Here is a 132,420-nt window from a genome sequence, read left to right as displayed (position 1 = left end):
ATACTCTACAAATGCAACTATTGGAAACTCTCGAGCCTCTTGTAGAACCGAGTTCCATTTTTCCGCAACATTGCTTGTCATAATGTTGTATCGATTGCCAGAGAAATGAGCACGAGCCCAGTGTTCGAAACCTACATCAATTAGGTATTTTGCACAAGAAGCATTAATGTTTTTAATTTCGTTGAACGTTGTGTAAAATTCACTGAGTTGAAACGCTCGTGCTGCCTTCCCCACCAAGTAACCTAGGTTCTTGTTTTTGAAATATGTCTTGATGTTCCGTTTCAGATGCAGAACACATGCGCAATGTTATGCTGCTGGATAGATCTACACATTAACGAAAGTTATTTATTGTTATCTCGTATGGAACCTAATATATAACAAGATATACATTTTATATTTGCATACCTTTGCTATCCCATTGTAGATGGACGAGTGTCTGTCTGAAACAAAAACAACGTCATTGTTGTTCGGGATGAACTTTAACAATATTTTAAAAAACCACTCCCATGCTTTATCGTTTTCCCCATCAACTATTCCAATGGCAAGTGGAAATACTTGGTAGTTGCCATCTTGGGCCGATGCGGTCAATAAGCATCCAGCATATTTGCCTCGTAAATGTGCTCCATCGATGATGATCACATTACGCATATGCTTCAAACCACTAATACATGCACCAAGTGCGAGGAACATGTATTTGAAACGATGCCCAATGTCAGCTTCGTAGACGGTTTGCATTTCAGCCAATGTTCCAGGATTTGCCACGACTAGTCGTTGTAGGTAATCTGGAAGCAGTTTATATGATGTTCCATTTGCTCCTTTTCCGTATTCTAGCGCCACTTCTCTTGAGCGCCAAGCTTTCCAGTACGAAATTCTAATATTGTGATCACCTTGCATGACTTGAATGATCTCATTTGGGCGGGGGCCACATCCCGAACCAGTAAACCTTGTTTTCAGCATTTCTCCAATTACTGTGTGTTGCTTGTTGTTCGTAGCCTGCTTATTGAACGGGTTTAACGTAAGAAATCATTTCCTTTTACGTAATGCATGATCATGTTTATGAAATTGATACTCCCTCTGTTCCTGAAAGTAGAATTTTTTGGGGGTTTTTTCTTGTTCCACAAAGTAAGATTTTGTATAATAATATTAATGCTTTTTCATTTAAAATTAACTCAGTCAATGCTTATTCACGAGAATTTCTTAAATGCTTTATGGGTAAAAGATAATTTTTTGGGTAACGTTAAGTTTCTTACCAACTTCATTTTACTATCTTTATATACTTTCTTTCTTAAGTTCAAAGAAAAGAAATTAAGAAAATACCAAAAATAATGAAACAAAAAAGAGGAAAACGTGAAAGCAAAAATGAAATCAGAAGCAAGAATCTTCAAAGGTGAATCAACAGATGTCTACAGGATCAAATCATACACCTCCCAAGAACTGGATTTGAACAAGGCGTACTATGATGAAGAGGAGCTTCATCCCAAGAAGAAGATGGAACCTAATGTGATGGATCTGCTTAAAATTTACTTGCCTAAGTATTTTTAATATTTTGTTTTCCTGATTTTAAGTTTGCTTTCTTTCTCTCTATAACTAAATAATTTTCCTTGTTTTGATTTAAGTCTCTAAGACCTTTGATGTTGTTTGTTTTCATGACACTATAAGAAAGACTATGTAACATGGAAGAAAGATGATAAATAAAAGAGCTTAAGTTGCTAAATAATTGATTACATCACGAACTAAAAGACGATCACAACTCATCTGCGAAGGTAGATTACCTTCCTTTTCCATGATAGCTTTTTTCAAATGTGGAATCTTGTATGTGTTTTCACCTTGGACTTTCATAATCTCCTGCATGCATGACTGCAAAGTCAAAAATATCCTATTCACATGCTTTGTGGAGTACTCATCAAATGAGTTTTCTATTGCAGAAACAAGTTCTTGGATGGTCCTTGGACACACTTGGTGTTGTAGTCTTTGAATGGCGTTGAAAAATCCGAGGTCTAAAATATTCAAATCCGGTGAATTCGGTGGCTGACAGATTAAACGAATATCAAAACCATGCTGGGAAGCAGCTGCTAGGAAATCTTCATCTCTCGGATCAACGTGTGTCCGTGCGTTATCCTGTTGGATATAAATCGTTTTCCTGAAATCTTCTTGTGGCCATCTTTCACGAATTTGTGGCAAAATGTTGCCAATTAAAAACTCTTTTATATCTTCTCTTTTGATAGAGGTCATCGGTTTCAATTCCATAGTTCCGGCTGCTCGATTTTTACTTCCTCTTTTAGCTGGCTGCATCTTAGCAAATGGAAAAATGCCTATTTTCCCAGAAAAAATCTCATTACCTTCTCCGTCAAAACATGGACGTGCCATGGCTGCTAAGAACATCCCCTTCCCTATATAATTTTTACTTTGACAACTGCGGTACGGCATGAAGATAATAAGTCTCTGTCTTTTTCGTCATGTAAAACCACTTCTCGTCGATGTGTACAACGTCGTGCATAGCAGCAAACTTCGGGTGGTCGGGCATAGTGCTACTGTCGAGCATGGAGATACAAAACTCTAATCGAGCTATCATATTGTCTTCGTTCAAAGACGGCTTTATAGCATTGGTATGACGTTTGATGTGCCCTTCTTTTAGACATCGAAAAAGTGATGTCTTGCACACGTCCAAAGAAGCAGCTAACGATCGTAACGTTTTACGACGACGAAATGGAACATCAACAATTCGAGAAAGATCAATATGAATTTTCTTTCGACCGCAATTACCTTTTCTCCTATGTGATACATCAACAGCTTCACCGCTAGGAGTATTTTTGGCCCTCTTCCAATTTTTTTGTACTGTTTGTAAAGGTACAGAGAATGAATGAGAGACCTCTGTTGTGTGATGCTTTCTTAATTCTCCATTGATGCTTTTTTTTCTAATAGAGCATGGTAAATCTCCAATCTTTCTCCATCTGTCATTTGTTTCCGACGAGTTGTTTCTTCTTGAGAACTTTGTAATATTCCAGTGCCTAATCCTACAAAAAGTGCATGGCAAAAAAATTCATTATAGTAAAGGATAAACACGTTGCAAGTAAAGTGCATGACAAAAAGACACATAAGTAAGCACATCGTAAGTACACGTTTCAAAATATAGTCCACTAATACATGCATGAATTAACAAAAACCTGGATTCATCTGAGAATAATCTTCATCTTCATGAATTGGAAAGGTTGAAATATTATTGGACGAAGTAAACTCTCTTGTTGGACTTTGATTTAAATCAAACAAAAATTCTCTTTCATTGCTTTCAAATGGTATATTTAGGTCAAAATTATGAAAAACCATGAAAGAAGTTTTACTTAAACGTTGGAAAATGATCTCTTAATATAGAGTGTTTTTAGAACATGATTATGATAATTTGGCTCCATTCTAAAATTCTACTTTTGACTCCTTTCTAAATTTTACAAAGGATAGTTGGCTACATTCTAAAATTTTGACTTTAATTGTACGAATAGTTTGGCTTCATGTTCGAAGTATAACCAAAATTGAAATGATTTCTTACTACCTAAAATTTAATTTTCAAGAATATGAAGAGGTGAGAAGGTGTGCGTAAATTGATTAAACTACAACAGATTTCATAGCAAAAATATCTATATATACATTAAAGACAAAAGTTACACAAAAAGTGCATTAATTATTTCTTAATCTACGTAAAAAATTCAAAAAATCCTATATTCAGGAACAAAGGGAGTATATTAAAAGAAACTTTAATTTGCTAAACATATACTTACAAACAATCGCCATTACACAATATTTAACAAACCTAAACATGTATCTTCCTCGTTTTTAAATTTATATACTTTTCTCCCTCTGACTGAATTAAACTCGAACTTCCATGGAAATATAACGACTTTTAATTGTTAACCATAGATATAACTGTTTATTAGTATTGCATAACGTCAACGTATTTTGAGGAAAATCCGCAGTGCTATTTGAAAACAATATACAATCAATACCTGCTCTGTCATCAACCGAACATGAATGTTGTAAAAATACTTTTCGAATTTCGTACTTGTCCACATTCTTCATTTTGATTGCGTAAATCCTACATTTGCATGACGAACTTATGCATTTAAGAACCATTTCGCTGGGAGTCGATCTAGCGTTTTTAAATCGAAATTTGTTTCTCAATGCAAATAAAGCCATTTGTTGTTTGAAATCAGCTCTATTTCGAAACATCTTTCCTTCGTATAATTCTTGAGAATTGTTTGTTTCGTTTCCTACAATTTATGTTGTTGATAGGTGCATTAGTGGGAACGTAATTACTTAAAAACAGCAACATATTTCACATTAATATTTTTGGCCTTAAAGTATTTTACATTAGAAGGCCCCCCAACTATATTAAGTTATGCATCATCCCTTATAAAGACATACCAAAAAGATAATCCCCGTGCCATATATTTCACATCAAAAAGTTGGCTGCTTATATAAGTTGGGTTATATATTTTAAAATAGGGGACCAAACCCACCGCTACCATCATCGGCTTCGGAAGAGGAGTCTTGATTTTCGATGCTAGGTTCCGGTTCAGCCCTGTTGTTCCCAAGTCCGATCCTAAGGGTGAGATCAAGTGAAATTTCAGGAAATGCTGCATTTGTACTTGGAGTCCGACCGCTATGCAGTTCTACATTGTTGACATTGTTAGGTACAACAACCTCTGCCGAGCATTCACCTACTTGAAGAAAAACAATCAATATAAAAGCAAATACAGAGCAGAATCCATTAATAATATTTGTGATTATAGGAACTAACAACAACTGTTATCCCATTTTCCGCATTGTTGGGAGGGAGTATAGAATCCGGAACTTGAGCAACTGGGGGAGGTACCGCAGTTCGGTTTTCCATATTGTTGAAACTATCATAGGAGCCAGTGTAGGAGCTTTCGCTATCATCGTCGATAAAAATGATAGTCGGACATTGTGGAGCACACACCCTCCGATTTTGAGAGAGGGGAAGTCCTATGACTTCCTCGGTAGGGTCTGGAGATGCTGCAACGTAAACCTCATATGATCTACCGTCCTCTATCATGTCATCCCAGTAAGCTTCCTCGTCTTCGGCGTCCTCCCACAAGTTCATAGGTTCAACTCCCAATGTTGCGGCTTGATGAACCATAACCGCTGATTCGAAATTTGGGAGGGTGTTCTGAAGCTCCTCAACAGTGACCGGTTCACCGTACAGCACTACGAAAGATGGAATTAGTTAGTACGCGGGAAATCACAAATTTCAAAGATATATAACAATATCGTACGTACGATATTAGAAAGTTTTCTTCATAAATGTTCTACGGAATTACTATGTCATGGTCTATAACAGTTACATTTGTATTCCCCTTCTACCGGTCTTTATATATCTAAATTATATTATTTCCTTGTTAAATTCATAACTAAACTTCTCAAAATATATGTTTAATTCTAATAGCATTTATATATATTTAAACCAACGCTTACCATGAGAATTGTCATTAAAGTTGTTTAGTTGATCTGGAGACAAGGAAACAGCACCCTCCAATGACATAATGTCATCACCGGTTAAATGGTTATCTTGACGCCCTTCATCAGTGTCATCGTTCTCGTTCTCTAGACCATATACCATCTCTATCTCCAGAGCAACACGGAAGACCAGTAGCAATGGGGGTTCGTTAAACATGATCTCCAACATATGTTTGCTACATGCGATGGGGTGTCCACCAACCAAGTCTTGCACATATATTAAATATACATAATAAGTTAACTCACATTATTTATAAAATCATTGAAACAAAAATATACGATTGTTGACAGACTAACCAATTATAGCTTGACAATGTTCTTCTTCTGTTATTCCCTCTTGAAGGTAAGTTTTGTCATCAATAGAGAAGGGGGTTCTACAGAAGAACTGGTATTTTGCGACAAGTTCAGGACCACTTGTCACATAAATCAATGGATCTGCCATGTAATCGATCACACTGGACATCAGTTCGACGTCTTTGTCGGTAATTAAAGTGATTGGAGCTGTTGTTGGTCCTTCTGGAAGGAGCATCCATTCCGGGAGTTGGTAGGTTAGAGCAACGGGAGTTAGTATGCCAAGGTTGAGGGTTATACGGATCATCTCCACTAGACAGTCGATTGTTTCGATTTTGTGGATTATCACCGCTTCGCCTTGAGAATTAGGGGTCTCATCGAAGGTCCACACGCCGGCCACTGATTTAGTCCACAACCCTATTACGAGGCGAACTAATCTTCCCATCTACAATCACAATCAAAGGCTTCTAGATGAAACATTTGTATATAGAATCTTCAATATGAGTTGGTAGAAATATAACGATTAAATAGTGGGACCGTAATAAATGTGGAACCCTGAAAACTTTAGAAAGTTACCGCTTGCTAAACTTTAGTTCTATCGCCAGAAGCAAGTGAACTGAACTGGATATTTTTTCAGCTTTGTTTGTGCAGTTATCGGTTGCTGGTACTTCCCTTTTATAGCGAATATAAGGTAGTGGCTTTACATTTTCTTCTATAAAATCCAGCTTATATGCAAGCTTTAAATGCACCAGCTACCTACGTTTAGACATAATCATGAAACTATAGGTTCCAAAGAATATCTCTGACACATAGTTCGATATTAGTAAAAATTAGTATTTTTTCATCATTATCCGAATTGGTTTGGTTAAAATCGGCTGCAATCAACATTATTTTCGTTCCAATGAACCGTATTGTTATACCATACCGAGTAAACCAAGCTATATTGCAAAGGCCAACTGATAATCATTTCTTCCTAGAAACGCATATTTTAACCTTATTTTGTTACTTCTTTGTGACTCATATTCATACACGTCTCCACTTTCCCTTACACATAAGGCGTCTGAGTTTTTTTCTTTGCGGTGTTTACTCATCCTCTTCGTTTACATCATTTCAATTTTCTTTTCATCATCGGTCCAAAATTTCCTCCTAAGTTTTCAACGGGTCCATAATGCATTACAATGTTTATGTTTCCGGTTATCCTATTTGCCTCGTTTAAATGCAATATACTTGGACCTTACGTTTGTCGTCATACATGTACCCTCGGTAAGTTTGTATATGCGCACTATGTATCACTTTTTCAATGATCTTCATCTATATTTTGAATCACTACCGTCTGTTATTAATGATGTAATTTCTACCGTAATAGAAAAACCTTTGCTACTTATAATGACTTATACTATTTAGTGCGTAATGCACCAACTTATATTCTTACGATGGTTGTACTATAATTTGTGTGGTTATAAATTAATTTAGTATGTTCTATATCGTCGAGACACTTAACAAAATATTTTGTTCACCTAATTTAGTAAATTATGGATTCCTTAAACTACCAACATAAAACATGCGAATGGTAGGGTATAAAAACCACCCGACCAGTTTTGGAGCAATTTTCAATTTAAACGAAAATCGGGAATTTGCCTTTTAATAGAGACAAAATGTCTCTTTCTCCAGACAGCAGCTGACATAAGTATCTTTCCTAGATTTACCTAGTCTACTCCAACTGTAGTCTACGTATCAACTTGTAAAACGCTTGGGGTCAAGTATGTAAAATCAATCGCAATGCTCCTACCGACTACCTAAATAAATTTTTCGTTGCATACTTACCTAATAAAATTATGAATTATGGTTTTCCAACGAAATTGGCCAATAAAATAATAAACTCAATTATATTTTTTTAAATTACATTTGATTTTTAATAACTAACTAGAAACTCATAAAATATCAAAAAGTATCTTTATTGAAATAATTTTTTTTGAAGCATCTATTTGTACAAAACAGATGGAGTAAGAAAACCAGTGTTATAGTTTAGTTTTCCACCTTTAGATTTCAGTATGTGCCCGCCAACAAATCATTATGTGGCATGTAAACTGTCTTTAGTATTATAAATTCAAAACTAAGGCCATCCGCATTGAGGGTTTTAAACCCAGGTTCACACGCTTCCCGAAACAAAAAAAGTGAACTCAGGGTCTTGCAGGTTCATGCGTAAGAGACAGGTTCACAACTATTTCGTGGGCTCCACGACGCGTGGCGGTTCAAGATTGGTTGGGCTTTTTTTTTAATAAATCAAACGAAAAAAAGAAAATAATAATAAAAAATTAAATTGGTGAACTCCTCCTAAGTTTCACTAATGCAGATGCCCTAATGGAAGATTCTGGTTTCTTATATCTTAGAAAAGCTAGTTTTGTTAGAAAAATCTAAAAATTAGATTTTGTTTCCAGTTAATTATATACAAACCTAAAACTAAAATTCTTCATAAATTCAAAGTCTTCTAACCTTCGGAATAATTGTTTCTCCCTAATATGTAAAGCAAGATATTTGTAGATATTTTTTCTTCAAAAACAAGAAAGATGCTAAATTAGAAAAAATTCTGTAAAAGCTAGTTTGTCTCAATTCTGTAAAAGAACAGCTAAACATATTTCCAACTTAATAATTATCTGAAAATTAAAAAAAAGGATTAAGAAAGTCTCCATTTTTGCCAAAAAATATCTCGATAATTCAAAATATAGGAGAATATTTGAAAATAATCCAATTTGCAGAAACAAATTAGATAAAAACAACAACTAAGGTAAGCATGAAGCATGACATGGCAAAGACGTGGTCTCCACTCTCGCCGGGGGAAAAAAAAAAAGAAAACCCAGACGTCCGTTCTTCTTCCTTCTCCTCTGACCTTTATTTCTTCTCTCCATCATCATTGCAATGTCTCTTCTCTTGACACCACGATGAAACCTTCCTTCCCCTTGAGATCGTCGTCACACTCGGCAATGGTGGAACAGAAACAGAGGATCCTAACCTCCCTCTCCAGAATCGGCGACCGCGACACTTACCAGATCGCAGTGGACGACCTCGAGAAGCTCGTCCTCTCCGTCTCCGACTCCCCCGAAACCCTCCCGGTCCTCCTCCACTGCCTCTTCGACTCCTCCGCCGACCCTAAACCCCCCGTGAAGCGAGAATCCACGCGCCTCCTCTCCTTCCTCTGCCTCACCTACTCCGATCTCACCTCCTCGCAGCTCGCCAAGATCATCTCCCACATCGTCAAGCGCCTCAAGGACGCCGACAACGGGGTCCGGGACGCGTGTCGCGACGCCATTGGCGCCCTCTCGGAGAGGTTTCTGACGGAGGGTGGGGCTTCGATGGTGGGGCTCTTTGCCAAGCCTCTGTTCGAGGCAATGGCGGAGCAGAACAAAAGCTTGCAGTCTGGGGCTGCCATTTGTATGGGGAAGATGGTGGATTCAGCGACGGAGCCTCCCGTTGCGGCTTTTCAGAAGCTCTGCCCTAGAATCTCTAAGCTTTTGAATAGCCCTAACTATCTTACCAAGGCTTCTCTCTTGCCTCTTGTTGGAAGCTTGTCTCAGGTTTGTAGATTGGTGTGTCTGAATTTTCATTGGTCATTTGTGATCTGACTGATGGTCAAATCTTACATTCTTGCAGGTTGGAGCTATTGCACCCCAGAGCTTGGAATCATTGCTACACAGCATCCATGAGTGTCTTAGATGTACTGATTGGGTTACTCGTAAGGCAGCCTCTGATGTCTTGATAGCCTTGGCCGTCCATTCTACCAGTTTGGTTGCAGACAAAACGGATTCCACTCTTACAGCTCTCGAGGCCTGTCGTTTTGATAAGGTGACAACTCCGTTTGTCATTTCATTCTGTAAAAATAAGCTACAGTCGTGTGAAAATCTTTAAAGAAACGGCTATGTACCTTTTCACGATTTACCATCTTAGCTTATAACTGCTAGAAATAAGGATGGTTTTTGTTCTGTAGTCTTTCTGGAAGAGGAAGTATGTTGCATATATCTAAGGCTAGAAAGAAGACATACAGTATATGCAGAGCTCGTCCCATTCTCTTTCCTAGTGTCTAGAACCTTATGGTGTACACTGCTATGTATTCTAGTTCTCCAAAAAAAAACTAAAAACAGCCAAAAAACTTGTTGGATGGCGAAAGCTATCTGTAGCTATAGCAGATATATGTTCTACATTGTAGTTCCTATGTGCGAATTAATTTGCATGGATATGTTGTTTACTCTGCTACTCTGTATATCCATATCATCATTTATTAAGAAGGGAAACTACTAGACTGGAATATCACGTTGTTACTTTTTCCTACATTTTGTTTTTGCATAATTCAAATAAGTGGCTATGTTTGCTTTGTCTTGCAGATAAAGCCTGTTAGAGAGAGCTTGTCCGAAGCACTAAACGTCTGGAAGAACATTGCTGGGAAAGGTGAATCTGGAACATCAGTCGACCAGAAAGATGTGGCATCTGAGCAATGTATGTTGGAAACAAATGGAGAAACCGATCCGGTGATGCAAGGCTCTTCAGATGACTTGAGCAGTAACTCGGATTCCATTTCGAAAGCGGTTCTCATCTTGAGGAAGAAAGCACCTAGGTTGACTGGCAAAGATCTTAACCCAGAGTTTTTCCAAAAACTGGAGAAAGGAGGTTCTGGAGATATGCCTGTTGAAGTTATTCTTCCCTCTAGGCAAAAGAACTCGTCGAACTCAAACACAGAGGATGAATCAGACGCCAATGCTTCAGTATCGAGGAGTAGGCCAAAAGGTTTGTGCAGACTAGCAGGTGCACATCCCAAACAACGACATTTTGGAGATTTTGCAAGAGCATTTGAGGCAGATGAGTCCGAAGTAATCCAGGCGGAGGCATCTGAAAGCAGAGGGAATTGGCCACCTTTACAGAGACAGTTATTGCACTTGGAGAGACAACAAACCCACATAATGAACATGTTGCAGGTACTGTTCTGTTTTTATCTATAAAGGGAATAGCTTTGAAGTAGTTTCACTCTTAATAGGTAACTTTCCTTACCATTACAGGATTTCATGGGTGGTTCACATGACGGCATGAGAAGTTTGGAGAACCGTGTTAGAGGTCTTGAGAGGATCGTTGAAGAGATGTCAAGAGAAATGTCTACACAATCAGGTAAGTATAACGTAACTTCTTGATCCGCGTGGTTAAGAAACTGTAACTTGTTGCATCCGTTTAAAGCAATGTATTTATTATTGGCTTCAGGTGCGAGGGGAAAGGTGGCTGCACCATGGAGGTCTGATATAGATGGATGGGATGGTCCTAGCTATGCTTCTTCGAGAAACGCTCAGACCAGTTCGAGAAAGACACGTGGTACCGGTCCTATGGATTCCGAGCACTCAGGTAACAGCAGAAGAGCATGGGACAAAAGCTCTGTACAAATCAGACTAGGTGAAGGACCTTCTGCTAGAAGCGTATGGCAAGCTTCAAAAGATGAAGCTACACTCGAAGCTATACGTGTGGCAGGAGAAGACGGTGGAGGAACGTCAAGGACAAGGAGAGTATCTATTCCCCAAGCAGAAGCAATAATGGAAGACGATGACGATGATGACCGTAGAGGACAAGAGCGGGACCCTGTCTGGACTTGTTGGAGCAATGCGATGCACGCACTCCGAGTTGGTGATACAGATTCTGCATTTGCTGAGGTGTTATCAACCGGTGACGATCTTTTGCTTGTCAAGTTAATGGACAAAACAGGTCCCGTCGTTGATCAACTGTCGTGTGATATTGGAAACGAGGTTCTCAATTCTATTGCACAGTTTCTCCCGGATCATACTCTGTTTGACGTATGTCTATCTTGGATTCAACAGGTAAAACAAGATTCTTACGTCTTCAAATACATTTGACTCAACCTTCGATTTTAATGTTTTCTTCTTTGTTTAAATATTCTCCAGCTGCTTGAAGTAAGCGTAGAAAACGGAGCAGACTTTATGGGAATACCATTGGAGTTAAAGAAGGAGATTCTGTTGAATCTACATGAAGCTTCTTTAACAATGGATCCTCCTGAAGACTGGGAAGGTCTAGCTCCTGACCATCTTTTGTTGCAATTAGCATCTAACTGGAACATCGAGCTCCAACATTTCGACCAGTAAAATGTTTTTAAAACACATTACAGTGTACAGATGTGATAATTCTTTCACTCGTGCAAACAAATGTTCTTTGATGAATTATGATTCTTTTATGACAGACAATACATCTGCAAGAAACGATGCTAACCCAATGAGACAAGAAAAAAATCAAATTAAGAAATGATAAGATTATGAGAAAGCCAGCAGATTACACAATTAGGAAGATAGAAAAAAAAACACAGAGTATTGCTGCATAAAGCAAGTGACACTACAAATCAACTTGTACTGTTACAAAGACATAAGACTCTGGATATGATACAGACAAGAAGAGCAGTATGGTTTTGATCATTCTTCATGATTGTTGATCCCAATTTTAAAACCCGACCCTCATCACAAAATGGGAGGCATGCACGAAATACATACGTGGTAGTACTAAATAAAATGCAAAGACATTAACAGATAAAAACAATAAAAAAATTGCATATATAAATCAAGTGTCATTAGAGAAACGAGAGAAAGTTATAAAGACAAAAGAGTTTCAATGTGATTTGGGATATACTGAGGTCTGTCTCCAAGTGAATTGCCTTCATCACCCACAAGTCTTCTGTCTTCGACTCTTCTAAACGTCTTTCTCTTGGGATCAATATATATATAAAAATTTGAAAAACGTTTTTGGTGAATAAATCAACTCACCATCATCAGTGATACCAATGATTTTGAACTGCTTACGCAAATCCTGACCAACATAGTGAGAAAGAGGTGAATAAAGATGGTGGCACCATTGGTTTTTCCTTGCATCCTCCAAAACGCACATTATTATACTTTTTCCACTCCTAATATTGCCAAAAAAAGCCAACTTTCCTTCATAAGATATCATCATCAGCATTTTCCAAAACATATAGTTACCACCCCATGGATATGTTATGACACTGAAAGTTTCAGATCTTACATCGAAACTCATTATAACCAAATGGGAACCACAAACAGCTTGAAAATATAGAAAACCGTTACTGCAACGTCCACTGAAACCAGTGCCATGGCCATTTAAGGGCGGTGAGTATGCTCGGTTTCGTTGATCTGATCCTAACGTTAAAACCCGACAGTAATCGCCATTTTCATGACTAGGCATGCAGACTAGCTTGTGTTTTGCCACGGTTGGATCTTATCCCAAAAACACTGTTCACCTTTCCGATATGCGGTGCTTCTCACCAACACTGGGGAAAGACTCACTTCTGTGCTCTTGTTTATCCTTACCTTCTTCTCTTGTGAGATTGTTTGGTATTTGTTATAGATCAAGTTTATGAATTCCATGTTGTGCGGTTGTTTCTCACGGTATTGTAGGCTGTTTCGGTCAATATTAGTCTTCTTCTTCCCTATATTTTGACTAATGTTAGGAATTACATCTCATTGGGTTGGGTTAGAGTTTAGTTGTATTTGATGTTGTTTTCCTCGTCGTTAGTTTGACTTCAATAGTATATGTTCGTCTTGGTTTTCAAGATATGGATTTTGGTGATTTGACTTCTATGCTCTTTTTCATACCTCGAAGATGGCTCTATGGTTTCCTGATTTCGTTTCGTCTCCTTTTCTCTTTTTGTTCTTTCATCTTGTTGCACCTTACATCGTTGCTCGCGTTTCTGGGTCTCTCCCTTTCGCCATATTTGCTATTCCATATTTGGATAGTGTTCTCCTCTCTGTATACTCTATGGGTATGAAAGGTAATTTTTGGTCTCAAGCTTAAGCTCTAGTTTTTTGGTGGTTGATTTCCATTCTCATTCCCTAAGGTTTTCTCTTTTCTTCACTTGTGTCCTTTGGTATATGTGTGCAGAGTTAGTCGTTTGGAGCTTTGGTCACTTATATTCAGAGCTTTATGGGTTTTCCCTGGCATGTATCCTTTGTATGTGCTTGTTTAGTTTGTATGGTGTTTCTTACCTCTTAGCTAGTGGTTGTGCTTTTGGTTCTTTAGGCATGTGTTTTCTTGTTTCGTGGTTGCTTTGTTCTTCCAATGATTATTCTATCTATGATCTATTTTTTGGCTTTTTTCATTGGTACTTGATCACACTCATTTGTGTTCGGGGGATTGTTTTGTCTCAGATTTATATTTGTATCTTTTTTGATATCTGCTTGTTCTATCCAAGACATTTTATTGTAAGATGAGGTAAGCTAGTCTTTTTAGTTGATCTCATTTCACCTCTAAACTTTTATTGAGTTAGTGTTATTATGGTATTTTGTTTTTTCTCTGTGATTGTGATTTTTAATAGTAAAATAAATATATAATTTGTAAATAAAATAATAAAAATGGAACAAAAATAATAAAATAATAAAATTTATCTTATTTTTGTTGTAAATAATTTAAATATTTAAAATATAATTATTTATTTTCTTGAATTTTAGTGATCAATAAAATAGATTATCAAACTTCATATAATAATGGTTAGTGCGAAAAAGATTAGATATTGCACAATTAGAAAATATTTAGCCAAAATTGCAATAATCTAAAAGAAGAAGGATCTAAAATATAAGAAGAAAAAAATATATGAGAGACACACGTAATCAAACCCCTCTGCCACTTGTCATAAGAAATGAAAAGCTAACTTTATATATATATCAAAATATATATAAAAATAAATCTTTGAAGTACATATTTTATGTTTCAAATATTAATATTTGTTATTAATTTGACAAATCAAATCAGTTATTTTTATTTTTTGGGTTAGTCAGATTTATTTTGGGTTTTTCGAGTTTTTGGGTTACCTTTTCGAGTTCGGCTAATAACACTTCGAGTTCAGATATGTTTTATACCACCATACAAGATTCATTCTGGTTTTTTTACGTTTCGTACCGGATGGTTCAGACTTCGGGTTACAAACTTATGCCCATGTTTACTTCAAATAAAGATAAAATGCGATAATATAAAATTTTACCCCAAAAATTATTCTGTGCTTTGAAAGTGTATGTCAAAATCTAGTGTTTTATTAAATATGGATCCCAAAAAGCGATGGTTATATAATAATTTATATTTGCACTTTTTACCATTTAATTTTAAACTACAAATTCTAAATTTATCTTTATCTTAGCCTCCTCATAGGTTGTATAGTGTGGTTAGTATATTAATTGACATTATTATTAATAAAAAAGAGAATAACAATTAGGAACAAGGGTTTAAGGGTAAGGGCAATACGTCTTCAAGCGATGGCCACAATCTTGTCTTCCTCTCCACTTGCTTGAAACCGACAAAAATCGCCACCATAAACCCTATTTTATCTTCGCGCCTGCAGCGAGGAGTCACTCTCTTCAAGCTGGGTCGATTAGCTTCGCTTATGGCCATGGGGGTTTCCTTCACCTCCCACAGCAACCCTCTCCTTCGCCACTTATCTCCTTCCCCTTTCTCGGCTTTTCGTTCTTCCTTCTTCCTCGTGCCTTGCCGTAAAACCCTTCAAAGGTTTCCACTTTTTTTTTTGTTCATCTGTTACTTCTTCGTCTGTGCCTTATTATCCATTATTCTGCTCTGTTTCTGTAATTTTGTTTGATTTTCAAGCTCGCTAATGGGTTTCATGAAAGATAATCATGTCTTCAGTAAAGTTTTAATCTTTCTTCTTCTTCTTGGTGTCTTTGTTTGATGCTTTAGTTTGTTGAGACTTTACTTGATTGTGGACTAATCTGCTATGTTTCATAGTTCTTAGGTTCAATTTTCAGGGAAAGCAATAGCTTTGTTGTGTCTTCATTTAATTGAAGTTTTAATTTGTTCTGTCTTGTAACTTTTGTGGGTTTTAAGTTGAATTTTGTTCTTGTGAATTTCAGGAGATTAGCTTCCACAGAAGGGAGTGTTGGGTATTCGACCTCCACAGTTTGTCATGGATTCCAAAACCCGGTTCATCAGCGGCCATCTTCTGTTGTGTTCAATGGAGAGTGGATACTTCTGTCGGAGCCTAACAGGGCAAGGATGGTTCCAAAGACGAACAAAGTTGGGAACCAGACAGAAGTTGGAGAAACCGTGAACCATCAAGTTCCTGGAACTGTAAGTGCTTGGAGGGACGAAGCAAATAAGTTTAGAGCAAGACATGGCCAAGTTGCTACTAGAAACCTCGATGATGCTTCTTATTTCAATGGCTCATCCATCCCAGTTACTCCACCTAGTGGAAGAAGCTCTCAGAAGATTGATTATGGATTCAAGCCTAGAGGTAATAACAGTACTTCTGCTACACTCCATAAAGAATCGATTGGCGTTATGCAGTCTGAACCTGTTGTGACGTCGCCAAACAAGAACTTGGAGGTTGGGATTGGGTCAGATGTGGATGTGAGGCTTCAAGGAGATGGAAAACCAAAACCTCTTGTGAGCGGAAAGGCCTCTGGTAAAGCAAGCAATGTGAATCCAGTTACCATTTCCAAAGTGGAGAAAAGCAACGAACCATCGAAAGTCCGAGCAAACCTAAGGAGAATATATGACAAGGTTGTTGTTGTTGATACTGTGCCGGCTGCGAGGAATGTGGTGGCTAAGCTTGTGGATCAATACAGGAATCTTGTTCACTCTTGTGATACAGAGGTGTGCTTCATTTTTTTCTGTTTAAGTTAGTCTTACAGTTATGAGTTCTATTGTAATGCTTGTTTTTTCAATGCTTATAGGTGTCCGATATTGAGGTGAAGGATGAAACACCTGTAGACCATGGCAGACTGATATGTTTTAGTATCTATTGCGGGTCAGATGCAGATTTTGGGAATGGAAAATCTTGCATCTGGGTAGATGTTCTTGGTGAAAACGGCAAAGAGGTTTTGGCCGAGTTTAAACCTTATTTTGAAGACGCATCCATCAGAAAAGTGAGTTTCAAACAGTCTGGCACAACTCACAGCTTTGATATGTTGAATTAAAACCTTGATATGTTTGGCTTTATTCGTTTCAGGTGTGGCACAACTACAGCTTTGATAGCCACATTATTAGAAACCATGGAATTGAGCTTTCTGGATTTCATGCTGACACAATGCACATGGCAAGACTGTGGGATTCCGCGAGACGGACAGAGGGTGGTTACTCGCTTGAAGCGCTTACAAGCGACCCAAGAGTTCTTGGGGCCACACAGACAAAGGAGGAAGCAGATTTCCTCGGCAAAATTTCGATGAAGACTATTTTTGGGAAGAGAAAGCTGAAGAAAGACGGAACAGAAGGGAAAATAATTGTCATCCCTCCGGTTGAAGAGCTTCAGCGAGAAGACCGAGAGGCTTGGATATCGTACTCTGCCTTGGATGCAATAAGCACGCTGAAGCTTTACGAGAGCATGTCAAAGAAACTGCAACTAAAAGAATGGCGTCTTGATGGAAAGCTACTCTCAGGAAGGACAATGTTGGACTTTTACCATGAGTTCTGGCGACCCTTTGGTGAGCTTCTTGTCAAAATGGAAGCGGAAGGGATACTTGTGGATAGGGACTACCTGGCTGAGATTGAGAAAGTAGCCAAAGCAGAGCAGCAAGTCGCTGTGAGTAGGTTTCGAAATTGGGCGTCTAAGTATTGCCCCGATGCAAAATATATGAACGTTGGCAGTGACACACAGTTGCGTCAGCTCTTCTTTGGTGGCATTTCTAACAGTGAGAATGATGAGGTGCTTCCGGTTGAAAAGCTTTTCAAAATTCCAAACATTGACAAGATTATTGAAGAGGGCAAAAAGGCACCTACCAAGTTCAGAAACATCAAGTTGCATAGGATCAGCGATACCCCAATCTCAACTGAAACGTTCACTGCCAGTGGTTGGCCCTCTGTTAGTGGGGTCACTTTGAAAACCTTGGCTGGGAAAGTTTCTGCTGAGTACGATTTTATGGAGGATGTTACAGAGACTAGTGCAGAAGAAGATGATGATGCTCAGCTACTAGATCAAGCTTCAGAAGCGCAAAAGGCCAAGACGGATGTTGACACGTCTGCTTATGGAACAGCATATGCAGCGTTTGGAGGGGGTGAAAGGGGAAAGGAGGCCTGTCATGCTATTGCCTCATTGTGTGAAGTTTGCTCCATAGATTCGTTAATCTCAAATTTTATTCTTCCATTACAGGTAATTTTTTTGTGCTTTCTGAATTTTCAATTTTTTTTCCTTCAGGTTGATTGATGTTTATGGAACTGTTTTTCATGTCTGACAGGGAAGTAATGTATCAGGCAAAGATGGTCGAGTCCATTGCTCCCTGAATATCAATACAGAAACTGGCCGCTTATCAGCTAGGAGGCCAAACTTGCAGGTACTGTATATATATTTTTTTGTCCAAACCAACATTGCCTGAACCTAATTTTTGGTAATCAACCGAGCATACTGTAAATTTTTGTTAGTTTGTTTCTGTATTGTTGTTACCTAGAGCTAGTAGTAGATAATTTCATGTGAAATGGTCAAGTTTTATTTTTCTTGGCAAACACTAAGTAAATGATCTTGTAGTTGCATCTAGAGTTTGGTACTAAAGCTTTACTTTATCTGTCTAGAACCAACCTGCGTTGGAGAAGGATCGGTACAAGATTCGTAAGGCCTTTGTAGCAGCACCTGGAAATTCACTTATTGTGGCTGACTATGGGCAGGTGAGAATTACAAAGTTGATGTTGTTGTAGAAACTTTCGGTTGGGTACACTCTTTGACTGTAATTCCTCCTCTGTCTTCAGCTGGAACTTAGAATTCTGGCACATCTTGCTGGTTGTAAAAGCATGATGCAAGCTTTCAAAGCAGGTGGAGATTTCCACTCGAGGACTGCCATGAATATGTATCCACATATTCGTAAAGCTGTGGAAAATGGGGAAGTGCTCCTTGAGTGGCATCCGCAACCTGGGCAAGACAAGCCGCCAGTACCCTTGTTGAAGGTAGATCTATCCTTGTTACAGTTGGTCTAGAATCCATCGTAGTTGACATAAAGCTTTGTGCCTAACTGTTTGTTGGATATCTTATACTCAGGACGCCTTTGCTTCTGAGAGAAGAAAGGCTAAGATGCTCAACTTTTCAATTGCATATGGGAAAACCGCAACTGGGCTTTCTAGAGATTGGAAGGTAGTATCAATATTAATGTTAGCACTGATCAACTTTGATGTGTGATTAAGCTACAACAATGCCATTATTTTTTCTCATCCTCTAAAGGTCTCAAGAGAAGAAGCTCAGGAGACGGTCAATCTATGGTACAATGACAGACAAGAAGTAAGGAAATGGCAAGAGTTGCGTAAGAAAGAAGCTATCAAGGATGGTTATGTACTCACTCTCTTAGGAAGGGCTCGTAGATTCCCAGCATATCAGTCTCGTGCACAGAAGAATCATATCCAAAGAGCAGCCATCAACACTCCAGTGCAGGTTTTCCATTTCGTTCCTTTTGATTTATCAGAATACTGATTTCCTTTTGCTATTTCGCCAATCCCGACTCTGAGCATCGATTATCCACACTTACAGGGAAGTGCAGCTGATGTTGCAATGTGTGCAATGCTGGAAATAACGACAAATCAACGGTTGAAGGAGCTTGGTTGGAAATTACTTCTACAGGTAACAAACGAAGAATATAAGCTTTGATTTTGTACACTTTTTTTAGCCTCTATTCGTTTGAAAATGTGAGTAACAACAACTTGGAAACAGATTCACGATGAAGTAATCTTGGAAGGACCAATGGAGTCAGCGGAAATGGCCAAGGATATAGTTGTGGACTGCATGGCTAAACCCTTTAACGGCAAGAATATACTCTCAGTAGATTTATCGGTTGATGCGAAATGTGCTCAGAACTGGTATGCTGCTAAATAAGCTTAAGAGGAACAAGACAACACTTCAAGGAAAAGGAAGAAATATTATTTTTGGCTATTGGTTCTGGTGACCATGAGGCAGTGTTTGGGTAGTAGATTTGGCGTGTCGGCCTTTTTTTTTTCTCCTGTTGTAAATGTTAGAAAAGCCTTTAATACAGTGGGCAGTGTAAATAGATCTCTATTCTGTTCATCTAACTTGACAATGTTTGAATGCAAACTTATGTTATAATCCCTGTTCGAAAACGTGTCATCTAGGACACACGGTCGCTGAAAAAACGTGCGTGGTGATTTGATGCTATTTGGTTACTTAATCATTAGTGAAAATTTTAAAGTTCATCATTTTGTATATTTGTTATATTTCAGCTAACAAGATTAAGAAAAAAGAAACAGAGAAATCGCAAAAAAAAAAAGAAAAAAAGACGAAAATGGGATTTGCAGGCTAATTGTTGAAGACGAGGATATTTAGTCATTTGACTTCATTAAACCTAAAAATAAAAATAAAAGTACAAAGTGGCTACAAAGAGCATATGAGTGAAGAATACAATGTGAATGCATTAAGTAAACGAACACTAACCACATGACCATGTATCAACTGCTTGAATAATTAACATATTTAATATATTTCATTGTGAAATGAGATAAAAGCCCTAAAACTACTCATTAAGTAAACAACGTCTAATTTCTAAATAATAGATTCGATGCTAGACGCTACTTCACTGCACGCGTACACCTAGCGTAATTTTAAATATGGTTATAATAGATAATAGATTAAAACAGAGAAGTAGAGAGTGAACAAATTATGGTGAAAATGACATGACCAATTTTTTCAAAGGATCAGACCTAAGAAGAAATATAGTGATACAGAGAAGCTGGTGGAAATGCTTCTCACTCACTAAAAAAGGATAAGAGAATTTCAGGTGATGGATAGTGATTGACTCAGGGACTTATCAATAGTTTGCTTATAGTAAACATAGAGCAAATGAGTGACGAGTACGATGTAACTGCAATCGAAGTACAACAAAAGACGATGAAATTTTGTGAAGATGGGGTTGATGTAAATGGAGAGTGAATGAAAGAAGAGTATTATCATTATGGATATTAGTGATGAGCCTAACTCACACCCAAAAGTTAGCTCAAGAGTGGAAGATTGCCCATACACATATATATTGCCCAAAGACCATTTGCCCAAACGATGTGGAACATTAATAGGCCTCCTCGAGACGTGGATGGAAAACGGTCCAATGGAAACAGCCCAAGCCCAACATCTCGAAAATACACAGCAATATGGGCCACTTTTACATGCTATATAGGTAGGGAACTGTTTATATGGGAATCATATGTTGGGCCAAACCTTGGGCTCTGATACCATATTAGTGATGGACCTAACTCACAGCCAAAAACTTACTCAAGAGTGGAGGATTTCCCATACACATATATATTGTCCAAAGACCATTTGCGGACCAGGGAGACATGCAAAAAGAACCACACCATCTGAAGCAACTCTAGCAAGGTCAGGCCGGGTCTTGTTAAGGTACTTGGGTAGGAGATAATCAAGAGCATCTGAGACGATCACAAGATATAATTAAGAGCATCTGGGGCATTAATATGGGACCAACAAAGCAGAATGTTGGCTCAATGAAGGAGAAAAGAAGAGAAGATAGTCTTCAAAAATTGAAACAGAGAAAGAGTTGAAGTAGAAAAGACGTTGGCGATGATAAGAGAATGGAAAACCAGAGGAGACAAGATCAAAATTGAAGTTTCTGCTTAGCTAACCATCTGATCTGAAACTTTTCAAGAGGAAAACAAGACAACAATGTCACACATTATATAGTTTGGTGTGAAGAAAATTCTACACCAAATGTATCTAATATACAACAAGATCTTTAATCTTTACAAACCATAAGCTTTAAATATATTTATGGTTGATGGTTGATTAACAAGCCTTAAACAATACAGAATTTCATGTGAAAATAAGATAATTTTCTTTAATCTGTTTGCTATATATAATGCTACTCGTAACTGGTTGATCAGATAAAATGAAATTTAGATGATACTTTTTTTTGTTTGACAACCATTTGATACTTAAAGATAAAAGTTTCACATGTTTTTAGGATTTATAAGAATAACTTTCTTAATGTTTATAAAATCTATCAGAACTGAACTATTAAATTTTATATCTCATTGTCACAACTCAACAACAATATATTGTGCTAGCAGAACTTTGGTTTTTCCTTTTAGTAATAGATAATTACTAATAGTCTAATACTATTAGGATTACATTAAGCTTATCTTATCCTGACCAACTTGTTAGAGATATCTTGGGCAGTAAATTTTCAACGCTTGCATAGAATGTATTTAGGAAACAAAACTGTAATGAAAACTTCAGATCAATAAGAATAACTTCAAATTAAAAAAAAAACTTCAAATCACACTACAAGAAAACGTTTCCGTAACGACGATAAGTTACGAGGATAATTTTTCCTCGTAAACTTACGAAGTTTACGAGGATGTTACGACGAAATAGAAATTCGTCGTAATGTAGACGTAAAATTACAAGGAAAACGTTTCGTCATAAATACCTTGTACATTTACGACGAAAGTACGTCGCAAAAAATATTCGTCGTAATTTTACAAGGATATTACGACGAAACATGTTACCGTTATTTATTGTGAAAACGTGTATTCAATGCGCTTTGAATTGCTTAATTTCGTTGTAAATTCCTTGTAAAACCGATGTAAGAGCACCCTAGTAAAATTTTCCTAGTAAAATCATTGTTATACTTCACCTACCAAACTCAAATTTTTTTTTATATATATGTCATTTCTCGCAACTCACTGTCTCACAACACACAAGGGAAAAGAAGAATTTTTTTTTGAGAAAACAAAATTCCAGAAAAATTATAAAAAACAATTCCCAAAAAAAAATTCTTAAAAAAAGTGGCGGATGACGGTAATATTTACGAGTTACAGAGTTGGATGTATTCCCATAAAGATTCGGATGGAAGAGTGACGAATGCATTTCTGAGCGGGCTAGAGACATTCATGTACCAGGTGGGCTCTACAACGATCACGTAGGAACGCAGTAATATGTTATGCTCTTGTCAGAAATGCAAGAATTCAAAATTTGCACGTAGTGAAACTGTATGGAAGCATTTAGTAAACATATGATTTACACCACAATATTATATTTGGTATCAACACGGAGAGGGTTATCGTGGAAATGAAACTATTAGTAGTAATAATAATTTTGAGGATGCTGGTAATAATGAAGAACCGAATCATTTGCATAATGAATATAATTATCATCAAGAAGATCAGATAATAGATCAATGATAGTAGGGGTGGGCACAAGCCGAGTACTTGGTATTTTCGGTATACTTAGTACTCGGCTTGGCTTGTACGAGTATTAAAATTTTGGACTTGTACTTGGTTTGTTAAAAACGAGTACTTATAGTTTCAAATACTTACAAAAAATTAGTAGATTACTCTTTAGGACACATTTTGAGTTTATTTTACATTGATAGACACTTTACACTTGTGATACACTTTTTTGTGGGGTCTACTGGTTTTTTGGATAACTATACCCTTAAGAAAATGAGAATGTTAGTTTTTTGATTATTTTTCTTATTGTACTTCATATTTCATTTGCTTCTAAAAATCTAAAATATATTAAATAAAAATAATTGTCATAATAAATTATATATAAAATTCTCTATCTTTTAAGATCCATTTTCATATAGGTATGTTAACTTGTAAACAAAATTAATTGTGGACGTGGACTCCAAAACGTGGATAGTAGAGTTATACACTAGTTGTGGACATGGACACCTTTAAGAGCTTGTTCTTCGCTATATTCTCTGGGAAGAAGAAACCCACATAACCATGTTTTCACTGTTACTCCCACCGTCACCGGCACGGCCGACACCATCACCACGATCGAGTTTTGGTTATAACTCGCTAAAGGTCTTATCTTTCGATCTGATGTACATCGATCTGCTGGAGACTTCCTCGTGACCACATCCAATCCAACGCAACTAGCTCTCGATCTACGATAAGACAGCTCGATCAGAGATGTCTTATCCATTGGAGCTCGATCAGAGCTGTCTTATCAGAGATCGGGAGCTAGTTGCGTTGGATTGGATGTGGTCACATGGTAAATCTTCATAATCCAAAAATGATATTTTTAGCAAGTTGGAACCGCTCGATCGTGGTGGTGGCCTCGGCAGTGCCGGTGACGGTGAGAGTAACGGTGGAAACGTGGTTATGTGGGTTATTCCTTTTCAGAGAATATAGCGAAGAATAACCTCTTAAAGCTATCAGCCAACGACCTTCGTGTTAAGATGTACATGTCCACGACTAGTATATAACTCTACTATCCACGCTTTGGTGTCCACGTCCACACTGAATTTTGTTTACACGTTAATATATATATATATATATATATATATATGAAAATGGATCTTAAAAGATTGATAATTTTATGTATAATTTAGTATGACAGTTATTTTTATTTAATACATTTTAGAATTTGAGATAAAAATAAATGAAAACATAAAGTGGAATAAAAAGAGGAGAGAGATTCATGTGATGAGAAGAAACAACTTTTATATTAAAACATAAATGCAATGAAAGAAATAATAAAGTCTAGTGTCATAAGAGTCTTTTTGGCATGAGAAATTGTATCTCAAACACAAAATGTCCTATAGTGTAATTGAAAAATGAGAAAGTGTCTCTATGTGTAAAAAACTCAACAAGATTTTGGAGCTTTATTCGGTAATGATTATGAGGATGCTAGAAAGAAGTACATATTAGGTAACGCCATGGGGGTGTTTGGGATGCTGAGACTCGTGATCGAGCAAGTGAGTTCAATGTTGCAACACTTATCTAACAGTCTTAAGCTATTGCATCACAAATAAATAAACTGATGATATTTTACTCTATTTTTCTCTAATAGAGCACAGAGTAGTACGTCAAATGTAATAAGAGTAGGAAGACATTCAACCCTTTCCATCAGACAAAAATTAACATTTATATAAATATGCTTGGTTTGTTACCATTTTCAAACATAAACCATACAGATATTAGTTATAATCAGGAATTACTGTTTCTCTGTGATGAAAAGAATATAGAAAGTAAGAATAGTTCAGATGAAGAAGATTCGTCATCATCGGTACCATGTTCATAAGTATTAGGTAACGCCATGGGGTGTTTGGGATGCTTAGATTCGGCATCCTCCGTTATTTTTTATCTCTTGTCTGCCTTTATATTTATGTATGGATGCAACAAATATATGAAGTTTTGATTTTTTAGCAATTAAGGAACGATGATGGTGTTTGTCTATTCTTTTCCACTGCCTCTTTCTTTTACCATCTGTTCATTTTTCAATGTCAATATGTACTTCTTTCTAGCATCGTCATAATCATTACCGAATAAAACTCCAAAATCTTTTTTATCTGCTGACCAAAATTTCTCCTTTTAAACCTTGGACTGCTTTATTTGTTAAACCACATTAGATTCTCTGTCAACTACGTTCGAATCGTCTTTTTTCTCTTCTTTTGAGATAGTAAAAATTTTGAACGACATACTTGGTTTCAAACAGGCTTAAAACTGTTAGATAAGTGTTGCAAATTAAATCACCACAAGGTCTCATAAAATCTATCAAATAAAAATGTGAAAATATACAATCGGAGCAAAGTTGAAGTAGTTCAAGAAGTGCAACATGAACTACAACACAGAGCATGAGCATGAGACGTGGAGTCAGCTTGAGGGAAGTATTGGAGAAGAATCAATCGATCTTATGTGTTAAGGAAGATAGGCTTAATCGTTGAATAACTGGAAATGAAAAGTTTTCATTAGGTAGATCATTAGGCTTAGGGTTCTCCTATAAAGAGGTGTTGGAATTGTCTTTGTTGGGCAACACAAAAAAGTGCTTTTAGCTAAGAGAAGTTTTGAAAGGCCGAGCAAGGAGTAGCAAAACACTAAGGGTTAGAAACATGAGCAGTTCAAGAGATTTGGTGTAAGTCTTTGAACATAAGTGAGTAAGTCAAGGTTTGTCTTGATCTTGATGAAAAAATGATACTTGTAAATTCATTTTAAAAGGACATGTAGTCGTAATTCTTGGAAAGATTACCCTGTGTTATTGTGTGTTTAGTTCCTATTGCAGTTAACTCTCACATTTACAAAATGAGCTCTCAGTTACAACCTCCCAGCCAAGTTTAGTTGGAACTACGCTATTGCAATATTATTAGTCGAGCGGCTGAGTTCTCCATCAGTGACGTTTTCCACTGCCTCCATGCCCACGTACGTCAGATCACTTACCTCCAAATACGCCAACACCGTTTACATGAACATCAGACTATGCCAATTTGCCAGAGCTCCACCACAAACACTATGTACAACTCAAAAATGGAATTTGAGAACGATAATAGAGAGGCACAGTACACAGAAGGGTTTAAGGAACATTTCTAGAGAGAATTGGAAAAATGAGGAACAACTTTTGATCTTTTTGGTCATTTTGAACATATTTTATCATTCTGTAATAGGAAAAATAGTAAATTAAAATATAAAAATATTAAAAAAAAATTATTAGGTACATAAGTATGACTATTTATATGCTTTAATTTTTTTAAAATTAGTAAAATTATATTTTATTTTATGTCTTATCTGAACATAGAATACTCATTATGTCCATCTACTTAGTTTAGAAAATCGGATACTAAGTATTGTACACAGATCTATCGTTGGTATATAAAGTAAACAAAACATTATTATATATTCTACATTTCCTATAATTTGTCCGGTTTTATTCTGGCAAGATATCGTTAATCTACCTGAGGCTTGATAACTCTACACTTAGGGAATAGTAGATTTGTCACCCACTATGCAATGTTCTACTCTACGTAGGATCATATTATAGCCAAATTTCATATTTTGGTTAATATCTTTTGTAAATCTATATGGGTGAAGCAGATTATACTACGCGGGGAGTCCTTTTGGGATGCTCGAGTAGGGGCAAAGGACTCATGGGTTTGGAAGAAGCTCCTCCAGCTGAGACCTTTGGCCAAGGAGTTCTTGTGTATGGAAGTTAGAAATGGCAAAACTGTTGGTTTCTGGACTGATATATGGCTTCCTATAGGGCGCTTGATTGAAGTAATTGGTGAGAGGGGAACTCAGAAGCTGGGCATAGTTCGCAATGCAAAAATTGCTGATGTCTTAGTCGATGATCAGTGGAGATTTCGGAACTCAAGGGATAGCGGTATCGAGCAAGTGCTTGCGCAGATAAAGGCAAAGCCGCTGTTATTGACGCCAAATGTGGATGATGGTGTGAAATGGAAGCGAGGAGATGTAGAGTATGGATCAGAATTCTCAGCTTATAGCACTTGGGACATGGTGCGCGCCCAAAATGCTAAGGTTCCCTGGGCGAAGCTGATTTGGTTTAAACAAGGGGTGCCGCGATATGCTTTTATAACTTGGCTAGCTGTTAAAGATCGTCTCTCTACGGGATCCAGAATGCGAACTTGGGGAGTAATACAAGGCTGCACTTTCTGCGGAGAACCGGAGGAATCAAGAAACCATTTGTTTTTTGCTTGCCCATATACATATGGCTTATGGTTGCAGATTATTGGATCTTTACTCCGACCGGCGCCATCGCCTGACTGGAATGAAACATTGGCTCGCATTCTCCACTCAGCACATGACAGGTTTGTTTCTATTCTCCTGAGGCTAGCATTACAAGTTACTATATATTACATTTGGCGGGAACGTAACGAGAGACGACACACACAGCGGAGTAGACCAGCAAACCACCTTGCTAAGGTGAAAGAGAAGACTATAAAATAGAGGATTATGTCAACTCGATACTATGAGAAGAGAGGATTAACGAGACTGATGCAGCGATGGTTTGAGGCCCATATTGGTTAAGGACAGAGGCAAAGAGCAAAGTTTTTGAGATTCTAGATTCATTTTGTACATAACTATTCTTTTCCATGATGATCAATAAATTTAACATTTCATAAAAAAAAAAAAATCTCGCACATTATATTTTCTTCCACGTTTTTACCTTTTAAATATTAAATCAATTACGAAGTAATAGTATTTGTAATTCAGATTAATATATATATATATATATATATATATATATATTGATTTAAAGGTATATGGTATTAACAGGAATTTAAATCATATTTTCTAAATAATCTTCTAAAAGTTCTACTTTGGACAAACTCAAGTTCTAGATATGCCATTTTTTCCATTTTCATATCTATTACAATAACATAAGAAGGGCTTTCACCACTTCCAGATAGGCCTGGAACTTATTATCCGAGATCCGGATTCGATCTGAGATCCGCTCTGAAAATAGGATATCCGGGGTGCCCGAATCCAAATCCGGATAGTAAAATTTTGGATCCGTCCAAACCGAATCCGAATCCGAATATCTTAATTTTTAGGTCCGTATATCCAGATCCATATTTTTAAAACACATTAAATTTTTAAATTTCATTAGTATTTATATTTGATATATTAATATTTATACATGAATTAATCTTATAATATTATATTTTATTTTTTACAATATTATAGACATATATATATATATATATATATATTTATAAATATTTAATCTATGTATTATATTAAAAAATAGTATTTATTTTCAAAAAATATTATTTTTAATTATTTTTACAGATCCGGATCCAGATCCGGATATCCGCAGGTAATAGAATATCGGGATAGATATCCGAAATCCGGATATCCGGAAACCACAAATCCGGATCCGAATATTAAATTCACGGATTTGATAGGTCCGGATTCGAAACCGAATACGCCAAATTTCTCGGATATCCGGATCCGTCCCAAACCTACCTCCAGGCTCCAGCTATCGGCCAACAATTTGTGCGACAGTAGGACCTTTTTTATTCTATTCTTATGTTATGCATAGAAAATATATAGTTTGACTAAGTCACCACACGTTTACGTAACAACTAATAAAATATATTATTTATCTACTTCCATTAATATGTCAATAAATACACTTCAACAAATTTACATTTCGTAATATTCACAGTACAAACAAATACAAACAACATGCTATTAAAAAAATATGTCAACTTTCAAGGCCTAAACAAATTACCTATCACATAAACTCCTTTCCCGAGAACTAGCGACCATCAGGCTAGTAATAATAACAGAATAGAAAACTAACAAATCTATACAGTTAGCAACTCCAAGAAATAATATACAACATACACAATGTTAGCTGAAATCAAAATCAAATTACAAAAATGACAAACAACTCTCGCCAAACTCGGACAAACCATTAGTATCTTTCCTATTAAAAAAGAAGCATCATTTTTATCTACTACAAAATAGTTATATTAGAAGTCTAGGTTCATATATTTCAAATAATTAGTTTATTCAACGTATAATATTTCTAAATAATTATAAGGATATTAGTAACAAATCCATTTTAACTATAAATTTAAATTTTAGTTTTAGGAATAACAAAATCTGTTGAGAAAAAATCTAACAAAATCTTTTTAAAATTTTAAATATTCTTTTAATTAATGTACTGATTAATTTTGCAATTAATTTTATGTAATAAAAATCATGATTTTTTTGGTGAAACCAAAGATTGTAACTTAATGTTTAATAATAGTACTAGATTTTGATTCGCGCTTTGAAAGCGCGGATTTATTTTTTATTTTTTTCAATTGACAAATATGTAGTAAATGTCATATTTTCATATATTTATGTTTTATTTTATAAAAGACTTAAACTTTTTTATCTTTTTTTATCGTAATTTATTTTAAATGACTATTTATGTTTTAAAAATTAAACTTTATTTTTTTAATGAATTAAGTTGGTATAACTCTAATAAATTAATTTTATTATGTGGTTAATATTTTAATAAAAAATTATATATTTTTAATAAAGATTTATACTTTTCAATGAAAAAATTCAGTTTTTTTATGAATGCTAAAATTATATTAAGAAAAGAAAAAAAAATAATAATTAAGAATAGTTGAAAAAAATTATTTAAACATGGACTCAATGGCCAAAAGAAAAAAAAATATGAGAATTGTATCTGATTTCTTAATCGGCCTAAATGGCCCAAGAGAGATCTGATGTGGGCTGGATCCGAAATAATGACCCAATATAGATGTGTTATTAATATTACTTGATTGCCCTTAATAAAACATGCAATGTTAGTAAAGAAAAGGGCAGACTAAGGTAAAAAAGACAATAAGATCCTGCTTTAATAGTATAGATTGAATCTTTTTCATGTTCCTATAGCATGATTAGTACTAATATCGGTTAACACTAACGTAGTTATCTATATATATTCATACTCCAACTCAAATTTGGTATTACGTATATAAACAAAATAATATTTTGTAATATTAATTTAGCAACACATTAGCAATATTTTTATTTAAATTATCACTACAACAAAACATAGGATTTACAATGAACGATATGTTATTAATTCGTCGTAAATGAAGTGTTACAACAAATAAATAATGATATCAAAATAGTCATAAAACACCCGTTAAAAAAATTCGTCTTAAATTTCAGACACATCGATTCGTCGTTAAAATCGTCTTTAACCTACGAGGAAAGGGTTTGCCATAAATTACTCGTAAGGCTTCATTGTAAAGTCCTCGTAAATATTCGACGTGAACTCGTCGTTTAAGTAGTGTCAACACGGCGAGTTTATAATGAAGTCGATGTTAGTTCCTCATAAATATTTACGACAAATTTACATGTACCTCCTCATATATTCCTTGTAAAATTTTATGAGAAATTTACATCTACGTCAAAGTAAAATATATGTAAAAAGTTATGAGGAATTATCATGTACTTCATTGTAAGGTCTTCATGTTTATCTCTGAATATTAAATTTTTGTTTTAGAAAAAAACTAAAATAACCAAAATTTAAAAATTATAATATATTAAATTTGTTAAATAATAAAATTATAAAATTATTAAAATTATTTAATAATTAAATTTTAAATAATAAAATTTATTAAATAATAAATATTATTAAATAATTAAAATTATTTACAAAAATATTCAAATATATAGTATAAAAAACAAAACTGAAAATAAAGCTAGCGGAGGAAGTCGTTGTCTTGGAACTAGTCTCTGGTGATCGTTCTCTCTAACTAAGCTGCCTCCTTATCCGTGGATCAGGAAGGTGGATATGGAATCCCGAGTACTACCCGTCTATTCCATAACATCCTCTGCATCTATGGATTTCTGTCCGCCATAAGGTCGAGAAGACATTCAAAGGACTCCATGCGAGCTTGCATAGATAGAATCCAAATCAGACCGCATCCGGGAAGACTCTTCTTCCCTTCTTTGGGCATAAATCGATGTTGATCATGGAATATCGCTAATATTCTTATCCCCGCCTCTTTTTATGGACAATCTGCAAAAGAAAATAAAAAATACTTAAATAATAAAATTATTAAAATACAAAAAGGTTAAGTAATAAATAAAAAAACCATGAAATTGTATATTACCTCTAAAAATCTTGTCCATGGACAACTGGACGGGCTACCCATCTGGAGACTGCTGCATCAGCTGATTCTAGCATTTTGCAACCTGAGCAGACACGTCATTGTGGATCTTCTCTGACATAGGATCCACGAAAAGACTGCCTTGTGAGTGTGTAGCCCAAAAAGCTCAGAAAGCGATGGTTGCTCTCCGCCTTTCTTTGCGGCTTACAAAATAAAATTTAGATCAAATTCAGTTAATAAAATTATAATTAAAGAAAAAATATTGAAATATAACATTTATTTACCTTTTGCAGACAAACGCCTGAGTGGCATATTTGGCCTGAAGTGTGAACCATTGACAAATGTCCATGCTCATCACTCGTCGAACGAGTAGTGGAGCACCGCTGCGATTCGGACTGAGTGGGATTTAGTTCAATAGCTGATGAGACCATTCCATACATCCTTTGTGAGAGAGGGGGCTTTGCTTCATAGCCCATGAGCTCCCAAATGACTTTCCAGTCGGAGACGGTGTTGCATAGGCACGTCTTTGGCTTGAATACAAATTTTTCCTTAATCTTCTCGTTAATCCCAGTGGACCAATTCTATTTTTTCTTGAGAATGAATATTAGAAAACAATGATAAAATATATATTATATTTTTTTTTTGTCATCGACTTTTACAGACTCATATAGACTCTGTAAACCAAACTGGGTGATCTGCATCCATGTGAACAACGTAAGACGTTTGCATCCTAGCTCTACGGGCTAGACTATCCGCCATTATATTAAGCGTCCGTGGAACATGGATAATTTCTGATCGGATGAAATTCTCTTTCAGGGTCTTGAAATCTTCTAAATAATTTGCAAACGCTGGTCATTCTTCTGGTTCCGAAACCATCTTCACCAATTGAGAACAATCCGTTGCAAATGTAACCTGAGATTGACGAAGGTTTCTCATACATTCCATTGCCCAGAATAGCGCTTCCATCTCCGCATGAAGAGGAGAAAGGCTAGCCCGAACATTCCTCGCCCCCAATAAACCCTCAAAACCTGCTAGTGTACTAAGCCAGCCCTGTCCGGAAAAGATATCACCCTCTTTCCAGGAACCATCTGTAAAACACCATCTACCCGGAATTATCGGCAATGACGTGACCACAGGTCGCGGTTATGTTCTCTGCTCGTTTAAAATCTGAGCCTCCGCCTAAAGTGTAGATTCTGTTTCTGCAAGCTTGAGCGTGTCCATAGGATCAATATCCAAATTACTGAAAACTTTGTTATTACGGCCCTTCCATATATACCATAAAATCCAAGCAAACTGATGATCCTCCATTTGTGGTAGAACTCGCCAGAAAAGATGATCCATATTTGTGAAAAGAGACTTTGTTGGAAAAGTATCTGGGTTCGATGGTATCTTCGAAAGAGCCCAAACCTGAACTGCTGGAGGACATTCGAAAAAAAAACATGGTTTATCGATTCCTCCTGAGCTCCACACCTAGCACAGAGAATGTCTCCTTGGATCCCTCTCCCTTGCAAATTCTTCTTAACTGCTATACATCCTGTTACGAGCTGCCATAGGAAATGCTTCAACTTGGGTGGACACCTTATTTTCTAGCAAAAAGCTTTCAAAACATCAACCGTGGGACCAATCAATAGAGGCGGTCGTACCCTATCTGGATAAATCCTCTCTACCTGATATCCTGATTTAACTGTATATTTTCCATTTTTGGTAAAATGCCAACCATCACTATCTGTCCTCTGAGTTCTGCTCAGTGGTAGACTTTCGATAAGTTTTGCATCTTGTGGTTCCACCAAAGCCCGAATTGCCTGTGAATTCCAAGTGCGTGTAGTGGAGTTAATGAGGGAATCCACTGTAAGGTCCGGATATAAATTGTGATGATTTTTATTAGCTGGTCTCGGGCAATAAAATATATATTATACTAATTAAGAAATTAACTGTTTAAATTTTATTATTGTACTAACCGCCAAACACTTAAACCAAGTGGTTTTGACAATGTCAAAACCACTAACCACTCTGTTGGACATGCCCGTCTACCCCAAACCTGGAAAATAATAATAAATAAGTTAAATAAATTTATTGTAAAAATATATTATTTAAATCATAGTTATAGTTTAAATATATATATATAAATAAATATATATATATATATATATATAAGTTTGATGTGGTAGATCGGGATCTAACACATCTAAACCCTCTCATCCCAGCTGGGCGGAAAGATCTTCGACGGTATAACGAGAGTATAGTGCATCAGGCGACAACAACAAATGATGATGTACTCCCGCTGCAGGGGGGGGAAGAGAACGGTCTGGAGTAACCTGATCATGAGGAGCATCGTTTGTAACCACATAAGGAGCATCGTTTGTAACCACATGAGGAGCGAGTGGAGGTGAAAAGGGAGGAACCGTGGTGCAGGTGGATGTGCAGGTGGATGTGCCAGTCATAATGATTATGAGATTTTGGGACAAAATCTGGAGCCGTAGAAGGACCCTATGAACTAGATGTGGGATCTCATGTGCAGAATGTCTCACTATAATGTGGTGGTGGACCCTTTCTATGAACCATCTAAAACAAATTCAAATTAGAAAATTATATATAGAAATTGAAATCCAATTCCACAACTTAATCTCTATAAATCCCACCTAAACTTAACTAGCTAAAAAAAAAATTACGCCTTTTGCCGAGGGAAACGAGTGGAAGTGAGTTTGAGGGGAACAGCCGAAAAGTGGGGGACTGAAATGAGTCGAAGTATAGATATAGAAAATAGGGTTCCTCGTAAGGTCATCGTAAATTTACGATAGCCTAGCTTGTGTTTTTTCTTTACGATAAATTAACCACATCCGGCGTTGTCATTTTACGAGGCAATTACGACGAATACCATTTACGAGAATGTGCCACGTCTAGTGTTTCTTGTAAAGTGGACTTTGCGCCAAATACCATTTATGACGATTTTTTGAGGAACACTTCTGAATCCCTAAACTTAAATCCCTAAATCCCAAACCATATAATACTTCATATATTTATACATGATTGTCATAACTTCCACAGACATTTATTAAATCTTAATTCATCATTAGAGTCTGAAATCATTTATAAATGAAATATATTAATATTTTCAGAAAGAAACATTAATTAATATTAGTTATGAAAATATTCCATTATTCAGATTCATCATTTAAGTTATCATCACAATATTGTACATCACTTTCATCAAACTCGTCTTTATTTTCTTCATCGGTCTCATCGCCAGGACGGTTTCATATTCACGGTTATGTAAATCATTAAGAAGGATGTCATCGGTTTGTTGTTCATGTGCCTCTACTGCATTGACACAAATGCTTGTTGTAAAGGGGGTCATCTCCACAGATAATTCTATCTCGAGGTGTAATTTTATTAGCAGAAAACCAAGTAATTCTAGAATCTTTGATCTGGAGATATGAGATGAAGCTAACTTGGTCTGCTTGAGATAGAAATGGTCTTAGGCAATCATTATCGATCTGATCGATTATTTTCAACAATATTCCTAGACCAACGCTAGTATGCGCCTAGGTATCTAATCCAATAGGATTCGGGTTCCGTTAATTGATTGCACTCTTGTGCCTCTCAATTGTCCTATGATTCTAGGTTCAAGGAATTAGTCACACTCTCAAGATTTTCCAACTACTCTAGATCCTAGTATTACAAGCTACCCTGGTGTAGGGATCTATAGATATCCTAACAATCATATAATTCAGAAGTTCATTCAGCAGGTGGATCTACTCAGACATGATAGTTGTCATAGAAATCATAGATGAATAAAAGAAATTGCAATAGATATTAAAACCAAAACCAATGGAGTTCCAGGAGGACTCTGAAGGAGTTCCTCCCTTCTCTCATAACTAAGAACAATCAATAAAAGAAAGTGTAGCGGTCAACAATGGCTTAGAAAATACATAAATAGGGTTTTAGGTCGTCTAAGGGTATTCTGGTAATTTGTAGTTGCTTCTGGACTTCAGTCAGTCATAAAATATGCTCGGCCCGTATTCTGACATCACCGTCGATCGACACCAAGGGTAAACCGTCGATCGACAGTCTCCTCGACAGCTTTCTCTCGCGAGCCAGACTGACCACTCTTCAGTAAAACGGGCATAACTTCTACTATAGGATGCTGATTGACCTCAAACCGGTGGCATTGGAAATTTAACTCAAAGTTCAATATAACGTTGGGAAGGTCTTCATCCATAGCTAGACATCTGACGCGTCTTTGCAGCTCTGCATTCAAAATGCTCCAAAAGACACCAAAATCACCACTTTCTTCCAAATCGTCCCTGAACCTGTAAACACTCTAAATAGACTCTATATCGTAGTAAATATATATTAAAACATTTATAAACCATGGCTAAAAGTGGGTAAAATCCATGGCCTATCACATTTCATCTTACTAACCAGAGAATTCTACTTCAATAATCTCTTGCAAGATCCCATAGAAATCTGTTTCACCTTTCACACATTCCGTAATTCCTTGTTACCCAACGTTTTCCATATTCATAAGTATGAAAGTAAAGCCACATTTGAAATACATAGGCGATGTGTGATCTTTGCAACCGGATCTTGAACAAATTTGTGAAGCCATGTGGGATAATATGGATCATCATAATCAACCTAACTACAAAAATAACACAAAAGTTTGATTAATTAATACAAAAGTAACACAAACATTCAATTAATTCATATTATTTATTTAAATATGTAAGTACATGAGTCTTTAACCACTTAAAAAAGTGTAGATCTTTTGGTTTGTTCATCTCATCTGTGAATATACGTGGTATCACTTTTTTCGCTTTAGTAGTAGATAAGCCACAAAATAACAGAATAAGATATATATATATATAAATTGAGTAGACTTTTAACCCTTACCTTTCAAATAAACACTCCATATATTATCCTCACAACTGAGAAGAACATATGTGCTGGCACTGTTGGGGTCTTCTTGACTTGAACACCAAACATGTTTCAATTTTCCACCCAAACGCCTGATTTGGGAAAAGATGTTTGGAACACCATCAACTATATATGTTGGCGCAATACCACCATCATCATATCTACGTGTAACTCGTTTTTGTGTATGTACTTTTGGCACAAAGTAATAGGATGTAAAGTGCGATGTTCTTCTGTCAAACTCCCAGCAACTATGGAACCTTCCACCTTTGCAAGATTTTTTGTTTTTTCCTTTCAACTGCCCCATAGATCGCTCGTATGGGTACATCCACCAAAAATGAATAGCTCCACCTTGTTATATCTAATATGAAAGGTGGACTATGAGATGTTCCATGACATAAAAAACAAAGAAAATATATTCTCTAAGTTGCACAATAAAATCATAATGTTTGTCATTGAGTTGTTGGATGACATTTTCAATTAACATATGTGTGCTTAGATCCCTGAAAAATGCTTCATTAACTTGTATAGTGCAAAAGTAAATATATTAGTAGTTAGTTACTAAGTAAAAAATATGTTATTAATTGGTATTTAAAAAAATATTTCACCTGCAAGCGGTTCATGTATAATTGTTGGAACCAGCTCAGCAAATGCAAATGGAAGTTGACTTTGCATAAACACATGACAATCATGACTCATCATCCATGTGAATATTGATCTTGTTCAACACATATAGTGAGATTTGAAACATAGCCATCAGGAACTTGACTTATGATGCCACTTAGTTTAACATCGTTGTCTTTGCTTTTGATGACAGTCTGAATATAAGAACTGGAATATAAATATTGTGTTTATGATGTTGTCGAAAAAATCATTCTCTATATGCATAACATCAAGGTTGGATGCAAAAACAGGTCTTTCTGGTATGGCAACTCCCAAAATTACTCTTCTTATGGCAATTGTGATGAACTCCATAATAATCAAGCATATTTCCATGAATATGCCGATTACCCCCACGATAAGTAGTTTTTTCAGCACCGTAGTAATCAATATGCTCTTCAATTTGTTTTCAACTTAAATGTGGAGGAGGAGTGTCGCGTACAACTCTTTTGTTCCTAAACAATGTCTTGTTTCTTCAGTACGGATGGTTAACAATTAAAACATGTCTTCCTACCATGTTTCAGTTGAAACTCATATGTCATAGCAAGAAAATATGGACAAGATAACTTCTCATGTGATAGCCTAGCCAGATAGCGTCCCATATACCGGAAAGTCGCTTATGGTCCATATGAGAACTGCTCGAATCGTAAAATTTGTTTTTGTTTAACAATCATATGTGTTGGATCCTATTGACCATAAATTCTTCAACTTATCTATCAGTGGTTGTAGAAAAACATCTAGTGACCGGTTTAGATGTTTATGACTAGTGAATAATATGCTCAAGAATATAAATTTCCGTTTCATGCACAACTCTGGTGGTACGTTGTACAGCGTAAGAATGACTTGGCCACAACGAATATTTTCTTGCAAATACTCCAAATTGGCTGAATCCATATGTGCATAACTCAAGATAAACATTTCAAATATTTCTAGGGAAATCTGCGGTGATTCGTATTGAAATGTTTTCATGGTCTTGCATCTGATGGATGAGTGACCTCTCCATCCTTCTAGACATGTTCAGCATGTTATCTTCTTACTTCAGCAATCCTTTGGGATTGATATAATCTTTTCAACATGTTTGTAATTGATAGATACTACATCCTTTGGTACGGTACCCTATTCTGCACACGTCTTTGCGGTTTAAATTGTGGTTTTTTTCCTAAGTAACACTCTTGTTCCTTGTCGTTCCTCAAGTAGATTATGCAATTGTCGATGCAAACATCAATCATCTCCAAAGGCAACCCAAGACTATAAACCAATTTATGAATCTCGTAAAAAGAATCGGCTGACACGTTGTCCTCTGGCAAATACTCTTTAAACAATTCGGCCCATGCATACATGCAATTCTTATATAAATTATGATTAGTTTTAATATCCATCATCCCACCTGATAGAGACAATTTAGAGACACCTTCTCTACAACCAGTGTAGATTAGATAATTCACAACATCTAACATTTCATTAAAAAAATTTGCATCTAAGTTAGGTTCTTCAAAATTTTCAGTTTCATCAGATATTGTTGTAGTAAATTCTAGAGATGCATATGTTACCATGTCGTGAACCCTATCATGATCAATCATTTGCTCCTCATTTTCATTACGCAAATGATTTGGTTCTTGATCACTATTACCAGCATTTTAAAATTACTATTACTACTACTAATTTATTCCCACCATAACCATCTCCATGTTGAAACCAAATATAGTAATGTGATGTAAAACCTCTATTTACCAAGCTGTTCCATACAGTTTTATCACGAGAAATTTAGTATTCTTTCACTTCTGACAAGGACATAACATCTTACCGTTTTCATGTGTGATCGGGATACAGCAAGCATAGAACATGAATATCTCTAGCCCATTGAAAAATTCCTTCATGACTCTCGTTTCAGAATATTTGTGTGTACACATCTAACTTCGTAACTCGTATATATTGCCATCACTAGACATTTTTTCCTTCACATCTCTATGTTCTTTTTTTTTGTGTCTTCCATGCTCAAAAGAATATCATAGGTAAAAAATTTAGGCTCAAGAGAATGTCATATATATATGTATATGAAATTTTCTTCAATGGTAGGTATGAATTTAACAACAGATTTATAACGAAACAATTACAAGTCTTTTACTTCAGTATAACAACGACTTTATGAAGAAATAAGTTAGGTATAGCCTACCAACTATTTCAATTTTACTCGTCGTCTTTAAACAAATGTAAAGTTTATCGTCGTTAACTACTCTTCATTTTAGAACGACTTTAAAAAAAAATATTTTCACTCATCGTAAAATCGTCGTAAATTAACATGTGTTTTACCATAAATATTTGTTCACATAAATTTATTTCTGTTTTACAACGAGTTAGTTTTTTCACGTAAACTACTTGTTAAAAATCATCGTTAATTTACAACGACCATTTCTCCTCGTAAATTTTAGTAATAAATGATATTTTTTCCTCTAGCGTATATTATTTCATCACTTATTAAATAATTGTAAATGCATAAGGATTTTTATTAAGTATTAAAGAATCAATGTCTTTATTTATTGTAATACTAGGGTAAATATTCGTCCTCCTCAATCCTCATCCTTAAATTAGGTTTTTAGTTTCTTAATTTTATTTGTTGGTAAATATCGAATATTATTACGGATTTTATTTTGCAAAATGTTTTGAGAACGATAACAAATAAGCACACTACATAAAAGGGTTTCAGGAATATTTCTATCGCAATGATCGCTAAGAAGGGCCTCCACAACCTCTAACTATTGGCCAACAATTTGTGCGACAGTTGAACCTTTTTATGGTATTCTTTTGTTATGCATAGGAAATTTTGAGCTTGAACAAGCCACCGCACGTTTACGTAAACAACTAATAAAATATATTATTTGTATTTTTTTCTTGTCAACAAAATATATTATTTGTTTACTTCCATTAATGTGTCAATAAATCCACTTACTCAACAAATTTACATTTCGTAATATGCACAATACAAACCACATGTTCTTAAATAATATAGGTCAACTTTAAAGGCCTAAGTACCTAACCAATATCAAATAAACTCTGTTCTCGAGAACTAGCCACCATCAGGCTATTACTAATAACTGAATAAAAAAATAAAAAAAATCTATGGATACAGTTAGCAACTCCAAGAGTTAATTTACAGCATAAACAATGTTAACTAAAAAATATTAAAGTCAAATTAAAAATGGCAAACAACTTTCGCAAAACGCGGTCCATTAATATGTATACATAACGTCTGCAATACACAAAAGATGTAACATCTTTTTTGGTCAAACCAAAGATTGTAACTTAATGGTTAATACAAGCATTGTATTTTTTTCATGTTTACATAGCATGGTTAGTACGAATACTGGTTAATACTAGCATTGTTACATATGCTCATATTCGAACTCAGATTTGGTGTTCTGTATATGAACAAAATTATATTTTTGTAATATTAATTTAACAACACATTAGCAATATTTTATTTAAATTATAACTACAAAAAAAACATATGATTTACGACGACCGAAATCATCGTTAATTCATTGTAAATGGATTTTACGAAAAAAATAATAATGTTATCGAAATTGTCATAAACTACCGGTTGTAACGGACATTTCATCGTTCTTGTAAACTTTACGATGATAAAGATTCATCGTAAATTCCAGAGATAGCGTCTCACTAGCTTGCACGTCAAAGAAACGCGCCTACTCAGGACCACCACTTCCTGCCTCCATGAATTGCAAAAACATTAGATTTGGAGAAGAGACTACCGAGATTATGCAACACACCGCCAACATCCAAAACATAGGATTTGTTGTTTGGTATATATTATTTTTGATTTGAAGTTAAGTAATTTAAAAAACTAGAATTTTAAGATTTTAATTAGAGTTTAGGATATATGATTCTTTTGAGGTATGATGTAGATCTATAGTTTAGGGTTTAAAGTTTAAATTTAATATTTTATCTAAACTTTTAAAAATATGAAAATTTTAGATTAAATAAAAAATATTTGAGTTTTAGAGGTTGTGTTTAAAATTTAGGTTTTAGAATTTTGGATTTATTTGAATTTTGGAAACAAATGAAATGGAGTGAGATAGAAAGTGAAACGAGGGTGAAAGGGACAATAAATTATTTCTCGCCCCTTAATTATGCATAACGTTTGAAACTGAAAATTTTATGTATACTACGTTTCCAAAAAGCATCTACTCTATTAAAATAGAGTCCTATTTTTTATCTACCATACACAAGTCTATGTTAGACCATTCATTAGAAATTTAACTAAACATCCTAAAATTACTCATATATGATATTTTTCTAACAAAAAATAAATATATCTAAACAATAACATTTCTAAAAAAACATAAATATATTGTCATTAGGTAATCATCATTTGACTGTTTCTCATATTTAATGTAGACTATATTTTATATATTCCAGTAACTAATTTTAAAATTAAATAGTATAGTCCAATTCTTTTTAAATTATCAAATTAAATTTTTATATAAAACAAAATAAATAATATTTTATTGGTTGTAACATTTTATGTTGATATGTTTAGTAAAAATAAAAACATTAAACTGAAATATAAAATATTAAATAAAATAATATTTTAAAATATAACAAAAATAATTTAATTTATTCACATAAAAATATTTCGAAAATAAAAATTTCTAAACAAAGAAGCTAATAATTTTTTTTATTAATTCATATAAAAATAATGTTTAAAATTGAACTATTAATATTGATCTTGCATTTTAAATAAATAAACAAAAATACTTCATTAATATATGATTTGTACAATATCATCAAACAAATTTCAACAAATATAAATTTTCAAAATAAAAATTACATACATAAAATTGATATTAGATATATATCTTTATAACATATTTTATATTTTAAATATTAATTTAAAAATATAAATATATCCGCACGAATGTGCGGGTTAATATCTAGTTTGCATAATTAAAACTGGACCAACCAAATATAGTTTTTGCATTTTCACAAATGGTATCTAAAAATAACGTATGCCAGACATAGAAGAAAAGAAAGAAAAAAACATTATTCTCAACTTTTTTTTTTTGGGTACAAATGTTAAATACATTATTCTCAACTGCAATCAAAACCCCTATTTCTTGTATTAACAACTCGATTATCCATGCTTAAATAACACTCTACAAATTGGAAAGTTGTTATGATCGTATTATGTAAATTTTACTTCAGAAAATAGCCAGCGAGTCATGAGGTGGAGAACGTGGAGGTTAAAAATCATTGCATATATTCGTACGAAAACCAGCAATAAAAAAAAAAAAATTTATTCGTACGTAACGAGTTAACTTCAAACCCCATGCAAATTCTCATGCACGGAAACCTTCCTATATAAACCCTTCCAAGTTCATTATTTAGTCATCATCCATCAACAAAAAGCAAATTTAGCTAAAAACCAAAGAGAGCAAAAACCACAATGTTCTCAACCATGGAATGTCAAAAAGCTCAATTCTTTGTAACCATTCTTATCATTCTCTTTGCGGTTTCAAGTAGCAAAAATGTTTGTAACCCGGCCTGTAAGGCTAAAGAACCGTTCAACTGCGACAATCCACTTACATTCAACCGAACTAGTTTTCCAAAGAACTTCACTTTTGGTGCGGCTACTTCAGCCTACCAGGTACATATATCTTTGAAACTGACCTTTTAATAAGACATAGGGATCTATCAAGATTATTTTCATCAACCAAATATACGAATAATCTTTAACCCGGCCTGCATGATTTTTTTTTGTACCAGATCGAAGGTGCTTCACATAGAGCACTTAACGGATGGGACTATTTCACTCATAGATATCCAGGTCACAATACATCATTGATTAAAAAAATTCCCGTATAATTAATTAGCATTCACCTTGATGTAGAGAAAGTTAAGTATATAAATAACGGATGGGAATATTTCACTCAGAAGTTATATATACTCATATTTCGATCTGCTATATATTTACAGAGAAAGTGCCAGACCACAGTTCTGGAGACCTTGCTTGTGATTCGTATGATCTTTACAAGGTAAGAGGCTATCCATGATGAATGTGTGTGTATACATGTTGTTTGTTCCATTTCAGAAATGTAACTGAGCTCTGGAACTCTCATATAACAGGAGGATGTCAAATTACTGAAAAGAATGAAGGCTCAAGCATACAGACTCTCAATAGCATGGTCAAGGATCTTACCAAGTAAGCGCAGTTGATAAGACTAAATTTTCATTATTATTATTATTATTATTATATTTTAACTAATCTTATGATTACATATATGCTTCTACCCTTAGAGGGAAGATTGACTGGAGGGATTGACGAAAACGGGATAAAATACTACAATAACCTCATCAATGAGTTAAAAGCAAATGGTAAATATATTACATAAATTTGTATTTTTGATACATATATTATCAAGTTTTAATTGTCCGATGTATCAATTTTTGTTGTGTGAATAAAGGCATTGAACCGTACGTAACAATATTCCACTGGGATGTTCCCCAAACTCTAGAAGATGAGTATGGAGGTTTCTTGAGTCGACGCATAGTGTAAGTGCATTAAATAATATTTATCTTAAACTTGTTTTCTTTGTCTTAGGTTATGTTACTTATGTACATTACATAAGATCTATCTTTTTATCTAATATGTATGATACATGAGCAGAGAGGACTACAAAAACTATGCCGAGCTTCTATTTCAGAGATTCGGAGACAGAGTCAAATTTTGGATCACTTTAAACCAGCCTTACTCTCTCGCAAGCAAAGGTTATGGAGACGGATCGTATCCTCCTGGACGGTGCACTGGCTGTGAATTTGGAGGAGATTCTGGAACTGAGCCTTATATAGTTGCACATAACCAACTTCTAGCTCATGCAAAAACTGTAGCATTATACCGAAAACGATATCAGGTTCATATACTTACCAAATATTTCATGATTTTTTTCCTTCCAAGATGATTTGTATGTAGTATATGTAACTTATAATCCAAAATATCTATGCATTCAGAAATTGCATGGTGGTAAAATAGGAACGACCTTGATCGGGAGATGGTTCACCCCATTAAACGAAAATAGCATTCGTGACACGGCTGCTGCAAAGCGGGCATTTGATTTCTTCGTTGGATGGTATATATATTTTTCAATTAAATTGATTCTCAGATCACATGAATATTCACGAACACATACACATCTATAAAGCTTTTGTTATAATGTTCAAATGTAACAAATATACTTGCAGTATTTAATTTATTATTTTTGTTCTATATATATATGTATGAAGGTTTTTGGATCCATTGGTTTATGGAAGATATCCAAAGATAATGCGACAGATGGTTGGACCTAGATTGCCAAAATTCACACCTCAAGAATCAAAGTTAGTCAAAGGATCACTTGATTTTCTAGGGTTGAACTATTATGTTACACAATACGCGACCAATGCACCTCCTTCTACAAAACCTAGTGTCATAACCGATCCAAGAGTTACACTTGGATGTATGTAAAAAATTGTGCTTCTTATATTATATATATATATATATATATATATATATATGTGTGTGTGTGTGTGAGTGTAAATTTTCTAAACTCATATATTTCTCTCTACTTGGATACAGATTACCGCAACGGAGTACCTATTGGTGTTCAGGTAACTATCGACTTAAATTTATAATCATCATTTTTTAAGAGATCACAGCGTTTATTTGAATTTCCTTCTGATATGTTTACAGGCGCCTAGCTTCGTCTACTACCCTCCAGGGTTCCGTCAGATTCTAAATTATATCAAAAACAAATACGGAAACCCACTTACCTACATCACTGAAAACGGTACCTACATATCATCATACCAATACAAATATGTTTGACCAATGTTTAAACAAATAGAAATATGTGTGTGTGTTTAATTTGGAAATATTGTGTTAAATTTTACAGGAATTGGAGATCTTGATATGGGAAACTTAACCCTGCCAAATGCTCTTGCTGATAATGGACGAATTCAAAATCATTGCAGCCATATTTCATGTCTAAAATGCTCTATCGAGTGAGTTAACTTTATTTGACATACTTTTGAGAATTATAAGTGGTTAACATTATTTCAAATTTATTTTAGGGATGGATGCAACGTAGCAGGATATTTTGCATGGTCATTAATGGACAACTACGAGTTCGGAAATGGTTACACTCTCCGGTTTGGTATGAACTGGGTCAATTTCACTAATCCTGCTGATAGAAGAGAAAAAGATTCTGGAAAATGGTTTTCTAAGTTCATAATCAAACAATAAGAGGAATCGATATGATATACATACATACATACATATATATATATATATATATATATATATATATATATATATATTTGTGTGTGTATATATATATAATTAAATTAATGTACTTCCAACCTATTGAATCTAATAATTATTGTACTCTATGTATTGTTGGCTTTATTTTATTATAATTATTTAATAAATTTTACGTGATGTGTATGTGTTTCTAATACAGTTGTAATAACCAGGTCTTGATTTCTGGCAATTCATAAATTAATAAATAAAAATTATATATAGCTTTTACCGTTCATATTTTATACTCTACGTGTCTTCTACGTACTCAAGCGTAACATTTCAAAAATTAAATCAGTTTAAATAACAAAATAGGCACATGAAGATGTTGTCTAATTCAAGAGAAAAATCAAACCAAAATGCTTTTGCTTATATTTTTGGTAGCGATTTAAGTTTGACAAAAAGAATGCTCACATATGGACTCTGCAGAGGAATATTCCGGCTGAGTTTTCGTGTAACAAGAAAGGTACTGAATCGTAAGTGCGGGTGACTTGTGGTTTCTATGATCTTTATAAGGTGTGAGACTATTACTGACTTTCGTTTCTAAATTCCAACAACGTTAGGCTCTCTGCTTTTCAGACTTCCAGCTTCTTGTCTTAAAGAGATAGATATATTATGTCTAGTATTCCAATTGTCGGGCTAGGGTTGCATATAAATAGTGAAAGATATGCAACCCTATCATAAGCTAAACGAAACATTCGTTTGCAGCCAGTGGTGTGAAAGATTTGGTTTTTTCTCAGCTTTTTGTACTAGTTACTTATTTTTTACAATATAAATATGAATGTGATTAGATCTATAAGACATGGCTTATAAATAAGAAAGTTACTTAGTTGTAGATAATTTACCGTGAAAGTTGTGGTATTCTTACTCTTAACCTAAGAGTTCCACACTTGAATGGATCGGATGTTGCTGGGTTTTAAATCTATTCTCTCAGCAGCAGTTTTTGCAGCACGTACTTGTGGCACTAGTCTTGACTTCCCAGCCCTCCACAAACTTCCCAACTGTTTGAAAATAACAGCTTTCTGCCAGTCTACTTGCAAGTTAAACCTCCTCTGCATCAAAATAAGCAAATGTCAAACATGTTTATAATTTCATCTTGCGATTCAACAAAACATATATATACAAACCTGAATTTCTTCCCACATTGTTTCTTTAGTCACTGCATCAAGTTTTTTCCAATCAAAAGGTGTTACCAGAACATGTTCCCTCACAAGAGGACCAAGAAAAGATGATAGTGTTACTGAACCAGGTCCAGCATGATCACCAAAGTCAGTGAATGTAACTGCAACCTTTTCATTAGGATTTTCAGCCATTCTACGGATCTTTGTTGGTCCTCTTTTATTCTTTTCTTTCACTTCATCCTCTGGTAGCTGAACTCCTTCAATACTAGGAATCTCATCATCTTGAGCATTGCTAACTCCATCTTCTTTCATATTAAGAGCTTCTTCTTCGTTCTCTTTCTCATTGTCGTCATTCTCTTTCTCTACGTCTTCACCTTCTTCTTCCATATTGGAAGCTTTTTCTTTATCCTTTTTCTGTTCATGTCAAGTCAAACAAACTTCTCCTTCTATCTCAGAATCTTCTTTATCATCTTCAGACATCGCTCTCTCAGTGTGATCAGCATCATCTTGCGGTTTTACATCTTCTACCTCCTCATCTTGTGGTGTTACATCTTCTACCTCATCATTATGCGGTGTTATATCTTCTATTTCATCATCTTGAGCAGCCACTTTCTTCTTTCTACCCCTTCTTCTCTTGGTTACAACTACATTTTTTTTTGGGGAAGCCACTTTCTTTGATTTTCTTTTCTTATTCACCTTTAATGTTGTTGCAGAAGAAACTTCTGATGTTAGATCTTCTACCTCCAAGCCTAGATTATGTCTACTACGACGAGAACCTACTTGTCCTCCTCCTCTTGTCTTCGCCATATCTGAAACTCATAATCAAAAAACAGATTCAATCGAAACCCAAAATATAAATCGAAACCAAAAATCACAAATCGAAACCCAAAATCACATGCATGTTTACACAATCTAAGAATCAATACCCAAAATAAAAATTGATTCCCAAAATCACAAACTTCCACATCGATACCCAAAATCAGAAACTAAGAATCGAAACCCAAAATCAATGAGATAGAACAAAGAAGCTACTATTGAATGAGAACCTATTGATTCTTCGATAATCTTTGATTCAAGAGAACTCTCTCAATTTTTTGAAAACAATGAACAAAAAGGTTTTCGTTTTAGGAGAATTCTTCGTTTTATGAGAAGTGAAGAAATAGTCAAATTTTGTGACAAAAAAGCAAAAAAAGAAGAAGAAGAGTTAAACAACAAAATCGAAGAGTGGACTGGTCAATGGTTAATTTAATGTACTTTTGATCAATATTTTACAATTACTATAGCGCTTAATTTTGGTTCTGCAATGGTAAGGTGCCAACACTTAGCACATTTACGCGGCTAAAAAAATTTGTTTCCCACAACAACAAATATATCATTTCAAATTGACAAACGCTATAATCCGATGCTATTAATACTGACATTTCCTGTAGTGAGAGTAGTTGGTGAAGTTATCCTTCCGTCAGCTGAACGATCCTTCTCATTAAGCGGGATAAACTTCAGAACCCGGTTTAGTCCAGTTCTAATGTGGTTACGGTTTGATTTGAATTCAATTCTTGTCAATCGATCTTTTGATCTAAACTAGATGCCGGTTTACTCTAAGAAGTGGAATCAACGCACCTAAAATGTGTGAAAATAGGAGGCTCTCTAGACCCATAGGCCTAATATTTTTTCACCATCGAGAATCACACCCTTCCTCTTATAAATAAGTGTTCTTACCTTTGGTTCTTCACATATCTCCATGTTTAAAGGTATTTTTTCTCTCTCTCTCTATCTATTCTCTGCTTTCGTGTATTTTCTCTGGCAGCCACTGCTATTTGGGTGATTTTTCCGATATGCTCGCTGCTCATCACTTGTTCGTGTAGAAGAAATGTCTTCGATCTAAAAATTTTCAATATCCGATAAGGACGATGTCACTACTCCGAGCCTGGATTGAGATCATTCAGGCGGCGCAAGCCTATTGAAGACGGGAAGGCCTCTTGAGAATGCTCTGAGGGATATTGTCGGTTGGATTTCGATCAGCTCTAACTAGTTTGTTATTTCGAGGAGCATCTTAGGGCCTATAGGAATGGTCATCCTGCACCTGATGAGGAAGACCTCATGGATGGCACCGAGAAAAATGCCATCATCATCGTAGATGGTGCCAAGGGAAGTTTAAGTGAAAACCCTATAGCAAATCAACCCACTATTCGGTGAACTGTTATCGTAGCAAGACCTTTGAGGAGTTTCCTGCACTTTCTTTAGATATTTTTTGTCTGTCAATCGAGAGGGACAGAACTGGGGAAACGTTCAGCCACATGGTCGACATTTCGAGTGTGACGGATATGCTAAGGAAATGTCACGCTCCTGCTGGCATCACATTCAGAATTTCGAAGAGAGACCAGCGTCCGTGGACTCCTCCGATTGGGTACATGTGCGTGTACTATTCGCTCTTCGACAAAGATATGAAACTATAATTTCCAATACCTTGGCTTATCACATCGTATTTCTCCCGCTGAGCCATCGTGATGACCCAGTTGGTGACAGGAGCGATCAAGATTGCACTGGTACGGATGGTTCTGGCTACGGAAATTGACGTATCCATGAGCGTTCATATGTTCGAGGAGAAGCGTAGACCCAATCTTTTTCGAATAGGCTTTTCTGTGAATATGATGTTGAAACTTCACATTTTGAGTGGCAGGTCTTCGACGAAGCACACCTTGCAGCTTTATTACTTCTATGTCAGGGCTGATTAGGCGATCTTCAAAGTACCGCCAATTGATGATTCTTGCGTGCTGTAGAGTCCTCGACTTGATAGTTGGTCGAAGTGGAGTCATCTGATTTAGTCGTGAATTGCTACCGTCTTGCTTTATTTATGCAGTTAAGAATCCTTGCACTACCGCATATCCAGAGAAATTTTGAGAGGACATTCTGAAGGTTGCTGCTCTAAGTCGTCAGAAGTGCCCAAAGTTTGACAAAGCGGGATTCAAAAAAAAACAGAGGCGAATAGCTAAAGGTATTTTGCTTCAGTGAGAAATTTCCCTCAAGAAACTTTCCTCGGCCGAGGAGTTAAACTTGGTGATATTTTGCAGTTATTGACCGTCGACTATCCCTTGTGCGGAATTTAGCGGGAAGAGACTAAGGCTGCCGATGGGCAATGGACCTGCCAAGTTATAGTGGTGTCTTGGATGCTTAGCTGGACTTAGGGAATCTAAACCCCATGGAGGTCCTTGACGAAATGGCGTCGGGAACCTTGGCGGAACCGGTCCCGGTTGTGGAGACCAACCAGATTGACCAGGACGGTCTAAGAAGAAGAAGACGAAGAGCAAATCTTCAAAGACTTCAAAGGCCGATCACTCTGCAAAGGTAAATAGTCGACTAGACGACGATCAATCAACTGAATAGTCGAGGAAGACCAGGAAGGACTTCCTGAAACTGACCAGGAGAATCCTTCTGAGGAAAGACGGAAGAATTCTAGTAAGGATAAATGGAGAAGGCTGCCGAGAATATATCTGCTGAGAGAAGGTAAAACGAACCTGTCGAGAAGAGTCAGGAAGATCCTGCTGAGGGTTCAGTTCCACCTTCGCGTCTCCTTCTCCTACTAGAGAAGATCTTGAGAGACCGAACATCGTACATACAATGGTCCCCGAGGCTGCAAAGCGAGCACTCGAAGGAATAGTTGTGTCCCTTCCGAAGCAGCCTCGTTGCGATGTCTGATCGCATGGAACTTCGCTATTCCAAGAGCGGTCCGATCGTTAATGATCCGGACTGATGTGCTGAATTAGTTTGTCAGATTAGAGGCGGGCCAAGAGAAATGCCGAGGGTCTCGGAATTGGTCTTCTCAGACAAGTGCAAAGATGTTTCTCGAGCTGGAGTCGCCGTAAGTTTAGGATTTTCCTCCTGTTTTTTTATCTTTTAGTTTCGACTATGTTTTGTGTCCAACCTTATCGTTCCTTCCTCGGCAGTACGCTGCCCGCATGAATCTCATGGTGTAGGACTATTGTTTTCTTAATGTCCGTCTTTTGTTCCGGTTGTAATCTACGACCTTCTTTTTATATATTGGCCTTACTGTGATTCCATTTTGCTTTAGTCATCAGATTCTGTTCAGAATCATTAAAGTGCTAACTGTTTATTTTGAATTAGCGTTAAATTTTTGTTAGTTTTGCTAATGTGTCTGGTTTTTAATCAAATCATCAATTTTAATCAATCTTTGTTTTTCGTCTCTTCATTATGATTCATTGATCGGTTAATTTCTCTGATCGGCTCGTTTTTTTTTAATTTTGACATTAATCTTCTCCATCTCTAAATCTCGATTTCATGAAAACTCAATCGACGAGGAGGTGAAATTGATATACAATGATGAGTTTCTTATGAAGCATATAGAAAAATACGACACCAAATTGATATGGAGATTGCTATTTTTATGTGTCTTTGTTGCTTAAAGTATTTACCAATTTATTTTTCAGAATTTTTTTTTTCAAGCCGATGATGGAGCTCAAGACTAATTATAAAGTGATGAGAATGTTTTGGAGCTTGTTTAAGGCAGATAAAGTTGTAGTCTTAGTCAAACAGGGTCTGCTTTTCAAAATCTGTCTAATAATACAAATCAAGATCATTTTGATATTTGTTCTTTTTTATTGGATTATTTAATCAATGTTTCTCTACGACTTTAATTTTATTTTTTTGTTCAATGGACCGGAAAAAAGTCTATTTCAATCCGTGTATTTTTGGTCATGCTTTTTCACGCCCAAACAAAAAGTAAGTGAAAAATCATATATGAACTAAATATTTGTTTGAATTTCATATCCGAACTTCTTACCGTGTTACAAAAACCTACTTTGACTAATATTTCATTAGTGCCTGACATAAGAAGTGTCGACACAGTTTTATTTCCATTACACTAATCTTTGTGCAGTACAATATATAAAAAGAGGTTATACATACTTTCTCTTAAATATTTTTATACTGCCTTGAGAAATATTTCTGATTTAAAAAGAAAAACAAACTATTGCGTATAGGAATTGAACCACGAACAAGGTTAAAGTATACTAACCACTCGGCCAATGTATATTTTACTACTAGCATATAATTTACAACTAGATTCTGACCCGCTCTTTAAAAGGACGTGTATATTTTTTATTTAAAATTACATAATTTATCAATTTATTATTTTAGATTTTGTACGTATATTCTTATTTCACAATATCATTTTATATTTCTTATTCATTTTATAAGAATTAAATTTGTTGAATTGATGAGATATAAGATTTACTCGGTATATTTTAGACTAAATCAATAATATATATTTGGAGGGGTTTTCATAGTTTTTACCAATGTTTTTGTATTTGATCTAGATCCGCGGTCGAACCGGTAAATTCGGTGACCCATATATATTATGGTTCAGATTTAGTTAAAATTCAATATTTAAAAACCAGATAAATCCGTAAAAATCATAAAGTCTGTTACTAACTCGCAATCCGACACTGGTTGACCAGATAAAAATCCATATAAATCTGATTATATTTGTTTTAAAATGATTCAACTTTTGATATATTTTTAATGGTACATAATTTAAATAAACTATATGATTTGTAATTTTTTTAATTGTGATAATGCTTTTACTATATCGTTTAATTTTAATGAAGAAAATGGTGATCAAAACTAAAAAGTATATATTGTTTTTTTCTTGGAAAAATTATTATATATATTTTCTCATTTAACTGTATCCATTTATAATTCTGATCTTTGTTTTGTTTTATAAACATATTTGTGGTTTAGCTCCATGTCCCCATCATTTTTTTGTATACGTATGTAAGTCGTTAGTAAATCAAATATAAATAGCACATTTTTATTATATTTTTATTGGGGTCTGGAGATTGTTTTTAACAATTGTAACTCATAAAATGTAGTATTTATATTTATTAGCAAAAGAAAGAATGATGTTTCGTAGTGATACGTAGTTATAAAATATGGACTACGTATATATATATTTTTTTGTAAGCTAAACTACGTATATTGATGTTTCGTAGTCATAAAAAACCCAATAATATTATGGTTGAAGACGCCGTAATATTAACTTTCACGTGAGTGAGTATGATTTCATATTCTATTTGTAATCAAATATGAACATGTCCATGTTGACCTATTGTTACAAAAAGAACCAGTTATAATGTTATACTAGATTTTGACCCGCGCTTTTAAAGCGCGAGTTTTTTTTAATTGATAAATATTTAGTAAATGTCATATTTTTATATATTTGTGTTTTATTTTATAAAAGACTTAAATTTTTTATTTTTATTTATCGTATTTCATTTTAAATGACTATTTATGTTTAAAAATTAAACTTTATTTCTTTAATGAATTAAGTTGGTATAACTCTGATAAATTAATTTTATTATGTGGTTAATATTTTAATAAAAAAAATTATATACTTTTAATAAAGATTTATACTTTTCAATGAAAAAATCAATTTTTTAATGAATGCTTAAATTATATAAGAAAAGAAAAAATAATAATTAATAATAGTTGAAAAAAAATTATTTGAACTTCGACTCAATGGTTTCAAAGAAAAAAAATGTGAGAATTGGATCTGATTTTTTAATCGGTCCAAATGGCTCAAGAGAGATCTGATGTGAGCTGGATCCAAAAAATGGCCCAATATAAATGTGTTATTAATATTACTTGATTGCACTTAATGAAACATGCAATTTAAGTAAAAAAAGGACATGCTAAGGTAAAAAAAAATAGGATCATGCTTTAATAATATAGATGGTCGTTAATACAAAATTTGTAAATTAATAAAATAATGATTAAATCCTTTTTAAAATTAGTAACAATATTTGGTAACATATTCTAACAATAGTGAGGAAAACGTGGTTATTATAAAATTTATCCGATTTCTTAAAGACAGACTTTAACTTTGATAGATGAGAATGAAATAATAAAAGATGGACTGGATATATAACTATTTAAGCACTAATGTTTTGGCAGATTGAGAATGAATGTGTTATTTCATTAAGGTTAGGGTATAATCTGCTCTCTCAATTGAATGAGAGTATTGACATCTTGTCGTTTGGGTCTAAAAGAGGAATAAATGTGATATTATCATTGTACAAATCGATGAATAACGTATTCATTTACTCAATGAATGAACTATATAATAGTGTATTAGTGTCTTGTGTATAACATGTATTGTGTTCTACTTTATCGTGTAGAACATGTTTTGGTCTGTCAAATATAAAGTTGGTATATTAGTGGTTTATATGTGGCGAAATAAATATAGTTAGGTAAACATACGGTTATAATAGTTAGCTAAACATACAGTTATAATTTGTTATAATTTGTTATTGGGCTAATAGATGGTAAACCAAATAAGTGTTACTTAAATGAAATGGTGCAGTAAACTTGTTATAAGTAGATTTTTTCAGAATGTTTCTCTTTTAATAGAATAGATTATGGTTGATGTTACTATTGAGCACGTGAACGCATAGTTATCAATGTCATATTGGGTTTAACACATTTAAAAAATGCTGGTAGCTTTATAGTTATCAATGTGTGTTACGGGGGTATTAACCGTAATAAAAATATAGTTATAGATACATTATTAGTTATCCCGCATCTTTACCAAATTTCTGTTTTTGTTTGATTAAATAAAATATATGGGTGCAGTTATAAAAAAGTAGCAGCCGATAATTAGGGAAGATAAGTGGTGGTTACATCCACAATATATATGCAGTTACATTAAAAAGCATGTATCATTAAAATTTTAAATTGGACTCAACTAATATCAATTGGACATGTTCCTGTTTTAATAGTATTGATTTATATACCCATATTATTTGGACTTGAAGAAACACTCGTTCATCTTATTCTTGCCTTCTTTGCAACCAACATATACGAATCAGCATTTTTGGCTTCATGAAGAGAGATAGGAAGCAAAAAAACGAAATAACAGATTAAGAAATTCAAATTATCATCTCCACCTACGTAGAACATATCAGTTCATCAAAAATCGATTCAGCATGTTCGATCTTTCCTGTGCTTTCTCTCACCACGACCCAACCATGTGAGATCTTTGCTTCTCTCTGTCGCAAATCATTTCTCTCTGATGGATCCCAAAGACTTAGAGAAAAGTTTAACAATTATATTTAAACAATGAAAAGTAGTGGATGGTTCAACAATCCGAAAACAGTAAAACTTAGGAAACATAATTGCATAACTAGATAAATGGAGATATGGAGATCAAGTTCCTATATTCAAGGAAATATTAAAACTGAAACTAGGAAATTAGGAAACACCTCATATTTTCTTAACCAAGTCTATGGTTTGATTCGGTTATCTTGATTGGACCATTTGGTTCGCATCAATACTCACCCATTCAACATCAACCTTGTCCTCAGTTGCTTCAGTTGGTAAGTCCTTGCCAATACATTCATGCAAACACTTGACTTGTAGACTAAATGTTTTGTTGTTGCTTCCTTTTTCTCTGTTGGTGATATTTTATTTCTCTTCCTCTTGTGCATGTGTTGTTTTTTGCTCCAGAAAGTGTGATGTTGGTGACTGATCCGAGTTGATCGAGCTCGTCTGCGTTTTGGTGGTGCTGTCTTTGATTGATCGAGCGATAAAATTGTGTAAGACCAAACGGCTCGTGACGAACGGCGGAACGGGATGCAGTACCAACACTGGCTCCCCCATCACCAGTGTTCATCTTTCTCACTATCCCCACCATATGATTCATGGTAGCCTCAAGACTCCAAAAATTTCAGTCATACAAACCTTCATCTTTTGGAACTCATCGTACATTTGGCGGAGGAGATTGGTCCATTTTGGATTCGGTTATCTTGATTAGACCATTTGTTTCGCATCACTCTCTCTCGCAAATCATGCCAGCCTCGTTCTCTATCTGTACTCTTTTGGTCAAAAGTTGTATTCTCATCATCGGATCACAACCCACACTAATTCAATCACCAAAATTAAACCTAAATATAGACGACGAATATGTATAAAATTTCCTATCAATACTATTAAAACACAAGCACTACTGTGTATGTACTTATAAATAGTTTAGGTTGGACTATTAAATTTATTTAAATTTTCAATATTTCTGACATACACTATATTAATTAGGGTTTATTTGCTGAATAACCTAAATCATAAGTGAAATTAAATGCATGCTTATGATTTTAACATAATTAGGTAAGTAACAATTATGTCTCTTTTGATCTGGTGATAACCCTCTCCCGTACAAATAGCAGGTGAAAGGAAGAAAGTAATGTCACATCATTTAAATTAAATATAGATAATAATGAGGCTACATCACACACATACAAACCACATCACCCAAATTAAATGAGGCCACATCATACACATACAAACCACATATGTTTTATTGTTTCAGTAAATATGTAGAGGATATATACTAAAATATGCCAAATAAATCTGAATTTACACCAATTCGACAAACGTAACTCTTATAAAATGCACACAAAACATAATGATGAGAGAGAGAGTAGGTCTAGGCACTCGGGTTTTCGGGTCGGATACGAGTCAGTACCTTTCGGTCTTTGATCATTTGAGTCCTACATATTTTGACCCAACTAGATATATGAAATTTTTTGGTTTAGGTTTGGGCCGGTTCTTTTTGAGTCTGGGTCGGTTCGTGTACATAATTTAAATATCTCTAAAATACTTATAATTTTTAGGTACATAGTGGGTCTGGTTCAGTTCAAGTATTTAGAACCCGAAAATATTCAAAGTACCTAAGACCCCCAAAATATCTGAAACCCGAAAAATATTCAAATATCGAAAAGATACAAAATCTCGAATAAACTAATACATAAATTATATAATTTTATACATAATCTCATATAAACTAATATATAAATTATATAATTTTAAACAAATTCTTTGCTTCGATATAGTAAAACCTTTTTACATAATAATGTACAACATCATAAAATTTTAATTTATATCAAACTTTGTCAATAAAAAAAAGAAAAACAAAATCCGCACTTCGAAAATGCTGGTCAAGATTTAGTATATATTAATTAAGGAGCATTGATTAAGTTGTAACATTCTGTACTATGCTGAGGTGTTTTCACCATAGCTCCTTTCAGCACTTCTAATAAATCCACTAAAATTCTTAGGGAAATTGTATGGACTATTGGAAATAAATTATTTGATCAATTTCTTTATATCTAAGTTTAAAAAATCTCTTATATATTAATTGAGAAACATTACAACATTGTTTTGTAGCCACATGTCACCATGATAATGAAATTCATAATTCTTAGAGAAATAAGTTAGTCTTTCTTAACTTATATTATATTTTTATTAAACTAACTATTAAATTGATAAATAGTGTACAAAAGAATATTCTCGCACTTTCCTTAAATAAAAATTACGAAATTACCTAATATGATTAACGTATACATGACAATCAATGATTATGAATTATAAATACTTGATAATAATTTTTGTATTTTAGCTCTTTTTGTTTAATTTTATATTATTAAAAGATATTAAACAGCCATATTAGTCATATAATAAAAATTAATTAATTTTTTTCTTATATGTTATATTTTGAATATTTAAAACGACTATAAATTACTAAAAACGTAAAATATCTCACACTAAAATTTTGTGATCAATAGTTTAACATTTTTTGGTAATAACAAGATGCAAATGATCATAAATCGTTGAATATGAAGTCTCATTTACTAGACATTCATATTATATATTAATATAGTTTAAAATTAAACTATATAGCATAGAAAAAATATTTAAATATTATAATTTCTAAATTTGTACTGAAAAAGAATTGAAACCTTAATATTTTAATTTTGAAATTTGAATTAAAAAATTGCACATTAGAAATTTTGGGTTTATCATATAAGTATGGATTCTCAATGATAAATATTTATATTAAAATAAGATTTTTATATCACTTTTGGAAGTCTGTTTGTGCTTCAGTCTTCATGTATTTCCTTCTCTAATGGTTTTCATGTAAAGTTTCATGTCAGCTCTCCGATGGTTCACAAGTATTTTCATCGTAAACATTTCTTCTCTTTAACTTAAATTGTTATGTAGAACGTGCTTCTTATTTTTAACCTCATCTTGTGAGGTGAAACATTCTGCTCGCCTATTCGGTCTTCTGCTGATCATTTGTGTTCTTGCAGGTTGCCGTCAGGAGACTCAAGGCATGGAGAAACAGAGAAGATATAGATTTTGTTGTTGAAGTCGAGATTCGAAAGAAAGTTTTGTGAAAATTGTTGATCAGAGACTGAGAGTAGAGAACGTGGAAGAGAAGCTGAGAAGTTTCTCTTGTTGGGACTAAAATATGCTCAGATGGAGCCGGAGAAGAGACCAACAATGTCTGAAGTTGTGGAGATGCTAATGAATAAATTAATGGAGAAAATGTCGTCTTAACTTGAAGCCAATTCTCTCTTCAAGAATCCATATATATAGCAGCAATTAAAACTGTAGAGAGCATCAGGAGGTTGCAGATGAAAGCTCAGACGTGATCTCGGAAGAAAAGGATCATTATTAATAGGGTTTTTAGGCACATGACATTTGTTTTCTCAGATTAGTTTTTAACATCTTCTCTTAATTATACCAACACATGACAAAGCTACTACATTTCCAAATCTCTACTACTCCACTTAAACTTCCATTAAAAAGGAATCAAATGAAACTATTTCACTTAGTTTGTGTGTGACAACTTCGTTTTGTACATCCTTGTGGGAACCGAAATTCACACTGTCGATTTCCGTTTAAATAAGGAAACTAGGAAAACCCTAATTTCCCAGAGGACCCGGATATCTGTTAATTACCACACGTCAAACAATCAGAACACGAGAATAACAACGATAAAAATAAGAATCGAAAAGAGAGCAAAGTAGATCTTTATTCCGAATCTGCGTATGAGCGTTACAACAAGGTATAAGCCTGGGCTCGAGAGCTGTCGGCGAGATTCCTAGTTCTAGCAACCCTAAGACGGCTAAACCTAATTGAGTCGCAGCTCGAAATAACAAAAACAGAAAATTGCCTAAATTGCTCTAAGTGCTAAGTTTGCTCTGAAAAAGTTCTCTCTTCTGCTCCTCGCCTAGGGCTCCTTATATACTAGCTCCAAGGTCGGTTTACGCTTTTACTCTTCTGCCCTTAAGCCGTCATAGCATAAAAATGGAGATATTCCATTTTTCCCGATCTTCACAATTATCTTCAAAACTTCCGTATTTATCCGCGGAAACTTGACATTTATCCTTCCTTGTGGGCCAAGCGTAAACCATACTGTGGTTTACGGGCTTTTGGTTAGGAAAATCGTAGGATGGGCTTCGAATCGTGTTTTAGGTCCCTTTTGGCCGTCTTCCGACTCGACACGTTTACTACGAGTTTTCCGCGGTTTCTAATCCGCGAAGTTTGATCGATGAATTAGAATAGCAGGAAACATGGACTGAGCTTGCTACGGTCTTCGAGAGATAGCATTCGAAGGTTTGACGAGAATGCATGGACTGGTGTCGTATCGATGTTCGGAAAGGTTCAATCGCTACACAACGACCGAACTTTGGCTCGAGCCCAGTCGCTACGTAGCGACCGAGTGAGACGAGTGCTCGGTCGCTACGTAGCGACCGAGCTTTGGCTTGAGCTCGATCGCTACGTAGCGACTGAGCGGGACGATCGCTCGGTCGCTACGTAGCGACCGAGCGTGACGATCGCTCGGTCGCTACGTAGCGACCGAGCTTGGCTGAGCTCGGTCGCTACGTAGCGACTGAGCGGGACGATCGCTCGGTCGCTACGTAGCGACCGAGCTTTGTCTCGAGCTCGGTCGCTATGTAGCGACCGAGCGGGACGATCGCTCGGTCGCTGCGTAGCGATCGAGCTTGGCTCGGGTTTGGTTGCTACATAGTGACCGGACGGCGTGTATACGTAGCGACCGAGCTTGGTTTGTTCGGTTTGAATCCCAAAGGATACTTCTTCGTAAAAACCTCGTATAGGTTATTTTTACGAAAATTACATCTCTTCTTTTACTAACTCTTTCGGAAATACGATCTCTGAGGATTTTCAGGTGGTAATTCCGTCGTAACCGTTTTTGACCCCAACAGTTAGCTCCCCAGCCCGTTAGGATCATGCATCGTAGGATCCTAACGTGCGGTTAGGCATGTTTGGCAAGTTAGGCGTGATGGATGGAATTAATATCCGAAAATCCAAGCTTGAATAGTAAATCCTTATGTCTTATAAGAAGAGAGGTAACTTGTTCCATAATTTTTTCACTTTCTTGTTTTTCTCTAAGATCTTTCAAAAAAAAACTTTCTATCTTTCTCTCCACCCTTTTCCTCTATTCTCTCAAGAGAAGTGTAAAGATGTCGAGCAAGAAAAAGATTGCGAAAAAAGGTCTTCGTCCGCGAGTCCTTATGAAGAGCTCGTCGTTCCGAAGATGGAGTTCGTGCCTCACTTGGTGCATCCTGCCGAGAATGAGGCATGGTGGGTTGCTCATTATGGCTCGTTGACCCCTCCCAAGGAGAAGCCGTTCCCGGTCCTGGTCCATCGTGGAATCGAGGAAGAGGATGCAAGCAGGACTACTGACGAGTTTCTCGCGACGATGCGATCGTTCTACCACATCCCGGATGCTGTGGAGTTCCGGGTTCCCTGCCGCGGGAAATGTGCTAACAACCCCCCGGAGGGTTACTTTACTTGTTATGAGGCGTTCGTAGTGCGTTGTCGCCTCTGGTTCCCCATACCCGAAATTCTCGTCCGAGTGTTGGACCGTTTCGAAGTTGCGATAAGTCAGTTGACACCCCTTGCCATTCAGCACCTTATTGGGATCCTGATCCTAAGCTACGAGCATGGCCTTTCCCTTTCCGTCGATCATTATGAAGCGCTTTTGAGGCTTCAACTTGTCAGGGGTACGGATAAGCATAGGTTGGTCCCTCAGAAATTTATGTCAGTGGTTAAGAAGTTTATTTCGAACTTCAACTCGTGGAAGAAGTTCTTTTTCTTTGTTCGTATAGACGCTGCATCCGTCGAAGAGAGTTGCATTCCATTGTTCCGGAGGTTGCCGAATGATCGTCCCTTCATCAACCCTTTTGCTCCGTTCCCCGAGGACATCATTTCGGTGAGGGATCTTCTCAGGAATGGTCCCTTCTTCTGGACTTCTTTTACGCCGAAGAGGGTTCGGAAGGCACTGAGATTCGTGCAACCCGGTCCTGCTTTGGATGCAGACACGGGAAGCGACTCCGAACCCGACGACCAGAATCCCGTCGAAGCCCCGACAGCTGTGCCGGAGTCGAGCTCTTGGAAGGGAAAAGATGTCAATCTTGGCGACATAGAGTTTTCGATGGATGACTCTATGCTTCCAGGATGGGATCCGAACCTTGCTTACGGCGACAGGAGCGGTTCGAGCAAGGCCCCTATTCCGGATTTCGATGATTTCTTTGCTGGGCTGCCATCGGGTTTCGATGCTCCTCCTCCTACGAAAGAATCGGCGAGGCCGAGAGTCGTTGCGGAAGGATCTCGCATCATCAATGGGGTTAGTTTTTTTTGAGAATTTTTTGGTGATTGTCCTATGTATATATTTTAACATGCCAATCGATTTTGCAGGGCCTGAGCTTGCTGGGCTCGGCCATTGAGGCGGGCCATAGAGAAGCCATGGTCTACCGCTTCAAGGCGGAGAAAGCGGAGCGGGATCTCGCTCGCGTGCAAGGCGAGATGCTGGAGCGAGAGGCGCAGCTTACTCGTGATCATGCGCGGGCTGTTCGTAAAGCGGAGAGGAAAGGCAAAAGAGAAATCGTCGAGGTGATGAAGACTCGTGCATCTCAGTTCCAGGTTGAGTACGAGAACCTCAAGAATGCCTTTACCTCGGTGGGTGACTTTCGCGAGTGCCGTGGTTCGGTCGGAAGTCTTTGGAGGACGCGAGCTGATGACTATGTGTTTGAAGAGGAAATGAGCTTGATGAAGAGTGGGATGAGTGACCGTGCCCACGTTGAGGCGCTTATCCCTCCGATTGACGAGAGGATTCAAGGGTTCTGGGATTCCATCCCGGTTTCCCCTGATACCGAGGAGGTTCCGACCGATTTTCCCGATGGTGGCGAGGAAGTGGATCGTCCCGCGGATGCGTTTGGTGCTTCGTTGTCCGGGGACTTTGACTTTGGATTATGAGGGATGGATCAGTTATCCTTGTTTTCGGCCGAGTGTGGCCCTTTGAATTTGGATTTCGTTTAGGCCTAGATGGCCGTATTTGTATTTCCGGGACTGGCCGTTGGTGGCTTTGAATCCCTTGCCGCTTTACGCGGTTTATTTATATGATAAATGTTTTGTTTCGAGTTTTCCTGAGTAGGGTTGAAGTAAATATGAGTTGTCGTCTCATATGTAGTTCTGATTAGACGTTCAATCTGTTGGTTCGTTCGTGATTTTCGTAAAAATTTACTTATCTTTACGATTTTCGAGAACATTGAGATACGAACGGAGAGACATGGTTTAGGATCTCGTATCTTTTAGATATCATGCCTTGAGATGTTTGAGACCAGAGCGTTGGGTTTAGGGCAAGACCTAGGTTTACTTTCGGTTAAGGTTTGTGCGGTGACTAGCCGGCTATCGTTTTTCCTGTTGCGATTTCTTCCTGACTCGCACCGATTTAAAGTCCGCGATATGTTCTCGGCTTATATGACTTGTATGGTACGAATCGAGCATCTTCTCAGAATCAACTGGAAGTGCTAAACCAAAATTTCGGATTTTTGTTGTAGCGCGCTTTTGTCCTTGTGCTGGACGTTTTTAAAGATCAAAAGAGTGATCGGATTGCGTTTGTTTAAGACGGCTGGCGTGTTCGTCGGGGCCAATCGACGAACGGGGTGTAAGGTTTTTGGTGGTCGCGTTCGGACAATTTGTTAGCATTGTCCTCGAATTTTAACTTTTGCGACGTCTCGCAGTTATTTCGAGGATTATGCGTGTATTTTTGCGTGTTTGAAAGATGATAATCTTTACGATTTTTGGGCCGGAAGGGCCGCAGACAAGAGTCTTAACGTTTTCAGGCGTGTCCTGAAAGTTTCTTTTGTGTTTTACTGAAGCGTAAACGTTTTCGATAAAAAGGACAACGTATATTGTAGTAAAAGTTTTTGAAGTTTCTAAAAACTCGATTACAATAATGAAGATTTTTCTAAGTGGGAGTATACGAGTATACGCACCCACTCCCCCCCCCCCCTTTTTAGAGAGGGGGATAGCTGAACTCGTCTTTTGACGAGCTGCCTACGTACCCCTTTCGAGGATCAAGCCATCTCGTAGTTCTGTTTCATGCCGCGAGTGTTCTTACTCGGCGGTAGATGTCGCGATGTCCGCCTTGACCGTGTCGATCGTGGCTGGGTCGACGCTATTTTCCGGATGTTCCGGTTGAGTTGTGCGTGGGCTTCGGATTTATGTCGAGCTTCGACGTCCGATGCGTTTGCGTTGATAGACGATTTTACTTCGTCTTCTCCCGGGGCGCTTTTGGCTGAAGATCGATCTATCTTCGCGCGTTTGCCGTTTGCGGAAGCCGTGATTTGCCTTAACTTATGCTCCGCGAGGAAGCATAGTCGCGACTGTTTTTGGCATCCCCAGATGGCCGCGACTCCGCTCGGCGTTGGGAACTTGAGACCCAGGTGGTAGGTTGACGGAACTGCCTGCATGGCGTTGAGCCATGGGGTTCCCATGATCACGTTGTAGATAGCGGGATGATCGACTACCGCGAATTCGACGATTTTCGTGATCTCCTTGGCCATGACTGGCAATTGGATTGATCCGAGAGTCATCGACACTTCGCCTGAAAAACCCGTGAGCGGTTTTGGCGTCGGAATTACTTCTCCGAGTTCGATACTCATCCGCTTGAGAGTGTCGCGGAAGATTACGTTGACCGTGCTTCCCGTGTCGACGAGTACCCTTCCGACTTCTAAATCTCGTATGACGAGATCTATGACGAGCGGGTCGCAGTGAGGTTGGTCGATACCGCCGGCTTCTTCCTCCGTGAAGGTGATCGAGCAACTTTGGCCGTCTCGAGGAGGAGACCATGTAGGCCAATTTGCACTTGACTCTGCCTTCCGTTGGTAAGCCTTGATGGCCGACACGGTATCGCCGCAGTATTGTGATCCTCCGATGATCATATTGACTCTGCGACGATTGTTATCGTTCCCTTTGTCATCCGGCCTCCTACCGCGTTTATCCCCAGGATGGTTTCGTTGAGGGGATTTTTCAGCGGGCGGATTTCTATCCGTCTTTGGAGGCCGATCAGAATCGAGGATGAGATCCTTGACGCTAGTTACTTCCGAAAGCTCTCCAGCGAGTAGCTTCGCGGCCAGTCTTGCTCCCAAGACTTTGCAATTGGTCGTGGAGTGTCCTCGGGATTGGTGGAACTCGCAGAAGGTGTTTTCGTCATACCCTTGATTGCGAGTCCATGTGTTGCCCGTGGTCCGGCCTTGATCCGAACTGATCGCATAGTTATGCGCCCCTTGGAGATCTTCCCCCTCGTGATGGACGTACTTGTCGTTACGAGAGTTCTTCTTTTTCCCCTTCGGATCTGCGTCTTTCGAGGATGGTCTTGCCGGCTTATGTTTTTGCGATAAGACTTTAGTTTCTTCCTCGACTATGATGTAGTCCGTTGCTTTGTGGAGGGCGTCCTGGATCGTTCGCGGTTTGTCGAGAGTTATCCATTTTCTGAATTTCGACTTGTACCAGAGCGTCTTTCTCAGCGCGTCGATGGCCACTTTGTCGCTTATCCCGCTGACCCTGGACATTATCAGCTTGAACCGACTGATAAACTCGCGGAGGGGTTCGTCTTCCCTCTGGGAGAGACTCCAGAGGTCAACATCGGAGGTTTCCCTGTCTATGAATACAGAGTACTGTTTGAGGAATTCCGATGCGAGCTGTCGAAAACTCCCGATGGTGTTGCGACGAAGGCGTGCGAACCATTCGAGCGCTGCTCCTTCGAGATTTTCGACGAACAGGCGGCAATAGCCGGCATCTTTTTCGCCGTCCTTCAGTCTTGCTCTTCCCATCGCGATGTGGAAAGCCTGAAGGTGCGCTTTTGGATCGGCCGTACCATCGTACTTCGGTACTTTGATCTTTCCCGGATCGGACACCCTCATGTCCGAAATGCGACTGGTAAAGGGGGTCTTTCGAGCTCCTTCCAGCAGTCGATCGATCTCGGGGGCAGCACTAGTAGCATGATGGATTTGAGACTTTACGGCTCTCACTTCTGCCGCAGTCTTAGTGATGTAGTCGCGAAGATCGCGGATATCCGATGTCTCGTCAGTAGATTTCCGAGCCTGTCGGCGTTTACTGCGAGTGAGCTCGGTTTGCCTTTCGGCCAGCTCCTCTTGTTCGTTCCAATAGGCGACTTCTTCTTCTTCCGTCATTGGTTTTTCGAACGGGGAGCCTTCCCGAGCGGATCGGCTTCTGGTCCTTCTTGGATGTCTGTCGACATCCTCGTCGGTGTCGTTGGAGACATCGCTAGGATCCAGGTCAATGTGTTCGGCTTCGTTATCCTCCGAGTCCTTTGCAGGGGGCGGAAGATTTTCAGGGTTCCCCTTTTCGACGGGAGATTTCTCGCTAGGGTTTTGACCGGAAGGTCGTTCCCGCGCGAGTCCTGCTCTATCGAGTGGGGTGGCGAAGTCGAGCCTCTTCCCGCGGATTTTGGTGGTTCCGCGGGGACGGATAGCTTGGGTCCTTGCCGTTAAGGTTTCAACCTGTTTGGTCAAGGTATTCACGAGCTTATCCTGTTCTTCCGACCTTTTCTCATAGGTGGCGAACATCTTTTTGAACTCCTCGAGCGTCGCGGCGTTGGCTTGCGCGTTGGCCGCGGATACGTCCGCTACTGGAGTGTGGAGATCGGTGCCGCTGCCTCCATTAAGAGGAGTTTGCACGTTATCCGCGTCGTTGGTTGACATGTCAGATTGTGTGTGGCTTTTGCGGGTTAGATTGATCCGTAAGTCCCCCTCCTTCTAGCGCCAAACTGTGGGAACCGAAATTCACACTGTCGATTTCCGTTTAAATAAGGAAACTAGGAAAACCCTAATTTCCCAGAGGACCCGGATATCTGTTAATTACCACACGTCAAGCAATCAGAACACGAGAATAACAACGATAAAAATAAGAAATCGAAAAGAGAGCAAAGTAGATCTTATTCCGAATCTGCGTATGAGCGTTACAACAAGGTATAAGCCTGGGCTCGAGAGCTGTCGGCGAGATTCCTAGTTCTAGCAACCCTAAGACGGCTAAACCTAATTGAGTCGCAGCTCGAAATAACAAAAACGGAAAATTGCCTAAATTGCTCTAAGTGCTAAGTTTGCTCTGAAAAAGTTCTCTCTTCTGCTCCTCGCCTAGGACTCCTTATATACTAGCTCCAAGGTCGGTTTACGCTTTTACTCTTCTGCCCTTAAGCCGTCATAGCATAAAAATGGAGATATTCCATTTTTCCCGATCTTCACAATTATCTTCAAAACTTCCGTATTTATCCGCGGAAACTTGACATTTATCCTTCCTTGTGGGCCAAGCGTAAACCATGCTGTGGTTTACGGGCTTTTGGTTAGGAAAATCGTAGGATGGGCCTCGAGTCGTGTTTTAGGTCCCTTTGGGCCGTCTTCCGACTCGACACGTTTACTACGAGTTTTCCGCGGTTTCTAATCCGCGAAGTTTGATCGATGAATTAGAATAGCGGGAAACATGGACTGAGCTTGCTACGGTCTTCGGGAGATAGCATTCGAAGGTTTGACGAGAATGCATGGACTGGTGTCGTATCGATGTTCGGAAAGGTTCAATCGCTACACAGCGACCGAACTTTGGCTCGAGCCCGGTCGCTACGTAGCGACCGAGCGAGACGAGTGCTCGGTCGCTACGTAGCGACCGAGCTTTGCCAAGCTCGGTCGCTACGTAGCGGGACGATCGCTCGGTCGCTACGTAGCGACCGAGCTTGGCTGAGCTCGGTCGCTACGTAGCGACCGAGCTTTGGCTCGAGCTCGGTCGCTACGTAGCGACCGAGCGGGACGATCGCTCGGTCGCTACGTAGCGACCGAGCTTGGCTGAGCTCGGTCGCTACGTAGCGACCGAGCGGGACGATCGCTCGGTCGCTACGTAGCGACCGAGCTTGGCTGAGCTCGGTCGCTACGTAGCGACCGAGCAGGACGATCGCTCGGTCGCTACGTAGCGACCGAGCGGGACGATCGCTCGGTCGCTACGTAGCGACCGAGCTTTGGCTCGAGCTCGGTCGCTCCATAGCGACCGAGCGCTACGATCGCTACGTAGCGACCGAGCTTTGTCTCGAGCTCGGTCGCTACACGGGACGATCGCTCGGTCGCTGCGTAGCGATCGAGCTTGGCTCGGGTTTGGTTGCTACATAGCGACCGGACGGCGTGTATACGTAGCGACCGAGCTTGGTTTGTTCGGTTTGAATCCCAAAGGATACTTCTTCGTAAAAACCTCGTATAGGTTATTTTTACGAAAATTACATCTCTTCTTTTACTAACTCTTTCGGAAATACGATCTCTGAGGATTTTCGGGTGGTTATTCCGTCGTAACCGTTTTTGACCCCAACAATCCTTAGGGTTTCTTCATCACAGTTTCTCTGACTTGGCCCAAGTCACCAAACCTTAACCGTAGAAAGAGCTGCAGCAAAATAGAAAACTCATCATATCATTAGGTGAAAGGGAAGCATTGTTCTCAACATCGCAACAGTGTAGATGGTTGGAGGCAAGGATCCAAAGCGAGTAATAACCTGCGGATTCCAATATAAAAAATGATCTCAAAGGAAACACCACTAAAGTCTGAAAAACGTTTATGGAAAAAACAAAAGTGGTAAATACATTTAAAAGTATTTTAGTAATTTTTAAAATGTCCAAATATATCACATATTTTGTATTACTGAAAAATTTTGAAAAAAATAATGATAAAAATTTATTTCACCACTAAAACTCCTTTAATGTATGTATTGTATCTATTTCCTAAAGTGATATATATGTAGCCTTACACTACCGAATTTAATTGAACGATTAGCAAATTTTAACATTTAAGGAACAGATTTATATGATCAAATTATTAAAACAAATGAACCATCAACACATATAATCTCAATTTATTATAACCAGAAGCTTAAAACTTAACACTAAAATATTTATATATGTACAACAAATTTTTATGAGTTAGCTATACACAAAGTAATCTTTAAATTTTTAAAAATAATTAGTCTCTTCTAAAATTTGAAGATTGTAATATAAACCTTGAACTGAAAAAATTAAGCTAATTATTATAAAAATTATTAGCATATGAATATTTATGTTTTGTGCTGATAAGAGGAAAATAGACCGTGAAATACACAGCAAGCAAAAAATTACATTAAAATATTATTGAAAACCAACACTTATAAAACAAATTAGAGAACAAAAAAACCTTACAAATCAAAACAATATTTTTCATCATTTGTTCCCATCATCTTATGAATTTAAATTATAATATTAACTTAGAATTATAAGTTTAATTTCCAAGGGATTGAAACAAAATCCATATGTAGAATATAATCTCCCCGTTGATAGTCAGGGTCTTCTGTATTATTGATGGTAACATTCAAGATGGTTCAACCATTGTCCAACCAATATTATAAACCAATGATGACACTGCAAACTAGGTCTTGGACATTCGGATATTCATTTGGATAGCTTTTCCGCATTTTGAAAAATAGTCTCATTCGGATATTACAAAAATAATCACGTTCAAGTCGGATCTTCCTAGATCCGGGTGGGTTCGAATTTTTTCCAAAATAACCAAACTATTCGATTCGACTCGAGTATTTTATATCCAAATTACTCAAACTAATATAAAATAACTTAAAACCCAAAATACTCGATTTATATAGTTCGAATTGGTTATATTTTGTCTGAAACTAACCATATACATAATGTTATTTGAGTTTTTTTTATCCAAACATCTATTTTTATCTATAAATACCTAAAATAGATAATATATTTGATTTATAATTTTAATTTTAAGTATTAATACTATTATAAATATGATTTAAAATAATGTTATATATATATATATATATATCTTTGGATACTCATTCAGTTTTCGGTACGGGTCGGGTTTGATTTTGATTTTCAGGTTATTGAAAAATGGTCCTATTCAGATGTTCAGGCAGGATCCAACCAGGTCAGATACCCTATTTTTCATATTGGTTCGGGTAAATATTTCGGATATGGATATTATACCAAGCCCTACTGGAAACAGAGAGGACAAGTGGACATAATATAAAAAAAAGATTTAAAGCAATTGTATCTAAATAAATTTGTAAAATAAAAACCATATTTCTCCAGTTCTAACAACTCTTCAAGCATATCAAATACTAATATGGATACTAATATATATATATATATATAATATATATATATATATATATTATATATATAGTGCAAGAAGAGATACAATATAAATGATCGGAAAAGTACAAAGAGAATATAAATAAAATTATCTCAACTGTGGTCTAAATTAAAACAAATCGATAAAAATATATACCATTAAATGAGAATATCTTCACTTGAACTTTGTTAATTATGAAAATTAGTTACCCTCAACTAAAATGAAGCTGAATATTAATAAATAAAAAATCAACCAAAAAATGATAAAAGTAAAATAAAAAAGGATCAAATAAATAATCAAATCATAAAAATAAATGATACATAAAATATAATTTAAAACTAAATTTCTGTGCGAAGCGCGGACAAACCACTAATTATATATTATGCTCGCGTAAATTAGAGCTACCGACATAAAGCGTCACTATTGACTCTTTAAATTTGTGTATTTATTTTAACTATTCACTAGAGTTTGATCCATGCATCCACACAAGTTTGTTTTACCTTTTATAGACAAATACTAATATAAATTTTAAAACTTTATCTATATTAAATAATTGTTTAATACAACTTTTCAAAAACATAATAATTTTAGTTTATATTAAGTAATTATATTTTATTATTGAGCTGTCGATTTTATCACTTATTTTTAGAATTTGATTTGAACATCCGTGCAAATGTATTTTTATTTTTTACGGATCAGAATTTTATACTCTTCAACACTCATATTGGGTTACATTTAAATATATGTTTGTTAATATATTATATAAATTATTATTTTTATGTGGGTTTTAGTTATTACTAATGATAATGATTATTTTAACTATATATCTTTAAAACAATATTGTGTTCTAGATTTAGTAAATAAATACATAAATTGATTTAAGTGGCTTCATAGTTGTTTTATCATTTTTATTAAGTAATTTTTAATAATATATCATTAATAAATCTACATCGGTTATAATTATTCCAGTTATATATGAATATTAAGGGTACAAGACGATGAATAAATAATTTTATATCATTATTAAATGGTAGATGATTTTATTTATAGAAAATATTTATTAGCTAGCTAGATTATAAGAAGTGTTTTGGACCCTAATTAATTGATTAGCTAGGGAGATTGATTTTTTAAATTATTGTTGCTTTTTTTAGTTAAAACTCAAATTAGGAAATATATTAATTAAACAGAAAAAGACATAGAATCCTACAAAGTAACTTAATAATAACTATAATGACATGCCATTGTACATAAGTTAGAAAACCTAGGGGTATTTTATATTTGTACTCCTTTTTTAATAGATTAAACTAAATTTTCAAGCGCGGGTTTGTTTTTATATAGGTTCGGACACATTTATTCGGAGCTACAAACCGAACTGTACCATACTGAAAAAAAAATCAAAACCAAAATTGAAAGGAATTTCATAAATAACTGAGCATCTCATATATCTTTGGAACAGAAATATTGAAACCCAACCGAGAGCCTAATGGGTACCTGAATTTTAAAAATGCAAATTATATACTTACAAATATTAAATATATTCAATTTACCCCATTTATAAATATCCGAATATCCTTAAAATAATATTTATAAACAGAATTACCCAAAAAATGTAAAATTACCCAAATATTTTATCTTCAAAATATTAAAAATTATTTGAATTATCCTATATTTTTTATCCAAACAATCTGAATTACCCTATACTAAACTGAAAGACCTAAATTATCTGATATTTTATCTATAAATCCGTAATTACTCGAAAACCCTAATCAAACTGGAACTGAGTTTGACCTATTTTTATTGCATATTTGCCGGTTCTCAATTTTCTACTGAACCAAACTAAAATAATCCTGAAACAGAATCAAATTTTATAAATAATTGAACGGTTTCTAAATTTTTAGAACAGAAACCAAATGTTGAGAACTAATAGTGAATATTCATTTAAATGGTGCGAAAAAAATCTATTTTTAAATATTTAATTCTTTTTACTGGCGGTACATAAGACTTTTTGGTAAATAAGGTTTTTTGGTGAATAAGATTTGAAATGTTGGAAATTCTTCTTCTTTGATTTGAATTGTGGTGATGATTTGCTTCTTATCTCCTTTTCAGTTCTCTTTCTCTGTTTTTTGGTCGGACCCGAATACGACCCGCTTTAAATCAGACCCGATAATAATCCCTTTTGAAACAGTGACTCATTAACAATCAGATATGATCGACACATAGCGCCACAGGGCACAGACTGGAGAGGGAGAGCTCTTGAATACGGTGACAGAGCCATACAAACAGTCGGAATTATTAAAACATGAAACGAAAGCACTAATATGACAACGGCTAATATAGTGTTGCAAAATATCATCTCCAAAACTTTCACATAAGCATTCGACCAATAATGTAAGTTCGTGGTGGTCTATGAAACAATTTGGATATCATATAGACTATTGTTAGAATAATTAATTGTAGGACCAAAAATAACTAATAGGTCCAAGCAACTTTTTAAAGTAGATTTTTTCAGAATGATTTTCTTTTAATAGTATAGATTATTACAAACCTGGTCTGCTACTACTCTTTCAGAATGAATGTAGTTCCTTTCTTTGTCATAGAAATGGCACCCGACTCATTATTGTCTTCAACAAGCGCCAGTTGCAAGTAGCCAGTTTGTATACTGCAACAGATACCGCAAGCAAGAAACCCAAGAAGCTTCTTTTAGTGTCTAACGAAAATTTTTGGTCATATAGATGCATAAAGCTTACAGCTTTATAGGATAACAAAGTGGATATTACCTTTCCCCAGTTCTCTTGTATAGACTCATGAGCCGCACAGAGGTTGTAGTTATGTATTCTTGGGCTCATGTCATGTGGGATGTGTACGTTGATATCATGGCAAAGAATCTCAATCACAGAAACATCAAAATAATGCTCTCAAACTCGGAGAATACCAGCTTAGCAGGTAAAGATGCATTACTAACTAGGATAATCACAATGAACATTTCCGTTAAGCTGGACTTGAGCTACGTTCCACTCATCCGCAGGCTTGAAAGGAATGTGTGGAGGTGTATGATGAACCATCGTGAACGTGCTCATCTATAGAGAAACAACAAATGCATATTCGTTGTGGCTTCTGATGGTGTATCCAACGAAAAAGAGGAGAACAGAGAGAAGCATTAATCCAAAAGTGATAGCACAACCATGGCATCAACCAGAACTTTACCCATCCCAAAATGCCAACTTTGTGTATAATCATTGGCCACTCAACGCCAACGGCCATGAAGGCATAAACACAAGCCAAACTTATCTTCACTCTATTTACTTCGCTCGCTCTTTCTCAGATTTAAGTGCCAGTTCACCCTATCAGAACACTTACTATTTTGTAAACAAGTATACAGAGAAAAGAGGAATTGATCATTGCGTAAAAGAGAAAAGCTTCATGTATATATATTCCAGTGACCTATGGACAAAGAAGGACGAATCTGACCACTTTTTGCAGAACGGGTGATGAATCAACCTCCTCTTGCGGAACTGGTTGCCAAGCATGGTTATAGAGAACTAACCTATAGAGAACAAAGTCACGAAGTCTTAAGTAGGTTAGGGAGAGTTACATGTTAGTTTTGGCGTGATGACGGTTGTGCTTAAACATACAAGAGGTAGGAAGCCTAGAGTACCCACAATGTCTTCAACCAATTTGTTCTGTGAAAATGATTTATGAGCACAATCATGGCCTATCACAAAGAACAATGCACTTAGACAACAGTAATTAGCAAGGCGAGAGAGAGAAGAGACAGTGGATGAGAGCTTTACCCCTGTAACTGTAGTTCCTGTCCATGCCCAAGCCAACAGAAGCCGATGCCATGGTACTTTTGCAATCATGAAGAGCCCTAAAGAGTAGGAAGTCACAGATATCAACACAGACTTCCAAGCTTTCACATTATCAATCTCAAGCACCTGAAGAAGAAGAAGAAGGAGAAGAAGAAGGAGAAGAAGGAGTTCCATGCCAATGACGTGCAACACTTATATACCTCTCTGGGAAGGGTATCCATGATATCTTTAAGAGTGACCTTATCAGGAAGATCTTTGCCAATTTGGTTGAACCCATAGCTTTCTGCTAACTGTTCCCTGTCTTCTGCACTGTCAGCTGAAGGAGGAACAGCTTATACATCCAATCCTTTTCTCTCCAGGGACTAGGAATGTTCTCGTTCTGTGCGTATACAACATAAACTTAGGCACCATCTCAACAAAACGAGAACTAGCATAGCCTCACCGTCTTTGTTCTGCAACAACAGATCCACATATGTGTCCAAGTAGTCTTTACCACAGCTTTTTCTGACGTATAACTAGGCAAATCAACATTCAGGAAGAACTAAGATGCATCTTTTGGTATATGATTAACAGGGTCAAGTGGGATTTTAACAACAAAAAAGGAGCAAATGGTTTGAGACAGTTAACAGGTCGAAAACAGTAACTAACATGATGTCCAGTCAGCAATAGATATGTCATTATATACTCAATGGCTGGTTCCATAGGCCAGTACATGTTCAATATGAATGTTGCATTTGATAAGATACCCTACAACCTGTTATATCTTATGATAATAAAGTGTCTTCCTCAGAGCAGAAATAACCAGCTCACAGAAATCTAAACGTTGGGCATTCAAAATTCCCAAACTAGAGGTGGCCTAAGAATAGGGTTGTTCTGTCAGGCAAAATATCATAATCGATTCATGAATAACAATTTAGAGATGAAAACATTATCAAAGATTTGGGTTTTGAAACACTTGAATATACAGCAGAATGCACATTAAATTGCAGAAATTCAAATAGAACTCTACAGCTTTTTTCTAGCTTGATTCTTCTTAGCTTCTTGCTCGTTTAGTTCTACAATCCAAAAACACACAGTAAATGGCTTCAGTAGTAGTAGTATTGAATAAATAAAAGAGTGAAGGGTAAATAGTAATTAATTACCAATGATTCTGAGAAGAAGTGATACTTTTGTAGAATTTGGAGATTCTCCCACGAGATTCAGGTTTGGGTATAAAGGTCTTGTGCCTCAAACCAAAGATCTCTTGTACCAGAGGAACATGGCTTAGTACTAGCTTCCATGCCAGAAACCACCCTGCCAATTCAATTCAAGGACAATTAATGCAATTACCCAGATTATCTCTTTTCTCAAAAGCAAGAGAAACAAAATGGAGAAGAGAGTACAAAGAGCGATGAAGCAGACGACGAAGGAGGTGGCCAGAAGCGGACGTAGGATGAAGAAGATGAGATTGTCCAGGAACCAAGGAGATTCCATCGAGGAAGCTATCGATTCGATTCAACGATGATCTTCTGTGCGTGTTTGTTTGGGTTAAATCAGCTTGTTTTTCTCTCCTATCAAATCTTATTTTATTTCTTCAAAAACTTGACGACGTCGCTCTATCATCATCCATCATGGTTTATACGCAACTCAAAAGTTATTTTAGGCTTTTATCAATGATTTCACGAAAGTTAGGGGGTTGTTTCAGCAAATAAACTATCAAGGAAGGACTAGTGGAAACTTCGATTGTTTTTTTGAACCAACTGTCGCGGCGGAGGGATTGTGCATCGATGGTGAAGGCACTGCAAGGCGCGGCTCAGAATCTGCCGGCGGACGTCAACCAATTGATCGATCAGTTAGAGCGTCATTGCTTCGCTCCCGATGGATCTCTTGTCACCAAATCAGCCTACTACGATCTCCAGCTCGTAATCTCCCTCTCTCTCTCAGTCTATTGCTAGATGTGTTTCCCCAATCCTAATGCTTTTGATATCGCCATTTCAGGCGAGAGACGAGATGTCTCGGGAGAGATTGCGTTACTTGGAAGCTATGGTGAGGAGAACCTGAATAGTACATTTCAAAATATAACTCTTTTTTCTCTAATTACACGATCTATTTTCGCACTAAAAGGAATGGGACAAATAAATGCCTAGGCGTATTGATTGATATGCAATGTAAGCACTCAGTTTTGCTCTTTTTCTACAACTGTGTAGGCTATCTATTGTGAAGCTGTCGCTATGGTAGAAGAGTATCAGCAAGCTCTCTCTTTGCCTACCCATGGGGGAACTCGGGATGTTCACGGTCTTTTCCCTCAACTTGGCTTGAAGATTTCTCCTCAGGTTTCTTCTTCTTCTGGGAATTCAGTTTTTTTTTGCGATTATGTTATTTTCATTGACTCATTTCTGAGCCAACTTGTTGATCTTTTTCCAGGTTTATGAGACTTTAGAGCATAGGTTGGTGGTTGCTGAGGCAGCTCAGAAACTTAGGCTACCTCTTATTTCAGATGATGGTGAAATTCACGAGGAAGATATCGAAAAGTGGAGTATATTGTCAAGAAGCTCTCTTGATAGTGCGAGCACCACGAGTTTTACAATTAGCTCTGCTTCTAACTCGATGAACTATGCGAACAGCTCTGCAAACAGTCTTGGTGCTGCTCCTGATACTGACGTAGTTGGTGGTGTGCCGAATCGATTTCTTGGAATAACCCCTGCTTATTTATCATATGTCCAGCTTCCAAATACTATGTCCATGGTATCGTCACATCATATTGTGCCTTCATCTGTTTTATGCACCAATTCTAGTTTTTGTTTCTTCTTTAATAATTAGGATATGGCTGACTACCAAATGTTTCTTGCCCGTGAGATAGAAGGTAGACTGAAGGAAAAGTGTGATAAGTTGGCTGATGCCATTGTTGATGACACTGGTAAGATCTTCCTTACCAGTATATACTCTTGAGGGAGAGATCTTTTGTTCTTTACCGAATTGTCCTGTCTAGTGAGATACTTGGCTCTTCATGTTAAGTTGCAAACTGAACGTAATGACCCCAGATTTTCCTTATTGTCAGATTCATCTACAGGAAATCAAAATTCAAGTGCTAGGCTCCCAGAAAGGTTAGCTTTACCTCTGAGGTTTAACCATAGCTAAAAACATCTGGAAGGAAAAAAGCTTGCTTTCCTTGTATATGTTTAATTTTATCACTATAAAACCAAATTAATTTGATTGATGTGATGGTTTTAATGAAGCCTGTTAGCTACTCTTCTTTCTAGGACACATATCTAGGTAATGTGCCATACATTTATACATATGTTAGTTATAAGCCAAGGAATTAAAGCTTCTTAAGATATATTCCGTAGAGAAATAATCATGTTGGTGATTAATGTTCTGTTTGTCGATTATATTTATTCGAAAATCTTGAAGGAGCAGATGACTTTCTCACATTTATTCATCCTTCTATGCTTTAGCGACGGTCAATGACAATGTGTTCTTGAATTTCCAGGGTTAAGTTTATAATTGAGGAGATTGAAAGAGAAGAGGCAGCTCTACGAGAGGACCTCTACTCGGCTGACAGGAAGTTTGCAGAATATTACAATGTAGGTGAAAGAGAATATATTTAGGGTAATGTGCAAAACGAAATTTCAGTTACCTGAGTGTTTCATGATATGTTTTATTATAGATAAGTTTCTTGCTACTGCCTGTGAATTATCCTTGTAACCCCAAGTGCTAGTAAGTTCTGATGGCTGTCCGTTTCTGTTCTGAACAAGGTCCTGGAACAAATACTCGGGGTACTTATAAAGCTTGTGAAGGATCTGAAGTTAGAACATCAACATAAATATGTAATGGGTCTCAGTGTTCTCCAATTGATTCAGTTGCTCCCTTGTTCTCATTTTCCTAACTCTGTATATTTGTAACAGGATGAGATGCAGAAGACTTGGTTGTGTAAAAGGTGCGAAACCATGAACGCAAAATTAAGGTATCATTATCATCATTCACTGTTTAGTATCTAAATCTGAAGCTATTTCAGTAACTAATGTCTTTTTTTCTTCTTTGCGTGAAGGGTTTTAGAACATATTCTCCTCCTTGAAACATACACCCCTGAATCCATACCAGCCTTGCACAGCATCAGGTCTTTAAATCAACTTTTCCAGAACTATATTTCGTACCATCAACTCACAAAGAAGCCTGCTCTCACCTCTAATTTTGTTTCGTATTTTTTTTCCAGGAACTATCTAGTGGAAGCTACCGAGGAAGCTTCAGCTGCATACAACAAAGCGGTTTGTATCTTATCCTCTCTTTCATTGCTTAGCTCTAACAGCTTTTGCCCCATCTTCATTGATTATATAGAGCAATAACCCGAGCCTGCGAAAATGACCAGGTTACACGTCTCAGAGAATACCAAGGAGTGGATCCTCATTTTGATACAATTGCGAGACAGTACCATGACATTGTTAAGGTACGTTAAAATAAGAGCAAACGATCAATTACTTATGTTCCCCCTTTTACTAATTTGACTTGTGAGAATGCAATTACACAATGATAATGAGAAGTTCATATTTTCTGTAGAAACTGGAAAACATGCAGTGGACAATCCATCAAGTAGAAATGGACCTTAAAGCGCATGCTTGAGATCGCTAGATTCATCTATATAACTGTTTCATTCACTACTAGTAGTTTAATCTCTTCCTATGTTGTATCTATTACTATGATTTTGTCCTTCGAATCTCTCACAAATTAAAAGAACAAACTAGATTTATCAGTTGTGTTCGGTTTAGCCAGGGCAGGGCCTGAATAAAAGTCCATCAAACATGTGTTTGGGGCCCGACGAAAAATATATATTTAATAATAGACATAAAGAGCTTGTGACTCTACTGGTAACATTGCTTTGAGTGTGGAATTGGACTTGGTTTCAAATCACCTTAGCCGCATATTTTAATATTTACACTGTTTTTTTTAAACAAAAAGGCCAAAAATATTTTTTGTTTGTGGACCAGTATCTTTCAGCCCAGTCCTGGGTTTAGCTTGTTTATTCTTGGATTTGAGAAAAACTCCAACCAAACGCACCCAAACTAATTTTAGTTTTTGTTAGTTAAGGTTAAATTTGGTTTGGTTTGGTTTGATTTGGGTTAGTTCAATTTGATATTAGTTCGGTTCAAAAATAATTAAATTATAAGAAACTAGAATGAGAAACATAAACTTTGTCTGGGTGTACTAAATTTTATCCAGTTAAAAAATCATTAAATAAAACAAAACTATCTGGTCAACTATTATCAACCACGCTATTTGTAAGAGCATCTCCAAAAGAAACTCTAACTCCAATTATAGAGTTTTTTGCTCTCCAAAAAGGAACTTCAAAACTTCAAATTTGAAGTTTTGAAGAGTGAAACTCCAAATATAGAGTTTCACTTTTCAAAACTTCAAATTTGAAGTTTCATCTTTTTATTTGCATTTTGGTCCTTACAACTATACATCATATTTATAATTCTTAAATATTTTTTTGTTTATTGTTTTAATCCTTAAATTTTTTATATCTCATAAATATTTCAAATTTGTTTTATAAATTTAATTTTTACACATGAAATTAAATAAAAAAATTTGAAACAAGATTTATAATATTTTAAAACTAGAATTAAACAACAATAATATTACAAAAACCATGATAAAAACTTATTAAAAAGACACATGAAGACATAATTATTACTCAAATTTAAATATTATAACAACACTGATAGTCTGGTAAATTTGCTCCGGAACCTCCCAAATCTCCAAAATATTGTCCAAACAAATTTGTGTAACCGAAGATGATTGTTGTTGTTGCTCTTGACGCATTTTTCGTATGTGAGTATTATGGAAATAATTTTATGGAATAATGTAGTATTTGCTTGCAGTTTAATATTTAATCATGTACTTTTATTTATAATTTTATATTTTAGTGTAAGAATTTTTTAATTAATATTTCTGTAATATTTATATATATGTACTAGTTATTTATAGAAGTTTTATGAATTTACATCAACTATGACAAATATAAGGACCATAGTGTAAAATATAAATAATTTTGAAATTAGGTTTGAAGTTTTACTTTTGGAGAAGAACACATTGAAACTTCAAATATAGAGTTTTGGAAACTTCAAAATAGAGTTCCTTTTTGGAGATGCTCTAATGCTTTATCACAAGTATTAATTACTCAAGTTTTTCAGTCGTTATTCTCAAAAACAACATGATGAATGAATAGCCTTAATTATAGAATACTCAAGTTGATGGGGATTACAAATCCTAATTTGTTCAGACTTGTAAAGGGAAATTTCTTGGCTTTTCTGATCAAATGAATCAGGAACCCTAGTTTGTGTGACTTTGTGATGATTACGAAACCCTAAATTTGGTATATGTTTATAAACGTACACTTGTCTTAAATCTAACTAGATTTTGAACCGCGCAGGCGCGCGGGTATATATTTTTGAAAAATATGTTGATATTTGTTTTTTCATCTAATTATTTGGGTTTTACAAAATGAATCCAAGAAACAGAACCGATACCGATCCGAAAATATAGTACCAAATCCGAACATAAATTGATTAAATATTCAAATTATTCAAAATTTTGTTATTTAGAGAACCAAATCTGATCCGAACCGAAGTATTTGGGTACCCGAATTTATCTAAAAATAGATTTATGTACTTATATATATTAATTATTTTTAGATTTAACGTATATAAAACATTAAGAATGATACTTTTAAATTGGTTTAAATACTTGAATATATATATATAGATAGTCAAAAGTAAATATCTACAAAAGTTAAAGTATACTCAAATCACCAAAAATACTTAAAAATAATTATTGATTCAGTATCCAAAATTTTAAATCAAGCCAATTGATATGTTAAGCTTAGGTATTCTGACATATGTTATTCAAATTTATAGGTAATATATTAGTTTATTTATATATTTTGAGAAATTTAAAATAGGTAATGATTTAAAACTTTTAAAATAATTTAAATGGATTATCCAAACGCGAACCAATCCCGCAGAGATCCGAATCAAACTCAAACCAAAATTTAGAAACATCCTAACATGGCTTAAATCTTTGATCCCGAAAACCCGAAACACAAACCGATCAGAACCAAACCCGTTTGGGTGCCCGAAATCCCATCCCTATTCATTATTATATATCGTATACTGTCATTATATAATTAATCATATTTTATACGTACCATCATATAAATAATTACATATATTATATTTTTAAAACTTAATATGAAATATAAAAACCATAATTTGAGTTGGTATTTCAAATTGGGCTTTGTATTGTATTTTTATTATATATATTGACAACATTTTTTTATAATGGTTATTTGAAAAATAGTTTAGTAAAAATCTATTTTTGAATATATGTATTATTTTTTAATCAATTTTTGATATAAATCAACTTTAAATTATTATTTTGATTTGAAATATGTGTATAAAGTTTAAATTTTGTTTTATGGTTAGTTTAGAAAAGAAAAAGTTTTAGACAATTAGATTGACCCGTTTTCGTATATTTTAAATCTGGCCCAGATAGATAGTTTCTTATAATATGATGGACTTTTAATTTTTCTTAATTACATAAGCCCATTACTTTTTTCTTAATACTACTATACTTGTTTCCAAACAAAATTATTATTTTTTTAAAAGACTACAATTCATGTTTCCAAACACTCCAAATTTTTTTAATAATCTTATTCAAGTCTCCAAACACTCTAATTTTGTACTTGAGTTTTAATAAGATAGATTACATCAATAATCTTAAATCTAGCAAAATATTTTAGTTTAACAAATCACAGATACTCAAAAAAGGAAAAATAGTCAGCCACATCGGAAGACGAAAAGTTTTTTTTTACTTTTTAACAACTGGTCTTTAGTTACGTTTTCAGAAATAATCAAAAACGGAAAATAATGAAGTTACTTTCCTTTTTTTTGCAGCTGCACTTTAGTTAGTTTCCTGTTCTGTACCAAGAAAAAGGAAACTTCGAGAAGGTCAGTATTTACCAACGGTAAATTATAGAGACAACAAAAGAATGGAAAATGTGTAGTGTTTACTCTATAAATACTTCTCCTACGTATCTAATCTCCTTACAATTCTATCCTGTTTTTCCAACGTTTTGTTTTCCTTCCCTCTACTCTCTGTTATTGTTAATGGGTATCTGCAACCAGATGACGGAGACTTCAACCTCAAGCAACCCTTTGTTGCCTCTCAAGAAACGCAAGAGACCTGTCGATGACACAACAGACAATGTCCTCGCTGTTGCCACAAAAAAGGTTGCACTTTTAGGGAATTCAAAATACAAAGGAGTAGTTGAACATCATCGTAACGGTCACTGGGGGGCTCAGATATACATTGACCACAAGAGGATTTGGCTAGGAACTTTCAAATCTTCTGTTGAAGCCGCCATGGCTTACGATAGCGCATCCATCAAGCTCCGAAGCTTTGATGCTAATTGTCACAGGAACTTCCCTTTGAATACTTCCACGGTTCACGAGCCGAACTTTCAAAAAGGCTACACAACGGAAGCTGTGTTGGAGATGATCAAAGACGGTTCTTACCAACAAAAGTTTAAAGATTATCTTAGTCTCCCTTTTCATAATGTCGCTAGTATGAACTTAGTTGGATCAGAACGAGTCCAAGGAGATCAAGACTCAACCAAGTACCGTTTGACATGCACAGAGCTATTTCGGAAGGGATTGACTCCAAGCGATGTTGGAAAACTCAACCGGCTTGTGATACCTAAGAGGCATGCAGTAAAGTATTTACCTTTCATAAACGAGAGAGAAGAGGGTGAAATAGTAGAGGATGTTGAGGTTGTGTTTTTTGACAAAACAATGAGACAGTGGAAGTTCAGGTATTGTTACTGGACAAGTAGTCAGAGCTTTGTCTTCACCAGTGGATGGAAACGTTTCGTCAAGGAGAAGAATCTCAAAGAGAGAGATGTTATCGTCTTTTACAGATGCGATTTAGTTGGTCAAAGCAAGAACTTCTTGATGATCCATGTTCAATACAGTTCTGAGGGAGAAGTAAAAACAGAGAATTTCGTTAACTCTAAGCTAAAAGAAGAAGAAACCAAATCAGTGGACAACAAAGGAGGGTTTAGGCTCTTTGGTGTTAAGATCCAATAGCTACTACTTCGATTTTATTTTATGACTTCGTTAGAGTTTGTTTCTAATATAGAGTTCATAATGTACTTTTTTGAATTGCAACAGTTAATATACTGATTTAGTTGGAATGGAAACAAGACTTTTTCAAATCAAATCTTCTTTTATAGTCGCATATAACCAAAAGAAGAGAAAAAAAAACGGACTTTATTCTATTATGCCCTACAAACTCCTTATTTTATTCTGATATACCCCAGTCGTAATAAATCATTTCTTTTTATTTTCTTTTAACCACAAAACGTGGCTAATTATCAAAATACCCTTAATGAACCAACTAAACTACAACCCAACCTAAGCTAAACCCGCCCGACCCATACCCAATCGGGCCTAATCCGAATCCCTCCTTAACCCTAACACGTGTTCCATTCTCATTCGACTCTTAAAAATTAGTCTCTTTCTCTCTGCCGAAACCTACACAACGAACAGAGATCGAAATTCCTCTCTTCTCTTCCATATTCAACCTCCATTGAAGCATGCAAAATCGTGTCTCCGCCTTGTTCAAATCAACATCTTCCTTCTTCTTCTTTCCCGAAACCCAAATTTGTTTTCCTGAAACCCAAATTTATTTTCGAATTTGTTTGGTCGTTTTTGATGTGGATTCTTGAGAAATTGGGGAAACTTGTTTGTTCATGGATAAATGTTGATGTTTGGTTGTTTATAAGATATATCTTGAAGTTGTTTGTTAAATTGGTTCGGTAATGTCGGTTGAAAGTTAAATTTGAATCAATTTTGGATTAGAAAAAGTTGTGCTTTGTGTTAAAATTGTTTATTGAGAATACTAAGATGGGTTTTGAGAATTTTTTTTATTTGATTTTGGGATTATGAAACGCAATGTCAGTTTGATTTTGGGGTCTTTTTGGTTATGAGATTATAGAAATTAAATATTTTGGTTCGATTTTGGTTAGTGCTGTATCTTCTCTATGTTTTTGTGCAGGAGGTGATTGCATCTCGATCCAAACGGCTTGCTCTGATGTATATGTATGTAACATGACCTGTGAGCATTGGTAGTCACGGTAAAGACATCACAAAGTCTACGTCTCAACCATAACAGTGCGAGAGGTAGCGATGCACAACACGATGATAGGCGTCAGGATCAAGACATGACAAAGAGATTAAGGATATACTTATTCGTTAAGAACAGTGCTTGTAGCGGATCCGAGGAGGTGTGAGCTGAATAAGTTTGGTGGTCGTGGTGCTTATATTGCTCTGTTAATTAATTTTATGAGAATGTAGTGGCTTGTTGTTGAGAATAACTAAGATATAATCGATCAAACATCTTCAAACAGGTGATCTTGTCATTTCAAGTGTCTTTATTTGTGAGCTCAAACTCTATGATGTAGCTTTACATGATTAATAGGCTTTTGTTGATGTTGGTTTTTGTGTGAGCACGCTAGGCCAGCAAGTGAATCTATTCTCTATAGCATATTTAAAGCATGTAAAACATATTTAACACATGCCTGAAAGGGATAAAAAATATTAGTTTAGGAAAAATCAATTAAAATAATTAATTAATTTAATTATAAATATAATGTCTTATATTTCTTTAATAGCGTGTAAAATAAGGAGAAATATACCAAATAATCCTTAAGCATAGTTTTCATATTTTATAAAAAAATCTATATACCTAAAAATTTCATTTTCAGCAATTTAAGTCTTTTTATTATGAAAACAAAACTTGTCTAAAACATTTTCAAAACTTAAAAAAAAATATGTCTAAAACGTAACAAAAATATTAGGTGGAAAAAACATGTTTAAAACGTGACAAAACTAACCATATTTTATGTCTAACCATACTTGAATATTTACACTTAGTAGTTTTGTAGTAATATTTCATTCTTCATAGTAATATTTTGAGAAAATCGCATAAAAAACCTTGAAAGTGTCACTTACTAGCACTTTAAACCTTGAAGTTTTTTCACTAACACTTTTAACCTTCAAAGTGACATTTTTATCATTAAAAACCTCCAAAGAAGAAAAATGACCGGCTGAACAGGTTAAAAACAGTTTTTTTTTTTCAAAAAATAATTATTTAATTAATAAATAAACAAAAAAATTTAATAAAAATCGAAAAAACTAACAAAAAAACTCATAAATTAAAAAAAGTGATAAAAATAAATAAAGATTTAGAAAATTAAATAAAAATAACTAAAAATTCAAAAATAAATAAGATCAAATTAAAATACAGAAAAAAATAAATTCAAAATTCAAAATTTTTTTTTTTCATTTTCAAATATAATGTCGGAAATTATCATTAGAGATATGCCAAAAACCGTCATTGGAGATATGTCGGAAATATGTTGGAAATGACGTTTTTGGCATATCTCCAATGATAATTTCTGACATTATATTTGAAAATAAATGTTGATCAAAAAAATATATTTGAAAATGAATTTTTTTTTGAATTTTCATTTTTTTAAATTTATGATTTTTTTTATATTTTTCTCTATTTTTATTTGATCTTATTTATTTTTTGAATTTTTTTATATTTTTATTTAATTTTTAAATCTTTATTTTTTATTTAATTTATGAGTTTTTTTGCTAAATGTTTCAATTTTTATTAAATTTTTTGTTTATTTTATTAATTAAATAATTATTTTTTGAAAAAAAAACTGTTTTTAACCTGTTCAGCCGGTCATTTTTCTTATTTGGAGGTTTTTTATGATAAAAATGTCACTTTGAAAGTTAAAAGTGTTAGTGAAAAAACTTCAAAGTTTAAAGTGCTAGTAAGTGACACTTTCAAGGTTTTTTAGGCGATTTTCCCGTAATATTTTTGCAAAATTCAACATTTATTAGTAATACCACATCAAAAATTCAAATTTATAAGTAATACCAATGTATTTAGACATTTTTAGGTTGTATATAACACAATGAGATTAAAAAATTTCAGAAAATATATATATTTTTGTAATTCACCTCATTATAGCCTTACCATCAAGACATTAGTCATTGAAGTATAAGGAGGTTTTCTATGAAAATGAGAAGTTCTCAATCAACTTAACAAATCAAACATATTTTATGTCTACTTTGCTAATTAAACACATATATGAACATATAAATACAAAATATATGGGATACATTTGCTAAAAATAAATAATAAGACAAAATTAAGTTTCTTAGAAACATGCATAACATATAGTAGTTCAAGGTAGTTCAAGGTAATTCAAGATAGATCTATGTCGGTAAAAGGAGTAATTCGAGCTTCTCCTTTCTCATCATCACATATTGATTTAATCTCTTATATCAGAGCTTCACTTGATAATCTTGAAGATAACTCATTTTTACTATTGCCTCTATCATCTGGTTTTGAAACATTTATGTTATTAACAAGTGTTCTAACAACTTAAGAAATATTAAAGATTTCATGACTAATTTGATATCTAAACACATATATAGAAATACAATTTCAAAATATATATGCTAGAAATATATAATAAGCCAAAAATATAAAGTTCTTACAAATATGTATAATACATAGTAGTTCTAGTAGTCCTAGTAGTCCACAATACAATATCAAATCTTCAAATCTATATAAAATACTATATAAAAATATAATATTAAATCTTCAAATATATATAAAACATTATATATCCTTCATTTCATGAAGAATATAATTTTGATATATTTTACAAAGATTAAAAATGATCTAAATGCATTCATGTTCTTAATCAATACATTTATTTAATCAAAAAAAAAAAATATAAGATATATAATTTTTTTATAAAATCAAAGTACTTTGTGAATAATATTAAAGTCAAAATAGATATAAATGAACTAGAATTATAACCAAAATTTTAATAAATATTTTATAAAATTATTTTTAAAATTAATATTTTTCAAATTAATTATTGACTAAAATATGAAATATCTTAATTTAACTTTTAATCACTTTTATATAAAAGGGATAAATTTTAGTTTAGAAAATTTGCTTATTTATGTACTTATTAAATTGATTTTGAAATTAATTGTTGGTTAAAATAATATTGAAATAATTTATGGATTTTGTTACTTTAGATAAACAGAAAAACTTTTTGTTTTTATAATTTTTAGTTTTATTAATTATTAATAATTAAAACACAAATTTGAAAAAAAAATAGAAAAAATAATGAGAAAAAGACCAAAATAGCACTAAATCAAGTTTTTGTTCCCAAACTAGCACTCAAGCCCAAAAGTCACAAAAATAGCACTCAAATGTTGGGGTTTAGGGTTTAGAATTTAGGTTTTAGAGTTTAGGTTTTAGGGTTTATAGTTGAGAAGTGAGGTTTTGGGGATAAGATTAAAAATAAAAAAAATTAAATTTTCAGAAGATAAAATGCTATTTTGGTCATTTTAGTTTTTGAGTGCTATATTTGTGATATAAACTTAGAAATGTGCTATTTTCGAGATTTGCCCAAAAATAATCTTGTTGTACAAGAAAAAACGTGGTGAATTAATAGATAAAATGCAATCTTGGTCATTTTAGTTTTTGAGTGCTAATTGATTGGTAAATAAAATCTAAAGTTTTTTTTTCAAATTTGCTTTTACAATAGTTAGCTTATTTATTTATTTATTTATTTTTAGTTGAGTGGTGAATTAATAGTTTAAAAACTTCAAAGAGTAAAATATGAAGAAAAATATCGAAGCTGTAATAAAACAAAAAAAAAAAGAAAAAGAAAAAAGCGCTAAAATAATTTTCAACTTTAAAATTTAAGCTGAAAAAAATCTCAGCTGATTACAAATGCTTTATTTATACAATGAACGAATAAATCTCGTAAACAAGCCATTTAAGATCCATTGAAACTCACCTGAACAGTTGACTTTTGACATGTTTAAAATGGGTTGATCAACAAAAGTATGTGATTTTTATTAGTTCTGATTTAAAGTTGAAAATTAAAATAGTTTTCCTAAATTTAGAAATTTATGTGCATATAATTTTAATGATTCAGATAAACAAATTATCTTTTGGATATATACATGAAAAGACCTAGTTTATATACAAGTCGCATATACGAAAAAGAAATGGACATGGAAGCCTTAAGAATATAAAATTAAAAATTTTAAGATTTTTTTTTAATGTACTCTTATTCATCAACCGGTCAAACCGGAATTCAGTGTTTGATACAAGCTTGATTCAACCAAGAATTTTCTAAATCAACCATTACAAGAGTAGTTTTGCTCGCCTACTTAACCGGCACCATCCACTAATCTGCTCGGGAATCCTCAGAAAATCAATCTCCGTTCTTTGCCATTGATGTTGACCACAAGGAGGTGGGGTTTACCTCGTTACCTCGGATGCCGGACTCCTCGACTCCTCGTGACATCGCCGGAGTAGCTAGATTTTGATAATCTCCCCAAAACTTGTATCTTGACTGACCATGAAGCTCTAGACTCGAACGATTAATATGTAAGAGATAGCAAACCTTGAAGAACGCCACCGGGACCTTACCGAACCGTGGACTGAGGAGGAAATCGAGCGCCAAATGCCGGTAACAGATAAAGCAACTCAGAACCTCCTAACAAATCGGGCTGCAATGAGGACAAACCAGACACCGGGTCTTCAGTGACTGCAATAAGAAAGAGAGAAGCCTACCATGATCACCAAGAGGAAATCTCAGCACTGGGATGGCTAAAACACTAATCAAGTCACTCCGGCAACGGCTCAAACAACGGCCCCAACCGACGCCTTGACCCGAGAACTAGAGAACCTAGCACGGTCTTCTTGCGCTTCAGAGCTACTCCTTGCTGGTGAAGCTAAGTAACAGGCACTGAAGCGGCACCAAAAAACTCAAGGCCATTTCCAAAATGAAATGATGAGCAACAACCTGGGTTGGTAAGTGAGGTGGTCTAGCAAGTGGAGAGCGTCATGGAAGGCACAACGGACTCTGCCATAGATGACAGAAGAAGCTAAAACCTCCAGAGAACGCACACGAAGAACCACAAAGAGACCTTGACCACACGACCAGCAAGCATCCCTGTGTATGTGCCGATGAACCGTCATCTTCCCCGAGCAGAAACACAACTCGGGTCCGAGACGAGACACCAAGTCTTGACTCCAAGAAGGCTTATGCACTCCACACCACAGCGAAGAGACTTCGCCAATAAGTCACACCTGATGACGAACCAGAGAGAGCACGGCCTAGCTACCACGCACCTTCACCTCCTCGACGACAGACAAATCTACAACAGGGAAATTGAGATCTGCCATAGCTGAACCCTAAAAAGCCGACTCCTTGCCTCAGTAAACCTCGCCATCTCGTTGAAACTCCAGAGAAAACACAACCTACCACCGGATCTATCTCCCCTCGAGGTAGATCTAGGGTTCCGGCGAGTGGGATCCAGACTAAAGGAGAGAAGCAAAGTGAAGAGAAGCAGAGATGAGAGGAAGTCCAACCGACGTCGGAACCCGAAAGCCAAGCGCCAGTGGAAACAGTATCGTCTTTTTATCACCTTTTAGAAGAGAGACTTTTTTTTTTTAATTTGTTAGTTGTTTTTTTTTCCCCTGAAGTTTCATTGATTTAAATACTCAAACGAAGCAGACATACATCATCAAAGCCTGCAGCATACACAAAAAACGATCTGCTGCAACACAACTAAACCCCATGCTTACATCAAAAAACCTACAAGAGCAGGATCATAACCAACACCCCTACTCTAGTTTAACCCAAAAAAAATCGGCAAGACACACAATCAAAGGCAGCGGCTTTCATTGACAAACAATTCAAACAGCCACGGAGGGTGACCATTCTGCACATACGACCGGATCAGTCCTTGTCTAGTAACACTTTGTACATTAATGAAAGTGGCTCCTTTATTTGCTTCATTGCCCACTGATATGAGCCTGCACCCTTCGATTCTTGCCATCGCGAGCTCGATCTCTCCAACCTGGTGGAGAAAGGAAGGCCAAGCTTGAGGTCGCTCCACTGCGCCAACCAACTCCGAGAAATCACCAGCCACTATTATGTTCGACATTCTATGGCTTCCCATACTCTCAAGTGCCCACAGAATCACCACAAGCTTAGCCTCATCAAGTGAATGAATATTGCTAAAAGCTCTTCTACTGTGACATTGGACCACTCCTCTCTCATTCCGCACCACCCAACCTCCTCCTACCAGAAGATTGGACCTGTTCCACTCAAAGCCGACGTTGCACATTTTCCATCCCGACGGAGGAGGTTTCCATTTAGCTCTGACCTGTCTAGGCTTCACATTTAATTCAGCCAAAAAAAATTTCTCAATTCGTTGGGCTTCAAACCACTCCACTGCGCCCTGAAGCGCTCTCTCTAAAATAGTCGATGGATCCAAAGGGGAACCTTTAAATATGAACTCGATTCTAGACTTCCATAGCATCCATAAAATCCAGGGCCATACGCGTAAGTCAGGGCAGTCCTCCCGCCGCTGTTGCTTCAGATTGAGTAGATAACTGACGTTCGCATAGACCGATATCGCATGATAGCCAGACTGAGGGTTCGGAATACCTGAGATTGCCCACACATGTCTTGTTAGTTGTTACAAGATTTATTTTCTTAACAAAAACATAAATTTCTGTATGCTCTCAAAATTCAGTAGGACATTATTAATTTGTTAATAAAATGATAAAATCTAATGGTTCTTAAGACGCAGCCTATTGAACTTTTAGTTTACATAAGTTAGAGCTGATGATACTTTGATTTGGGAAATTACTACGCCTATACACACTTTTCAATCTCTTATTATACAAATAGACTAACCGTGCGGGATGAATGTTATATATAAAACTAATTTTAATCTATTCTTATCTATTTGTATTCATTTTTACGTATTATGTATATAATTAAATTAGAGTAAAGACATAAATCAGAACAATACATTTTTTTTACGATAATATTTTGGTAAATGAATCAAAATAATCATTTTATTTATTTTATATGGTATATAACTAAATTTCAATGACATGGACATGGACATAAATATATAGTATATTTTAGTATAAATATTTAATATTGAGAATTAATACTTATATGATAAACACACAATTTCTAATGTGCAATTTTTTAAAGGGAGATTTACTAAATATGAATCAAAATTTGATTTTGATTACAAAAATATACCCAAATTTGAATCAAATGTAAAAGTAACCCAAAATCTTTGTGAAATTACAGTCATCCTCTTGTGACCAAACAAAAAAACAGAACTCATTTTACGAATATATCCCCGCTAAGTCTTCTCAGTCTTCTGTGATTTTGTTAAGTCTTCTGGACGACGTCCACGGAAGTCGTCTGGTATAGTTGATCTTAAAAATAATTTATAAATTTTGTAAAAAATATTTTGAGAAGCGAAAAATTAAAATCATATAATTATAAACAGTTTTAAGTGATATAAATTAAGATATAATAAAATTGAATTGTTTTCAACATAGATGAGTGAACGTAGTGAATCATGATATTCTTTAGTCTAGGGTTTGGCAATATATGTTGTAGTATTGTATGCATTTTTAGGGTTAAGATTTTGGAAAGCTTAAATGTTTTTTTTTTAAATTAAATTTTTATCTACATGTGATGATTTCTATGTATATTAAACACCTTTTAAGTTTAATTTGATTTTATGAAGTGTTTAGTTAGTTAATTTAGTTTAGGGGTTATGTTTAGGGTCTAGACGACTAACATGTGAGTCGTCTGGGAAGTCTTCTAACTCCCGCTAAAAATATTTTAGGTTTTTGCTAAAACTATTTTAGTTTCCTGTTAAAAATATTGAAGTTTTCTGGGCGAGACTTACAAGTAAGTCGACTAGTAAGTCTTCTGATAAAAAGTATTAACATTATAGGAATTTTTGTTTCCATATATAATTTTGTTTTTACATATTCTCTCTTCTCATCTCAAATGGCTGCAACAAAAATGGTATGTTCCTCATTCTAAAACTCTCAAACCTCTCTCTAATCTCTTTGAATTTGTAAACACCAAACTTTATATCAATTTATTGTTTTTTCTCATAGCTTTCTCACTAGTTTATCTTGTTTTGTAGGTTTTTCATCACATGGTTTTCATCTTCCACTCATTTAAAGGTAGATTTATTAATTTTAGATATAAATTTTTGTGTGTTCTATAAAGATAGATTTATCTAATATTCCACTCATTTTCTCTGTTTTTAAGCCATTTGAACGTTTTTGGAGATGAAGGTTTTCAGATCTGGATTTGGATATGCAGGTTTTTCAGAACTGGAAGACTTCCAAACGACTTCCAGGAAGTCTTCCATACGACTTCCAGGAAGTCTTCTGACAGAGTCTTATCCCATGTCTCCCTTTCATAATAGATATTAGCGTTTTGGTAAGTTCTTATGTTGATTTTTCTTCATTTGCTAACCTTATGTTGCATAAAATTCATATTTTTTTCCAGCTTAAAACTCTTCAAACCCACTATAATCTCTTTGACATGAAAACACTAAACTTATATGAATATTTCATTTTTGTGTCATGTATTTCTCATTAATCTATCTTTTTGTTGCAGGTTTTAATCAGATGGTTCTCATCTTCACTTGATAATGTACTTTGTGTGTTCTATATAAGTATGTCTATCTAATTTTTCACTCATTTTCTCTATTTTAAGCCATTTGAACGTTTGTTGATATGATATACAGGTTTTACAGATCTGGGTTTGATATACATGTTTTTCAGATCTGGATCAGACTTTGGAAGACCTATGGAAAGTCTTCTAAAATATAATGCGCAGGAAGTCTTCCAGACGACTTCCAGGAAGTCTTTTGACGGGATCTTGTTCCATATCAAGTGGAGTTTAAGCTTGTCTTTGTAGAGGAATGATCTATAATATTTTTGTTTGTGGTTTGTTTTGTGATTTGCATGTGTACTCCTTTAGTTGTGACTTTTTATGTAAATTTGAAAAGATATTAATGAAAAAGTTTGGTAAATATGTTCATTTTCCACGACATTATCTTGCCAAAATTACTTGACATAATTGAAGTTATTGATACAACTTCAATAGCAAAACACAATAACACAAAAAATTAAACAAATTTATTACAACTAAGGGAGAAGAATTCTCAAGAAAACTTAGTCAAATTCACAAAAGATAAAACATTACATAAGTTCAAAGCTAGAACACTTCATTAGATACATAAGTAAAAATTATATCTTATGATCTCAGAAGACACATTAAACCATGTTACTTGATATTCTTGAAGTTACTTAATACTTTTAAAAATTATATAAACATATCTTAAAGTTACTTTACAAAAATTAACGTAGAAGACTTTCACAGATATCAAGTCTTCCACGGAAGTCTTCTCAATTAGCTAGAAACTTTACTAAGCATGAATGTTGGTAACCTTATAAATATCACCAATTAAGTTATAAATTTCATTCAGTAGCCCCCATATTAACTAATATACATTAATTAACAAAAAAAAAATTAAAAGTCGGTATAGTTTTAGAAAAATGAAAGTTTATTAAACATTGACGCAGACGACTTCCACGGAGGTCGTCTGATAGACTTCTAGGAAGCCGTCCATTTAGGTTAGTTTTACAATTGATTTTTAACCTAGACGACTTACATGGAAGTCGTCCATCTTTGTTTGTTAAAAAAAATCGAGACGACTTCCATGTAAACCGTCTAGGGAAAATGTGTTAGTTTTGCATTTGACCGTATTTTGTCAGAAATTTGACTTTTCCTGGACGACTTCCATGTAAGTCGTCCAGTAGAAAATTAAAAAAATCAATATTTTATTATACATAGACAACTTCCATGTAAGTCGTCTCAGGTTAGTTTTGCAATTGAAAAACAAAACAAAAAAAAATTTCTAGAAGACTTATACGAAAGTCGTCCGTCCGACGACTTACATGGAAGTCGTCCAAGATAAGCAAGGTTTGACCATAATCTCGGAATAAAATCATGGACGACTTTCGTGGAAGTCGTCTAGACAAAAATAATTTTTATTGTTTTATTTTTCAATTGCAAAACTAACCTGAAACGACTTACATAGAAGTCGTCTAGGTATAACAAAATATTGTTTTTTTAATTTTCTACTGAACGACTTACATGTAAGTCGTCCAGGAAAAGTCAAAATTTTGATACAATCCGGTCAAATGCAAAACTAACCCGTTTACCTTAGATAACTTACATGGAAGTCGTCTCGATTTTTGTTTTTAACAAACAAAGATGGACGACTTCCATGTAAGTCGTCTAGAAAAACACATTCAAAAGTCAATTGCAAAATTAACCTCTGCATTGACCATAAGACTTCCATCTAAGTCGTCTACAGCCAGACGACTTCCGGGTAAGTCGTCTGGACGAACAAATCTGGAAAAAAAAATAATTTCATAGTTTCAACCAGTGAGATAACTTTAGCACACAAAAGTCTTCTCCAAGCACCCACAATCTCAAACAAAGAGTCGTAAGCTTCAATGACTGTATGAACCATAAAATTTTTAGAATCAAAATCTTGGGTTTTTTTGGATTAATATGGAGAGAAAGTAAAGAGATGTTGTTTTTGGTTCATAAGAATTGAGAAAGAAAAAGTGTAAATCAATTTTTAGGTGCATTAAGAGCTTCAAATTGGTTGTTCATAGTGGTTAGTGTATTAATGGCAATGACAATATTGTGAATACTTGAGGAAGATGAGGGTGATAGAGTAAAATATGCATTTTCAAAAAAAAAAATGTGATGACATTTTCGTGAATAATCTGAACTTTAGGGGTGAAAGAGGCAAGTCAAAGTTTCAAAAAAAATATGGGTTAGTCTTGTGTTTGACTTTAAGTTTTGAATCATATTTGCAAAAAGCCCTTTTTTAATGCAAATTACAAAATTAAAATATTAAGGTTTCAATACCTTTAAAATACAAATTTAGAAATTATCATATTTACGTATTTTTCTATGTTATACAGTTTAATTTTAAAATATATTAGTATATAATATGAATGTCTAGTAAATAAGACTTCATATTCATACGGTTTATAATCATTTGTATCTTATTATTACCAAAAAAAATTAAACCATTGATCACAAAATTTAAGTGTGAGACATTTAATGTTTTTAATAATTTATAGTCGTTTTAAAAATTCAAAATATAACATATAAGAAAAAAATTATTTTTTTATTATATAGTTAATGTGGTTGTTTAATATCTTCTAATAATATAAAATTAAACAAAAATAGCTAAGATACAAAAATGATTATCAAATATTTATCATTCATAATCATTAATTATCATATATATGTTAATCTTATAAGGCAATTTCGTAAATTTTATTTAAGAAAAGTGCGAGAATATTCCTTTGTATAATATTTATCAATTTAATAGTTAGTTTAATAAAAAGTATAATATAAGTTAAGATGAACCAACCTATTTCTCTAAGAAATCTGAATTTCATTCTCACGGTCACACGTGGATACAAAACAATGTTGTAATGTTTCTCAATGAATATATAAAGGATACTTCTCATAACAAACTTTTGTTGTGTATAATGTCATATTTATCCATGAACTAAACTAAACCAATCTTTTGTGAATCAATATTTACTCCACTTTATTTTTATCCTTTACCTTTTCAGTTATTTTAGAACTAAATTTTCTTACTTGTCATCTTCTAGGATAAGTCATTAGTTTAATTTATAATATTATTTAAAATTGTATTTTAATATATATTTTAAGATAAGTAATAAACATTAACCTATTCTACCGATATATATACTATTATTTTTAATATATCTTTAATATATAAATTTATCATTATATTTGAATATTTAATTAACAAATATATATTAACAATTAATATTAACAATATATACCGATAATATCATAATTATGTTTATCTTGTATTTATTTTATGATTTTAATGATTAATATTATAGTCAGTTTCTCTTATTCTTATTGAAAATATTGATCCAAATACATATTATTACTATATTAAAATTAAGATTAAAGGTAAAGCATCAATGAAAATATGTCATAATATATAAATTATGTACTTATGTTAAATATTTTTCATATATTTAATATTAAACAATCATATTCCTAACCTAAAATAAATTTCTTTGTATTTGTACATGACATAACATCTTTTTTTTTTACAGCAAGACATTCACACTCATTTTGACTCTGTAAACCAAATCGGCAACTCTGCATCCATATGAACGACGAAAGATGGTTGTTTCCTAGCACTACGTGTCAAGCTATCCGTCCTTTGGTTCTCCGTTCGGGGAACATGGATGATGTCTGAGTTGAGGAAGCTTCTTCGTAAAAGCTTGATATTTTCCAGGTAGGTTTTAAATACTGGCCATTCATCTGGTTCTGAAACCATCTTCACCAATTGAGATCAATTCGTTGCAAACCTAACCTGAAACTGTGTTAGGTTCTTCATACATTCTATTGCCCAAATCAACGCCTCCACCTCAGACTGAAGAGGTCATAGACACGCCCTTACATTCCTTGCTCCTAATAAACCATCAAAACCTGGTAAGGTACTATACCATCCTTGTCCCGAAAATAGTTCATTCTCTTTCCACGACCCATCTATAAAACACCATCATCCTGTAGTTTCTAATGTAGGTATGGTCTGTACTTTCCTCTCCCTTCGTTGATCAGTGATAACCTGTGCCTCAGCCCAAAGCGTCGATTCCAGTTCTGCTAATCTAAGTGTTTCCCTTGGATCAATATCCAAATTACTAAACAATTTATTGTTCCGACCTTTCCATATATACCATAATATCCATTCAAATTGGTGATCATCCATATTTGGAGTAACTCGCCAAAAGAGATGATCCATGTTACCAAAAAATGAACAAGTAGGAAAAAAATTAGGATTCGATGGTATTTTAGATAATGCCCACACTTGACGTGCTGGAGGATATTCAAAAAACATATGATTAATTGATTTCTCCGGGTCTCTGCATCGAGCACAACAAATATCCCCTTGTATTCCTCTCCCCCGTAATTTCTTCATTACCGCTATACAACCTGAAACGAGTTGCCATAAAAAGTGTTTTAACTTCGGCGGGCACCGCACTTCCCAGCAGAAAGTTTTTAACGGATCCACTGTGGGTCCATAAAAATCTGGTGGTTTTTTCTTATCAGGATAGATCTGTTCCACCTGATACCCTGATTTGACCAAATTTTTCTCATTATTAGTGAAATACTATCCATTCCTATCATCCATCTGATGTCTACTTAATGGAATACTTTCAATAATTTGTGCATTATGAAGATCCACCAAATTTCGGGATTCCAAATTAATGAGGAAATCCACTGTGAGATACGGGTAACTGTTTTGAAGATTTTTGTTTGCTGGTCTCGGGCGAGTGGCTGGGATCCAAGGATCATTCCATACTGAAATAGATGAACATGTTCCCACCCTTTTAATTAGTCCTTTACAAACCAGAGATCTAGTAGAGATCATACTTCTCCAGCCATATAACGGGAGTAGGATCGGATCGGTTCAAGGGGTGAAGCATTCCTATAGTACCGTCCTTTAAAGACTCTAGAGAAGAGAGTGTTTGGTTTCTCAATCAGCCTCCACAGTTGCTTTCCAAGCATCGTCGTGTTAAAATCCATATGATCCTTAAAACCTAATCCACCATTATCTTTAGAGAGGCATAACTTATCCCTTGTTTTCTAATGCATGCCTTTTCTGCTCCCTCCTGGACTCCACCAAAATTGAGCTACTGCACTCGTTAATTTTTTAACTGTAGCTTTTGGTAATCGATAAACAAACATGGCATGATTTTGCAGAGTCGTAACCACCGACTTAATAATCACCTCCTTCCCACCTTTAGTAAAATATCTAATAGTCCATCCATTTACCCTTTATTCAAACGTTCTTGAACAAATCCGAACACTTGGACTTTAGATCCCCCAAGGCTTTCGGGTAACCCTAGATAAGATCCCATTCTTCCTAAATTCTGAATACCCATGATATCCCTCAACTCTTGTCGACTGGACTCTTCAATCTTGTGTCCAATTTGAATTGAAGATTTCTGAAAATTAATTTGTTGCCCGGAAACAGTCTCGTACTCTTTTAAAATCCTGAGAATAGTTTGACATTCTTCTCTGTTTGCCTTACAAAAGAAAAAGCTATCGTCGGCAAATAACAAATGAGATATTGCCGGACAAGCTCTCGCTACCTTCATACCAGTTAGTTGTTTTACCCTCTCCGCCTTCTTGATATTCACAATTAAAGCCTCAGTACACATAATAAATAAATACGGAGACAAAGGATCCCCTTGACGTAGACCTCGCTGGGGAATTATAAGTCCTCGCGGCTGGCCATTGAGGAAGATCCTATATTGAACCGAAGAGATACATTCTACTATTAGAGTGATCCAGCGAGGATCAAACCCCCATTTTGTTAAGAAGGACTTCAATAAAACGCCACTTTATCCTATCATACGCCTTGCTCATATCCGTTTTAATGGCCATAAATTTATTTTGACATGACTTATTTGTTCACAGACCAGGAAAAATTTCTTGCGCTATAAGAATATTATCTGATATTAACCTTCCTGCCATAAAAGCCGATTGTGTCTCCGAGATTAATCGAGGGAGGCAAATTTTCAGTCGTTGACATAGAACTTTCGATATAATCTTGTAACCTACATTGCATAGACTTATCGGCCATAGTTCCATCATCCTTGTAGGTCTCTCTACTTTTGGAATCATGCAAATATTAGTAATATTTAATCGTAGATCCAAGTTGCCTGCAACCAAGTAATTATTCACCATCTCAACCAAGTCCTTCTTAACAATATGCCAGGAGTGCTGAAAACATAGGGCTGTCATTCCATCCGGGCCTGGCGCTTTCTCTGGATGTATCATGAATAAAGCCTGGCGAACCTCTTCCTCTGTTGCTGTTCTCAATAGTATCTGATTCATTTGAGGAGAAATAGACGGTACTATCTCATTCAGAAAATTATCAAAGTCCGTTGGGTTTGTAGTACTAAAAAGACCTTCAAAATAATCCACCGCCACCTTCTCAATTCCATTTTCCTCTGTAATCCAATTACATTTATCCTCATGGAATCCGACTATTTTATTACGGACCATACGCTGCTTTGTCAGAGCATGGTAAAATTTGGTATTGAGATTTCCAGATGAATGCCACATATTTTGGCTTTTCTGATGCAAATATTCCTCTTCATCCTTATACGCCTCTTGTAACTTTCTGGATACCTCAAGGATGTCCTCTTGTGATCTACTATTATCTGACTGGATCTCCTCAAGTGCATGTTGAAGATCTTTAATTTTATCCTTTCCGTATGGTTGATTATCCTTTCGCCATGATGAAATTTCATGACGACAATTACTAATTTTTGTAACAACATCCTCCAGTTGTCCTTCATGATTTTCTGTCCATCCTGCCGCAATTGATTCCATAAGCCCCTCTTGGCCAATCCATCTCTTATCAAACCTGAACTGACCCATTTTTTTCCTTAATATCTCATCCTCCAAAAAAGCTATCACAGGGCGATGATCAGAGCCCACCATCCTCAAATGATCTGTGTAAGAACATGGGAACAGTGTATGCCACTCCTCATTTGCCAAGGCCCTATCCAATCTACATCTGATCGTCATTGCTCCTTTTCATTTACCTCTCTTTGCTTACCATGACCATTTATTACCGTGAGCCAGAAATTCTAGTAGACCACTATTCCTTATCATATTGTTAAAGGGTATGGATGAGGTGGAACTTCTCAGGGATCCCCCATCCTTTTCATGATTTCCAGTAATCTCGTTTAGATCTCTAATAATAAACCATGGTTCAGAGCGTGATAATCCATACCGAGTTAGTCTCTCCCATACCTGTTGTCGTAACTTTCGCACCGGATCCCCCATAAACAAAAATAAGAAAAACCTGTTTTCCTTTGACCACCGCCTCGATATCTATCATTCTGTTGCTAGAAAATAAGATTTGAACTTGATACTCTTTATTGTAATAAAGAGCCAAACCACCACTTCTCCCGTTTGGATCCACAGTAACCAAACTCTCATATCCAAAATTGCAAATGATGCTAACATCATTTGACATAACATCAAAATTGCAAATGATGCTAATAATTATTTTATCCGTAATATCACAAATGTTATCAAACTAATATATTTATAACCAAAATAGAAAATATTTATAAGCTACAAATTGAAATTTAACTAAAAATATTTTAAAATATATGGAAGCATGAACATCTTGATTAAAACATAAAATAACACTAAAATTTTGACAAATGATAAACATAATATAAATATAATATAAGAGAATACAAAGATAATATTTAGTAGTTTATTATTTTTTGTGTTTTGTCTTACTATTTTTAAAATCTAAATTATAAGAACATATAATGTTTGTTTGCTATTATTATTTTATTTCTGTTTTATGAGTTGTGATTGTTTATAATACTTAATGCCATTGGATTTCTTTCCAGTCCACAAATACAATGAGTGCTTAATTTTTAAATTCAAGTTTCCTAATTTGGGTATTTCTTTAGAATTTTTTTTGATCCAAATTATATCCTATAAATAAAACTATGAAACAAAAAAAAATTAATACATTGATTACTTATATGAATATTGAAATTTTTTTAATTTTCTAATTTCAATTTAAATTTGCATATAATTTAATTATTATTTTTTACAAAGAAAAAAATCTTATAAGTAAAATTGTTAGGTACATATATATATATCAGTCTACACATGGTGCGGACCATCAACTAGTTAAATATGAATATACATAATCGTGTTTATGTAAGCCATAACGATAAATTGGTATGATTTTTTTTTTAATTTATAAGAATAGTTTAATTTCCGGTTAAAATTGAAAATTATAAAATTAAAATATAAATGGCAATCCTCTCAAATAGTTAATTTCTTAACTTTTTCACGAAAAAGCCTCAAGAGAGAAAAATGACCAAAAAAAGATTTCATTAAAGTGGCAATAGACTTTTATTTTCCTTGATTTATAGATATACATATATAAATAAATAAATAACAAAAAGTTGAGAAAATAAATACAAATAAAAAAATATAGTTTCGAATTACATGTTTTCAAATTCAAAATTTTATAATTTTTATAGTTTTTCTTCAATTTTTGTTTTTGAAAGTCAAAAAATCTTTTTGAAACTATTTTTAAAATTTTATTCGAAAAGTTACTATATTTAATTTTTATTTCTTAAAATTTTAAACCCAACCCTCAAAACCCCACCCAACTCTAAACCTAAGTTTAGACTTTTTTTATTATTAATTCTAAGGATATGAATGTATATTTACCCTTTTGTAGATCAATTTTTTGGGGTTTTTTTTTGTGAAAATTGATTAAAAGGACTATCCTACTAAATTTATAAACTTGATGTAATATATGGTTTTAAGTTCCCTTGGATGATGGATCATTTGACACAGTCAAAGTTCAGACGTTCCTATTTGGTGTAAACTTGTTACGTTAAACCAAATGCGAGCTTGTGCTCATTTACATAAAATGTTTGATGGACCAGTTGAGTCTATATATCATTTTCTTTCTGATGTCTCTCATCCTTAAAATTTTAGGCTTTATCAGACTATGGGTCCGACATGTGACCAATAAACGACGAAGAATAATGCATTGCCTAACATTCTTAAAAAAAAAGTTACCATTCACCATTTTTTCCTTCTCATTCCTTACCATTTCTTTTTTTTTTTGTAGAGAATAAAAAGAACAAAGTTATTCTTTGTTAGATATGTCATGGAACAACTATTTCTTTTCATTCCTACAATTTTATTCCTCTATGTTCTTTTTCTATTCGTTCCTCTTGTTTTCAAAATGGTCACCAGTCGGATCCTATATGTTTATTCTGGGTCATTTCCTAAATACATTTATTTACCAAAACATAAATTTTCTGTTTTGGAGGAGGAAGAAAATGGTTCTGTTGGAACCAGAATTCGACACTTTCCCATAAATCATTTGATACATTTGGAAAGCAAATAATGATTTTTTTAATGGTAAAAACACTTCTCTCATCAACACTAATTTGCGATTTGCTTCTCTGAAAACATAATGTTGGAGAAAGGCGAATCTTAAAGAGGAAGAGGAAAAGGATCCCAATGAGTCTCAAAACCGACTTATTGAGGCAGGCTCCCCCTTTCGATACCCCAAATTTCGACTTGTCAAATTGATGCCTCATGGATTGATAAAATTCCGGTTAGTGGCTTATGATAGAGTCTTAAGAACCAAATAGTGTTGATTTATTCGGTAGAAGCCTCTCAGCGTTACATACCAAGATGGAAGGATTACTGTATGCAGCAACATGTGTGAGAAATATGCAAATCCCCATGATTCGTATTGAGACTGACTGTTCATATTTAGTGGATATGACTACAAACCCCGTCCACTGACCGATCTTCACTTCTGAGATAGATGTGTTTCGCCTTTTCCAAAAAGATTTGGGAGTGTGAACTTAATTTATATCCACATGTACGTATGTGCAAATTTATTAGCAAAGTAGGCTAGGAACATAGGCACTATATTTCCCATGTAAACTAAAGTCGGTCAGATTGAATTGTTTGAGATAAAAATTTCTCCTCCGATAAAAAATTGGTTTAATCGTATAGGCGTTGAGAAAGAAAGTGTTTGATAGACTTTCCAAAACCCTTTATTTTAACACAGAATTTCATTTATTTGAAGAGGTCCAACATAGTGCATTATAACAAAACAAATTGTGGGCAGAACATTCGAAACAAATGTAACAACACAAGCGTTAAAATAGTAAAAAATACCAATAAGTACCATCAAATTATCGTATAGAGCACTCCAAAAGAGACAAAGCGGATCTTAAGGAGAGCGAGCAGAGGCTTGAAGGGGATGAAGGCCCATTAAACATGCAAGTAGAAGCTCATAGGAGGGTCATAACCTTGAGGGTGATGACATGATTTAACCAAATCAGACCACCGCAGGCTAGTAAACGTGCAGAGCATCACAACATTAATGATTTCCAACTACATCAACTGCCAATCGTTTTCTCATGAAACCTCATAGGAGGATGAAGACCAAAATCTTAATCTGAGCTTAAGGCTAAATGAAAATCCATGAGTGATAAATTAGAGAACTGCAAGATCTACTTTTATCCACAGTAGCGGCTTTAGAAGAACGCAGCATGATCCAAAGTCCAACTCCCAGTGATGAATCCTCACTCACTCAGACCAGTAACAACCTAATACACTTGAGGCATTGATGTCTCCAATAACAAGATCACACCATCGACCTTCTGATCCGGTACCCGATCGTTGGCCTTCCAATCCGAAAAAGCCAAAATTCTGTTACAAAAAAATCATTCCAAAATCCATTGAAGCGCCTTTTAACACCAGATAACGAGAAACATAAACATAAACCGCCACAACCATAAACCCGAAGAAGAGCCCATACCTGCAAACCACCACCAGCAATGAGAAAACAGTGCAAAGACAGACGACAAGTTGAATACCAACGAGATCTGCTACCACCCTCGAGTGAAATGGAAACCTTTTTTGGTAACCCAACAAAGCCTACGACGAAACACCACTCCAAAGGCTATTGCCGGCAACAGATTGACACACCGGAGAGCCACAACCACCGAAAAGATTAAGCTTTTGATATGAATAAGATTGTGCGAAAAAGAACCGTATGAACAAAGGAGGAGCCAAGGAGCTCTTTCCGGCGCCGACAAGAAGCCTAGCTACTGGAGAGGCAAGACGAAAAGCTTGACAGCTGAGAAAAGACTTGAAAGAAAACTAGGTTTTGGTATTCTGATTAAAAGTGGTTTCTTTTGTGGAGACACCATTTCGTCCTAATTTTCCCAGCTTATTTTTTTCTGTAAATTTTCTTTATATAAAGAGATAAAAATTTCAATCAGGTTAAATATTTTCTCTTAAGAAATTTTTTTGGAAGTCTTCTAACAAAAGTAAACTTCCAATAACCCATCTACGCTGTAGATGTTTTATCACTTTTGTTATTAGGATTTTTATAGTAATGCTTTACATAAGTTTTTGCTGTGGAAGCACTATAATCTACTGGTTAAGGTTTAAAGCTTTCTACACCCATATCTGGAGTTATATTTCCAGAATATGCAATTGCTTGCAAATTATATGATGCGAAGCTTATTGGAAGTTTCAAAGTACTATAGACAGAGCCGTTCGTTGTGGTCGTCTGCTGCAGAGAGAGTATATCCATTGAAAATGTCGTACATGCATAACCGTCCGTCGATCCAAATGTTTTGGGGTGAGCTTCATTGTGGAACCTTTATCCGTGTAATTGTTCATCAATATCGCATATGTTGCAGGTAGTTGATATATATAATAGATTTAGAAATTATACGATGATGTAATGGGTTATCCAGTGTTAAAATAAGTTTTAGCTGAGATATTTATGTCACTAACATTTATTTAAAGAAAAAGTCTCAAATATTCTAGTTATCCTTTTATTATTTGGAAAATCATAAATACAAAAGTTTAGGCTTTGAATGTTTTATGGATTTTGAAAGTTTTTAGAAAGAGAAAAAAGTGATTAATAAAATAATTTATTTTAACTAAACACTATTGTTGGTTTTAAAGTTTTAAAGTCTAATTCCCATTCATAAATAAAGTTACGAAATAAAAAAAAAATTGTAAGACACATTTTAATAAGCTAGAAACATATAACACAAAGTCGCAAGTGAAATATGTAATATATTATGATGCACCTTGCACCAAATCTCATGTTAAGGCTTGCTCAACATGTCTTCAAAGTTTTGAATAAATACAACTAAAATAGTCCATATATAGTATTGTAAATATGCTTAGAGTCGCTTTTCGGACACAAACAAAACGTTCTATAACAGAACAAAAGTGTTATAAAATGTATACACGAATAATAAAATATTTAGCTAGTTTGTAACTTTCCTTGTACATATTTGTACTAGCACTTTAAAAAAAAGTGCTAGTAACAACTTGATTTTGGTGTTGATATGTAGTTTGAATCAAACCGATAAAAGACTGACCAAATCTTTAACATATTCTATTAGGTTTGCACATTCAGGATTTGCTACGGTTCAATTTTTTTTCCGGTTTTTGATTCTTTTGGATATATAGATATAGATATTTGTGGCTTTCAGGTAAGTTCTTTAGGTATTTGGTTTAGTTTGGAAAACAAAGATAAGGAATTGGCTAACATCCAAGAAAATTGATCCAATTCACTTTTTCGAATAATATGGATAAAAAATATAGTTCAAGTTGTTCGGATAAAATACTAGATAATATGGATAAAATATTGATTAATTCAGATAATTTATTTTGGATAAAAATATTCAAACAATTTGATTTTTTAGATAATTTATTTTTTAACAACTACTTTTATTTATAGAAAATGTAACATTAGATAGTAAAAAATCACCAAATGCAAATATAAAATTAAATGAGAGCAATACAACACTTAAAATAAAAGTTGAGGAAGCTGTCTTCAGAACCATCTTGTTTGATAATAGAATAATAATTCAATTTTCCTTGATGTGATCTCTATGTTTAGACATCGAAAATGCAATGAGATTCCAGAATTTTCTTCTCGTTTTTCTTTGTTGTATAACTTTGTAAAGATCTATAGATGTCCATTGGTAAATGATTCAATATAATGATTCTATCAAATGAAATAAGAACCAGAACTGCCAATCTTCAGCGATTTTAAAAACATCGCTATACAACTAAAATTTTGCTTTTCCAGTTTAGATTATTGCATGTACAGTAAATAACCAAACAAGGTGTCGAATTGCAATCTATGTAAATGTCAATTGCCTTTGTGGTTGCATCATCATGGAGAAATCCCATTTTCAATTTTGAACTCTCGATTGAGTAAAATCAAAAGAAGCCAATGGGGTTGTCCATCAACTTCTAAATCCCTGACTCCAGTACACTCTTTTCATGGCAGCTTCCAGGGAATTTGTTTACAAATTAACACAAATAGGTTGACTGATATGTCGTCAATCATGGCCAGGACGTACACGCTGGAGATTGCAACAACAAATTGAGAGAAATACTTAACAATCTATTCGCTGTGAGTAAATCTGAATTTCTTCTCCATTAGAGAGAAGAACAGAACATATAAAAATTGCTTTGAAAAATGCTTTTGATTTCCATCACGGAGAGTGTATATGTGAGACGCCAAAGTATTGTGAAAAAAGACGGTAAACACAAATGGACTCACTGTAAATACTCTCCAATGCAAAATAGAATTGTGGAAAATGAACTTTTTTTTGGATCCACTTGTTTCGATTTTGAAAGCTATGAATAGAAAGGAGAGATTAGACATATAAATCATATATTCAACATTGGAATCACAATTTGCAGGTGAGAAATTGCAGAAAAAGTGATAGTCAAGGCAATCGCCTTAACGATCTTGGAACCGCCTTTCCCCTTGCAATATGTTTTTTTAGATAATTTAGTTTATAAATAATAAATATGGTATTTGATTATCTTAAAACTAAATATAATTATTAATACTATTAATATTTATAGTTCTATAAGTTATATTTTGAGTATTTGGATACTCATTCGATTTTGACTTCGGTTTTAGTTTTTCCGGGATAGAGAAACATAAACTGTTCGAGTGTTTGCTTTCAAATTCGGTTTTTCTGAGTGTTTGCTTTCAAATTCGGTTTTGGTTTTGATTTTTTATTTCTGCTCCGTTTGGTTCGTCCATCTTTGGATAAAACATCCATGCCTATAGTATATAATGCATTTTTGTCCCAAATAGTCCAATGATATTTAGATAACTAAATTTTTTAATAACTAATGATTAGATGGAGAAAAACGCATCAACCTAGTCAGAAATTAAAGCAAAACATAAGTTACTCTAATAATAAAACAACTAGACTTTGATCCGCACATCCGTGCGGGTAATATTTCATTTTTATAACTTTTGGGCTAAAATTTTTATGATTTTAATTTTTTTATTACTAAACTAATAAATTATTTTATATAAAAAGCTGAAAATTTTGATGAGATTATTTATAAGTTTTTCAACATATTTTGTCATAATTAAAAATAAATATAATTAAAAATAAATATTATTTTTAATTAAAATTGATTTTTTAGTATCTTAAATAAATTAAAAAATTAAAGTTTTCGAATAGCATATTTTGTAAATATCACTTAAAGTAAATGTTAGCTATATTATATTATATTTGGTATATAATCATTTTTAGATAATATATTGCTTTAATTTTAAAAATAAATAAATAGATAATATACAGTTGTAGATATAAAAGTTTAACATATATTAAGAATTTGATTTTATATAAAAATATTTAATAATTTACAAATTTTACTCCTTTTAAATGGTGAATAATATTTAAACTTTTTAAATGGTGAATACTATTTTATTTATTTATTTAAATGAAAATATTTTTAAAAATTAATTTACCAATTTAATATCATTTCATGTTTAATTCATATATTATGTATATTTTAATATAAATAGACAATAATTATAAAATTTATAAAAATTTAGCATATAATTTTATTTTATTTGGTTTTATAATAAATTTTTATTTAAAAGTAATTATAATAATATTTTATTACTAATTACGAAATTATTCAATTTATTAATTTAAAAAATATTCCCTAAAATTAATCCATATTGCTTACTCAAAGCGAAAACTACAAATGTTCGTATTGAAGAAATGTGCAGCTCATTTTTAGATTCCTTACCTTAAAGACCATTTTGTACTTTAGAAACAAAATATTGAACAACGACCAGCTACGTGGCAACAAGCCATCCAAAGGCTAAATAATGGGCAGTTTCCTAGTTATCATTTATCACTTTGCCGTTAGGCACCGTTGCTGGGAATGAAACACATTCAAGACACTTGTCTGAATATGAACATCATTATTTGCTTACCAAAACAAAAGGAGACTAGGAAAAAAAAATTGTGCTATAAAATGGAGATGAACCCGATAGGATTTCGCCACCGTCTTTTGCAGCCGCATAATTTATATCTCCCAAACTGTAACTCAACATTGTTCTCATGGCTGATTTAAACTTACGGCAGTTTCCCCCTCCTCCTTACGCAACGAGTACGACGCAGACCTTGTTCAACCCCCAAGAGGACTTACCGGGACCGAGATGTGGTCATACACTCACGGCAGTTTATCACCGCCTAATCCTCTTCGGCGGGGTTACTTTAGTCCCGAGCGATGGATCCGATAACAGTACGTCTTTCATTGACTCCCTAATCCTACGTTTTCAAAATTGTTAGGGTTTTGGATTTCGTAACGTTTCTGGGACGTGGCTGTTTTTTTTGTTCCAGGTTTACAATATTTAACCAATTCAGTATACTGTCTCAATTCCTTAACCAAGAAGTGGACAAGGTAACTGAGAACATTGATGTATCTCTCGTTTTCAGATGTTAGCTTGTTTTGCTTAAGGTTTTTTGTTGTTGTAGATCTATAAATCATTTGAGTAATGGTGTGTAATGATCCTTGATTGTTCAGGGTTTATCCAGAAGGTGAGCCTCCATCTCCTAGGACTAATCATGCAGCCGTCTCATGTGGCGATGGGGTCATTATTCAGGTGATACTGAAATGATCATTTAAAGATTTTCCTTGGTTAGGTTTTGATTGTGTTATCTAGAGTATGTATCTGACTGACACATGAGGATCGGATACTGTTTTCGTTGGCAGGGTGGAATTGGTCCATCAGGCATTTGTAACGGAGATCTCCATGTCCTTGACATGAGTAGTGATACGTTCAAATGGAAAAAGTATGGTGTCATTTATGGATTTCTCTGAGATATATATATATACACGTTACCTTTTATCAATGAAATGTCTTCGCATTTAATGTATATTGTTCAGAGTGGTGGTTCAAGAGGGTATGGCTCCATGTCCTCGCTATGGCCATGTAATGGGTTTAGCTGGGGAAAAGCTTGTTATATTCGGTGGAATTAACGGTACAAAATATCTATATATTCGTTCCACTTTGGTTTGACATTGGTATACGTAGGACAAGCATGAGTAACAAATCATTAACATACCAATTAGTGTAGTTTTCAATCGCATTTGTTAGCATTGCTCTATATATATGTCTCCCTCTTAGAGAGAAAATTTCTCAAACAAATGTATAACATACCCAATTAGTGGAGGTTTTAAATGGGATTTGTTAGCAATTACTCTATAAATTAAACCTTTTATAACAACACTATTGCATTTGTTTATGATTATTCTTTTTTTTGTGTGGGTGAAAAGTTTCTAAACGTTGATATTTAACACAAGTTTGTTTGTTTATGTCTTATGAAGAAGGAAATTTGGTTCTCGCCGATACATGGGCATTGAATACGACTAGGCACCCAAATGTGTGGCAAATATTGTACCCATATGGGGACCTGCCTTGTGGAAGAGTGTTAGTAAATTTGGTTGATTTAACTGAATAAACTGATGTCAATCATTTTTGTTTGCGTTAACTCTTCTTCATTGTTTCATATTTTTATTAAGGTATGCTTCTGCTAGTAGTACTCGAGATCATCGTTATTTTATGCTCAACGGGGGAAGGGACCAACATGGGATGGTATATTTTCTTCTCCTGTGCAAAGATAAAAAAAAAAGTCCAAAACGTCAAGCGCTATAACTTTTCTTGTAAATTTATTCTTCTTTCGAGTTTTTCTCTATGCATCATGGCATATATATTTACCCTAATGTTTGCCTTTGCAGCCACTGGGAGATACTTACAAGCTGGAACCATTTAGCAGTAGTGGTTTTTGGGTGTGGACTCGTAGTCCACACTTAGATCTTTCCAAGAGATACCAACATGCAGCGGTCAGAACCAGAATCTTACCACACCACTTGCAATACACACACACATATACACTAACTGCGTTTACAAAATGAATTAAAAGGGGAAAGTATCTTAAGCGTAAAAGAATTATCTCTACTCTTAAAAAGAGATGACTGTTATTGCCTATTGACATGAAATGAGATGCATGACACACTTTTAAATTCACTTCATGTTCTGGTTCTATATCATTTGTAGAAAAATATTACTAACATAATCGTCGTCTCTTTTTTAACAGGTTTTTGTAAATCTGCGATTGCATGTCTTTGGGGGTGCGCTGAGTAATACTCACCTAGTCGATGCTGAAGAAGCTGTTTCAGGTAATATCTAACTAGTTTTTATATTTCATGTGACGTTTTGCTTTTGTGTATTTGTTTCCCAATTTGTTTTTGGAGCTTTAACCAATGCTTAAGTGTTGAGTTCTCCTTCATTTATGGAATGCAAAAAAGTATGGATGATACTTTCTTTGTTTCTTTGTAGTGCTTGATACTTCTACTGGTGTATGGGTTGATACTTCTAATGAAGTTATGCGACGTAGTCTCCATGCTGCTGCATCGATTGGCAGCCGCATATATGTGTATGGTGGGATTAGAGAAGGTAATTATTTTGACCTTTTTCGCATATACCTAAGCATTGGTAATTTTGCCGCTTTCATTTTCTTTACCATTTTTTTTGTGTAGGTGTATTTCTCGACGATTTACTAATCTCTGGAGAACTTTTAAGTTCTGGACCAACAGTCCCATCCTTTTTGTGGAGGTCATATATCTGAACTTCCTACACCCTTTTAGTCTATGCATAATTTGACTTTAAAAATCCCTCTTTTTTTGTTTGTTGGGTAGATCTCAAAACACTCCAAGGCCGCCTGCGAGTGACATGAACGATGGTTATAAGCCAAATTTCTCCAGAGAGAAGTTACATGACTTGGTTAACAAGGTATGAAAAAAAACATATTCTCTACATCTTCACATACTTCATGCACTTACTTGGTTGATGTGACTGATGTCTAGGTCATCTCAACCTTGTTAAGACCTCAAACTTGGGAACCTCCTGTCGATAGAAAGTTCTTTTTGAGCTTCCCTGAATTGGCTGAACTGTGCTTCGCTGCGAAGCAAATCATCGAGCAAGAGCCAACAGTGTTGCAACTATATGCTCCAATAAAAGTCTTTGGAGATCTCCATGGTCAATTCGGTGATCTGATGCGGCTATTTTACGAGTATGGATATCCTTCAAGGCAAGGAGATATCGCGTAAGTTCAATACCAAAGATGTTCTTCTAAGTCATTATGACAGAGTTTTGCTCATGAATAGTCACTGAACAATTGTTTATAATATATATATAATGTGCCTTCAGGTATATTGATTATTTATTTTTGGGAGATTATGTTGACCGAGGAAAACACAGCTTAGAGACCATAATATTGCTGCTTGCTTTGAAGGCGAGAGATAGTCTATATACATCATCTATATTGATATTGATAAATAGCTTTTTATTATTATTGTTTTTATCTTCAAAGATGCGTATATGTGTCTTTTGTGCAGGTTGAATATCCGAAGAACATCCATTTGATCCGTGGAAATCATGAGGCTGAAGCGACGAATACAGTGTATGGCTTCCTAGATGAATGCATAGAAAGAATAGTACGTGTCTGTCAATCTGTTCACAGAATATATATTTTCTACTTGTTCTTGGCTAATGAAGTAATGATAATCTTTTTCTCTGTAAACCACCAGGAGTGTAACGATGGGAATCGTGCATTTAAATTGATTAATGATTTATTCAGTCATCTTCCCCTTGCTGCCCTAATCGAGAAGAAAATTTTCTGTGTACACGGTGGGATTGGTTCCTCAGTATTCACAATGGAACAGATTACAAATATCAAGAGGCCCGTTGATATGGATTGCGAATATAATTACAAAGTTGTCAAAGACTTATTATGGTAAAATAAAATAACATCCACTTTTCTACTAATTCTTACTTATTTTCCAAGCTTCTGTCTTCTACATATAAACAGGTCTGATCCTACAGCGCATGATAGCATTTTGGGCATAGGAGTAAATGAACGAGGGTCCCATATTGTGTCTTTTGGGGTAAAAATTCTTTCTTTTCTTTAGATAACATTTCAAGCTCTCGGTCACTACTAAGGCATGGTGTCTTGTATATATATATATATGCAGCCTGATAGGGTCAATGCATTTTGTGAGAGGAATGATATAGATATGATTATAAGAGGGCACGAGTGTGTACTTGATGGTTTCGAAAGATTTGCACAAGGAAAACTCATTACTGTTTTTTCTGCTACAAACTACTGCGGTAAGTATTTTTGGTTTTATATTGAAAACAATACAAACATCCTTTTGAAAATGTATTAGTCTCTCTTTGCACTAGGGTAAGAAAAAAAAAATATATATATATATATATATTTTGGTATTGTGGTAAACAGGAAAGTTCAAAAATGCTGGAGCAATATTAGTTATCGGTAGAAATCTAGACGTTGTTCCTAAGTTGATTCATCCTCTTCCACCTCCCATCTCACCTTCAGAAAACGTTCCGGACAAAGCATGGATTGAGGTAAGACCTTCTGGACCAGTATTATATAGATCATATGATCAAACATGTTTCGGTTGTTGTTTAGATTTATTTTTCTTTCTGCTCCCAGTTATCTCTGTATATCTTCACAAATTTAAAAGTTTGGTATAAAATTTAACATTTTTACCAAAAAAAAACATGTTTCTGTTGCTGAGTTTAAATATTGTTTTATAGGTGGACAGAGAGAGGCCGCCTACTCCAATTCGCGGGCAACGAAAGCCTGACTTTGAGCAAGGCTCAACTTCATAAAGAAGAGATTTTTTATTGGGAAGTTGCGGTTGAAGAGGTGAAAGCGTTCGTCTGCATGTCACAATAGTGTGGAAGAAACTTATGATTATCATTTATCTAGTCCCTAGCTTTTGTTTTCTTATAACTTTTAAAGAACTTGTTTTACAACTTTATTTGGTATTTGATGGGAGACTCAAGTTTCAAAGTGGATATTTTCTTGACCATTTTAAGAATAATTTTCATAATATGCAAATCTCCTAAATAGATTCCCTAGCTTTTGTTTTCTTATAACTTTTAAAGAACTTGTTTTACAACTTTATTTGGTATTTGATGGGAGACTCAAGTTTCAAAGTGGATATTTTCTTGACCATTTTAAGAATAATTTTCATAATATGCAAATCTCCTAAACAGATTTTTTATTGTTTTTTTATTTTAAAATAGCACACATATGGCAAAGTGAGCAAAATAGGTTTTACTAAAAGGTTAAGCGACAATTATATCTTCATTTATAAATATATACTAGGTGTTCTACCCGCATATACGGGCATAGTGTTCTTATAAATATTTATATATTTATAACTATTAAATCAAAACTAACATAATAAGTTATTAATTATGTTTTTAAAAAGATAAATCAAACACTAAAATTTATATTTTATAATAAAAATAAATATTTTCAGATAAAAACAAACCATATATAGGAATTATCTTATGTTTTAAAAATATATTTTATTTTTAAGAATTTTATTATATTTACTTATAGTCAATTATCTAATATAACATATAAATAAAATATTATTAATATATATTCATTAGTTTTTATCAAAATATATAAATGGTTATTGGTGTGTTAGATTTTAAAAACATTCACATATTAAAATTATTTTAGAAAATCATTAGCATTTGATTATAAATTTTTTTTATCTAACTATAAAATTTATAATAAAATATTATTTTCAGATAACAACATAATATATCTAAGAATTATCTTATGTTTTAAAACATGTTTTTACTTTTTAATCAGATAGATTTGAAATTCTTTTTTATTTTTTGATTATTTAGATATTTTTTTCATTAAGAGTATAAATGATATTAACCGCTCTAACTTTTAACGTGAGAGCTCTGTTGGAAAAATTTACTTCGCAAATAATAGTATAGATTACACCTTCATGAATTTGAGTTTAGAAAGACCTTCATGAATGTGCGTGATATCTTCCTGAGTTCGTAGAAAAAAATATCAAATTTAGGAATGCTTTTATAAATGCGTAAATAAACTTATTGAATGTAACATATATGTATATTTAAGAATATCTTCCTAATCATGTATGTCATCTTCCTGAATTTGATTTATATGCATATTTAGGTAAATATTACTCAAACTATAACATCTATTAAAAATTTGCTATTAAATATTTATAAGATCTTAACTAGATCTCGACCCGCGCAACCGCGCGGGTTTTTGTTTTTATTTATTTTTATATAAATATTTTTGTTTTCAATTCTAAATTGGTTTATATTATAATAGATATGTGTCTATCAATTTTTAAAACATAATATGTTGAGGGTATATTTTTCATTGAATAGATTGTTTCAAACTTTTACATATATTTGTATCTTCTTATATATATATATATATATATATATATATATTTGGATTATTAGTTCATTATTAAAATCATAACTATATATATAAAGATTAGTAAAATATTTTTTTATTTTCATATTCAAAGATATTGTAACATTTCACAAATTTAGAAAATTTTTTAAAAATTAAACTTTTCGCTTCATAAATTTATATTATCGAGTAAATAATTAAACATTTAGTTTTTGTTTAACTTTTAAAATAAAATATATGTTTTAAAATTTGTTTTCATTAAGGTAGTAAAGATTAATCATTGTTAGATAATATGATTTTTTTTATTTAAAACAAAATATTTATAATTTTAAAAGTTAACATCGACAAATATTTAAATATTTAACATATGGAGGTATAGTATTATAACATTAAATTACATCTATTTAATTTATACTATTTACAAGTTCAATGGATCATCTATTGTTTAAATTCAATTATTGATAGCCAAATAAAAATTTCTGGTAGGCCCAAAATTTAAATGATAAGATTAAAAATTAAATGTAACATGATTTTTTAAGAATATGTCTATTAGGTCTATTTTTTTAAAAAAATCACATATAAATCAAAGTTGTGATTTCTGTTTTTGAAAATAAGATGAGTTAAAGGTAACACAACTTTCTTACAGAAATAAAATAAAATAAAGGTGACACCACTACAAGAAAACAGCGGTATTCTGACGGACGTTCCGACGGAAAATGAATTCCTCGGAATATACTGAGGAATTTCCGAGGCAATTCCGAGGAAACACAAAATTTGGCTTCCTCGGAATTTCCTCGGAATATACCGACGGAATTCCGAGGAAAATTCAGTTCGTCGGAATATTCCGACGGAATACCGAGGAAAATTCAGTTCGTCGGAATATTCCGACGGAATACCGAGGAAAATAGTATTCCTAGGAAAAAACCGATGAATTCCGAGGAAATATTATAGACGTTAGAGAGCCGTTGGGGGGATTTTAAAAATTCCGAGGAAATTCCGAGGGCAGAAAGGTTTTCCTCGGAATTTCCTCGGAATAGATCTTGTCGATTTAGGGATTTGATTATACATTCCTTTTCCTCGGAATTTCCTCGGAATTTTCCGAGGAAATTCCGACGACGATAGAGTTTTCCTCGGAATTCCCTCGGAAAATTCCGAGGAAATTCCGAGGAACTTGGGGTTTTAAACCGAAAACAACGTTTTACGGATTGAATAACACGTATATAACCTTCATTAAGTGTCTTAACCAGATTATGAAGTCAAACTTTGGTGTTTTACCCAATAACAAACACTTTTACGATTGCATGAACGAAAACCACACAACATAAGAGAAACACTTATACACTTTAACAAACGGTAAAGACAATACTTACAATTATTTTTGAAATTTTGTTATTTCATGGTTTATGATCATCTATACAAAGAATCCTCAATGGTATGCATTATAATTGTATAAGAAATGAAATACGGCGAAAATAGATCTTGTCGATTTAGAGATTTGATTATACATTCCTTTTCCTCGAAATTTCCTCGGAATTTTCCGAGGAAATTCCGACGACGATAGAGTTTTCCTCGGAATTCCCTCGGAAAATTCCGAGGAAATTCCGAGGAACTTGGGGTTTTAAACCGAAAACAACGTTTTACGGATTGAATAACACGTATATAACCTTCATTAAGTGTCTTAACCAGATTATGAAGTCAAACTTTGGTGTTTTACCCAATAACAAACACTTTTACGATTGCATGAACGAAAACCACACAACATAAGAGAAACACTTATACACTTTAACAAACGGTAAAGACAATACTTACAATTATTTTTGAAATTTTGTTATTTCATGGTTTATGATCATCTATACAAAGAATCCTCAATGGTATGCATTATAATTGTATAAGAAATGAAATACGGCGAAAATAATCGATGTTTTGAAACCCCAAACCCTGGTTCCTCGGAATTTCCTCGGTAAATTCCGAGGAAATTCCGAGGAAACCTGGTTCCTCGGAATATTTTCATTTAACCGGGTAAACCAAGCCGCCAAATATTTCGCGAAAATTGAATTAATGATTTCCGAGGAAATTCCGACGGATATAGTAAATATTTCCGAGGAAATTCCGACGGATAATTTCCGTCGGACCCCTCATTTTATTAGGTCGAGCCCGACCTTCTTCCCCATTTCTCTCCGCCGCAATCTCTCTTTCTCCTGCGATTTCGTCGACTCCTCTCTTCTCCCTTGCGATTTGCGGCGCTTTCTCTCTTCTCCCTCGCGATTTCCACCCTAATCCTCATGTATGAACCCTATCCCACTCTTTTAGGTTAGATTTGTATGGTTTTTAAGTAGATTTCATGATTTTGGAATGAGATTTATAGATTTTGTTAGGGTGAATGGTAGATTTATAGATTTTGTTAGGGTGAATGGTAGATTTGATTTGTATCACTTGATTTGAATTTTTTTTTTTTAGTTTTTATTAATTTTGTGGTTATAAAAATCGAATTTGTAATTATATATATATATTGAAAACGTTTTTTGTATATAAAATCTATTTTTTGCATTTTAAATTCATTTATATATTTATTAAACATTTTTAAAATCTATAAAACTTTTTTAAGATTAAAAATCATATATATAATATTTAAAATCATTTTTTTGTGGTTATAAAACGTTTTATGTATTTTATATAAAAAATATAAATTTCTATATTTATTAAACATTTTTAATATTATGAAAACTATTTTTTGTAATTATTTAACATTTTAAATATTTTTAAAACTATTTTTTGTAATTATTAACTGTTTTTGTGATTTATTTAAACTATTTTTTTAATTTTTATACTATTTTATATTTTTTAAAACTAATTTTGTATTTATAAAACATTTTTTTTATTATAAACACTATTTTATTATTTTTTGTATTTATAAAAACTATTTTGTATTTATAAAAAGATGATTTCATATTTATAAAAATATTTATATTTATTAAAACTAATTTTGTATTTATAAAACATTTTTTTGATTTATAAACACTATTTTATTATTTTTTGTATTTATAAAAACTATTTTGTATTTATAAAAAGATGATTTCATATTTATAAAAATATTTATATTTATTATAACTAATTTTTTATTTATAAAACATTTTTTTATTTATAAAAACTATTTTAGTTTTTTTTGTATTTATAAAAACTATTTTGTATTTATAAAAAGATGATTTCATATTTATAAAAATATTTGTATTTATTATAACTAATTTTGTATTTATAAAACATTTTTTTTATTTATAAAAACTATTTTATTTTTTTTGTATTTTAAATATATTTTCTATTTCAATTTTAATTTTATATTTACGAATTTCAATTTAAAAAAATAAATTTATATTTTTTTTTTTAATTTTGAAAATATTCCGAGGAAGTGTATCCCTCGGGATATTCCGACGACATCTTCCTCGGAATATTCCGAGGAAATTCCGACGAACATGTGGTCCTCGGAATTTCCTCGGAAATTCGTTTCCTCGGAATTCCGTCGGAAATTTCCGAGGAATTTCTGAGGAAAAATGAAATTCCGAGGAGTTATTTCCGAGGACTTTTTTCGTCGGTATGTCGTCGGAATAGCGTTATTCCGACGACATACCGACGATATTTTTCCTCAGTATGTCGCTGTTTTCTTGTAGTGCACAAATAAAACAACCCACCATCTTATAGAAATCAAGAACTCAAACTCTCAAACACTTTCGTATTGCTTTAGAAAAGTATCTCAAAAACTAAAGCTCAATCACTCACACAATCCGTAAGTTGATTCATTCATCATATGTCTTATTATATAGACATTACACTTTCAATATTTCATAAACACTTTAGGTTTAACATAAATCAATATTTCCTAATCCTTATAAACTTCCATATTATTCTAGGATTAGGTAGCTTCCATCTCAAGTTACTTCAAGCTTATTCCAACATTCTCCCCCTTAAGCTTGATGCTATCTTCACACACAACTTGCATTCCAATAAGTTTCTTCATCTCTTGAAATCGAACACGACTTAACGACTTTGTAAGGATATCAGCTCTTTGATCATTTCCCGGAACATACTCTACCTCAATTTGTTCATTCTCGACACACTCCCTTATGAAGTGAAAACGCCTATGTATGTGTTTACTTCGTCCATGGAACACCGGATTCTTGGTGAGAGCAATTGCGGACTTGTTATCAACCTTTATAACCACCTTCTTGCAAATATGTCCTTCAACCTCGCTCATAATTTCTTGGAGCCATATGGCCTGCTTCGCTGCCTCCGTAGCTGCCATAAATTCAGCCTCACATGACGACAAAGCCACAATCTCTTGCTTCTGAGAGCACCAGGTTATAGGACTATTACCAAGATAGAATATGTGTCCAGTTGTGCTTTTGCCATCATCATCATCAACGTTATGCGAACTATCACTAAACCCGACCAGTTCCCTTTTCTCAGCTTGATCGAACTTTAACCCAAGTGAAGTTGTACCACGCAAATACCTCAATACCTGTTTCAGAGCCGCACCATGAGATTCTTTAGGGTCTTGCATATACCTACTAAGCATACCAACACTGAATGACATGTCGGGTCGTGTGTGTAGCAAGTAACGAAGACATCCAATGCTTCTTCTATACTCTCTTTCATCGATGCTTCTCTCATTTGATGACTTTGATAGCTTGACATTCACATCCATTGGTATATGGGTGAGATTACAGTTGTGCATGCCGGTTTCCTCAAGAATCTTCCAAGCATATCTATCTTGTGATAGTGTGATGCATCCATTGCTTTGATTTTATTCAATACCTAAGTAATAAGTAAGTCGTCCAAGGTCACTCATCTCGAATTTGCGAGCCATCTCCGTTTTGAAACTGATGATTGACGTTAAGGTTGAACCGGTGACGAGCAAATCGTCTACATACACACATACAATGAGCACGCCAGTGTTTTCTTCTTTCTTATAGAGTGACGGCTCCTTGGAGCAACGAACAAAGCCAAGCCCTTTCAAAATCTGGTTAAGTTTCACATTCCATGCTCTAGGTGCTTGTCTTAAGCCGTACAAAGCTTTATGTAGTCTATAAACTTTATTTTCTTCGCCTTTGATCACGAATCCTTCTGGTTGCGTGACATAAACTTCTTCCTTCAACTCTCCGTGTAGGAACGCTGTTTTCACATCTAGATGGTGAATCTCCCAACTCTTAGAAGCCGCAAGAGCTATAACCATTCGAATAGTTTCAACACGAGCTACTGGTGCGAAGACTTCATCATAATCGACACCGTGTCTCTGAACGTAGCCCTTTGCCACGAGCCGTGCTTTGTATTTACTGATGCTCCCATCTGCATTCCTTTTTATCTTAAACACCCACTTGAGTCCTATAGCTTTGAATCCTTTTGGTAACTCAACAAGTACCCACGTGTTGTTCTTTTCAATCGATGTTAGTTCCTCTTCACACGCCTTGACCCAAACCTTATGTTCTTTGGCTTCATTATAATCCCATGGCTCGTTGTTGATTATCAATAAAAGTCTTTCACACTCGATCTCAGCCAGAAGAACGTATTCGTCTAAGTATGAGGGCTTTGTACTTACTCGACTTGATCGTCTTGGTTGAAAGGTTTCCTCCTCGTTACTATCACCGTCTAACCCTTCTTCGTTTTCATCATCACTTTCTTCATTGTCTGAGACTTGCTTCTCAGTGCCTTTCAACGGCACTATCTCAATATCAAACGTGTCTTGCACGGTTTCGTCTGAATCATCATTCTTTTTCTAGTTCCATTGCTTATCTTCTTCGAAGTGAACGTCGCGGCTTACTACAATCTTCTTACTAGGTGGATCAAGCAAACGATAAGCCTTCGACCCTGGCTCAGTTCCCAGATGCACCAGAACCCTAGATCGATCTTTCTTCCTGCGAGTTCTGTCCTTGCGTAGCACACGCACCCAAAGACCTTGAGGTGCCCGATGTTTGGTTTCTTGCTCCGTAAAGCTTCATAAGGTGTTAGTCCTTGCAAGGATCTCGTTGCTACCCGATTAATTAGATAAGTAGCATGTCTAACGGCTTCACCCCACAAGTAGTTAGGCACGCCCATGTGCTTTAAAAGGCTCCTGGTCATCTCCATCAAAGTACGGTTTCGACGCTCCACAACTCCATTCTGTTGAGGAGAGTACGGGGCTGTGGTGTGTCTTTTGATTCCGTGAGCGTCGCAATAGTCCTTGAATTCATGTGATAAGAACTCTCCTCCTCTGTCGGTACGGAATGTCTCCACTTTTGTTTTCGTTTCTTGCTCTACAAGATTCTTGAATGTTTTAAATTTACTAAACGCCTCACTCTTCGTGTTGAGTAATATGGTCCACATGTATCTGGAGAAGTCGTCGATCAATACGAACACATAACGCTTTTGTCCTGGCGTGGCGGGAGTGATAGGGCCACAGAGATCTCCATGAATGAGTTCAAGTAGACGTGTGGCTCTATATGTTGTAGCCTGTGGGAATGATCTCCTAGTTTGTTTCCCTAGCAAGCAAGATACACAGGTCTCCCTCTCGACTATTATATCAGGTAAGCCGGTAACTAGCTCTTTGCTTATCATTGTTTTCATTGTCTCGGCGTTAACGTGTCCTAGCCTGGCATGCCACCTAGACGAATCAGAGATCTTTGCAGCTTGTAAGCATCGAATAACATCAGCTTTCAAGTTTACTTTGTACAAGCGGTTTTTAGACCTCGAGGTTTTGATCATCAGCTCTCCGGTTCGATCAAACAACAATAAGATGTCGTCTTTCATTCGTATCTCGCATCCGGCTTCGGTAGCTTGGCCTAAGCTCACAATATTACTCCGAAGTCCAGGTATGAAGTAGACATTGTTGAGTGTTTTCTTTTCCCCTCCTTTCAAGATGAATTTAATCGAGCCTTTCCCTTTGATATTGATGTGAGAGTCATCTCCGAATCGAACCACTCCTGTAATGCTTTCATCAAGCCTATAAAAGAACAACCTATTTCCACTCATATGGTTGCTAGCTCCATTGTCAAGATACCATAGATTCTCCATGTCTTCTTCAGCTTCCCAAGTACTTGGTTGTACTTTCTTTTCATTGAGATACACAACTTCATGCATCATTAGCTCATCTGCTTCTTGTGTATCTTCTTCCCTTCTTTCAACAGTTTCTTGTAGCTTAAGTCTTGCATCAGGACACTCCGATGCATAATGACCTAGTTTGTTACACGAGAAGCAGGTTATGTGGCTCTTGTCTTTAGTTTGGCCATGTTGGCCCTGTTTGTATGCTTCTCTTTGGGCGTAAAAACCTCCACCACGACCTCGACTTCTTCCACCTCTCCAATTGCTCCGGCCACCACGTCCTCTTCCTCGATATCCTCCATAGCTCTCTTGCTGAGAGTCAGCATATAACAATTTACCCGGATCCTCGGTTTGCTCTTCCTCTTCTTCGCTTATTCTTTCTTCATACGCTTTTAATCTCCCGACGATATCTTCGAAGCTCGTTGTGTTGAGGTCCAGTACTTGTTCAAGAGATGCTACCATATGAATATACTTCTTTCTAGGTAAGCTTTTTAGGAATTTCTTGACAAGCTTTGGTTCTTCAATGATTTCTCCAAGAGAAGCTGACTTTGATGAGATTTCAGTTAACTTGCCGATGAAGTTATCAATACTGTCTTCTTCCTTCATCTTGAGTTTGTCAAAGTCAGCCATCAAAGTTTGTAGTCGTGCTTCTCGAACTCTCTCAGCTCCGACGTGTCTGACTTGTATCGCGTCCCAAACCGCTTTTGATGTGTCAAGGTTTCCTACCTGCAGTGTTAATGCCTCGGGTATGGATTGGAACAACAAGGCTATGGCCAAATCGTTCTTCTCTTCATGCTTGCTCCCCGGGTCAATCGTTTCCCACACCTTATTAACCTTGAGAGCAATTCGCATCCTCATAGCCCAAACGGTATAATTTGAGGAGGTCAACATTGGAAACTTTATGGACTTGGGTCCGGTCTCTTTGCTGTTTGCTTCGATTTCATTCTTCACATCCGTCATGGTGTTCGTCTTCTCCGTAATCTCGTTCTCTCACGTTTTTATTTTTTTTATTTGCTTAAGCTCTGATACCAATTATAGAAATCAAGAACTCAAACTCTCAAACACTTTCGTATTGCTTTAGAAAAGTATCTCAAAAACTAAAGCTCAATCACTCACACAATCCGTAAGTTGATTCATTCATCATATGTCTTATTATATAGACATTACACTTTCAATATTTCCTAAACACTTTAGGTTTAACATAAATCAATATTTCCTAATCCTTATAAACTTCCATATTATTCTAGGATTAGGTAGCTTCCATCTCAAGTTACTTCAAGCTTATTCCAACACATCTGCTATAAAAGACATTAGCAACCAAACATGTATTTGTAAACACTTGCTTCTGTTTTTTAGGTTTTAGAATGTTTATTTATGTTGTGCAACCTCATGGTTGCTGCTGGACCTGTGATTGAAGACAAATACACGTTGTTCTGACAGATAAAAGCATACAGAGGACTTTGTTCCTTGGTTTAAGGCAAGACTTAAAACAAAAGATGTAATATTTTCTGTAAGAAAATATAATTAGTTCAGTAAAGTCAAGTTTTGGAAACCAACATTCTCTGACAAAAAAAACATTTTTGTTCTTCAGATCCGTAAGAAAAATTGATTATCCAAAGTTGGGTTCAGATATCATAATCATTAGGTTTTTAATAAAAAAATTAGAATAGAGTTATAGAGACAAATAAAACTATGCTCGAAATCAAATACATTAACATAAGTAATTACTCTAGAACCTAAAAAACAGAAACACATGTTTGTATTTTTCAGCCTTCATTTTCTTTTGAACAGAGCTGCTAGTTTTTTTTAGAATTGCGATTATTTAGTTTTCTCTTTCCCTTGGATGGTTTTGGAGAAGGTGTTCCATGGGAAGATGAAGGTGGTGCAGGATTTTGAGGACTGCTTTAAACAGGTTCTTCTTTGGTTGCAACCTTTTATTTTGAATTCGTAAGGGGCTGAAGTTTGTCTATTCCTCCACCGCTTTAAATATAATGAGTCCCATATACACTACCACACATAAGAAGCTGCACATATATATTCACATTATTCTTCTGTTACTTAACCAGCATGAGTCCATTTCTTATGATAAAAAATCTGAAGTTGAGATCATTGGCGTATGAAGAAGAGACTATGAGGAATGTGCCGATACCCAACACAAGCTCCAACGATTCATTTTATTCCATCATTTAAATGTATGTAGATGGAATTATGCATACTAAGTCATCAAGAATTATTTTATATTAGGGTTATATATAGGTTCACCAGACCTCTAGCTGCATCTTCAGCTATTTCAAGCTGTTTAATTAAAAAGTAAGAGGCTTTGGAGAATACATCCATATCGTTTTTGACTACTCTTGTGGCTGCATCTCTCTAGGATTTGTTCTCATCTTAAGCAAACCTGATACAAATCTTGCTAATTCTCTATGTAAGAGCTGTGGATATCTGATGTATATGAGATAACAGGTTTTGATCGGGGAAAAAGAAACAGACTTGAAAATATGAGAGTGTACCTTTTTGTTGTTGTTTACTTGATGATGACTTCTTGTGTTTATTTTTCTGAGAACTGAGATATCATTTTCTTCTGTTTATGTAAACAACCCAGAAATTGAAATTAGGGTTTGCCAAAATCAAATTACAAATAATCAAAGAAAGAATCAGACGTATTTGGGCTAAGGTTCATATTTACCTTGGGGTTCGTGATTGCAATTAAAATTTGTGTGTTTTGGTATCTATTAATGTAAATACACTGAATGAAATTTCTAAAGAATAGTCCAAATAAAAGATTACATTTTAAATGATAGGATAATTAAATGTGATGATTTCCTATAAGATGGTCCAAAGTAAAATATCACACATAAAACAAGTTATAATTTCTGTTTTAATATATAAGATAGAATTTTGATATCAAATTCACGAAGGTCTTTCAAATTTTTTTGGAAGATGTTATATTTAAGAATATCTTATTAAATATATCTTATATATTAAAACAGAAGTCACAACTTTGATTCATGTGTGATTTTTTTTTAAAAATGGACCTATTGGACCTATTCATAGAAATGCATACTATATTTAATTCAGACTAATAATAAACATAATTTTTAAAATATTTTAATCATAGTATCTTTTGATATCTTTTCATTTTAAATTTAAATATATTTATTTTAAAATTCTAACAAATCTGTTTAAAAAGATTTTTACAAGATCTTCATTTTCGAAATTATATTTAAATATTTTCACTAATTTCGAAATTAGTTTAAAATATTATTATACATTAATATATTCAGTTATATAAAATAAAAAATAAAAAAATCTATAATATTTTAGTTATTATATAATCATAATCAATCATATTAAATTAAAATTATTATATTGAGCTAAATATAATAAAACTTTATTATGTTCAAAAATAAAATCTAATATGTTGGTAAGATGGGTTAACATTATCAAACTATATAATACATGTATAAAAATTAACATGTATTTCTTTAAAGTTAATAATATAAAATCTTTGTAACTACTTTAATCATAATATATTTTCATTTTAAATATAATATATATTTATATATTATATTTTAAAAATTCTAATAAATCTGTATAATATTTAAACAATAACTTAATGTATTTTAAGTTATCGTTTAGAAATGAAAATAAATAAATTATATCCTATTTATCTACTTTTATAGTCATGATCATGTTAAAATATATTATTATACTAAAATAAATATGATAAAATTATATTCAATTGATAAATTTATAAATTTTATTTTCATAAATATAAACTATTTATTTAAAATATATATGATGATAGAACGGCTTAAAATTAACAAACTATATAATACATGTCTAAAATTAAATATCTTACACTTTTATATATACAATAATAAATTATATAAAATGAATAAACATAAAAATATTGGTAAAAAAAATCCAGTTTTGAAATACGGGTCAGAATTTAGCATAAATTAAATACAAAATATTTTTTAAATATATTTTAAATATATTTTCTCATGAATATATTAATTTGCTTAATAACTAATTGTAAATACAATAAGATAAATATATAATAAGAAGTGGCAAATACATAAGGTTTAAACAATTAATTAATTATAACATGTAAATTATAAAATTATTGTATTTGAAATTGTTATATAAATATTTAAGTATATGATTAACATTAAAAATATATACCACTTATGTTTTAAAACAATAATTTATGTATAGAAAAGTGAAAACAAACACCCGTGCGGTTGCACGGGTCAAAATCTAGTATTTAATTAAAATTCAATAAGTAATATCTTGCATATTTGCATTGTTTTAACCATCCATATTGTACATAATGATCATATAGATTAGGAAATTAGCATTTTTAGGATCCATATTGCATTCATATGTTTTAATCAGGTAATGGAGTATCTCATAGAGTGATTTGAGGTGCTTGGAAGCACTTTGGTTCGAAAAGAGATGAAGAATGAAGTCTGGTCGAGCATGGATTAATGCAACGCGGGTAGTACCACGCGGGTTCACCAACCCGCGTTGACATGAAGAAATGGAGGGCTCCGATGCGGGTTGAAGCCACGCGGGATCACATACCCGCGTTGTCTAAGAAGAGGCAACATGGTCTGACGCGGGGACGACGACGCGAGGAGCCTTACCCGCACGTACGAGAATGAAGCCGCTCGACGTTTTGATGCGGGTTGAGGCACGCGGGTTCCGATACCCGCGTTGTCGAAGTGAAGTCGTCGACGAAGTCACGCGGGATGAGCGACGCGGAGTGCTGTACCCGCTCGCACGAACTGAAGGCGTAGCAACGATCCGACGCGGGGAGTGTGACGCGGGTTGGATCCGATCGTCTCTACCCAAGTCAAAACTTATCATGAGTCGAATTTTAATGTTTTTTAAAGGCTTTTTAGACTTTTCAATGGAAACCATTAGGTTTACCAAAGAGATATAAATACTCTTGTAATCCTAAAAGTGGGGGGGGGGGGGGGGGGGGGAGATCTTGTTTTTCTATCTAATCACAAAGAACTTTTAGGTGAAAGATCTAATCTTGATCATTATCTTTTGTGATTGCTTGATTATCTTGATCACTAATCATGATTAGCATCAAATCATCATTGATTCTTGGGCTTATCATGGAGAGTAGTGAGTAGTCATCTTTGGATTCATGGGTTAGGGAAATTAAGGGCGATTAAGCTAGATCTAAGCTGTTTTAGTATAGATCCATCTTGTTCCTTGCTAGTAGAGTACTTTTAATGCAACTTTAGAGTTGGCCTCTCTAAAGTTGAGCTCTAGGCACTTCACACCTGAAATGTGTTCTGTGAAATGCCTGAACCAACTCTACTAAGCCTTTAACATTTTTTACCAAAGATATTTGTTTGTTAATGGTTTTAAATGGCTAATTACTTGAAAATAATGATGCTTAGATAACATTCACAAAGAGATTTGATGCTTGAGTTATCTTAGCAATGAGCATTCATCTAGAGATAGAGTTTGTTTAGGATTGTGTCTAGGTCTAAGGTAGATAGATCGAAAGCTGCCACCTTTAGGTTGACACTTGATCACCCAAGGTCAATTCCGATAGCTCATGAGTTCTCCCATCTCATAAGAAAGAAAGCTTTGTCCTTTATTGCATTTTTAGTAGTAATCTAGTCTAAAATCATCTCACCAATTAATAGCACTTAGATTAAGCATAATCTTGTATTCCCTTTGTTTTAGAGTCACTTAGAACTGGTTTGACATCCTTTATATTACAACATTTGATTAATAGCACTTAGATTAAGCATAGTCTTGTATTCCCTTTGTTTTAGAGTCACTTAGAACTGGTTTGACATCCTTTATATTACAACATTTGATTAGGAGCCTTGAAAACTCCTATCATCAATAAGATATTCATAAAGGTATATTCATGAAAGTCTTCTTAAATCACATTTAAAAATGCATTTTAATTACAAATTTATGTAAAATATTCTAAATTTTATGAAAATATTATATATATATATATATATATATATCAATATCTTCTTAGTAAGATAATATATTTATTAGGAAGTTTTTAAAAAACTCAAATTCACGAAGATATCATACAAATTTAGGAAGGTATTCATATACTCAGATTCCTAAACATATCATACATATTCAGGAAGGTATTCTTCGATTTTTTTTAAAATAAAAATCATTTCCTACAATAAATTTGGAATGTTTTTTTTTAAATGTTGTTTTTCTGAAAATAAAAAGGGAAAATTGTCAAAAATGACTCAAAAGAAATGTTTTTTTGCTTAGTTTTTTAATGGGAAATTGCCATAAATACTACATTCATAACAACATTTTTCATGTTTATATTAACCATTTTACCCTAATTTTTTGATGAAATAATTTTTTTTGATGAAAGTTTTACCCTCACTTTTAATGAAAGGAAAAAAAACATTTATATCTTTAGAATTAACTAATCTAGGAAAATTGCCAAAAATGACTCAAAGAAAGTGTTTTTGCTTTTTGTTTTTTATGGGAAACTGCCATAAATACCACATTCATAGTAATACTTTTCATGTTTAGACTAACCACTTTTACCCTCATTTTTAATGAAGGGTAAAAAACATTTATACCCCTAGGAAGGTCTTCTTAGATTTTAAAAAAAAAATTGCTTCCTACAATAAATATAGAATGTTTTTTTTTTTTGTAAAATTGGTTTTTTAAAATTTTTGTTTTTTTTTTCTGAAAATGAAAAAGGGGAAATTGCCAAAAGTGATTCAAAGGAAGTGTTTTTTGCCTAGTTTTTTTAATGAGAAATTGCCACAATACCACATTCATAGTAACACTTTTCATGTTGATACCAACCACTTTTACCCTAACTTTTGATGAGGGTAAAAATATTTATACACCTATGGTTAAATAAATCTAGACTTAGGGTTTAGAGTTGAGGGGTGGCGTAGGGTTTTTGGAATGTGAAATTTAGGATTCTAATAAAATATATAAAAAAATACTTAAAAAAGTTTCAAACATAATTTTTGATTTTCAAAAACAATTTTGAAAAACAAATTCAAAAAAATTTATTATAAGAAAGTTTCGAATTTGAAAAAGTATAATTCGGAAACATAATTTTTTTAATTATTATTTATTTAAATAATTATTTTTTATATATATAGAACACAATATAAGAGTCTTTTGTCACTTAATAAAAAATGTATTTTTGAAAATGTTCCTTTAGGGCATCTCTAATGGTGCTTCAAAATGAGGAAGAAAAAAAAAAAAAAAAAAAGAGAAATCCATCTCCAATGGTACATCATTTTGAGGGAAAATGTGAGTAGATGAACAGTATTACATCATTTTTGAGGGAAGACTATTCACAAACTTATTTTTATGTCAAGTTTTTTTTATTTATATAATGGTCCTTTACTTTTTGACAATCTTTATTTCATGCATAAACAAAACATTAACACTAAACATAACTTTTATAACTTTACATCCAATATGTATATACTGATTAAACTTTTATTAATGTAATAAATATTTGCTTTTTATAAGTTAAAGTTTGGTTAAATTGTAGAATTTAAAAATAAGTGAGTATAATCTAAAATCTTATAAAATAAAAGGTGTTATTTGCAATAAATACGAAGTTGAAAAATGAATATAATAAGAATTGAGAGAGAAAATGAAGGGAACCATAAGAACAAATCACAAATTCATTCTGAGTTTACTTCATTTTGAAGGAAAAAATAAGGGAAACCATTAGAGATGGTCTTAGTGGTGGTAAAGATGAATAATGGTACCCTGAAAATGGTAAACATGAAATTCCTTTTTTTATTATAGGGGCTGGAAGACTCACAGAAGTCTTTAGGAAGTCTTCTGACATATTTCACCTAAAGTTTAGTAATTTAGGGTTCCACCTAAATTTTAAAATAATTTAGGTTTTCCGCCTAAATCGAAGTCATCCAGAAATCTTCTAGGGGAAGTTTTCCAGATGTCTTGTCATGTATTAGATCTTAAAAGTAATTAATAATTTTATAAAAAATATTTTGAAAGGGTATCAAAATCATATATTTAATAAACATTTTGTAAGTGATGGAATTTAGTTTTAAACTGAATTATTATAACATAGATGGAGGAATGTAGCTCGAGTTATTATAGCGTTTGGTTTAGGGGTTGGAACATATATTATAGTATTTTTGGTCTTTTTATAGTTAGATTTTGATATCTTATCTTTTGATTTTTTTTTCATATATGTGTTTAGTGACTATCTTATAATTTGATTTAAACAATTTTTAAATTTCTTTAAAGTTTAAGGAAGTGTTTTTTTCCTTAGTTATTTGATTACATGGTCTCGAAGACTCCCATAAGATTTTGGTTTAGAGTTTAGTAACATATGTTATAGTATTGTTTGTATTTAGGGTTAGATTTTGGAATCTTAACTTAAAAAAAAAATAACTTACATGCATTTAGTTTTGTGTATATTAAAAGCTTTATAATTTGATTTTAGGTTTAATGAATTATATTTTGCTATTTAGTTAGTTATTTGATTAGGTTAGGGTTTGGAAGACTTCCACAAGAATGTCTTCTGACATATTTCCGCTTAAAAGAATTTAGGTTTCCCGCCTAAATTTTAGTAGAATTTAGGTTTCCCGCCTGAAGTGAAGTCTTCTCATGTATTAGATCTTAAAAGTAATTTATAAAATTTATACAATATATTTTGATAGAGAAAAAAATCCAAATCATGTAAATATAAATATTTCTAAATGGTGTAAATTTAATTTACTAAAATTGAATTATTTTTAATATAGATGAGTGAATGTAGATTGAGTCATATTATTTTTAACATAGATGAGTGAATGTAGATTGAGTCATGATATTCCTTGGTTTAGGGTTTGGTAACATATGATATAGTATTTTTGGTATTCTTAGGGTTAGATTTTGAAATCTTAACTTAAAAGAAAACAATTAAATTTGACATATACATGTCGTACGAAGATTACGTGGGATACTTTTGTAATTGACTATATTTGACTTCTATAGAAGTCTTCTCTCTTAACCAAAGGTTTGACCAAAAACTAGAATAAAATTTGAGAAGACTTCGGAAAACTTTTAGAATATTTCTATAGAAGTTTTCTGTGAGAAGACTTCCCGAGAAGTATTCTATAAAAAGTCAAATTTCTGACAAACTTCAGTCAATTGCAAAACTAACATGTTTCATTACTAACAAAGTTTTGAAAGTCTTCCCAAAATTTTCTAAAAGTTTTCGTTAACAGATCTGAAAAAAAAAGCGATTTCATACCTTGAACCTGTGAGATGACTTGTTTAGCTTCTCCACGTACCCATAACTTCGATATAAAATATACCAAATTATTAATGACCACGAATCATGAGCTTTCAATGTCTCTGTGAACCTTACAAAGCAGAATCAAAATCTTCGATTTTTGGATGAATTTAAAGAGAAAGTGAAAGAGATGTGATTTTTTTTTTTTTTGACAGCAAACGGCTATTCTATTACTCAAACTTGAGGTGGTCTGGGAAGCCAGACCGGAATAGAACAACCAATAAAACATAGAGATCTATGGAAAGAACGTGCATTCCTAGCTAGCGAATCTGCAATCTCATTTTGCATCCTTGGAAAGTAGCTGATCTTGAATTCCGAAAAACACAACCGAAGGGTTTGAATGATTTCCAGCTCCGTTGCAAAGTTTGGCCATGCTTGTGGTTCTTTCATCATTGCAATCAGGTCCTTGCAATCCGTCCCAAATCTCTGGCAGGTCGAATGTTGTATCATGCACTCCATTGCCCATCTTAGCGCTTCTAATTCTGAATGTAAAGGTGTTTCTCGCCGCGTTAGATTCCTGGAGCCCATAAGTTGAAATTTTCCGGTGCTGTCCTTCCAGACCCATCCCATTCCACTAAACTGAGCTGTGGAGGTCCACGAGCCATCCACCATACATATCTCACCCAAGCTTACGGCTTGCTCCTCCACTTCGGTCTGTCCCATTATGGGGGCAGGTATAGCTTCCCTCGCATTATGCCAAGCTTGGCACTCACTTTCTGCATACCTAACTAGCTCCAATGGATCTCTATCGATGCCTCTAAACAAAACTATGCTCGTTTCTCCAGTCTCTCATTCTAACTCTTATCATTCAGAGGTATCCTATCATCTTCTGGCTCCATTATATTATTCGTCCTCCAGAACAAATAATCCATATTAGCGTAAACACTTGGTACCGGAAAGGTTTGAGGGCTCGATGGCGTAGATGATAAAGCCCATGCCTGTAATGCTAGAGGGCATTCAAAGATCGCATGAGTAACAGTTTCCTCTGGCTCACCACATCTTGGGCAGTAGTTATCATATCGCATATTTCGGCGTATTAGATTCCTCGTTACCGCTACCTGTCCAGAGATTAATTGCCATATAAGATGACAAATTTTTTGTGGCGCATTTACTGTCCAAGCAAAGGCTTGGAGTTTAGTTATACTGGGTTGTAGGACTTCTGAAGCCTCCTTAGTTCTCATCACATTCATAGCAACCCAATATCCAGACTTTACCGTATATTGACCACTTTTGGTAGAGCTCCAACAATAAGTATCTCGTCGATGAGTAGGGCTTATGGCCATACTCTGAATCACCGGAATGTCATCTGGATCCACATATTGTTCCAGTAATCGGGCATCCCATTCTTTTGACTCGAAATTAATAAGGCTGCTGACGGTCATGCTTGGATGTACAACCGGAACTCTTGATCTTGCTGGCCTTGCCGGCGTCGAAGGGATCCAGGGGTCCGCCCACACATTAATTTCGTATCCTGAGTGCACCTTACTCCTGATGCCCAAGAGTAGTAGTTTTCTTGCCGCTATGATACTCATCCAAATATATGATGGGGAATCCACAGCACCAGAACGCAAGGGCGAACTTAGACGGTAATATTTCCCCCGAAGAACTCTTGCCACTAATGAATCTGGAAATTGAACAAGACGCCAGAGCTGTTTGGCTAGGAGGGCTAGATTAAATTCATGGATCATACGGAATCCAATTCCTCCCTCTTCCCTAGGTGCACACATTTTCTCCCATTTTGCCCAGTGAATCCCTCTCTTTGGCGGATTCGAACTCCACAAAAACTGTGCAATGGCACTAGCTAAATTTTCACATATCTCCAAAGGGAGCAGGAAGCTGGACATGACGTAAGTCGGAAGAGCTAGTAGAATTGACTTGATTAGGACTTCTTTCCCTCCCTTTGACAACCATCTACCAGTCCAACCGTTAACTCTGTGTAGTAGTTTTTCTTTTAAGAACGCGAAGAGGCGGCATTTTGATCCACTAATATCCTTCGGGATTCCTAAGTAAGAGCTCATTCCTCTTTCGTTTTGGATACCAAGTGTATCTTTAATCTGTTGTCGATCATTCGCCGGAATCCTTTTACCAAAGAGTAAAGAGGATTTATCGAAATTGATGCATTGACCTGATGCTTTCCCATATATCCTGACCACTTTCATAACTTCTTCACATTCACGGGGCTCCGCCTTACAGAAGAAAAGGCTATCATCAGCAAAGAGAAGGTGAGATACCGAGGGACTAGCGCGAGCAACACGCATCCCTGTTATCTTCCTTGATTCTCTGCTGATTAAGAAGGCTAAACGAGCGCTTCCGTGCATAGAATAAATATGAAAGGAGACAAAGGATCTCCTTGACGTAAACCCCCTCCCAGGGATAATGTGTCCCCTAGGTTCACCATTCATGAGAACTTTATACTTGACCGAAGTGATACACCGCATAATCCGTCAATCCATATCTCCGAAAATCCCATCTTTCTCATGACCCGCTTCAATGAATGACCATTCCATCCTATCATATGCCTTACTCATATCGGTTTTTATGGCCATTCGCTTAACTCTTCCCCCTGGTTTTGTTCGCAGAGCATGAAACATCTCTTGCGCAATCATGATATTATCTGTGATTTGTCTACCAGCAACAAAAGCTCACTGAGTCTCAGATATCCTCTGTGGCAGGACCTTCTTCAATCTTTGGCATAAGACCTTAGATATTATCTTGTAGCTGATATTGCATAGGCTAATAGGCCTAAACTTTGTCATCTCATTCGGCTTTAATAGTCTTAGGGATCAGACAGATATTCGTGTCATTCACCCTGGGCATAAGTCCCTTCGAAGAGAATTGGTTAACCATACGAGTTAAGTCCTCCTTGACAATATTCCAAAACTTTTGGTAAAAGAGGGCTGTCATCCCATCTGGTCCTGGAGCTTTCTTTGGATGCATAGCGAACAAAGCTAATTTGACCTCCCACTCAGTTACCTGGGCTGTAAGTTTGTCGTTTACATCCCCAGTAATCGTCGTCGATACCTCTGCTAACGCATCAGCTATGTCCTCTGGGTTAGAGGACTCAAATATTTGCCTAAAATAGCTAGTAGCAAGGCTACTAATCCTTCCTCATCTTCCACCACGTTGCCATTTTCATCGAGGAGCTGAGTTATCCTATTACGTGCTCTTCTTTGCTTTACTAGGGCATGAAAGAATTTTGAGTTCCTATCTCCTTCCCTTAGCCATAGGACCCTGCTTTTCTGTCTCCAGAACTGTTTCTCTGCCTTAAGAGCAGTGGATAATTCCTTTAGAGCCTCTGATATCTCCTCAGAAGTAGCATTATCGTTCGCGTAAAGACCTTCTACTCTACCTTTTT

The 132,420-nt window shown here is 34.6% G+C and overlaps 8 protein-coding genes across 8 annotated transcripts; 6 read left to right on the top strand and 2 right to left on the bottom strand.

Annotated features, from left to right (window-relative positions):
- Positions 1-4,485: 4,485 nt before the first annotated feature.
- Positions 4,486-6,262, bottom strand: LOC111215884. Its single transcript, XM_022720096.1, has 4 exons — positions 5,824-6,262; positions 5,485-5,733; positions 4,786-5,217; positions 4,486-4,709 (listed from the first exon to the last, which is right to left on the bottom strand). The coding sequence occupies exons 1-4, from the start codon at positions 6,260-6,262 to the stop codon at positions 4,486-4,488; spliced, it is 1,344 nt and encodes a 447-aa protein (XP_022575817.1).
- A 2,353-nt stretch (positions 6,263-8,615) lies between these two features.
- On the top strand, positions 8,616-12,040 carry LOC106451655 (TORTIFOLIA1-like protein 1). The gene is made up of 6 exons (XM_048781077.1): positions 8,616-9,389; positions 9,466-9,657; positions 10,194-10,781; positions 10,863-10,968; positions 11,059-11,663; positions 11,748-12,040. The coding sequence occupies exons 1-6, from the start codon at positions 8,616-8,618 to the stop codon at positions 11,943-11,945; spliced, it is 2,463 nt and encodes an 820-aa protein (XP_048637034.1). The 3' UTR covers positions 11,946-12,040.
- Positions 12,041-15,095: 3,055 nt separating this feature from the next.
- LOC106451653 (DNA polymerase I A, chloroplastic/mitochondrial-like) lies at positions 15,096-19,886 on the top strand. The gene is made up of 11 exons (XM_048779182.1): positions 15,096-15,360; positions 15,720-16,461; positions 16,542-16,733; positions 16,817-17,953; positions 18,039-18,134; positions 18,370-18,462; positions 18,544-18,738; positions 18,830-18,922; positions 19,010-19,216; positions 19,313-19,402; positions 19,493-19,886. Exons 1-11 carry the CDS (start codon positions 15,239-15,241, stop codon positions 19,652-19,654), a joined length of 3,129 nt encoding a protein of 1,042 aa, XP_048635139.1. The 5' UTR covers positions 15,096-15,238; the 3' UTR covers positions 19,655-19,886.
- Positions 19,887-42,165: 22,279 nt separating this feature from the next.
- Positions 42,166-45,099, top strand: LOC125609229 (myrosinase 4-like). Its single transcript, XM_048780374.1, has 13 exons — positions 42,166-42,411; positions 42,531-42,591; positions 42,741-42,799; positions 42,891-42,966; positions 43,062-43,139; positions 43,229-43,316; positions 43,432-43,675; positions 43,773-43,891; positions 44,046-44,257; positions 44,377-44,408; positions 44,491-44,587; positions 44,693-44,801; positions 44,871-45,099. The coding sequence occupies exons 1-13, from the start codon at positions 42,211-42,213 to the stop codon at positions 45,040-45,042; spliced, it is 1,548 nt and encodes a 515-aa protein (XP_048636331.1). The 5' UTR covers positions 42,166-42,210; the 3' UTR covers positions 45,043-45,099.
- A 28,139-nt stretch (positions 45,100-73,238) lies between these two features.
- On the bottom strand, positions 73,239-73,928 carry LOC106455002. Its single transcript, XM_022719445.2, has 3 exons — positions 73,747-73,928; positions 73,507-73,657; positions 73,239-73,419 (listed from the first exon to the last, which is right to left on the bottom strand). Coding segments are annotated over exons 1-3 (243 nt in total). The 5' UTR covers positions 73,838-73,928; the 3' UTR covers positions 73,239-73,418.
- A 120-nt stretch (positions 73,929-74,048) lies between these two features.
- Positions 74,049-77,090, top strand: LOC106451651 (AUGMIN subunit 4). The gene is made up of 13 exons (XM_013893601.3): positions 74,049-74,265; positions 74,342-74,389; positions 74,551-74,676; positions 74,768-75,088; positions 75,164-75,260; positions 75,402-75,447; positions 75,834-75,927; positions 76,099-76,170; positions 76,249-76,307; positions 76,392-76,460; positions 76,557-76,608; positions 76,710-76,787; positions 76,898-77,090. The coding sequence occupies exons 1-13, from the start codon at positions 74,131-74,133 to the stop codon at positions 76,958-76,960; spliced, it is 1,260 nt and encodes a 419-aa protein (XP_013749055.1). The 5' UTR covers positions 74,049-74,130; the 3' UTR covers positions 76,961-77,090.
- Positions 77,091-80,290: 3,200 nt separating this feature from the next.
- On the top strand, positions 80,291-81,494 carry LOC125609649 (AP2/ERF and B3 domain-containing transcription factor At1g50680-like). The gene has a single exon (XM_048781190.1). The coding sequence runs from the start codon at positions 80,395-80,397 to the stop codon at positions 81,481-81,483; it is 1,089 nt and encodes a 362-aa protein (XP_048637147.1). The 5' UTR covers positions 80,291-80,394; the 3' UTR covers positions 81,484-81,494.
- A 24,938-nt stretch (positions 81,495-106,432) lies between these two features.
- On the top strand, positions 106,433-111,193 carry LOC106455006 (serine/threonine-protein phosphatase BSL1 homolog). Its single transcript, XM_048781105.1, has 18 exons — positions 106,433-106,646; positions 106,745-106,805; positions 106,929-107,007; positions 107,118-107,197; positions 107,292-107,386; positions 107,733-107,835; positions 107,928-108,000; positions 108,144-108,248; positions 108,503-108,584; positions 108,745-108,861; positions 108,945-109,020; positions 109,104-109,197; positions 109,272-109,510; positions 109,615-109,699; positions 109,803-110,200; positions 110,276-110,351; positions 110,439-110,574; positions 110,705-111,193. Exons 1-18 carry the CDS (start codon positions 106,463-106,465, stop codon positions 110,959-110,961), a joined length of 2,340 nt encoding a protein of 779 aa, XP_048637062.1. The 5' UTR covers positions 106,433-106,462; the 3' UTR covers positions 110,962-111,193.
- Positions 111,194-132,420: the final 21,227 nt, after the last annotated feature.

The sequence above is a fragment of the Brassica napus genome, chromosome A5 (genome assembly GCF_020379485.1).
Source record: "Brassica napus cultivar Da-Ae chromosome A5, Da-Ae, whole genome shotgun sequence".
NCBI lineage: Eukaryota > Viridiplantae > Streptophyta > Magnoliopsida > Brassicales > Brassicaceae > Brassica > Brassica napus.
Note: the sequence above shows the minus strand (reverse complement) of the source record. Positions and strands in the feature narration are given on the sequence as shown.

What these genes read in the sequence shown, in the direction of transcription:
- LOC111215884 (XM_022720096.1), bottom strand. Translation starts at nt 6,262, where the DNA reads ATGGGAAGATTAGTTCGCCTCGTAATAGGGTTGTGGACTAAATCAGTG. An exon ending in CTTTAATGACAATTCTCATG is followed by an intron (nt 5,218 to 5,484) that starts GTAAGCGTTGGT and finishes CATCTTTCGTAG; the next exon opens with TGCTGTACGGTGAACCGGTC. An exon ending in TGGGATAACAGTTGTTGTTA is followed by an intron (nt 4,710 to 4,785) that starts GTTCCTATAATC and finishes TTCTTCAAGTAG; the next exon opens with GTGAATGCTCGGCAGAGGTT.
- LOC106451655 (XM_048781077.1), top strand. Translation starts at nt 8,616, where the DNA reads ATGACATGGCAAAGACGTGGTCTCCACTCTCGCCGGGGGAAAAAAAAA. An exon ending in AGGCCTGTCGTTTTGATAAG is followed by an intron (nt 9,658 to 10,193) that starts GTGACAACTCCG and finishes TTTGTCTTGCAG; the next exon opens with ATAAAGCCTGTTAGAGAGAG. An exon ending in ACATAATGAACATGTTGCAG is followed by an intron (nt 10,782 to 10,862) that starts GTACTGTTCTGT and finishes TTACCATTACAG; the next exon opens with GATTTCATGGGTGGTTCACA.
- LOC106451653 (XM_048779182.1), top strand. Translation starts at nt 15,239, where the DNA reads ATGGCCATGGGGGTTTCCTTCACCTCCCACAGCAACCCTCTCCTTCGC. An exon ending in AAGACGCATCCATCAGAAAA is followed by an intron (nt 16,734 to 16,816) that starts GTGAGTTTCAAA and finishes TATTCGTTTCAG; the next exon opens with GTGTGGCACAACTACAGCTT. An exon ending in CGCCAGTACCCTTGTTGAAG is followed by an intron (nt 18,739 to 18,829) that starts GTAGATCTATCC and finishes TCTTATACTCAG; the next exon opens with GACGCCTTTGCTTCTGAGAG.
- LOC125609229 (XM_048780374.1), top strand. Translation starts at nt 42,211, where the DNA reads ATGTTCTCAACCATGGAATGTCAAAAAGCTCAATTCTTTGTAACCATT. An exon ending in ATTCGTATGATCTTTACAAG is followed by an intron (nt 42,800 to 42,890) that starts GTAAGAGGCTAT and finishes CTCATATAACAG; the next exon opens with GAGGATGTCAAATTACTGAA. An exon ending in TACCTACATCACTGAAAACG is followed by an intron (nt 44,588 to 44,692) that starts GTACCTACATAT and finishes TAAATTTTACAG; the next exon opens with GAATTGGAGATCTTGATATG.
- LOC106455002 (XM_022719445.2), bottom strand. Translation starts at nt 73,837, where the DNA reads ATGGAATCTCCTTGGTTCCTGGACAATCTCATCTTCTTCATCCTACGT. An exon ending in CGTCTGCTTCATCGCTCTTT is followed by an intron (nt 73,658 to 73,746) that starts GTACTCTCTTCT and finishes TTGAATTGGCAG; the next exon opens with GGTGGTTTCTGGCATGGAAG.
- LOC106451651 (XM_013893601.3), top strand. Translation starts at nt 74,131, where the DNA reads ATGGTGAAGGCACTGCAAGGCGCGGCTCAGAATCTGCCGGCGGACGTC. An exon ending in TGCGTTACTTGGAAGCTATG is followed by an intron (nt 74,390 to 74,550) that starts GTGAGGAGAACC and finishes ACAACTGTGTAG; the next exon opens with GCTATCTATTGTGAAGCTGT. An exon ending in TTCCAAATACTATGTCCATG is followed by an intron (nt 75,089 to 75,163) that starts GTATCGTCACAT and finishes TTTAATAATTAG; the next exon opens with GATATGGCTGACTACCAAAT.
- LOC125609649 (XM_048781190.1), top strand. Translation starts at nt 80,395, where the DNA reads ATGTGTAGTGTTTACTCTATAAATACTTCTCCTACGTATCTAATCTCC.
- LOC106455006 (XM_048781105.1), top strand. Translation starts at nt 106,463, where the DNA reads ATGGCTGATTTAAACTTACGGCAGTTTCCCCCTCCTCCTTACGCAACG. An exon ending in GATACGTTCAAATGGAAAAA is followed by an intron (nt 107,198 to 107,291) that starts GTATGGTGTCAT and finishes TATATTGTTCAG; the next exon opens with AGTGGTGGTTCAAGAGGGTA. An exon ending in GTATGGTGGGATTAGAGAAG is followed by an intron (nt 108,862 to 108,944) that starts GTAATTATTTTG and finishes TTTTTTGTGTAG; the next exon opens with GTGTATTTCTCGACGATTTA.